The 144,179-nt window shown below is 42.8% G+C and overlaps 2 protein-coding genes across 16 annotated transcripts in view; one reads left to right on the top strand and one right to left on the bottom strand.

Annotated features, from left to right (window-relative positions):
* Positions 1-913: 913 nt before the first annotated feature.
* On the bottom strand, positions 914-87,148 carry PRP4K (pre-mRNA processing factor kinase PRP4K). Of its 13 annotated transcripts, none has more exons than XR_012847683.1 (19): positions 87,047-87,148; positions 70,176-70,250; positions 52,883-54,049; positions 52,071-52,244; positions 37,626-37,784; positions 37,098-37,179; positions 31,836-32,037; positions 31,179-31,252; positions 30,855-30,945; positions 30,196-30,343; positions 29,781-29,918; positions 29,521-29,674; positions 23,229-23,343; positions 20,254-20,405; positions 14,214-14,300; positions 13,340-13,606; positions 12,229-13,010; positions 11,130-11,712; positions 914-1,016 (listed from the first exon to the last, which is right to left on the bottom strand). XR_012847683.1 is itself a non-coding variant. In XM_075826677.1 (16 exons), exons 1-16 carry the CDS (start codon positions 87,079-87,081, stop codon positions 13,403-13,405), a joined length of 3,057 nt encoding a protein of 1,018 aa, XP_075682792.1. In that variant the 5' UTR covers positions 87,082-87,148; the 3' UTR covers positions 12,020-13,402. The 13 variants fall into 13 exon arrangements, 1 of the variants encoding a protein (XP_075682792.1); XR_012847690.1 differs by having other exon boundaries at positions 11,052-11,172; positions 11,654-11,712; positions 12,879-13,606; XR_012847688.1 differs by having other exon boundaries at positions 11,130-11,708; positions 12,229-12,269; positions 12,879-13,606.
* Positions 87,149-106,820: 19,672 nt separating this feature from the next.
* The window catches only part of LOC142652787 (uncharacterized), a 54,398-nt gene continuing 17,039 nt past the window's right edge, over positions 106,821-144,179 (top strand). For 2 of the 3 annotated variants that reach the window (XR_012847927.1, XM_075828464.1), the window contains exons 1-4: positions 106,821-106,962; positions 120,354-121,490; positions 125,056-125,152; positions 137,826-138,077. Coding sequence is in view for 2 of the 3 variants with exons in the window: in XM_075828464.1 (XP_075684579.1) it covers positions 120,365-121,490; positions 125,056-125,152; positions 137,826-138,077 (1,475 nt within the window). In the remaining variant the exon portion in view is untranslated. The remainder of the gene's footprint in view (positions 106,963-120,353; positions 121,491-125,055; positions 125,153-137,825; positions 138,078-144,179) is intronic. The other variant, XM_075828465.1, reaches the window with a different exon arrangement.

Here is a 144,179-nt window from a genome sequence, read left to right on the forward strand (position 1 = left end):
TTTTTTTAAAATAAAAACGTTACTGTAATCTACATTGCAGCGCCTATCTGCTGCAATAGCAGATAGGGGTTGCAAAATCTGGTGACAGAGCCTCTTTAAGTGACACACCTCATACACAAAACACATTGGAAACATGATCTGAACATGCCACAAACCCTTCCGTTAAACTTGTAAGGCCATGTTCACATGGGATATGTTCTGTATAAAAAATACGAGGCTGACTTCAAGAGAAAACAGACTTTGAAATCAAGACTTTTTAGAACCGATTTTCAAAGAATTTATTTCTGCAAGCGTTTTGTTTTCCTTTTAAAAAAAATCACCAAAAATCGTAGTGTCATGGGAAAAATCAGCTTGTAAAACACTTTAAGTGACATGTACCTTTGTAACTAAGCACTTAATTAAGCAGTGCAAGAATACGCCTCGTATGAACTACACAGCATATTTCCCAATCAAGTGTATTGTGGAGCATAATACAAGCGTTTTATACTTCGCCTAAACATGTGTGAACATGGCCTAATGACTACCATGTCACAGCGCTAACCTCCAGAGAGCCGAATCCTGCTGCGACAAAGCACCTTCACATACTTCATAACTTAGATGTGATCGATAACAGGTGGATCCAGCATGTCTGAGACGCAGGACCCACTGTCACCGAAGCCATCAGTCCCACTAACCTTACGGATTCAGATTTCAGCGCAGGATATAGCTTCTATGTATCCAGGATACATAGAAGCTGTATCTGAAAAAAGTAAGAATAATTCTTAATGAAAAAAATATACAGAGTTGCATAAAACACTGTTTTAGTGAAAAAAACAAACATGTCTTCATTAGTTTATATAGCATTTAATTTCACAAATATGGCCCATCAAGAAGACCAGTGATTCCGTAAATTTAAAAATCACAGGAAACTTCATAAAGAAAATGTTTTATTCATGTGTAGTTCTTATGTTATAACAGGAAACTTCTTATGTTTGATCAGGATCCCAGAAATCACTCTTTGCAATCCACAACTTACCCTACAAAAGAGAAAAATAAAGTCACTTCAGACATATAAAATACTTAGATCCACCACCATCTTTATTGTAGGCGACCCTAGCACTGAACACCATCCCTTAAGCTCTAAACAGGGAAGGTGTCAAGAAACTCATGTACGAAACTGCATATCCCACTTGTTCATTGGCCAAGAGATTAACACCTTAAAGAGGCTCTGTCACCACATTATAAGTGCCCTATCTCCTACATAATGTGATCGGCGCTGTAATGTAGGTAAAAGTGATTTTTATTTAAAAAAAAGATAATTTTTGAGCAAGTTATAAACAATTTTAGATTTATGCTAATTCGTTTCTTAATAGACAACTGGTTGTGTTTTTACTTTTTACCAAGTGGGCGTTGTACAGAGGAGTGTATGACGCTGACCAATCAGTGACCAGTGTCATACACTTCTCACTGTTCCAGGCCATTGTTACAGTGTGATTGTGCAGTGAATGAAGCTGGGCTGGACCAGTGAGAAGTGTATGATGCTGATTGGTCACCGATTGGTCAGCGTCATACACTCCTCTGTACAACGCCCACTTGGTAAAAAGTAAAAACACAACCAGTTGTCTATTAAGAAACTAATTAGCATAAATCTAAAATAGTGCATAACTTGGTCAAAAATTATTGTTTTTCAAAATAAAAACCAGTTATCTACATTACAACGCAATCAGATTATGTAGGAGAGAGGGCACTTATAATCTGGTGACTCTGGAGCCTCTTTAAGCACATGGTTTGTCAGTCAAGTGAGCCCTATTCAGCCAATGAGTGCTTTACATACGGGGAGGGGGGTGACTCAGGGGTGTTATGTAGTATCTAAAAGCTCTTCTCCCAGGAAAATAACAGAAATGGACAGGTGAACTCCAACCAGTATGATCCATGATTGATGATAGGACAACCCCCTCGGTGAAGACTTGACAGTCCACATAGATGGTAAAATACTGTCAGATTCGACAACAAATTTTTAATTTCTATGGAAAATGGTAGAAATACAAAAAAGCAGCACCAAAAAACACCAGGTGCTCATTTCCTCACGCTTTCCAAAACATACCTGGTGCTTAAAGCAAACCTGTCAGCTATGATGTTGTAACAGACATGGTGATTTCGGTGCTCTCACTTGTGTGATCGTTATGTAATTTTGAAGAACTTCACAGTTCAAGTGTTGCAGCGCTGTCATTGCACTGTGCAGATAGAGTCTGGAATATTCAAAATCTGCCGCTTCCCCTGCCCAGCAGCTGTTGAATGACCGCTTTTTCACCATGCACATCAATAGGGAGAAAGCAGTCAATCATCGTTAGCTGGGTGGAGGGAATCGGCAGCTCATGACTTCACCAGACTACTTCCCACTGCAACGTTTAAACTGTATGTTCTCTAAAATAACATGACATTTCCACAAAGACAGACAACTAAAAGCATTGCGCCTGTCACTACTTAATACTGTTCTCATATTTAGGTTTTCAATATCTCTGCTTGAAGTCATTCAAAAGGAACCTTCATGGTCTACTTCTGGTCATGTGGTGGACACATTTTTCATTATACAATCACATGCCCAAGACAGATTTTTATCCCCTGGAAGTAAACAATGAAGGTTTCTTTTGAATGACACAGCAAAATTAGATTATGACCCTCACTAAGACCAGAACCATTTAGTAAATACATTCCATCACCACAAATACCCAATAAAAACATATTAAAGGGGTTTTCCGGTTAAAAATTAGTTCCCGTTATTTCAGAATATCAGTGGTACACACAATATTTTATCCGGCGGACAACCATATTATCAATGAACTCCTTTTCTTCTTTCCGAGTCAATTGAAATGGGCGGGTCGCCTCAGAGGCCGGAAGTCACCGACGCTTGTGCTGTTTATATCTTCACTGCACAGCGCATGCGCCGGAGACCGTAAGAAGGAGGACTCGCAAGGAGATTGTAAATTTGGGTCACAACGCTGCTATGACGCGCCAACCACTGGGGCGTGTTTAGCACAGTGATGTTAAGGACAGGTAGTCGTTACCACTGACTAACAATGCAGTGGTCATGTGACTGGCGAAACCTGCAGAACGGCTCATCTGACCACTGGAGCATATGTAAGTACCGCAGACATTGAAATAACAGAAACAAGTTCTTAACTGGAAAACCACTAATACATTTACTCAATATTAATAATATTTCAAGGAATCAAATGCAATAACAGAAGTGAATAAGAGCAAAATGTTTAAATCACAAATCAACTGATCATTTAGCTGAATAACTTAAAGTGACACTGTCACCAACTCCTAGCTCAATCTCCCTTGCGAAATTTGCAATGGCGGAAGATACAGCATCCGCTAAGTCTGTCCGGTTGTCTAAGGGTTTGTTCAGGTTTTTGGCGCCGTTTTTGACGCGGAAACCGCACCAAAAACACCTTATTTATTTCAATGAGAGGAGGAGGCGGTTTTTTCCTGCAAAAAACCTCAGTTTGAACAGGGCCTTACAGAAGTGGCTTCAGGTGGCACACAGCTGCCTCAGCAACTGGACCTCTCTGCATCTTGCGGTGTCTCCCACGAATATAGACTTTTTTTCCACAAGCTTATCAGAACTGAAGATATTGTAGATAAGAAAACACAACTAATTTTTTTCATTGAGTCATTGCCATCTCTGAAAGGTCTGCTGGCTTCTAAACAGTGAAAAAACAAAGCCCCCCTTATTGTTATATGTACAATGCGCTTGTCACTATTAGGGCTCATTCCTCAAGAGCGTATTCGAGATCAGTACCAATTCAGTGAAGAACGCGGTGCTTTTGCTACTCTATGGAGATATGCACACTGCTATTAGTCTGCATAAAATAAAATGTAGCATGATCAGATGCCAAATATCAGACTGCATTCTCCCCTTAAAGAGGCTCTGTCACCAGATTTTGCAACCACTATCTCGTATTGCAGCAGATCGGTGCTGCAATGTAGATAAGAGTAACGTTTTTTTTTTAAACGAGCATTTTTGGCCAAGTTATGACCATTTTTATATTTATGTAAATGAGGCTTTCTAAAGTCCAACTGGGCGTGTATTGTGTTCGTTACATCTGGGCGTTTTTACTTCTTTAACTAGCTGGGCGTTGTGTATAGAAGTATCATCCACTTCTCTTCACAACGCCCAGCTTCTGGCAGTGCACAGACACAGCGTGTTCTCGAGAGATCACGCTGTGACGTCACTCACTTCCTGCCCCAGGTTCTGCATCGTGTCGGACGAGCGAGGACACATCGGCACCAGAGGCTACAGTTGATTCTGCAGCAGCATCAGCAGGTAAGTAGCTACATCGACTTACCTGCAAACGCTGATGCTACTGCAGAATCAAATGTAGCCTCTGGTGCCGATGTGTCCTTGCTCGTCCGACACGATGCAGGACCTGGGGCAGGAAGTGAGTGACGTCACAGCGTGATCTCTTGAGAACACGCTGTGTCTGCACTGCCAGAAGCTGGGCGTTCTGAAGAGAAGTGGATGATACTTCTATACACAACGCCCAGCTAGTTAAAGAAGTAAAAACGCCCAGATGTAACGAACACAATACACGCCCAGTTGGACTTTAGAAAGCCTCATTTACATAAATATAAAAATGGTCATAACTTGGCCAAAAATGCTCGTTTAAAAAAAAAAACAAAAAAAAACGTTACTCTTATCTCCATTGCAGCGCCGATCTGCTGCAATAGGAGAAAGGGGTTGCAAAATCTGGTGACAGAGCCTCTTTAAAGCAATGTTCTCTGCTGTACAACATCCTGTAAACACTACGCTTCCATCAGTGCAAGAAGTGGCGCTGAACTCTAATATCGATTACCGCTGATTTTTGTAGTGACATAAGAAGTTTATTACTTTTTACATATTTCTGGACCACAAACCACCTTGAGTCGTTGGTGGTGTTTAAATTAGAAAGATGTCCAGGAGCTTTATTGGGGAGAACCATAAATAGGTTGTATAAATGGAGCTCAGTGGCCTGCAGAATTGTGAATGTAGCTCATAGATATAAGCTGGAAAAAAAACAATGTTAATCATTGTTTGATGTACATAGGTGCTTGAAAGTTTATGAACCCTTCAGAACTTTCTATATTTCTGCATTAATTTGACCTAAAACGACATCAGATATTCAGACAGCAAAATCAAACAAAGGAGTCAAAAATAGTAGACTTGGTCATTTATTTATTGAGGAAAACGATCCAATATCCCATATCTGTGAGTGGCAAAAGTATGTGAACCTTTAGGATTACCAGATAGTTTGAAGGTGAAATTAGAGTCCGGTGCTTTCCATCAATGGGATGACAATTAGGTGTGAGTGGGCGACATGCTCTATATAAAGATCAGGGATCTATCAAAGTCTTCCCAACATGTTTGTGGATGTGTATCATGGCGGGAACAAAGGAGATTTCTGAGGACCTCAGGAGAAGAGTTGTTGATGCTCATCAGGCTGGAAAAGAGTAACTAAACCACCTCTAAAGAGTTTTGACTTCACCAATCCGCAGTCAGACAGATTGAGTACAAACGGAGGAAATTCAAGACCATTATTACCCACCTCAGCAGTGGCCGTCCAACTAAGATCACGCCAAGAGCAGGGCGTATAATAGTCCGCGTGGTCACAAAGGAACCCAAGGTGACCTCCAAGCAACTAAAGACATTTCTCACATTAGCGAATGTCAACGTTCATGAGTCCACCATCAGGATAACACTGAACAACAATAGTGTGCATGGCAGGATTGCAAAGGGGGGGGGGTCACACCATATACTGAAAGCAAAGGTTCACTTACCTTTGCAACTCACAGATATGTGATATTAGATCATGTTCCTCAATAAATAAATCTAATATGTTTGACTCATTTGTTTGATTTGGTTCTATTTATCTACTTTTGGGACGGGTGTGAAAATGTGATGTAGTTTTAGGTCAAATTAATGCAGAAACATTAAAAAGTCTAAAGTGTTTACAATCTTTCAAGCACCATGTAAATCTATGGTATACTGTAAAATGTGTTATAGCTCAATACTATAGTGTTGTGTTGTCTTAATCTTTGTCTAAGGAATTTACTGCGCTGGGAATGGTCAGTTTCAAAAGTGTAGAATACGTTTCATTTTCATCTCATCTTCATCTGAGACAAACTCTTTAGAATGTCATGATCTTAAAAGGGAGTCTGTCACCAGAACGTCCATATTAAACTAGTAACAGGGTATTGTAGAGGAGACTAACCTCTTTCTAGAGTGTAGTTTCAATTTCTGCTTGCTGCCTCCTTTGTAGAGAAATTCGTTTTATTAGGTTTATACTAATGAGCATTTAGGTGCAATGAGGGCGTCCCTGTTGCACCTAAATGCTGTAACGTGTCTCCCCAGTTAACCCTCCCTTGTTACATTGATTGATAGGGGCCAGGCAGCGTAATAGGCACGTTCATGCCTGGCCCCGTACCTGCTCTTTACTCAACGTATGCGCAGTACAATGTTTCGGCTCTTCATTCTAAATCGACACTACTGTGCATGCGCTGAGTAAAGAGCAGGGAAGGGCCCGCGTTACAGATAGTACGGGGCCAGGCATGAATGCGCCTATTACGCTGCCTGGCCCCTGTCAACCAATGTAACAAGGGAGGTTGAAGTGGGGAGCGACGTAAGAGCATTTAGGTGCAACACTGACGTCCTCGTTGCACCTAAATTCTCATTAGAATAAATCTAATAAAACAAATTTCTCTACAAAAAAGGCAGTAAACACAAATTGAAACTACACTCTAGAAACAGGTTAGTCTCCTCTACATAATATGGACATTCTGACAAGTGTCGGATTTCAACATGCCCCCATCCTTTGGTACCGAGCAAGTAGGTGCTGCCAGAGTGGTCTGGCAAAGGCTTACTGCCCCCCACTAAAAAAAAAAAAAAAAATGTTTATGGTCAACTATTCAGCCGGTGACTATCTTGTGTATGGTCACTTTTAAAGCGAACCTTTCACATCTGCAAACTGTGATTTGTAACAGAACTGACAAAAAAGTAATACATCTAAATATAAAAGTTTAACAGCTTACAACTTACTCAAAAGTAGAACAAAGCCCCCTACCCAGAGGGATGCTAATGAGTTCTAGTACTGTTAGGGGCATTTCTAAAATTACAGGTAAAACGTGAAACTTTTTCATGGTAATCCTCTCTGCGGTATTTTAACACAGTAGACAGACGTCAGATTAGTGAATGGGACTTCATTAATGTAATTGTGAATTAGAATTCATGACTACTTCAGTGCTGTGGTGGTTTTAAATGATTACTTCAGTGCGGATGTTTTTTTCGGTGTCTTCAAGGAGAACAAAAACGCAAGACGCATGTGAGCACAGGGCATGTGCAAAACAGAAAAACAAAACATGAACTAAAAAAAAAGTTAAATAAACTGCATCAGGATGCATGACTTCTAGCTATTTAAAGCTGTTCGGTCACTTCTTTATGCTGCGCTATCTGAGCAGCATGAATAAACGTACTCATTAGAAAGGGGAACGACGACAAGATTTCTTCAGCACATCCATAAAAATATATAAAGCTTTACTCGTGCATCAGGTTAAAATCCAGGGAGAGCACAGATTAGGCGTACTTGTACGAATAAAGCTTTATATATTTGTATGGATGTGCTGAAGAAATCTGGTCTTCGTTCCCCTTTCTATGGAATTCTCTTGCCAGCCTGCAAGTCGTTGCACTCCAGTGAGGAACTACAGATACTAGAGAAACGTACCTAGTGAGAACACTGTGGCTTATTGCTGCTTTTCCTTTTTTTCATACTTACTCATTAGCTACATTTCTGGCCGCATGCCGCAAGTATAAAATCTAAACAGTCAAATGACTAAACAAGTGATAGCACACAAACAAACAGGGCAGCATAAGGAAGTGACAGACCCGCTTTACATAAAGGCTAAAACTATTTTTTATAAATATATATTAAGTGAAAGGTTCTCTTTAAATTATTTTGCCAGCTATTAATTGAATGGCTGCATCTTCGCTTAACTTTCTGCAATGAGTTTCTTGAAGTTCATCAAAAAGGGCCTTACACATAAATCACTAATTATATTTAGTAAAGCAGAGACATCTCAATGTGTTTCGATAGACCCTTGCCTTTTCATTTAATGACAGCTGAATTATGAAGAAGACTGCAGCTTCAAGCACAAGGCAGCGAAGGGCACAAAGCCTGTACGGTGGCACAAAGTCTTTATGGCTCCATAATAAGGAGTTGTAGGTACGCCACGTGATATATTACTTGATATTATTTGCATCTAGGGGAGAAGACCTCTGTGACATGACATTCAATGGAGCAAGCCAAATATGAATTCGGAGGCATAAAGGGTTACATTATGGCTCCTATACATTATATATTACGGCTCAGTAAAACTAATACGGCGTGAGCATGAGCCCTTACACTAGAAAAGATGAGTAAGATCAGTTAAAGGATTAGAAGCAGGAGAGTGAACTATTAGGCTATGTTCACACGGAGTATTTTGGGGGAGGAATATCTGCCTCAAAGCTCCAAACGGAATTTTGAGGCAGATATTCCTCCCCCAAAATACTCCGTGTGAATAGCAATGATCGCGCCGTTTTTCGCCCACGGCCATTGAGCGCCGCGGGCAGAAAACACGCTTTCTCCTGCCTCCCATTGAAGTCAATAGGAGGTCGGAGGCGGAAGCGCCCGAAGATAGGGCATGTCGCTTCTTTTTCCCGCGAGGCAGTTTTACTGCTCGCGGGAAAAAGACGCCGACGCCTCCCATTGAAATCAATGGGAGGCGTTCTCGGGCCGTTTCTGCCGAGTTTTGCGACGCGGTTTCCGCGTCAAAAAACTCGGCAAAAGACCCCGTGTGAACATAGCCTTAGAATAGCTATTGGTAAGCGATGTACACAGGATTTAGAAAATTATCTGACTAGTCAAACAACATGTAAATTTGGTGCATCACTTGTCACGTTGTGTTCAGCAAACATTTTCTTCCTCAATTGATCCTGATTCACTAACTCCACTTGTATTGAGGTTTTATATTATACATTAGGTAAGATTTATCAAAACTAGTAAGAGAGGTGGAGGACTTGCCCATAACTACCAAGTTGAGGCCTTTAGTTTCCTAAGGAACTCTGACAAAATCTGACCTGTTTTTGCTTATTTCTAAGCATGAAGAATTACTCTTTGTATTCAGAATGCAAATATTTCACAGAATATATCGAGCTTGGTCTTAAACGCTATGTAAACGCAATGTAAATTTCTTCATGAAAGGATGTATTTTGGGAAATTAAACATTTCTAATATATTTAAGAGCTGCAGCTTCTATGTAGTCACTATACATAGAAGCTGAATATTGTCGCTGTCAGCAGAATTAGTGAGTGTGCTGGACTGACAGCTCAGCTGAAAGAGGCTCCTGTGTCTCTGACAGCTTATCTAACCCAAATACTGAACAAATCTATGGGCCCTTTTGCTGGGGCAAATTATCATGCAAACGAGCGTTCACTAAATGCTAGTTCCTGATCATTGCCCTGTGTAAGCGCCACATTCCGTCCGTAAAACTGCACCACAACGTGGTGCGGTTTTTCAGGCGGAATTTCCGATGCGGAAAGCAGCGCTGAAAAAAAACAAAAGAAAAAAATAAATAAATAATTTATCCTTACACCCACCCCTCCCTCTCTTCTGTGCCTCCTAAGATGACGTTCCAGGCCATATGACCGCTGCAGCCTGTGATTGGCTGCAATGCTCACATGGGATGAAATATCATCCAAGGAGGCGAGACTGCAGGAAGTTCTTGGTAAGCATGAGATTTATTTTTTTTCTGAGATGCGATTTTTACAGGGGAATCACTGCGATTTCACCACAAAAGTTGCAACACTTGGTTTTCTGTTGCGGGATTTTGCACCCCTATTGAATTCAATGGGGAAAACCCACAACAGAAAACGCAGCACAAAATGGACATGCTGCGGATTTAAATTCCAAACCGCAGGTCAATTTATTATTGTTTACACTGCAGTTTTTTCCCACGTCGTGGGCATGAGATTTTCTAAATCTCATCTACTCTGCTGCTACTGTAAATGCTGCGGCATTTCCTAACGAGCATACGCTACGTGGAAACCCAGCCTTAGGCCCCATGCACACTACCGTAAAAAAAACTCCGTAATTGTGGACCGCAATACGGTCTGCAATTACGTACCTGCCCGATTCTATTGGCCGCGGACACCTATCCGTAGCGCTACGGAAAAGTGTCCGTGCTGTAGAACCCTGCCGATAATGAAAGGTGTCCGTGGGCAACAGAAATGAATGGGTCCTTATTTACTGATGAAAAATACGGCCGTGTGCATGAAGCCTCAGGTCGGGTTTCCACGTGTCGGATATAATAACGCAGTATGTACAACCTGGAACCCGCCATTCATGCCGTCCGAAAAATCGCACCACATTGTGGTGTGGTTTTTCGAACTGAATATCCACTGCGGAAGAAAGCCGTTAATACATACCCCCCCCCTCCCTCCTCCAACATCCTCCAGGGAGCCCGGAACCGACGTCAAAGACCAGGTGACGCTGCAGTGGTCACATGGGATGAAAAGTCATCCCAGGAGGCCGTACCGCAAGAAGATGGGGTTGTTCTGGGTAAGTGATTTTTTTTTTACGCAGTTGAGATTTTTGTGGTGTAAACGCTGCGATTTTGCCGCAAGAGTCTTAACACTTGGCTTTCTGTTGCGGGTTTTGCATCCCCATTGAATTCATGTGGAAAACCCACAACAGAAAAACGCAGCATAAATTGACGGGCTGCGGATTTAAATTCCGCACCGCAGGTCAATTAACGTTTACGCTGCATTTTGTTTCCGCAGCGTGGGCATGAGATTTTCTTAAGCTCATCCACTTTGCTGCTACTGTAAATGCTGCAGAAAATGTGGCATTAGGGTTAGAAAAGCTGTCAAGAGGCACACAGGAGCGGCTATCAGCTGAGCCGTCCGTTCAGGACACCGACTGATTCAGCTGAAGCTGCAAGGCTCAAACAAAGCTAAATTTTTTATAAAAATAGATTTCATTTCCCAAAATACATACCTTAAATAATTTTTCTTTTACATCAAACGTATACATAAGCTTTTAAGCTACTTAAGCACTCTGTCAGAAAACAGAAACCTTGATTTGGGTCTTCTCGTCATCTTCTTCTGTCCAACTCCATCTAAAACAAAAGAAACAGGTCAACCAGCAACTTTATCCTTTCAAAAGATTGGCAAAAAATGCAGATCTGCATTTTGTTTTTCTTCTAGTGTACTAAATGTACATCTGTTGTGTGCTCCTCCTCATTCTTGAAACCATAACTTTTACATTTCTGCAAGTTGCAGCTACACATGAAACCTGATTAAAAACATGCTTTCCCCATTCATGTCATGTACCAGGCAAAGCCCATCACGCTAGATTTTTTTATACCTCATCATTGAAAGCAATCCCTGCAAAGGGGGACATAATATTTCTGTTATAGTTCACCATGCTGTCGCTAAGTGATGGAAGGGATCAAACCCAAAATGCTAGCACTTGCTAGAGCTTATTCAGAGATTTCGGTTTAAGATTGTGTCACTATGAATAAAAACCATTTGCTTTGTACTTTTTTTTTTTTTTTTTTTTTTGCTCAATGCTTATCTACACATGCTGTCAAGAATGACCTTGTGAGGAAGATGAAGATGGTGTCTCAGCAAACCAGCCGTTGGGAGGCCTTGTCTTGCTTTCCATTTTCCATTCAGCACCATCAAGAGGAAAAGTGAGAAAACAGCACAAACATTAGTTAATATCAAAACCATTAAAAAAAATAAACACACTACACTGATCAGGCGTATGGGCATTATAAATTTATTTGGTATTGTAAAAGTCAAAAGCCATGGGAATCTACTCATTGTTGGCCTCTTTTTCCAAATACATCAAACATGACAATAAACCACAGTCTACTGCTGAAATAAATGGATCAAATATTAGTGGTACTACCCAATTTATCAGATCTGATCCAAAATAAATGCTTTAGAAATGGCCACAGATAACCTTGTTCACAAAAGACTTTATTATCTAATGATGCATACTGAAAACATACAGATATCCGCATGGGTCACCGAACATGCAGTAGAACATCTGTCACTTGACAATAAGTGAGTCTCAACGGTTTATTCAAAAGGAACATCTTGTCGACATTTTTTTTTAACAAATAGCTTCATTTACAAGAGAAATAAAAAGGTAAAGAAGCAATTACCGCTTATAAAAAGCAGCTGCTCAAGAGCGGAGAGTTTATTCCTGTATTGAAAGACAACATGATCATGAACAATGAAACCAATAAAAACATTTTGATCAGAACCTACTAACAGCATAATAGGGAGCCCTCGTTGACGCAGCCTTCTTCATAAAGGGGATGCCCCTTTTGTGCTGTTAAGAGGTACACACAAGTACATTGTAATAGACAGCTTTTTTTTTTGCGTTTTAAAAAGGCTTCTATCTGTTTCAACATGGAAAATGCAGAATTGTGCCTAAAATGTATATGTAATGATGTCGATGTCGTAGAATTTTGTTATAGGTTGCTAACGTAAGCTAGTGTACTTAAAAAAAGGGGGAAGGGCACACATACAAAGCAAAAAAACAATTAAGAGACAGTACACTGAAGGCACCCCCTTCCATCAAGTGCACGCACTCCGCTATAATCAGATGGAGAGAAAAATTTGGATTTGAACTACCACAAATATCGTCCAACTTAAAACATTACAGAGGAACAAACAGTAGGTCACTTGTGAAACATGCAAGAGTAGAACGCTGCCACACTTCGCTACCAAATTTGCATTTGTCAGATGACTATATATATATATTTAAACAACATCTTAAAATACCAGTGATGTTGATGGTTTAGCTTACCTTCAGTGTACTGTAAGTTGTACACAACCTGCTTTAAAGGAGACCATCCCTGCAGGCAGGCTCAAGAAGGAATAGGCCTCCCTTCCGAACTGACTAGACCAAGGGCATGCTGCTGAGGCCTGCGCACGCAACCTAGGAAAACGTGAATATAAACAGCATTTATGCTGGTCATGTTTTCTCTCAAAACAAAATAAAGAAAAAATAAAAAAAAAAATGAGCCGTGACTGCTAAAAATAAAACATTACATCCAAACATTAAATTGCAAGCTGGATTTCCCAAGCATAATTTTCATAGCAAACTGTATTAGCACTGAGTATACAGTTCTGCTCATTTACAAGCACGTCTAATGTGACAGTTCACTGAAAAGAAAAAACTAATAAAGTAAAATAAACCCTTGGTTTCAATTCAAACAATACAAGCTTCCTTAACTTTGCAAGGGAAATATTTATATGTTTATATACATTAACAAGCTGCTGTGGAAGGTCTTCAGTCCCGGTGTGAACTATTCAAACCATTTCCCATATTTAGATCTTTTCTTGAATGAAAGGATGCTGAAGTGCCTGGTTGATGCTGATTCGTTTCGCCGGATCCAGCATTAGTATCTGATCCAACAAGTCTTTTAGCTGGTGTACTTTTTTACGCTGGTCTTCTGGCAGCCTCTGGCATCCAATTAAATCAGCCAACAGGTCCTTTGTTGGGTTAATAGTGCTCATGACAGTAACTTTCTCCTGCGAGACACAAATTAAGAGAATTACTTCATCCGATAAACCAAATCGATTAACTAGAAGTTTCTATAAACTGTAGCATTGGAAAATTAATCCCTTTACTGCCATTTTACGACTCCTGTCTAACTAAGGTGTCATGGATGTGGGAACCTTGTCCCTGTTGCCAATACACTCAGAAACACTTGAGACGGAGATAAATACAAAAGTTCTATTTTGGTGAAAAAACTTCTCGTAATAAGCAGTTACTTTGTGTGAACTATGACATTGCAAATAAGTCAAAAAAATGTCATATTTTAGTGTTGAGGATTTAAGGCCTCATTCACACCTGCGTTGGAAGATCAGTTAGGGGCCTCAGTCGCAGATGCGGCAGAGATTACCCAAGACAATAGTGCAGCATGGTCTCCGGTAAAATCAGGACACCCCGACGGAACCCATTAAAGTCAATGGGTTCCCGGCAGCGATGTCAATTGTGCAACGGAACCGTTGCTTCAGTTATTACTTTGTTCTGCTCCTCTGATGGAATACAACAAAACATACCAACGCAGGTGTGAACATAGCCTTACAAAGGGATAACCAAGAGCAGAGTAAGATTCACAGAAAAATAACCTACCCTTTCTGTAACTTTGTCAACTTCAATGTACATGAAGTTCAAATTTGCATCAAAGTGTTGGTCCTTAAAAACGCCTTTCCGAATCATCTAGGAAGAGAACACAAACAAAATGCCACCATGAGAAAAGTGAATCGATAAAACAAGATAAACTGTTATAGTGACAGTGGATGTCATCGCTTTGTCTGATTTATACCAACAGTCTGCCAACTACAGGCTGCCAACTACAGGCTTAAAGAGACTGTCACCACATTATAAGGGCCCTATCTCCTACATAAGGGGATGGGCGCTGTAATGTAGGTGACAGTAATGCTTTTTATTTTAAAAAAACGATCTATTTTCACAACGTTAGGAGCGATTTTGGTTTATGCTCATGAGCTTTCTTAATGCCCAAGTGGGCGTACTTTTACTTTCGACCAAGTGGGCGTTGTACAGAGGAGTGCATGACGCTGACCAATCGGCATCATGCACTCCTCTCCATTCATTTACACTGCACTAGCGATATAGATATATCACTATTTGCAGCCTCATACACAAGCCCTAACATTACTAGTGTCCTGATAATGAATACACATGACCATCCAGCCTGGACGTCATGTGTACTCAGAATCCTGACACTTCTGACTCTTTTCTGTGAGATTTCGGCAAGTGAAACCAAATCTCGTTTAGCTCCGTAATCTCGCGAGATTTGGTTTCACTTGCCGGAATCTCACAAAGAAAGAGTCAGAAGTGTCAGGATTCTGAGTACACATGACGTCCAGGCTGGATGGTCATGTGTATTCATTATCAGGACACTAGTAATGTTAGGGCTTGTGTATGAGGCTGCAAATAGTGATATATCTATATCGCTAGTGTAGTGTAAATGAATGGAGAGGAGTGCATGATGCCGATTTGTCAGCGTCATGCACTCCTCTGTACAACGCCCACTTGGTCGAAAGTAAAAGCACGCCCACTTGGGCATTAAGAAAGCTCATTAGCATAAACCAAAAACGCTCCTAACGTTGTGAAAAAAGATCGTTTTTTTAAATAAAAAGCATTACTGTCACCTACATTACAGCGCCGATCTCCTTATGTAGGAGACAGGGCACTTATAATGTGGTGACAGAGTCTCTTTAATATTTATAAACCACAGATCCTCTGGAACTGACAAGTCAACACAAATGTATTTTAAAAGTCGCTCTTGTAGGCAATGGCAAAATTTTCGGTTAACCCTTTCCCATCGCTAATCTGGCGTTTTACGTCGGGAAAAGTTATTTAAAAATGGCGCCCTCTCAGAAGCTAAGTAGGCACCATAGCCGCCGGGTTTCTTATGTTACACAGCGCCAATGCTTGCCATCAGAGGCATGTAACCCCTCAGATGTGACCACAGGCATCTGGGGGTTATTTTACTTTCCCTTTGGGGCCGGTCACAGGCTCCCGCGTGGCGAGATCGCGGGAGCCGGTGTATTTATATAGCAGCCGGGAGCCTTCTAAACGCTCCCAGCCCTGCTATAGGAAGATTACGGTGCCTGTGGCAGGTCTCAATAGAAGTGCATGGATTTTGCAAAGGACTGTGATATTGCAGTCTATGGCATAAGAGATCTAATGATCGCAGGTTCAAGCCCTCTAGATCGCAGTTTTTTGGCCACTTCAACCCCCCACAAAAGTTCTTATAAAAAGTGATCGAAATGCTAGACATGCCCCAAATTGGTATAAATAAAACCTACATCTTTCCCCCGTACAAAATACACCTTACACAGAACTATAAAAAAAATAAAAAAATAAAAAAGTTATGGGGATTACAATATGGCGATGCAAAAATATTTTTTTACAAACTTCTACTTTTTCTTAATTAGTCTGGTCCTGAAAGGTTTCATCTAAAAGAATTGCTATTTAACCAAATGATGCACCATGACACTGTACGAGAAGTATGAAGCAGGCTCACTGGCTGAGCCCGCTCCATATGCTGCAGGCGTCCGCTCTGTATTACAGCTGAGACATCGCACTAAGGCCTCATTCAGACGAACGAAACTCGGACGTGAAAAATGTCAGTTTTTCACGTTAGAGGTGCCCCCGTGCGGGTCCTGTTTTCACGGAAACCCCATAGACTTGAGTCTATGGAGGGATCCGTGAAAACAGAACAAAATAGGACATGTTCTATTTTTCAACGGACCCTTCACACGGTCCGTTGAAACAACGGCCATGTAGACGGCCCCATTGAAATACGTGCGTCAGTGTGATAGCCGTTGTTTTAACGGCCGTCACACGGACATATTCTACGTTCGTCTGAATCAGGCCCAACGGCCAGGATGAGAGATAACCGATACTGGCAGTTTAACCACTTCAATCCCTAAGCGGTTAGAAATAGAAGGGCGGCCCGCTCAGACAGGCCATCGACTCCCACGCGACATAATCGCGGGTTGCCGATAATTGTCATGGCACTCTGGAGGTCTGCAATCTTTCTACTCCTTTGGCTCAACAAGAGCCAATAAAAATCACAATATACTGCAACACATTAGTATTGCAGTGTATTGTAAAAAGTGATCAAGAAGTCATACCTAACAAAAAATGCACCAATAAAATAAAAAATAAAAAAAACTACAAAAAATAAGCCCTCACACGGCTCCATCGACTGAAAAATAAAGTTACGGTTCAGAATATAGTGGCACAAAACAAATAATTATTTTTTTTAACAAATAGATTTTTCTTTGTAAAAGTTGTAAAAAGAAAAAAAGAAAAATTTGTTATTGACCGTAATCTTACTGGCCTATTTTAGACCTTAATGAACAAGCCATTTTTTACGTTTTTCCATCGTCTCATTCAAAGAGCTATACACTTTTTATTTTTGCGTCGACATAGCTGTATAAGGTCTTGTTTTTTGCGGGACAAGTTGTAATTTTTAATAGCACAATTTTGGGGTACATAGAATTTATTGATTAACTTTTATTAACTTTTTTTTGGGGGGGGGGAATAGAAAAAAAACCAGCAATTTCGCCACTCTTTTTTGCGTCCTAAATCTACGCCGTTTACCGTGTGGTATAAATAACAAAATAACTTTATTCAGCGAGTTGTTGCAATTGCAACGATACCAAATTTGTATAGTTTTTGTAGGTTTTACTACTTTTACACAGTAAAAACGCTTTTTTTCAAAATTATTTGTTTTTGTGTCTCCATATTTGAAGAGCCGTAACGTTTTTATTTTTTCGCCGATGCAATTGTAGGAGGGCTTTTTTTTTTTTTGTGGGACGACTTGTAGTTTTTATCGGTACCATTTTGGAGTAGATGCGACTTTTTGATCACTTATCACATTTCTTTTAAGGCTGGAATCAAAGAAAACAGCAATTTTTGCATGTTTTTTTATTTTATTTTTTACGGCGTTCACCGTGCGGGTTTAATGATGTAATAACTTTATAGTCGGAGTCGTTACGGACGCGGCGATACCAAATGTGTGTAACTTTTTTACTTTATTTTGTTTGTTAATAATAAAGCAGTTTGTAAGGGGGAAAAGTTGGGTTTTTCATTTATTTATTTTTTTCACTTTTTATTAAACTTTTCTTGAACTTTTTTACTAGTCCCACTAGGGGACTTCACTATGCGATTATACGATCGCATTTATAATACACTGCAATACTTCTGTATTGCAGTGTATTATGCCTGTCAGTGTTAAACGGACAGGCATCTGCTAGGCCATGCTTCCAGCATGATCTAGCAGGCATTCATTACAGGCAGACCTGGGGGCCTTTATTAGGCCCCCGGCTGCCATCGGAGACACTGACACTCGGCGATCTTATCGCCGGGTGTCGGTGGGATGAGAGGGAGCTCCCTCCCTCTCTCCAAAACCACTCAGATGTGGTGCACGCTATTCAGCACCGCATCTGAAGGGTTAAACGGGTTAGATCTATACTAATATCGATCTCACCCGGTCGAGCAGGGACGCCCCCAGCTCTCAGCTACCTCTGGCAGCTGAGAGCAGGGAGATTTGACAGCTCCCTGCTCCGTTTACTTATTCCGATGCAGCGACGTAAAAAGTCTATGGCATCGGAATAAGGCCCGTTAGTGACCGACGTAAAAACACTATGGGCCAGTCACTAACAGGTTAAAGGACTTCTGACATGTCATAGTGACATGTCAGAAGTTTTGATGGGTGGGGTCCGAGCACTGAGACCTCCACCAATCGCTAAAACTAAGCGGCAGAAGCACTCATGGTGAGCCGCTTAGGTTTCTGTTCCACTTTTTCTGGGAAGCCGATGTAGCGGTGTACGGGCGCATAGACTTTCTATTGAGCCTGTACACCGCTACATCGATTTCCGGAAAGAGCTGAACAGAAATGAAGCGGCTCAGCACTCAAACGAGCACTTCTGTCGCTTTAAGAGATTGGTGGGAGTCTCAGTGCTCGGACCCCCACCAATAAAAACTTCTGACATGTCACTGACATATCAGAAGTTTGTTGAACGTTTAGTTACCCTTTAAAGCTCGAGACACAGAAAATAAGTATTCACACGCCTCCATTGACTGAAAAAAAAAAAAGTTATGGCTCTTGGAAGGTGGGGAGGGATAAAGAAATTAAAAATGGTCTGGTGCTTAAGGGGTTAAATAATTTATTTTAAATAACACAGAAACATGATATTCAGTGACCAAACATGGCAGACACAGTTTGAGCATGACCCTAAAACAACTGTTATCTGACTGCTAGTGATCTGATGCGATATTGAAAATAGATTCACGTGAGAGATATCATTATTTAGCCGTTCTAAAAGGACTGTAGAAGTGGACGGCAGCATAGAACACAGATACACATGCTTGACTATATTCACCAAGTATTACTACATCTTTGTTGAGATATCTGAAGAAGTGCCTGACATGCCCTGAAATAGTATGAGAATCAAAATTGACACAACCACAACCTGAAAATCACAGAGTATTTATGTATGGAAATTAAATGCACTTCGATTGATTCCAAGAACAGAAAACTGGACGCGGCGATACCAAATATGCGTAACTTTTTAAATTTATTTTGGTTTTTTAATAGTAAAAGGAGTTTGTAAGGTGAAAAGGTGGGTTTTTCATTTTTTTTTTAATTAACTTTATTAAACTTTTTTTTTACTTTTTTACTAGTCCCACTAGGGGACTATAATATGCGATTCTGCGATCACCATTATAATACACTGCAATACTTCTGTATTGCAGTGTATTACTGCCTGTCCGTTTAAAACGGGCAGGCATCTGCTGGATCATGCCAGAGGCATGATCTAGCAGGCATTCATGACAGGCAGACCTGGGGGCCTTTATTAGGCCCCCGGCTGCCATAGAAGACACAGACACTCGGCGATCTTATCGCCGGGTGTCGGTGGGAGAGAGAGGGAGCTCCGTCCCTCTCTAAAAAACCACTCAGATGCGGTGCTCGCTATTGCGCACCTCATCTGAGGGGTTAAACATGTGAGATCGATACTTATATCGATCTCACCCGGCAGAGCAGGGACGCTCCCAGCCCTCAGCTGCCACTAGCAGCTGAGAGCAGGGAGATTTGACGCTCCCTGCTCTGTTTACTCATCCTGATGCAGTGCCGTAAAAAGGCATATGCATCAGAATAAAGCCCGTTAGTGGCTGCCGTTAAAAGGCGTATTGGCGGTCACTAACGGGTTAAGTAGTGCTTGTACCAACAGTCAGTGTGTACACATATGAAGGGTAGCGTTGTGGTCAGGTTCCACTCAATTTTAATATGTTCCATAGAATATATGGTGAGATTCATTAGGTTTCCCAACTAGGCCATCTTGTACATGCCCTAATTATGCTTTCATGGCATCTTATAGAGATTTGGTTTCCATAAACTTGTAGGTCACACAGAAAAGTCATGAGTATGATGGGCCTCTTATTAAAATTGTCAGAATAGAAAAAATGGTCTTCTTAGCCATATAAACCAATCACCGTGCAAGTTTAATTTTTCAAGAGCTTACATTGGTGGCAATGGCAACGGTTTTTTTTTGTTTTGTTTTTTGAAATACTGCTTTATCATTGTTATTTCGGCTGTACAGACACACACCGTTGCATAGAACAGTTATATTACCTTGTTTGGCATTTTTCCTTTGAGATCCATAGCCAATTTTAGCATGTGGTTATTGGTTTTTCCAGGGAATAAGATTTTTCCAGTATAGAGTTCATACAATGTGCAACCAACAGACCACATATCTATTCCATAATCATACATTTTCCCAATAACTGTAGAGAAATCAAAATGTTATTAGGAAAAACATTGTAAACGAAAAATTGAAAATGAGAAAATGGTGATGGAAAATATTAAAATGACTAGTTCTGTAAACAGTTTAACACTAAGGGGATGTCCACACAGAGTTTTTTGGAGGGGATTTTGTCCGCCTCTGACCTCCCATTGAATCAATGGGGGGGGCGAAAAATCCTACGGCGCTCGTTTGAGCGTTTTTCTTTGCTATTTTTTGCCAGCGGCCCTTATAATAGCATCAATGGCAGCGGGCTAAAAATGTGGGGAAAGCGCAGGCGGTTCTAAATCTGCCTCAAAATTCCTGAAAGAAATCTGAGGCAGATTTTTTTCTGCCTGCAAAAAATACTGTGTGAACAGGGCCTAACAAGGTCAGGAATCCACAAATATCAATTTGCTACTAAAAAACAAATACATAAAAGTTTAAATATATTGATAGAACACTTTATTTTATACCATTTTTGCATACATACGACTTTTTGATCACTTTTTATTTCATTTAGGATGTAAAGTGACAATTCGGTTTTTTGTTTTTTTTATGGCGTTCACAGTGCAGGATAAATAATGATTTATTGTAATAGTTTGGACATTTACAGACACTGCGATACCAATTATGTTAATTTTGTTTTTACTTTACTGTAGGGCAAAAAATTTAAAACTTTTTTTGTAACTTTTAAAATATTTTTAGGTACATGATTAAAAACGTATAGAACTATTTTTTTTTAAGTCCCCCTAGGTGACCAGGTCTCTGGCACAATACACTGCAATACCTATGTAATCAAGTGTATTGTGCTATTTACCGAGCAAGACCTGGAAGCCTTCATTATTCCCCTAGGCTGCTGTGGCAACCATAAGCCCCTTGCAATCACGCCATGGCAGGGGGCACGATGAGGTAGCGGAGAGGCAGCCCCTCATTCTAACAGCTTAGAAGACATGGTCGCTACTGACCGTTGCATCTAAGTGGTTTAACTACTGGTATCCGGGTTATCTCCGGCCCATACTCCCCCTTCCCGGTTAGGACGTACAACTATCAAATTTCGGTAAGAGTTTAAAAGGAGAAAAAATTAGGTTTCCCATGCTTTAAAGGCATGGTGTCGCCCCAAAAACATGTTTTTTTTTTAAAATTTAAACATTTAGTGTGTGGGTGATTAAACATTGTTCAAATTTTTTTTATTTTTTTCGCGAGTCAGGAAATATTATAAATTTTTTCAAATTTTTCAAAATTTATAATACTACCCATTTTTGGTCACTAGATGGAGCTGTTTGGAGCTAGTTCCCAAAATTGCAGCATTGCAACATTGGGTTAAAAGCTATCGCTCTAGTGAGCGCTCAGCATCCCCCCCTCCTTTATCCTGGCTAGTGCCGGGATAAACGAGGGGTTTGAAAGGTTTAACCTGCTACACTGTGTGTCGCCATTTTTTGAGGTAACTCACAGTGTAGTAGGTTTGCATGCAGTAGTAAACACACACAAACACTAACATACATTGAAATCGCTTACCTGCTCCTGCCGCCGCGGCCCGTCCGCTCCCTTTGCTGCCGCTGTCCCATGTGCACTTGTCCGGAAGCCGCGACCGGAAGTAGTAATATCACTGTCCGGCCGCGACTTCCGGTCCACAGGAAAATGGCGCCGGACGGCGCCAATTTCGAATAGGACTGTGTGGGAGCGGCGCATGCGCAGTTCCCACACAGACGCCGTACACGGCAGTCAATGGGACGGGAGCCGTTCGCAGTCCCTATGGGACTGTGGCTGCCGTATTCCATGTCTGTGTGTGTCGTTAATCGACACACACAGAAATGGAACAAAAAATGGCAGCCCCCATAGGGAAGAAAAAGTGTGAAAAAAAGAAACAGTAAAACACAAACACACAAATGAAAATAAACGTTTATATTAAGGCACTAACATCTTTAACATATAAATAAAATATTTGTGATGACACTGTTCCTTTAAAGGCTGGATTCACAAATAGCCTAAAATTACATCATGGAACTGGCCTAAAAATCTGCAATAAAAAAAAACATGTGTTACATACATATTTGATCATTTTAGTGCGGATATAGCAGCAGATTCACTTTCAAAGGGTTATGTGGGGACCGAAATCTATTAGCAGTGTGCGCACTGAAGTGAGTACACTCGCTAACAAACAGTCCGGTCCCCCGTGGCGCCGATTATGAGATTTTAGTAGTTTCTTATAATGCTGGCAGGCGACCACCGGAAATCTAGTTGGTGTCTTTCTTAATGAGAACACGACTCTTCGTCATGCGACCGGCCCCGCTGTACTCTATGTAAACGCTGTAGCAGTAGTACAGCAGGGTCGGTCACATGACAAAGAACACTGTGCAACTAGACATCCGGTCCCCCACCAGCATTCTAAAAATCTATTGAAATCTCAATCAGCGCGACGGGAAACCGGAATGTATATCAGCGAGTGTTCTCACATACTGCAGGGAGTACACTACTAATACTTTTCGGTCCCCGCATAACCCCTTTAATGTAGCAATGAATGAAATCTGCAGAGAAAATCTGCTGCATTTCCGCAACAGATAGGGCATGCAGCGGATCTGAAAATCTGCAGCATGCCTAGAACCCGCTGTGGATTTTTTTATGCTGGGAGTGAATGAGGTATGTTAAAACCCCATTCACTTAAATTGTTCTGTACTTCGTTTCAGAATTTCAGTGCGTGGACATAGTCTTACAGGGCGGAAAAGCGTAGCCTACTATGCTATTATACGACAAAAAAAAGTAAAAAGAAAAGAGGAGAAAACTGTTTTGCAACAGTAAGTACGTAATTGTAAAAATGTTAACTTACCGATTTCAGGAGCTCGGTAAAATCTACTAACAAGATATGGTGTAATATCATTGTCTGCCACATGTGATGCAGACCCAAAGTCACAAAGCTTAAGAATGGTTTTAGACTCGTTCACCTACAGGAAGGAAAAACACCATTAATATTCTTCCACATTATTGCAATACTTCCATGACATTCTTGTTAAAGGGGTTTTCCGATCTTTACAAATTGTGTGCAGACGGTGTAACTGCAGTAAGATTAGTCACTTACTAATGTACTGCCTGTAGGTGAACTACCTCTTTAACCCCTTAAACACAAGGCCTGTTAGGGCCTTAATGACCAAACCTTTTTAGTTAAAGGGGTTATCCAACTTCTGACCTAGCCAACGGATAGGTCATCAGTATGTCATCGGTGCGGGTCCAACACCCGGACCCCGCACCGATTAGCCGCTCTGGTGGCCTGTGGGCACCGGATGGATGTTGTGGCACATAATGGTATGGACGGAGCCCGGAAGCAGTTGGCTCCGTACATAGAATAGCGGCCGTGCTGCAGAGCTGCAGGTCTGCGCCTATGCACTTGAATGGGAACAGAGCTGCAGTACTGCAGCACTGCCACTATTCCGTGGCCGGAGCCAACTGCTTCCCGGCTTGTACGTCCAGCGCACGGAGGCACCGGACCAGCTGAACAGTGCGGGGCCCGGGTGTCGGACCCCCGCAAATCATGTACTGATGACCTATCCGGTAAATAGGTCATCAGTTGTCAGAAGCTGGAAAACCCCTTTAATTCTTTCATCCTGACATTTCAAGAGCCATATTTTTCCTTCGATGTAGAAGTGTGACAGCTTGCTTTTGCGGGAAGAGTTGTATTTTTTAATAGCACCATTTTAGGGTACATATCATCTATTAAGCTTTTATTTATTTTTTTGGGGAGGGAAAGAACTCTGGATACAGGAAGTCGCAACGGAGGAAGATTGCGATCCGCACATCAAAAGAAAGTAGGTCTTCCGGTTATGATGTTAAATGTGGAGATCCACCACTGAAGCGATCGACAGACTGAGGGGAAGAAAGAACCATTGATCCAAGGAGTACAGGAAACCGTTGGACCAGAATAGGATTGCCCGCTGAAGTGGGGGCGCGTGTGGAACTGTGCAAAGGGGATGGTCTTGATCGGACCCACCGAGCTTCCAAGATCTCTCATGCAGAAGCAGAGTAAGGTCGGAGCCCGCTATCCGATACAAGCAAATCCTGTCCTGAAGAACAAACAGTTGTTCTGGAGAAAGGAACACTCTCGCAGACCGTGTCAAAAGCTACTCCAAGGAACACGATCTGCTGGGAAAGAAAAACAGACAATATTTGGAGCAGTTGAAAATCCAACCGAATCGGCACGAAGAGTCCACAGTGATCAAGAGCATAGTCACGTTGTCCTCCCTAGAGGGAGACTATCAAAAGGTCAACCAGGAACGGCGTAACCAACAGCCCCCTGGTCCGAAGGAGCGCCATCACGACCAGAAGGATCTTTGTGAAGACTCTCTGAGCTGTAGTCAGGCCGAAAGGAAGTGCCACATATTAGTAATGATGGGACAGAACTGCAAAGCGCAGGAAGCGCCAGTGAGTCTGGCAAATCGGTACGTGCAAATAAGCATCTTTGATCTCCACTGAGGAAAGACGCTCCCCCTCCTCCATGGAAACGACAGATCAAAGGAATTTTATGTGGAAATGGCAGACCCGGACATGAGCGTTGATACTTTAGGTCCAAGACGGGCCGAAGGGTCCTTTTTCGGTACAACAGAGGTTAGAGTAGGATGCCCAAAACATTTTGGACGGCGCACCTAAATGATGACCCCCTTGAATCAGCAGAGTCTTGATTGCGTGAAAAATGGAGGGGGACTGAGAAACAGCGCACTGAAGAACGCTCTGGAGGAAGATCGGAAACGGCGATTTTGTATCCAGAGGTTACCACTTCCGAAACCATGGCATCCAAAACGTGAGAGAGCCAGACGTCCTTGAAGTGCAGAATCCTACATCTTTAGGCAGAAGTGGATTTACAGGCTCCAGCCTTGGCGGACTGAGGTGAGGGTCGCCAGGAGGAGTGCGCCTTAAAGGAGGGTTTTTCCTTCTGGTCCTAATGAGACGATGGTCTGGAAGACCGTGTTGGTGCAACCACGAAATAATCGAAAATAAACACCTGCCTTCTCGATAGGGGTGGTCCGCTTGACCCTGTTCTGGGGGAGGTGGGTGCTCCTGCCACCAGTAGCCTCTGAGATGATTTGGTCCAATCTGGCCTTGGAGACAGAAGTGCAGAAGCAGTATCTGCAGGCCAAGCTTTTAGCCAGGTCGTCCGGCGGATAGAAATGGTAGAAGCCGAAGCCCAAACTACCAGTCGGGCAGTGTCAAGAGAAGCTTTGCATAGATAAATGGACGCATTCGAGAAAAGATGGGACAGATCCACCAATTCCTCCGAAGCAGTACCGTAGAGCAGGCCATGACGGAGTTAGTGCATCTATTCAGCGACAGCTTTGCTGAACCAAACGGAGGTAAAAGTACGGCTAAAAGCGTAGCCAGAGGTCACGAAGGCGGACTTGGCAAAGTATTCCACACGGCGATCCAGAGGTTAATGGAAGAAAGTGGAGTCCGCTATTGGCTAACGTTACTACTTTGAAACAGGAGGATCTACCACCGGAAACTTATTCCATTTAAAAAAGGCCCCTTACTGAAAAGGATGGATGACGTCCAGCAGGAGTGAAAAAAAACTTGAAAACCCTTGAAAACTATACCTTCAAGTTCAGAATGAGCTGGAAAAACCATCTGGGACCGTTGAGGTTGAAGGAAGGAAATAGATTCAGGGGAAGGAGGGCATGAAATCAGTGACCTGCAAGGTGTCACAGACAGTCTTAATAAGCACCTCGACAGAAGTGGGGAGGTAGGTAGACCCCTTTGTCTACCGAATCTGAGAGTTCCCTCTCCAACAAGACCGCCTGTAGTGGGAGAGGAGGCACCGAACCACACCTCCAGTGGAAGGGAGGGGGGGGGGGGGGAGAGAAAGAAGAGTCCGGCGAAAGATAAGTCAGTCGAGCGGCACCAATTTGAATCAGTGGATCATCTGTGTAAGGCAGGACTCCAACGTGGGATCTTTTTACACCACGTTTTTGACCACAACGAATCTGTTGCAAAATCTGTGGTTTTCACCTATTACAACGCAAGGAGAAGAACCTTACCCTGGGACGAATGCTGCTGAAATCACAGACAAGATACAACGCGCACGCTGCTATTCCCTTGAGTGGCCCTTCAGCAACGCCAAAAAAAGATTTGGAGTGCCAAAATGACTGCCGCAAATAGATGACAACGGCTCTCACACCAAGGCAAGGCAATCCCGATTCCCTCAGATGAGTTCGGGAGGGGCGGAAGCGAAAACGATAGGGAGAAAGGATGGGACCAGCTGGAAAACCACCTTATCCCTATGAATGACCAAAAAGGGTGAATTGCAGGACATGGCAGGCAGTTCCGAGACCAGTCTAATGAAAGTGATGGCCAGAAGCACACCAACCTTCCAGGAAAGGAACTGATTTTATACTTGCTACTGCAACAGTTCTTAATAAAAAAAAAAGAGTTTAAAAAAACAAAAAAAAACCTTCCAGGATAGTAGTCGAAGTGAAATGTCCCTCAAGAATTTGAAAGGAGCAGCTTGAAGAGCCCCACGAATATATTGAGATCCCAAGTCTCAGTAAGATGCCAGAATGGAGGGACCACATAAGCCATCCCTTACAGGATAATCTTCACTTGAGAGCTCACCAAAAAAAAAAACAAGTATGGATGGCGCAAAAACCTGATCCTAAGGGGAAAGACAAATCAAAGTCCCATATCAAGGCCTCACTTTAGGAAGGCTAAAATCCTAGGTGTGGAACGCACCATCAGATGGAAACTATGCTCTTTACACCAGAAGAATCCAACGCCAATCTGGTGCCATTAGGATTGCAGGAAAGCCTTCTCTTGAGCACTGTCGGCAAAAGTAGAAGGGGAGGAAATAAAATACAAGTGGGAGAATGGTATCATGGAGCGAGCAGGGCACTTAGGAGGACCGTGGCCCAGTTGTCCACTTCTGGTATCGGGACCGCTGACAGCACTTGTACATGGCCCTCTGGTTCAGATAGGCAACCAGCAGTGATACGCCCACAGATATTCCATGGGAAACCTCCGAACGTGAATGAAGCAGTTCAACATCTTCAGAATCCGGATTGGACTGACTGACCCGTCCTTTTTTTGTACTGTGAAGAGATGAGATGAACCTCTGAAAACATACTGCATAACGAACTGGGACGTTGACCTTCTATAGGAGCAATGAACGAACAGCCTGGGGAAAAACAGTTGTGTGATCTGGTGCACGAGTTGACAGAAAGAACCTTTTTGGGGAAAGGTCGAGAACTCTATCTTGTGACACTACCTCCCAAACCAAGGCATGGTTCACATGAGCGAGTCATGTATCAGGGCTCGGTGGGACAGCAAGTCCTCTTGTATGGTCTCTGAAGTAAATGATCTCTAGGAGGAAGAGTCAGGAAAGGACAAAAACATCTGAGAACGAAGGGTATCAAACACTTTTGCCGCCAGTAGCCTCAGAAAAAAATCTCACACAGACGTTTTCCAAAAAGTCTGTCACCAACAAAAAGTGCAATGAGGGCATTTTTGAAAGACAGGTCGGGCATTCAAAACTTTAGCCAAACAGGACGCCGAATGGCAATTAAATAAGCCGACCGAAGCAGGCTGATTGAAGGGAAGCCTTGAACAGGAACTTTGAAGCTTGAATAACCTAAGATGCGAGGTCAGCCATATGTTGCTGCGGCACACCCTCTAGATACCAGAGTGCAGCTGTTTACTCCAAACACAGCACGCCTTACTCAACCAGGTGGAATAAAAGGCTTGGCGCAGAGCAGTACCTGCAAGTGCGAACGTATACCTGGCCTGGGAGTCCAACTTCTTATCAAGAGGGTCACTAAATGATGCCACGTCTTACAGCAGAATGGTGGTGCTCTTAGACAGTCGTGAGATATGCGTATCTACAGAAGGCGAAACCGACCATTTAGAAACCAAGCCCTCCTGAAACGGACCCCTGTGCCGGCTGATGGAAATCTCCCGAGATAAAGCATGTCACAAGGGAGAGGGGAAAAAATAAAACAGACAGTATCAGAGGGTGTCCCTGGGGAAAATGTACCTCAAACAAATAAATGACCGCCTAGAAGCCTACCAGACCCCTGGTGCTATGACCCCTGGCAGGAAACTAGAAAGGCTGAAGATGACTCAAGAAAACAAGACAGCAAGAAGTAAAGCTCCTGTAGCAGAAGATGAGATCAGTGTTTGAATTGGCACCATCACCCAGAGTCCGATTGAGGGTTCCGCAGGAATCATGTGAAAGTAATGGGGCATGGCCTGCGCAGCGGAGATTGAGGCATTGCGTTGTTGCAAGCCAGGGATTGGAGTAATAGACCTCTAACAGGTCGAGCATAGAGGTTGCAGAATGGAGCTCATTTCTTCACCGTTGAGTAAGTGCTCCCCTAAGACCGCTAAAAACACCATTGTGCTATTAGAAAAAAAATTGATCCGAGAAGCAGTGAAGGTCTATAGGTGTAGTGTTATTCCTTATTGCCCCCCTTCCCTTCCACATGGGGACTATAGTATCCCAATTAAGATATATCCCCTTAGATAGGTAGGGTCCTCCGCGCATAGGAACGCCTCCTATAAGTACCAGGGGTAGGGAAATATCAGGGGGTGGGGGTTGCATGGGATTATGGTGATATTTTCATACTCAACCTTCTTAGTCTTTAGGTGTGTGCAGGGTCACCTCTTCAGTAACCTTGCACGTATAGTAGGGTTACTGGCACTCCGCCTGTGGAAGCAGAGAAATGAGGTTGGGTGACCGGTGGTGAGGGAATTTCCCGTGCAGAGAACTGCCTACTTTCCCGACACCCCAGAGGGTTGACTAGGCTGACAACCCACCTGCAGCTAAGGAGAATAGAGAAAAATTTAACTAAAGTTAAAAATAGCAGCAGACCTGAGTATCAGGTCATGTCTGCCTCCTACGGGCACTAGGCTAAAACCAATTTAGCCTAGTAATTTAGCCAGTGTGTGTGGGAAGTGTATGGCCTGCCTAAGCGGAGTCAAGAATTTTCCTACGTAGTATCAACCACCTAGTGACGAGGGCCTATACCAGTAGTGCGGTGTCCACCAATGATACAAACGAGAAAACCTGAATGTTTTAAGGGGTTTTTCACTTGGCAAGTACTTTGTATAACCCAAGTATTCACAATAAACCCTCACATGCTTACCAGTATGTTATCAGGTTTAATATCAGCATGAAGAATGTTGCACCTTTTCAGAAGTTTTAAAGCCAAAAAGAGCTGCTGACTGTAGGACCTGACGGCTTTGATATGCAAGCCTACATCTTTACCATATTTCTTCAAAACTTCTCTCAGGTTCATACTGAACAAAAAGGAAAAAAAAGAGCAATTACTTATAAAACATTCATATTAAACCGTAAAATTCATACAAAAGGCCAAATATATTATTTCTGAAAAGACGACGTTACCTTAATGGTTCAAACACTAGGCACAAGTGCTGTTTATGGTAAAAGTGACGGAACAAGCGCAAGCAATGAAATTTGTCATCTGGGTCAGCATCATTTAGCTTCTTCAGAAACTCCAATTCTTTTAAGCCAGTTTTTTGCCTAAAAATAGAACGTGTTTAACATCAAAAGAACAACATATCGGAATACACTGATATTTTTTACGGTGTATCAGATATACAAATGCTGTTCTAGAATCATGAAAACTCTCAGGTGAATAAAATGTGCAACATAAAATGTTCCGTAAAGATGAACTACTAAGCCTCTAAAAGAGCAGAAAAGTAAATAGACAATGCCGTTGTAAAGAAAGCCAGAAAGTACAAACACTGAGTTGGTGATTTTGCAAAAATGAAATGCATTGCGAGTTAAAAATACTTACATTAATTCATTGTTTCTAATGATTTTGACTGCAACTTCTTGATATGCTCTTGCCGTATCTCGCGCACGCACAACATTACTGAATACACCTTGGCCTGTATACCCATAGACATTATACCGTTTATCCAAAATTTCACCTATGTTAACACCTGAAATAGTTGAAAAGTAGAAAACTTCGATTCAAAGCGGGTATTAAAATACATGACAATGCAAAAAGTTGCTAAATATATGTATCATTGTACCCTGAGGATCTTACTACGTCAAATTCAATCTCTGAAATACTTTTAACAAAATTTTTTCTTTTTATCCAGAACTGTATATAATAAAGAGTACAAGCCAGAGTCCTGTTTTGCACTTTGTATGTAGTAGCCGTCCATCCACATACAATATAATAGTCTGGTTTATAAGGTTAAATGGATGGACCTTTTGGAGATTGTTGAACCTATTGAAAGCATATTTCCAGTAGAGGGTTTATATAAAGAAGCAAACAAAACATTATTTGTATGCCTGTTTACACTGAACTGTAGGTTGGGATAAAAATTGTTTTAAAAAACATACATCAATTTGACATTTCAAAGACCAATAATAGCAACAGTTGCTGGTTACTACACAAGATCCTAAATGTAAACGATCCTCTAAGCAAAAACTTGCTAAACGTACGGTAATAGCCTTCAGCATCTGTCCAGTTATCTCTCAAGTTGGGATTTTCCTTGAAGTCTTTTCCGATACCAGCAGCTCTAAAACGAGCACTCTGAAATACAACACAAACGGCAATTAAAAAAAAATAAAAATAATAATTTTAGGCCCTGATAGAAAATGGAGTAGGTTTTTAAATCTAAACAGAGCACCTAATAAGTAGGTTTATAAAAGCAGCGCAGAGGAGTAAAATTATGTGCTTGATATACAAACCAGCCTTAAGTCGACAAAACTAAAATCAAACATAAAAATAATATACATAAAAAAGGTAAACTATAAAACACTTACATCAAAATATGCTGCAAACATGTCATCCGATTCTGTAAACATGTCGGGAGCAGATATTTTTTTCTGTGCAGCACCTGTTAAACACAAAACAGGGGTTTTGATCAAACTAAAGGCTATGTGCACCTTTGAAAAAGTTTTTTATTTTATTTAATAAAAGTGCATCAGTGAGATTGGTGAAACTTTAGATACAGCTGCTTTGTATTCTATATGCAGAGCAGCTGTATTGTGCGCTGGAACCTGTGTCAGTGGCAGACTGGTTTAGTGACAACGGTTCCTGCGTATCTCGGACATGCAGGGTCGAGCAGTTATCTATCACATCTAAGTTCATAACTTCGATATGATCGATAACCAGTGGATCCTGTGTGTCTCCGCTTTCACTGAACCAGTCAGTGCCACTGACCTGACGGATACAGGTCTCAGTGCAAGATACAGCTGCTCTGCATACAGGATAGAAAGCCGCTGTATCTCAAAAAAGTTAAATAATTTTTAATAAAATGTAATTACAAAGTTGCACCAATCACACTGATACACATTTTTATTAAATAAATAAATAGATAAATGTTTTCAAACGATGTGCATAGCCTTTAAGTTAAAAGTTCCATGCATCAAGAACATTGTATTTGCATGCTTTCTATTCGTCAGTTGAGTTCTACGTACCATTATTCTGCTCAGTCATTAGGTTGTGTTTCGCTTTTATAGAAGCCTCAAAGTTATCCAAGTTCTCTCTTTCATATTCCTTCACATCTGCTGCAACCCGCTCCAGAATGTCATCTGGTGAAGGAGACCGACTTCGTGCACTACTCTGGGGACTGCTTGGCTCAGAGTTAACAGACATATTGCTATCGTCCCTTAGGTATTTCTAGAGTCACACAAAGAGAACACTAGCTATTAAAAAAAAAAGTCCGATCAAACCCAGGCATCAAATTAGATCTCTTCCTTCCCAAATCCGGTTATACTGAATATATATATATATATATATATATATATATATATATATATATATATATGTATATACACACATACACTTCCTCTATTGTTTATTCCATAAGTGAACTTCAATAAATTCAAGCTAGGGCCCTTTCATGCATTTTCCAACCTACTCATAAGTATACCAAACGTACCCATAGGCTCCCATTATACCAACGGAGGTCTAATTAGGGTACTTTTGGCCTCTATCCGGAAGTATACTTTTTTTTTTTTTTTTGCTTTATAAATTGCGAAGTCGATTATGCTATTCTACCCAGAGGCATTCCTAAAAAACGCATATACCACGCAGCATACGCTTGTTTCTTTTCTTAACATGGGAGCCTATGAGCTTGTATGGCATACGTTTAATGTTTACGCCATGAGCTTTTCAATAACTTTTCATGACTTATCCGTTAAACAAAGGCCATAATAGCATATTTAAAAGCTCATGATGTATAAGTTCAACGTATCCCATAATAGTATATGAGTGACACTGAAGGAAGCCGACAGCCTGTTTAACGTTTACGTCGGGAGCTTTTCCCGGCGTATATGTAAAAACGAAGACGATAAACACAGTGCGAAAGGGGTCTAAACTTACCCTTTATAGAAGAGAAAAATAAAAAAAATTCAGACAGACATTTGTAAGGTTTTAATGTATCCTCATCTCTCGGACTCCAGTGGATATAAAATTAAATACATGGGATCGAGTAGGTAGCTACTAACAACCATAGAAAATGGTCAAGGTGCGAAAATGGCCACAATCCCTACACGACTACTTACTCACGTATCAATATACACAACCAAAATGTACAAAAGCAGGAAACCGCCTTACCAATGTAAGAACCAAGTGCACACCTACTATCAGGGCGAAGGCGTCATGTGTCACCAAGTAAACCGCTGCACTGACTAAGCATGTAGACAACCTATATAAAGAAGTCAGCAATAGCACACACCTTATTTAGAGCAGTAGAAAAAACTTTATTAACATGATAATATAATAAACGGATAAAAAAAAAATATGAGTCATACGATGAGGAGAAATGGCGTCAGCCCGTGGAGGAAAACAGTAATATAAACAAGTGTATAAGAGGAAATATACAATGAAGTCATGTTTAAAGCATGGACATGAAGCTGGTGCGAAGACCATGCACTTAAAAAGTTAAATAAGGTGGCTTAAATGAAGGTACACACCCATGATAAGGTTTCTCCACAGGATGACGCCATGGTGCATGGTCTTCATGCTTTAAACATGTATACTGCTTCATCGTATATTTCCTCTCATACACTGGTCTATATTGCGGTTTTCCTCCACGGGCTGACACCATGTTTTATCCATAATGTTTTTTTCTGCTTCTAATTAAGTTGTGTGCTATTGATGACATCTTTATATAGTAGTCCACTTATCAATATAGCAAAGTGTTCTTTACAGGTTTAGATATTTATCTTTTGATTAAAAATATTGACAAGTTTAATTAATGAGGCAGGTGAATGAAGTTAAATTGATAGAAATATTATCCTGCCCTTCTGGGGTAAGGAAGAAAACGTGATTGTTTTGTGTACTCCCCGTAAAACCCTTTTCTTGTCCAGTTCATTGGGGGACACAGAACAAGGATATATGCTGTTGCCACTAGCAGGCTTGACACTAGGAAATAAAAAAAAAAAAAGTGGCCCACCTACAGGATATAACCTGCCCACAGACAAAGCTATTCAGTCTGTCCGCAAGCAGGAGGAGAAGTAGATACAAACCCATGAGGAGAAGTCCTCAAACCGAAAACCATGAACAAAAAACCTTGAAAAAAAACACTGTGTGTGGGAGCGGTGTCCCCCAATGAACTGGACGAGAAAAGTATTATACGGCGAGTGCTCAACAAAATCCTGTTTTCTCATTCGTTACATTGGGGGACATAGACCGTGGGATGTCAAAGCAATCGCCAGGGGCGGAAACAGGACACGGTCACCTATGCAGCTGATAGAACAAGACGAAAGAGTGCAAAAACGACCACTTGGCTGCCTTTCATATCTGAAGGGCAGAGGCCTGATGGCGCACAGCCCAGGAAGCTCCAACAGCTCTAGTAGAGTGGGCCGTGACCCGAAAAAAGGAGAGCCTAAGGGCTTATTCACACAAACGTGAATCTCGTCCGTGTGACGGCCGTTAAAATGGCCGTCTCACGGACCCATGTATTTCAATGGGGCCATTCACACGACCGTTGTTTCAACGGAGCGTGTGAACGGTCTGTTGAAATATAGGACATGTCCTATTTTACTGCGCGTCACGCATCACTCAATAGACTCTAGTCAATGGGGGATGCGTGATAACGAGTCACGCAGCGCACGGGTGCAACTTGGACGTGAAAAACTACAGTTTTTCACGTCCGAGATGCGCAACGCTCGTGTGAATACGGCCTTACCGTGAAACCGATAAGCCTCATGAACAGTCATTCGAATCCCGCAAGCGATGGACGCCTTAAAGGCTGAAAAACCCTTCCTGGGACCCTCTGGGAAGATGAACAAGGATTCCGACAGCTGGAAGGAAGCAGTGACAGAAAGGTAAGCCCACAAGACTAAGAAAATCCAGGTTGTGGAGGGAACGCTACCTCTGATGACTGGGAGATGGACAAATAAACAGCAAAACAATGTCCCCATTCATGTGAAGAGCCGAAACAACCTTAGGCAGAAAATAATTCTCTGTGCGGAGCACCAACTTGTCCTGAAGAAGAGTCAGAAATGGAGAACGCAAAGAGTGAGCCGCCAAATCAGAGACCCTTCAAATGGAGGTCATTGTGACCAGAAAGCTTTCCAGGACAGAAGACGAAGGGAGAGGTCTCACAAGGCTTCAAAGAGAGCCGACTGTAAGACCTCCAAAACCAAATAGAGATATGAGCCACCCATTGCAGAAAAGCCTTGATATGAGTCTTAGATGCTAACCGGCAACCTAAAAAGATTGAAAGTGGAGACACCTGCCGCTTTAGGGAGCAGCGTGCCAAACCTTGATTCAGGCCACCCTGCAGAGAAAAACAAAATCTGAATATAGAAAAAGGCAAGTCACACCAACAAAGGTAGGCCCACCAGATACGATGGTAAATGCGGGCTGAAAAAAAGGCTTCCTAGCTTTGAGCATGGTGAGAACAACACTCCTAGAGGAAGTAAACCCATGGACTGAGGCTAGGGTCCCTGTAGGGGGAGAAGAAAAAGGGCCTGTAATACCCGGTTTAAGGGTGTCTTATGTCCCTCCTGAGGCAAAGATACAGCAGCACTGGTCAGGAGGTCCTGGGTCCCCAGCAGCGTCCGTACAAATGCAGGAGAGACAGAGAGGACACATGGGCTCCTTTCCCAAAATGCCACGATTGACTGCTGACAGTCATGTGTAGGAGACTAAGCGGATTCTCCATGAAGGGATAGTGAAAAAAGTGCGCCAGAGCACCATTGGACGAGAGAAAGGCCCGCCCCTCTGCTTGTACAGTACAATGTAGTAAAAAAGGCAATACCGGCGCAAGGCTGGCAATTATGGCGTCGGCCATAGTGGAGAGAAAAATGGTGCCACCATCAGCAGGCCAGTTGAAAACGGCGCCCAGCAGCAATAAAGAGCTATAAAGCCCTAAAAACTGTAGCTACCGGCGGGCAGGTTGTAAACTGTATAAAAGCGGTGGCCCTTGGGAGAAGTGTTATCACTCACCATCCGGATGAGCGTTTTCCCTCGTTCATCTCCAAAATGAGTGATCAGCGTCAACGCCCCTAAGGGGACACCGGTAAGAGAAGTGCGAGAGGTGATCCTTAGGCTAGTGAGTGACAAGTCGCTGACGCTCTTGTACCTCTTGCGAAAACTGAATAGCTCAGTGTCCGTGGGCAGGGCATATCCTGCAGCATGGGGCACGCTTTCATTTCTTAGTGTCAAGCCTCCTAGTGGCAAAAGCATATACCCACAGTCTGTGTCCCCAATGTAACAAGAGAAACATCTTTTTAGACAGGCCTATCACATTCCTTAATCTGATGCCTTTCCTTTACCACCCCCTATCCATTATATTAGTCATCAGAACCGGACCCTTTTATTAAACAGTGTCTCTAACACTCCTTGCACCCTCAGGCACTTCATATCTGTGCATACACAGATAATGGATGGCGACTGGCTCATACAGGTGTGTGTACTTCCCTAGGTTTATAAAAGATGGCTGGACCATTAGATAAAACAAGCACTTTTTATATGTTGTGTCATCTTTTTCCTCAGATTGTAAGCTCTTGCGAGAAGGCCTCCCTCCCCTTGTTTGAATGGATTATTAGTTTTGTTACTATGTAATATCTGATTTTGTCTGTACATGCTTCCTCTGAATTGTAAAGTACTGCGGAATACGTTAGCGCTATATAAAGATTTACTTTGGACCATTCATTGCATTTTCGGTTTACTTTTAATTAAAGGGAACCTGTCACCAGCATTTCACCTATTAAACCAGCAATACCAGTTGGTAGTGGGTGAAAAATCATTTCTATATAACCTATAATTGTCTTCTTAGTCGGCTCTGTAGCTTTAATATTCAGTTTTTAGTGTTCCCGCTCCGTATGCAAATGAGCATAAAAGAGTCACATCTTCGTTTGAAAAGAGTCATATCTTTATTCCTCATGTCTTTCAGAGTTTACCCCGCCTCCTTACTTTTGATTGACAGCTCCATGCCTTCCCCCCCCCACACAAAGTCCAGCGCTTGTGCAATGATGTCCTCCTCTGGTGTGTGTGCAGTAAGGGACACCAAATTATTATGATAAAAGGCGCAAAATGTTTGCAGACCGTTATTTACAGTCGGAGAAGTTTAGGAGAGGGGATAACGGCAATGAACTTTTGATAGCAGCGGCCAGTGAGGGATACGTAAAGTTCAATAGGTGAAATGCTGGTGACAGGTTCCCTTTAAGTAAAGGAAGCTAAACATTGTGACAGAACTTGTCCATTGTATTTTCTATTATACTTACTTCTACAATAGCTAGTCTTTGCTGTCGCCTTTGCTCAATAAGAGCCTCTTCATCTTCTTCTTCAACATCAAAATCTTCAAGGCTACAAAGCAAGGTTCCAATTTTATTTCAGTTAAACTTAACACATTTGATTCGAGCTACTAATATACTCATTTTGGCAAGGATGACTAGCCGTGAGGTGAGAGGATTACTTTAAAGCAAATAACTGGCAAGTGTCATGTGTGTGTTAGGTGTCGTTTATGAAGTTGGCTAAATGGCAAATATCAGCTTGTAGTGGTTTTATTTTTTGTCTTTTTACTGCTGATTTTACTACAGTCCAAATTACTCTAAACGGATACACTGTAATATGTCCAGTACAGGGCATGAGGGGGACGGTGCATTACTTAGGGATTCTTCTTTTGGTCTTTACATCCCTAAAACACTGCCCCCTTAAGAATTGCACTGGGCATAACAGCGTTAATATTACTGGATTTGATTTAAGGATTATTGAAATCCTTTATTAAAAAGCTCACAAATAAACGGTCATACTTTTCATCTGAAGATTCCTGTTCCACCTTCATTCCTTCAGAGAGGCTTCCTTTAAATTTATCTTCTTTATCTCTACTCCTGCTTCTCCTTCGGCGACCTCGTCCTCCTCGAGAAAATGATCTCCTCCTAATACGTGATCTACTTCTTCTATTTCTCTCCCTGTTGAAAAGAAAAACAATGGGGGATATTTAAAGGATAACTAAACAATCCAAAAAACTTTATAGGCATGCCATAGTGACGTCAGAAGTTTAGATCGGTGGGAGTCTGGAGAACGGAGACCCCCGCCGATCGCTAAAACGAAGCAGCAGAAGCCCTGCGTGAGCACTGTGCTGCTTCATTTCTGACAGTCTTTTCTGGGACAGTTGATCAAGCGGTGTACGGACTCAACAGAAATTCTATGAGCCCGTACAACCCCTGCTCGGCTTTCCTTGGAAAGCCGTTCAGAAACGAAGCAGCACCAAAGTGCTTCTGCCTCATAATTTTACCGATTGGTAGGGGTCTCAGTGCTCAGACCGCCACCAATCAAAACTAAACTTCTGACTTGTTACGACAACAAATCAAAAAAAAAAGTTTCTTTTAAAGTTTAGTTACCCTTTCATTAATACATACATACACACACACACACACACACACACACACACACACACACACACTAATACACACACTAATACACACTAATACACACACTAATACACACACACACTTTTAGGTGGCGTTTTAGTTCTTAGTGCAGCTAGATGTCATTTTAAAGCAGGGGTGGCCATGTCAAGGGACATTTGGATATTGTTTTTTTTAATTAGTTTTATTTACCATGTTGCAAACAGAAGTAACAAGAATATACAAAAACATTAATTATACATTTGAGGAAGTAGCGCAAGGTATCTGCACTTACATCTACAAATGTAGTTATACTGTCAGCATTTCAATTGTAAATGTACAGAACCGATATTAAGGAAAGAAAAATAAGAAGGAGAATGGAAAAAAGAAGAGGAAAAGAAAGAAACAAAAAGATACAAACTGTTGTCAACAACATAATCAATTGCCACTCGGATCACATCAAGAAGCAGGAGTATAATAGGTAGATTATTATTTAACAAACCAAAAGGTCCATTGCACAAAGACAAATCACAATGTGTAGATTACGCATCATGGGAGTCAACAGTACCCGTAGAGCTCAGCCAGGGATCCCATATAGAAGTTTATAGCATTTATCTGGACAGGCGTTCATAAGAGAATAGTATTTACAAGAGACATTCACCCCACTATTGATGGTTGCCTATCCGCCATCCAATGCATTGCAATTGTTTTCCTGGCTAAAAATGAAGATTCTTGTAGGAATATGCGTGTGTAATTTGTCTAATGCTCATCGTCTAAAATGCCAAATACTGCTATTTTCGGTTCATTTGGTATAGGAAGGGATGTCATGGATGTCAGGACAGAGAAAACAGAAAGCAGAAATAGAAGGGCAATCCCATGCGGAGAGCCAGAAACCTGCCTTTAAACGATAACATCTGTGAGTAAGATAAGCCTGGTGCAAAACACATAACTGAATTAATCTATTAATAATCGAGGGAGATCCAGTCAAATGGGAACTTAGCAGAACAGACTCATCGTTAAGGGAAAGATGGGTGTATGGCCATTTGGATATTTATAACATCATTCGCGAGCCATACAAAATGATCAACTTAAAAATGAGCGTGCTATATCTGGTAAAACATTTAATTAACTCACCCCTAATGTGATGGCTGAAACTGCTTCTCTTTGGTGAGGTGTGTGATGTTCGCCGGTATTGATGATGTTGCGTTGGTCAGTCTGAAGTGCAGTCGACTCTTTGGTAAGTTTTGAAAAGAATTGCTCGCAGCAGTAAGTTGTTCCGACTCAGTTAACAGGTTCCCGACCGCTGGCTGTATATATATGGCCAGCGGTCAGGGTCCCTGAAGTCCGCCGTATAGACTAATTACGGCGGCACTTCAGAGACTGTGCACGCGCGATCGCGTGCACACAGCTCTGTGCTCTGGCTGTTGCTAACAGCCATGGGCACTGGGCAGAATGTCAGGGGTCAATCTTTTGGCCCCTGAACATGTGATCGCTGTGACAACCAATCACAGCGATCACATGCATTTCTGCATAGAAAACAGTGTGCACGCGATCGCGTGCACACAGCCCTGTGCCCACGCTGTTACCAACAGCTCTGGGGACTGGGCAGAGTATCAGGGACCAATCTGATGGTCCCTGAACATGTGGTCGCTGTGAAAACCTATCACAGCGACCACATTTGTTTTATTTTGACTTTTCTGGCAGTAAATCTCCTGCCTCTTTTTTTCTCCTCAAACATTGTTTCAGTTTGAGGAGAAGAAGAGACTCGGGAGAATTGCTGCCAGAAGAATACAGTGAAAAAAAATACAGTTACACTAAAACATTCTCTGTATAGATAGATTTCTATCTATCTATACAATCTATCTATCCATCTATCTTTTTTTTTCTATCTACCTTTCTTTCTTTTATTCTATTAGAATAGGCAGGTAGGGAGTATATAATTATATATATATCCACATATATATAATATATATAGCAATAGCGGTTTATTTTTTTGTTAGCGGTAGTGTAGATATATATAGCAGTTAGTTTGTGTTTTATTAAAAAAAAAATAAAAAAAACATTTTTTCCCTTAGTGTTAGTTACGTTATGGCGAGGAAGTTGTTTAGCGCCGAGGAGGCATACGCCATGCTGTGGTCTGAGTCGGAGACCGCATCAGAGATGGCGTCCGAGATGGAACCTGTTTTAGGTAGTGACGATGACAGCGTCACTTCAGGTTCATCTTCAGGGGACGTTGTCCCTGATGCAGTTGAAACTGCAGAACATGAAAGCGCAGGGCCAAGTAGCGCTGTAGCACGGGACAGCCTGGTCCCTCCAGTCCAGGCTCTTGTATGGGCACCTGCCCCATCTTTTGGGCCTAGAATCCACGGATTTACGGCCACTCCTGGCATAACCGTGGACAATACAAATTTTGTCCAAATGGATTACTTCCATTTATTTATAACGGACGACATCCTAAATCAGATTGTCCACGAAACAAATTTATATGCCACGCAATATATAAGGCAGAAACCTTCATCCACCCATGCCAGAGATTGGACGCCCACCAATTTGCAGGAATTAAAATAAAATTTGGGGCTCACCCTAAATATGGGTATTGTCAAAAAGCCCTCCATTAGGTCTTACTGGTCAACAAGACCCGCCCAAGCCACCCCAGTATATTCTGCAGTAATGCCCAGGTCTCGTTATGAGACAATAATGAGGTTCCTCCACTTCAACGACAACGCACAGGCCCCCCCAAGTACCGATGCAAACCGGGATCGGTTGTTCAAAATAAGACCGCTAATAAATTCCCTGAATAATTTATTTCTGCAACTCTACACCCCTGAGCAGAATGTAAGTGTGGACGAATCCCTCCTCAACTTTCATGGCAGACTTAGCTTTCGCCAATATCTACCTTCCAAAAGGGCAAGATATGGCGTTAAGCTCTACAAATTGTGTGAAAGCGGGTCAGGATATACCACCGCCTTCAGGATTTATGAAGGGCGGGACCGCACAATAAATGTTCCTGGATGCCCCCCTGATCTTTCCACCAGCAGTAAGATTGTGTGGGAGATAATGCAGCCTCTGCTTCACAAGGGGTACCACCTGTACTGTGATAATTTTTATTCCAGTGTGCCCCTGTTTAGGCATTTGCATGCTGCAAGGACTGGGGCATGTGGTACCATGCGCAAAAACAGAGTTGGTTTTCCACAGCAATTAGTGGGGAAGCGCATGGTAAAGGGGGACTCCTGTGCTTATGCATCTGAAGAATTGCTGGCGGTCAAGTTCAGGGATCGCAAAGACGTGTATGTGCTAAGCACGATTCATACCGCAGGAACAGTGGCAGTGAGGGAAAGAGGGGCAACATCGGACAAGCACAAACCAGTGAGCGTGTCCGAATATAACAAGTACATGGGGGGGGGGTGGATTTAAGCGACCAGGTTTTACAGCCCTATTTAGTAAAGCGAAAAACTAAAACTTGGTACAAAAAGGTGGCCATTTATTTGTTACAGGTGGCCATCCACAACTCATTTGTGCTCTACAAAAAAAAGGCAGAGACACATACCTGGATTTCCAGGAAAAAATTATTGAAGGCCTCATTTTTGATGTTCAGGACACCCGAGAATGCCCCCAGTCTGAGGATGTCACGCGACTGACTGAAAGACACTTCATCAGTCGGATTCCCCCAACACCAACCAGAAGCAACCCCCAGAAAAAGTGCCGCGTCTGCAGAAAAGACGGGCACCGCAAAGATTCCCGATATTTCTGTCCCTCATGTCCCTCACAACCAGGCCTGTGCATTGAGCCATGTTTTAGGAAAAACCACACTGTTCTGAATTATTAGATTTTAGTTAATTCGTTGAAAATATATTTGCCCTACATTACGTTTTTATTTTTCCCCTGATTTTACTCCAAGGGTGAGGGAGGGAATGGGTGGGGGGTGGATGTCATGTTTGCATGTTTTCTAAAGTTCATCTGCTGGAGAGTCCATTTGCATTAACCTGCAATTTCTTATTTTAGAAAACCCCAAAAAATAAATTCCCATTATACCCCTAGATGAATATTTTGGGATTTCTGCTTCAAGAGCAGATATTTTGGAAGTGTTATAGAAACTCTGTTGAGTTTTGTAAAACCAGCTTTGAAAAAAAGCGATATGTGAAATAATCTTCTTCTATCCTCCGCCCTCCTACATCTCTATGTGATAATAAGACACACATATTTGGTATCCCCATGCACAGGAGAAGTGGAAGAATGTGAAAGGAGATGAATTTTGGCCGTGGTCTATACTGTGTGTGAAAAAAGCTGGTATAAACTGACGCATTTGCTAAAAAAAAGCTAATTTTATTTTGTTCCATCTTATTCAAGAAACTTTCAGAAGAAAACTGGACTTGCTAAAAATATGATAAACCCCTTGAAGAAAACCTTGTGGGGTGTACTTGTGTGAAGTCATTTATGGGGTGATTCTAATGTTTCAGCAGCATTACGCCCCCCCAGAAAACAGTATGCTGCTATAAAATCAAATGCAGAATTCCTGGACCGAAAAGGCCAAAAAGCCTCCTTTTATGCCAAGCCCTGGCACATGCCCGCACAGTGAATAAGGCACACATATTTGGTATCCCCATGCACGGGAGAAGTGGAAGAATGTGAAAGGAGATTCATTTTGTCCGTGGTCCATACCGTGTGTGAAAAATGCTAGCATAAACTGACGCATTTGCTAAATTCTTGCATTTTTTTCCAATTTTGCCCACTTTAGAGAAAAAAATAAAAATGATATATACTGACAAATGCCACTAAAACAAAGCCCTATCTGTCCTTTAAAAAGAGTGTAAAATTCAAAGATGAACTTTATTCACCTGCAGAGTTATAGTCATCTAAAGAAGCGCATAGCAAAATTGTGAAATTTGCTCTGGTCATTTAGCTGTAAAACAGCCTAGTCCTTAACCGGTTAAAGGGGTTTTCCCATCAGAGACATTTATGACATATCCACAGGATATGTCAAATACCAGAGAGATGCGTGTCCCACCTCTTGGACCCGCACCTATCTCTAGAACGGGGCCCCCTAAACCCTGTTCTACCTGTGTGTTACGGCTGATTTTGAACCATGAAGAAGAAAACCGCGTAGCTCGCTGAGTTACGTAACTCCTATAGTAGTAAATGGCAGCTACGGAAGCAGCGTAGCATGTGAGCTACGCAGTTTTCTTATTGGTGGCCGGAAATCACACGCTTCAGCCACAACACAGAGGTAGAACGGGTCGTTTGTACGACGTAGTTGTATGAGACTGTTTTTTGCAGGACGAGTTGTACTTTACGTAGGTACCATTTTTTTGGTACAAATACATAATCGTTTAATATCTATAAATTTTTATTTTGGCGAAAATGCAGAAGAAAAAAAAAAGCAGTGCCGCAGCAGTTTTAATATTTTATTTTTTTTTACACCATACACCGATCATAAATAATGTTATACATTTGATGTACAGATTGTTCCGGTCGGGGCGATACCAAATACGTCTATATTATTTCATGTTTTGGGACTTATATTTTAAAAAGTTTATTTATTAGAAAAAAGTGTGTTTGTGTATTTTTTTTACTTTTTATTTATTTATCCATCATTATTTTTTTTTACATTCATTTAACTTTTTTTTTTAAATCCCATAAGGGTATTTATCAATTTGATTTTTATTTTGTAACTAATGTACTGGCATAGATCTATATGCCAGTACATTAGCCTGTTACGGATTGTAAACAGGCAGTTGTTAGGGCATACCTCAGTCAAATATGTTCAGACAGCCCTGGGGTCCTTCAATGGGTTGTGGGCTTTGATCGCGTCACAGTTATCTTCTGTGACGCGATCAAAGTGCAGTCCCCTCTCCTTGAACGCCACGATGAGCTTTCATCGCGGCATTCAAAGGGTTAACGACGGAGAGAAGATGTTTCTCTTCTCTCCGCTGTCAGAGCGGGGCCGTGGCTGGGTATTACAGCCGTTGCCCCGCTCAAGATCGCACGCACAAACGGCTGTCACACAGGACGAGAATGCTCGTCCTAATGAGCCAAGTACTCGCCGCTCTGGACGAGCATACTCGTCCTGTGTCGGCAACCAGTTAAAGCAGTTTAAATATGACAAAAAAAAAAATTGTGTGCGCGAAACAGGCCTTAGTGCAATTTGCACCGTTTATTAATCTATTCAAAAGATTACGGAAATGCCTTGAGGCAAAAAGAAGCCTTAGGGCCTGTTCACATCACCGTTCGCTTTCCGTTCCGGGGTTCCGTCGGAGGTTTCCGTCGGGTGAACCCTGCAACGGAAAGTGAAAGTGAAACCACAGCTTCCGTTTCAGTCACCATTTATAGCAACTCCGCTATTGATTCTGTCGGAAAACCGGAAACCTGCCGGAATGGTGACGAACGGAAACCATTAGCGATGTTTCCGCCATCATTGAGATCAATGGTGACTGAAACGGAAGCTGTGCTTTCACTTTCCGTTGCGGGGTTCACCCGACAGAAACCTCAGACGGAACCCCGGAACGGAAATGAACGGTGATGTGAACAGGACCTTATTTTCCTGCTGCCTAGACAAAATTATACTAAAAAATAACTTATATTGGATAAATCTAAACAACCAACCACACACACACTATTAAAAGTAGCCAACGCTAGCCATCAGTGTATAGTTTGTATGGCACATTGCTAAAATGAGCTGAATGAAAAACTAGTGTACGAGTGTTGCAGACAGGGGCTGCAGAACGCTGAGCTAACACCAACTAGCTGTTTTGAATTCTGTCAACCAGGCGTTGAGATTAAAAGAAAAGCAAAAGCCTCCCCGACTTGTTTCGCTACCAACGGAGCGTCTTCAGGGGATTTTGTGGGGCTAATGGTGGCGTGCTCCAAACAAACCCCTCCTTTATAACCTCCGAATGACATGTGGGAAGATATGAGCCCATAAAGGACCAACAAACAGGTAGATCCAGGGACAAACTCACAAAGAAAGAAACCGACGGGTCAACAAGCCTATCCCAGAGGCTCTGCGTCTAACCAATCAACAGGGAGAACCGTGCGCATGAGTACGAATAAAAGAAGAAGCGTCCAGCGTCTATGTTCCAAAAGACTAATAATGCGCATGTCAGGGTACTTAGAAATATTGAGAGTCTCTCTTGCGCGTGTCAATGGACTCAAACTAAAAAGTGCAAAGCAGAGTTGAATATAGGGATTGGTAATGCGCATGAACAGGTACCTAAAAATGATTCCACTGGGCAGAAGACTTTAAAAAAAATTATAAAAGGGATTACAATCAAGAAGGAGGTTAAAGGGGGAAGATAGAAAGAGGAAAAATACAAAAAAAAAGACGGTTAAAGCCTATGTTGGGCGTACAAAGGCCACAATCTTAGCGATATTCAGATAAATGAGATTTATATTTCAATATTATAGTTACTAGGTGATGGCCAGGAGGATAAACGTAAAAGAACTATAGAGGACCCAAGGAAATGCTGATAACCTGTGAAGGAGCTGATCCCAACACTATAATATAAGAGGTCAAATAAGGTAAGTATCTATTTAAAGAGGCCACAAAAGTGAAACCCTCATTAAGACTATTTGGGCTCAAACAACAACCTGTGGATCCAACGAGCTTCTTCCTGCAGTAGTTTTTTGTCCAAATTACCAGCTCTGGGGCCCAATTTTAGTTGGGTGATGCCCCAGAATTGAAGAGTTCTAATACTCCCATTAAGGATGCATCGAAACTTCGATACGGTTTGGATACCGTGCACCCTCAAACGGTTCGATACCGTTAATTCATGTATTTCAATACGAAGCTGTGCGGCCGCACAGTTTAGCATTGTAACACATGAATGTAGTTAGAGCGCGACTGCGGCTGTGTAATACAGTCATTGCCCCGCTCCTGAGTCCTGACAAGTGAGCACCCGGTCGGAATGCTGTGATGTCACCAGCGTTACATTAATGAGCGGCGGCACTGAAGACAGAACACGGCGGCCGCACTACAAGACACCCCCATGTTCTCTGTCTTCAGTGCCTGCGCCGCCGGCCACATTACCTCATGCTGACCGTGCACTTATTGTCAGGAGCGACGCAATGGCTGTATTACACAGCTGCAGTACCGCTGTAGCGGCTGCGATCAGAGTAATCTCTCATCACTGCCGCTATTCCCTTGAACGCTTAGATCAAAGCTGACCGCAGCATTCAAGGGGTAAATGAGATGGGGGGGGGATACCCTTTGGATCACGGCACAGGGAATCCCAGTGACTGATCGAGGACCATGCAATATATGAGCAGACAGCCCAGGGACCATTGAAGGACCCCAGGGCTGTCTTACCATATTTCCTGTTAGAGCATACGGAGGTATGTCCTAACCACTGCCTGTGTACTATCAGTAGACAGGCTAATGTACTAGCATATAGATATGCCAGTGCATTACATTTTAAAAGTAAAAAAAGTTAAAATAATAAAGTAGCGTTAAATAAAATACAAAACACACTTTATTTTTACAATAAACCTTAAAATAAGTCTCAATACATAAAATATACACATTCGGTATCGTCGCGACCGTAATAAATTAATGGCGTAATTTATGTTTACGCTGTTATAAAATAAAATCGTATTATTGTGGGGCACGAGGTACTATGAATTTTGAACCTCCATGTGCTTCACATTAATAGTAATTAACCCCATCATGAACCTCACATTAACCCAATGTTGTCCATTATGAGGAACATGATGGAGTTCATTACTATTAAGGTGAGGCACATGGAGGTTCAGACCTAATACCACGTGCCTCATCAGAAAATGGAAGAACTTTTTTTTATTATTGTTGGCAAAAGTATCGTTTTGGTATCGAGTGTCGCAATACTACACGAAGTATCGGTATCGGAGTTCAAATTCTGGTATCGTGACAACCCTAATTCCCATCATGTATGGATCTCATGTGTCTAGACAACGATGTATCTTCCTTATTATTGATGTACTAAAATGCTTAGAAATCCTTCTTCTCAATTGCTGTACAGTCTTGCTCACGTATAGTTTAGGGCACGGACACTTAGCAGCATAAATGACTCCACTGCTCTGACCATTTATAAATTTCTTTGATAAAGGATTTCCCATCCAGGGGATTACAAAAGGTCTCAGTGGTGGGCACAATGGTAAAGTACAGAAAGAGCATCTACCACATGGATGAGATCCATTCACAGGAGGGAGCCAAATGCTCAGCAGAATGGATGGTTTAGAATAATGGCTATGTACCAAAAATTCCCAAAAGCTTTTATCTCTTCGGTATGTGATACTAGGAGAGGTAGATAAAGCATCTCTTAAATCAGGATCCGCTTGATGGATAGGCCAATGTTTTTGTAGAATAACAGAAATGTGAGAGGAGCAAATATCAAAAATTCCTATGCATCTGATACAGGTGGAAGATTTGTTAGATTTCACACTTACACCATAAAGTAGCTCTCCTACTGTGAATGGATCTCATCCATGTGGTAGATGCTCTTTCTGTACTTTTATGCCCACCACTCCATTACCTTTTGTAATTCCCTGGATGGGAAATCTTGTGTTATCAAACAATTTATAAATTGTCAGAGCAGTGGAGTAATTTAGGCTGCCAAGTGCTCGTGTCCGAAACTATATGTGGGCAAGACTGTACAGCAATTGAGAAGAAGGATTTCTAAGCATTTTAGTACCATCAATAATAAAGATGATACATCGTTGTCTAGACACATGAGATCCATACATGATGGGAATATTAGAACTCTTCAATTTTGAGGCATCACCCAACTAAAATTGGGCTCCGGAGCTGGTAAATTGGACAAAAAACTTCTGCAGGAAGAAGCTCGTTGGATCTACAGGTGAAGTTATTTGAGCCCAGGGACGTCTCCAGTGTCATGTGAACCCTTGGGCGACACAAACTTAGTGGGCCCCTTTATGGGGGAACCCATGGTGGAAGTAGAGTGCCACACAGGCCCCCCCTCCCAGGTAGTGCCACACAGCCCCCCTTCCCAAGTAGTGTCACACAGCCCCCCCCACTCCCTAGTGCCCCCCTGGGATTCCACTTCTGGAGGAACCATGACAGCAGCGTAAGCACCCGGCGGCCGATTGGGCCTCCGAAGGGCAGTGGGCCCCGGCACTTGCACGGGTTTGCCGGGTGCTGACGCCGGCCCTATTTGAGCCCAAACGGTGTTACTGAAGGTTTCACTTTTGTGTCCTCTTTAAATAGATACTTGCCTTATCTTATCTTATCTTATAGTGTTGAGATCAGCTCTTTCTCAGCTTATCAACATTTCCTTGGCTCCTCTGTAGTTTCTTACATTTATCCTCCTGGCCATCACCTAGTAAATAGAATATTGAAATATATATCCCATTTAGCTGAATATCGCTAAGATTGTGGCCTCTGTGCGCCCAACTCAGGCTTTTTGTATTTTTCCCCTTTCTACCTTCCCCATTAACCTCTTTTTTGATTGTAATCCCTTTTGCAGCTTGGCTCTATACATCCTTGCTTAAAGTCTTCTGCCCAGTTGAATAATTTCTAAGTCCCTGTTCATGCGCATTACCAATCCCTATAGGCAACTCTGCTTTGCACTTTTTAGTCTCAGTCCATTCACATGCACAAGAGAGACTCTCAATATTTCTAAGTACCATGACATGCGCATTATTAGTCTTTTGGAACGCTTCTTCTCGTATTCGTATGCATGCTCACGGTTCTCCCTGTTGATTGGCTAGACGCAGAGCCCATGGGATTGGCTTGTTGACCTCTCAGTCTCTTTCTTTATGGGTTTGTCCCTGGATCTACCTGTTCATTGGTCCTTTATGGGCTCACGCCCTCCAACATGTCATTCGGAGGTTATAAAGGAGGGTTATTGTTTGGAGTACGCCGCCATTAGCCCCACAAAAACCCCTGGTAGCGAAACATGTCGGGGGGCTTTTGCTTTTCTTTTAATCTCAACGCCTGGCTGACAGATAGAATTCAATACAGCTAGTTGGTGTTAGCTCAGCGTTCTGCAGCCCCTGTCTGCAACACTCGTACACCAGTTTTTTTTATTCAGCTCATTTTGGCAATGTACCATACAAACTATACACGGTCAGCTAGCGTTGGCTACTTTTAATAGTGTGTGGCTATTGTTTGTTTAGATTTATCCAATAAAAGTTATATTGTAGTATCATTTTGTCTAGGCAGCTGGAAAATAGGGCTTTTTACCTCAAGGCATAGCAAATAAAGAAGATTGATCCGGAGTGTATATATAAAAAATAACTTACACTTAATTTCTTTAAAACATAAGCATTTTTGCGACATGTGCGCATAAATTCAATTCATTCGTCACAGTTGTATGCAATTTTTCATGTGTTTTTTCAATATGCATACACAACAATGTTAAAGACAGCAAAATAGTCCACCTTTTAAGGTTTCCTAATCCATATGGTTTCAATAATTTGTTATTTTCAGAGGTTCTCTCATAAGCACTTAGATGCTCTGTTTGTCATATAAGATATACAGGAGACATAAGATTTTTCCGGGCAGTTGCCCTCCTACCCCTTTATTTTTGGGATGATGGTGTTCCTTTCAGGAGTTGTCTGTAAAATCCTGGATTTAGTTGGACCTCTGAAGTAGGGTAATTTTGCTCCCAATTTCTCTCACAACGCGTTTCCTCTGACCCATTGATTCCTCAGGGGAGATAGGTCATGAATGCTGCTTCGTCCTATTCTTTGGGAAGCTGCATGAAAATTAGATGTAGCTGTCTTGTTTAGAAAGTAGTTTGCTGTCAGCAAAGCATGGTTGCAGTGGCAAGAGAATGGCCTCTCGGTTTGGAGGCAGAGTATCGGCGTCTGGTCCTGACGTCAGCTGTCTCTACACTGAGGGATTCCCTGTCTCTTTTTATAATCCATTTCCCTCCCACCCATACACACCTCCAAGGTGTGACACACCTCCCCAGTGACGTGTTTAGAAGAGGTGAGGGGGGGGGGGTGTGTACTGAAGGGGGCGGGGACCCGCAGCGCCGCCAAGGGAAGATTTCCCTGTGTCTGAGGTGACACAAGCGCGCCGCAGGCCTCCGCCCTATGTCCCCAGATCGTGCTCCCTAGACATCTCCTATCGGAGGAGATGTACAGTAAACGTCTGCATGCAGCGATGAATATCATCGCTGCCTGCAGACGCGTAGTAGGGGAATGGAGATAACTCCGCCCCCCGGGGCGACGTCGCGGCCAGGGATAGGTCGCGACGTAGCCCTGGGAACCGATCAGCTGTGCAGCGCCAGGCGTCTAAAATAGACGCCACTGGTCTGCACAGGGACCGGTAAATGCAGGCAGAGAAACTCTGCCTGCATGGGGGATGTTCGCTCTAAGGGCAAAGAGGGGTGTATGGTAGGTGGGGACCTAATGATAGAACCTCTGAGTGCGGGGATTTGTGTATTAAGACAGATCCAAGGCATATGGCTTCCGTCTATCCCTAAGCACTACAGACCATTCTAAGGTGTTATGGAAAAGAGATGTTTTATGTACAAGGGAAAACAATAATCATAACTCAATGGTTTATTAAATAGAGGATATAAATTGGCTAAGTTTTTGGTTTAAAACTATTCATTTCTATAGTACATTGTTTAAACACTAGAGCAAGCAATGGTTAAAGAACTGCAGAATATTCGCACCATTAATATTGTTATTTTCTTGTATAAATATGTATACTATTGTACCCTTGAAGTTATATATGTTATTACTTCAGATAGAGGGGTCGTTTATAAGTTCTGGTCAGCGATAAAAAAAGTGAACAAATGTGAAGGTGCAAGTTGTTTGCACCACCAATTTTATTCAAATATTTTCTAAGTATTTAGTGTTTTATTTGTACTTTTTATTTTTTATTTTTTTATTGGAATGGAGGAGTCAAACATTATCCTATTTAGACGGAAAGGATGAATAGCTGGAACATATATATATAAGAATGGACTCAGATGAAGCATCCGAAATCCAACTGTTCATTGAGTCCATTTGGTACAGTTGATCTCATTTTAAAAATCCACTTGGACTCTCTCTGCAATAAGATTCTATCTAGATCTCCCCCTCTCACCGCGGGTTGTAGACACTCAAGTATCGTAAATCGTAGACATTCTGGATCCCCTTTATGTTTTAGATGAACATGCCGGGAGACCGGTTTATCTCTGTCATGCAGGATGTCCCCTACATGTTCGAGTACTCTCTTTCTGAGCTCCCTTATTGTTTTTCCAATGTAATCTAAGGGACATGGACAGGTAATTTTATAAAAGGTGGACTATTTTGCTGTCTTTAACATTGCTGTGTATGCATATTGAAAAAACACATGAAAAATTGCATACAACTGTGACGAATGAATTGAATTTATGCGCACATGTCGCAAAAATGCTTATGTTGTAAAGAAATTAAGTAAAAGTTATTTTTTATATATACACTCCGGATCAATCTTCTTTATTTGTTATAATTTACGGAGAATGCTTGCTAAACCAATATTGTCAAGGTGGTAGACGATATACAATACCACGAATATATATTACTCAAGGCATAGCAGTAATCTTTTGAATAGCTCTTATGCCCGCCGGCTGTTGGGGTATTCGGTTTTCTTCTGTTGATTAATCTAGCTCTAGTGGGAGTCAATGGAAGATGCATACAGTAGCATGTCTGGAACAAACATTTCGCCAAAAGTTTCAAACGGTTATGCCAAATGCAACACCTAGTCTTAGTCATTTCCTGCCCTCCACCTCCAGACAGTATTTAAGTGCAGGGTTGTACCCACGACAAATATTCGGCAAAATAACTGCACATTTTTATTTATGTTAATAAATATCTTCATACATGCTATCTTATTTCAACATCCGTATGTATCTGAAAATAACCTTGAAGCTCACATACCTTCTGTGAAGAGAATGGCTTCTTCTCCTAGGTGATCTACTACGTCTAAGGGGTGAACGTGACCACCTTCGTCCAGGAGACCTGCTTGAACGTCTTCTAGAAGGGGACCATCGAGAAGGACTAGCTTCTTTTGCTCTTTCATGTCTTGTAAGACCTTCTTCTCGGACTCTTGCTCTAAACAATTGCAGTGGTTTATTATAATCATTAAAAAACTACAATTTGCATGTGGCATTTAGTATATTATATACACATCGGAAGATTTGGTAATTTTGCTCAGTTGTGATGGCCATTTTTGCAAAAGTGAAACCAGGAAGTGCAGCCATATTGGTGGTCACTTGAATTAGCTTGTGAGCAACTGATGGTATGTCAATAATGACAAAATTGTAATTGATCTTTAGTTTGCACTTTTGTGTTAGATACTCAAAGTGTGGCACTTCATTTTGTCACTTCTGGGGGGGGGGGGGATAAATTGCCTTCTCAAAAAAAAACAAAACACCACAAACAATTGATTAAATGAATGACTCAAGATCCTGCCAATAATCTAATGTGTATGGGAGCTTCCTGACTGCCGTGTAATAGGATTTAGGGGAGAAATAAAAATCTGGCATGCAGTATTTGAATATGCCCAATCCTCTGCTCTTTTGTCTCCGTCCAATGCACGCTCACCCGTCTCAAAGTCAGCTTTACTAAAATATGTCCCTGTTAAAGATTTTAATTTAAGCTATCTTTAATACATAGGGACTCTACAATTTGTTTTTTACATCATGCATCAAGATCCCATACTGTAGAAAACAGGCTGTTGGTTTGATTACCTTGGAGAAGATAGTCGCCTCCTCTCTGGTTCACGTCGTTTTCTTTCTATAGATTTACTTTTTGCTCTTCTAGTTGGGGACTGGGTTCGAGGAGGGGATTGTTTAGTCTTTTTATCATGAGCAAACGGAGATCTGCTATGCTGCGATATCCTATCGCGCTGTTTAGGAGTAAGACTTCTTGCTTTTGGGCTGCGTGCTGGTCGACGGCCTGGTGAGCGGTTTTCTTTTCCTGAAGAAGCGTCTTTTGAAGGAGACTTAACAGGTTTTTTCTCTCGCTCTGTATCAGATCTCCTTGGTTTACGCTCCTTTGATCTTGATCTCCTTTCCTTTGATTTGCTTCTCCTGGGTACAGGGGACTTAGACTTCTTACTACGATCTCTAGTCCTGCTCTCACTAGCTATAGGAGATTTCTTCTGGTCTCTTGACCTTACTCTGTCATCTGAGGGAGATGTAGATTTCCTATTTTTTTCTGGAGATTGTCTGCGCAAGGGTGGAGACTTCTTCGCTTGATCTAGGGATCGGTTTCTTTTAGACGGACTCTTTGATTTCCTTCTTTCCTTAGACTTACTTCTAGGTACTTTTTCTTTAGGAGTTTCAGCGTTGACTTTAATTTTTTTCTTTTCTGACTTGTGTTTACTCTTCTCTTTGGACTTACTCCTACTCCTTCTCTTGGAAACCGCTTTTGAATCAAGCCCCAGCTTTCCCTTCATATTTGCCTTTATTAACATTCTTTTCCCATTTCGTATCTTGTCATTGATCTCTCCCTCCTCTTCAGAACCAGAGTTGTAACCTTGCAATATTAAACCCATGCCGGAGTGCACTTTACCTTCCATTAATTCATTGTCAAGCTCTGCTTTAATCATAGCTCTTTGCTTTTCTAAATCTTCTAATAAAGCAAAGTCATCCAGTTTTGCTCGCTTTGATGGTGAATTATCATCTTTGTCATGATCTCCCATCACTTTCCGCTTGTGCTTCTTATGCTTGCGTTTATGTTTGTGTTTTTTGTCCTTGTCTTCCTCAGGAGAATGCTTGTGTTTTTTGTGCTTGCTTCGATGCTTGTGTTTCTTTTTCTTATGTTTACTGTGCTTGATCTGAGGCTGATCTTCCTCAGAGACCTCGCCATTTTCACCAATGCCACTTTTGTCAGATGCGTCAGCATCATCCATGCTGCAAACAAAACAAAATAATCAAAACCATGTTCCACAACTGTAAATAAGGGAAGGTCTGGTAGAGCGGATTTCTGTTTAACTTTGAGAATTTTAAAAGGGGCTTACTGGTTTAATGTAAAGAAAGCTTAAAACAGGTATTTCCATCTTAAGAATTTTTGTCAATCATAAAATAAACACACCTTAAAGAGGCTCTGTCACCAGATTATAAGTGTCCTATCTCCTACATAATCTTATTGGCGCTGTAATGTAGATAACAGCAGTGGTTTTTATTTTGAAAAACGATCATTTTTGAGCAAGTTATGAGCTAGTTTAGATTTATGCTAATGAGTTTCTCAATGGACAACTGGGCGTGTTTTTACTTTTTACCAACTGGGTGTTGTACAGAGGAGTGTATGAGGTTGACCAATCAGTGACTAATCAGTGTCCTACACTTCTCATTGTTCCAGCCCAGCATGATCCACAGCACAGTGTGATTGTGCAGTGAAAGAAGTAAACACGCCCAGTTGCTAAAAACACAATACACGCCCAGTTGGAAATAAGAGAAAACACTCCCAGTTGTCCATTAGAAAGGCTCATTTGCATAAATATAAAATAGCTCATAACTTAGCCAAAAATTATAGTTTAAAAAAAAAAAAGTTACTGTCATCTACGTTGCAGCGCCGATTACATGCAATAGGAAATAGGGATTTGATAATCTGGTGACAGAGCCTCTTTAAGCGACGGTCTAAGAGGTGGGACCTGCACCTACTGGGAGAACGAAGCTCCAGTGACCCTCCCCGGTCGCTCATTTCCAGCAAGCATGCATAACCGCCCCATTGGAAAAGTCAACTGACATGCTGCCCCACTTCCGATTGATCCAGCCTCGGTTCCGGTCCCTTATTTTCCGCTATTCTAGACCGCTGCAGTCTCAGACTATGAAGAGCTTCTGCATAGGTCTAAGACACGTTTCCCCTCCACTGCCCTCTGATGGAGAAGCGCTGATGACGTCAGCCTGCATCAACGCTGTGTCCAGCAGTGCCGACGTCATCAGTGCTTGTCCATCAGAGGAGCTAGGGCAGCTCAGGCTTCAAAAGTCGTCTAAGACTGCGGCGTCCGTCTTGGAGAGCGGAGAACAGGGAACCAGAGCACATGAACCAAGGCCGGATTCAGAAGCTAAATTGACTATACATTTCTAATTTATAGTCACATTTTTTTATTAGACTGGAGGGTCGCTTTAAGGGTCTAACACCGATTTCTGGAATCAAAGTTATACTTAAAGAGGCTCTGTCACCAGATTTTGCAACCCCTATCTGCTATTGCAGCAGATAGGCGCTGCAATGTAGATTACAGTAACGTTTTTATTTTTAAAAAACGAGCATTTTTGGCCAAGATATGACCATTTTTGTATTTATGCAAATGAGGCTTGCAAAAGTACAACTGGGCGTGTTGAAAAGTAAAAGTACAACTGGGCGTGTATTATGTGCGTACATCGGGGCGTTTTTACTTCTTTTACTAGCTGGGCGTTCTGATGAGAAGTATCATCCACTTCTCTTCAGAACGCCCAGCTTCTGGCAGTGCAGACACAGCCGTGTTCTCGAGCGATCACGCTGTGACGTCACTCACAGGTCCTGCATCGTGTCAGACGAGCGAGGACACATCGGCACCAGAGGCTACAGATGATTCTGCAGCAGCATCGGCGTTTGCAGGTAAGTAGCTACATCGACTTACCTGCAAACGCTGATGCTGCTGCAGAATCAACTGAAGCCTCTGGTGCCGATGTGTCCTCGCTCGTCTGACACGATGCAGGACCTGTGAGTGACGTCACAGCGTGATCGCTCGAGAACACGGCTGTGTCTGCACTGCCAGAAGCTGGGCGTTCTGAAGAGAAGTGGATGATACTTCTCGTCAGAACGCCCAGCTAGTTAAAGTAGTAAAAACGCCCCGATGTACGCACATAATACACGCCCAGTTGTACTTTTACTTTTCAACACGCCCAGTTGTACTTTTGCAAGCCTCATTTGCATAAATACAAAAATGGTCATAACTTGGCCAAAAATGCTCGTTTTTTTAAAAATAAAAACGTTACTGTAATCTACATTGCAGCGCCTATCTGCTGCAATAGCAGATAGGGGCTGCAAAATCTGGTGACAGAGCCTCTTTAAGGAGGACCTATCATATCCTCTAAAATCTCATGAAGTAATGAATAGTAAATCAAAATATAAACATTTTATGATGCAGATCCTTTACTGGATTTCCCCTTAAGACTAAACGTACACTTTGCGTATTTTGCTAAACACACAGCAAAACCGCAGATAACCGCAGGAAATTCGCAGCAAAAAAAAAACCCACCTGAAGGTGCGTTTTTTTTTTTAACGCGGTTTTTATGTTTTGCTGTGTAAGTCGTGGCGTTTTCATGCTGTGGGTTTTGATGCATATATCTGTAGGAATACAGGGATAGAATTTGCAAGCGGGATAAATTGACCCGTCGCGGTTTTAAAAACACGCACCGCGGGTCAATTTACGTCCCAAAAAATACAGCAGCCTGGACATGAGATTACCTGGAATCTCATTGTCTATGCTAGTACTTCCTTACGCTGCGGTTTTGCCGCACCAAATGCGCGCTGCAAAACCGCACATAATACGCATTGTGTGCGTTTACCTTATTTTTTCAAGCCAAAACCAAACCAGGAACTGAACCTAAAACAGAAAAAATATCAAAAGGAAGGCCGTATAATAGGTGTGCTCTGCTGGATACAATTCTGGTTCGGGCTTAAAAAAATACATGCAAAATCTGCAGCAAAACTGCAATGTGTAAAGTGGATTCTCTCATAAAAATGAATAAAAATCTGAATCATGATAACCGTCATAAAAAAATCTCTAACCCTTAAGTCTTGTTCACACAGTTTTTTTACATATCTTTTTTTCCACGGAAACCAAGACAAAAAACGTCAGAGATTGCCTCCCATTGTTTTCAATGTTAGATGGAGGCATTTTCTTACCGCCAGCAGAAAAATGCTTGTGGGAAAAAGCGTCATGACCTATTGAGGCGTTTTCCGCCTCACATACCTCATTGAAATCAATGGGAGACGGAAAAAAAAACGACACGAAGTGCCGAAAAACCGCATCACAAAACGCCTGTGGTGCAAAACCACTTAAAAAAAAACGGAGCAAAAAAACTCTGTGTGAACATAGCCTTAAAGGGAAGGTGTCATCGGAAAGTGACTGTTTGTTTAAGTCAAGCTTTTATGTTAAACATATTTAAGAATTTTTGGTATGTTTTTTTCCCCCTATGTCATTAGTTACAGTATATTAAAAAAAAAAAAAATCCTAAAATCTTGCAGTTTTCACTCTGACCACTGAGCCTCACAATAGACAGACATTTCCTGTTCTGTAGAGATCACGTCTCCACAGTCATCTCATTATCATCCCAGGCAGGAGTACAATGACAAATAAGGCTAAAACTACCGTGTTTCCCCGATAGTAAGACACCCCCGATTGTAAGACGTATCGGGGGTTTCAGGGGGGTCGGCTAATATAAGCCGTACCCCGAAAGTAAGACATATGTCTTACTTTCGGGGAAACACGGGGGTATTGCCGCCTCCTGCCCACTTCCGCGCCGCCCCCTCTCCATATGTCACCGCGCCGTCCCCTGCACTTGCTCCTGCTGCAACTGCCGGAATCGAAGCGCGCGCCGATTCCGGCAGTTTAACCCATTAAATACCGCTGTCAATAGTGACAGCGGCATTTAATGTGTTTGACAGAGGGGGGAGCTCCCTCTGTCACCCGATCGGCGCCCCCGCAAACAAATCGCGGGTCGCCGTCGGGTTTCCATGACAGCCGGGGGTCTAACAAAGACCCCCAGGTCTGCCTTCAGCATCTGCCTGTTAGGCGATGCCGGAGGCATGACCTAATAGGTTGCCTGTCAGTTTTACACTGACAGGCAATAATGCTTCGGTATACTAAGTATACCAAAGCATTATATATGCGATCGGCACATCGCATAGTGAAGTCCCCTGGTGGGACTAAAAAAAAAAAATGTAAAACAGTTAAATAAAGTTTGTGAAAAAAAAAAAAAAAAAAATTCGACAATTTTTTTACAATATAAGACATACCCCGAAAGTAAGACATAGTCGGGCTTTTGGGGATAAAAAGAAAGTAAGACACTGTCTTACTTTCGGGGAAACACGGTAGACCTAGACTTTTTTTGTAGGGAGTGATTTAATCACCGAACATAGAAATGCAACGAGTGCCTTGAAGATGTCTTTAACCCCTTAAGGACGCAGCCTAGTTTGGGCCTTAAGGCTCAGAGCCCATTTTTCAAATCTGACATATTTCACTTTATGTGGTAATAACGTCGGAATGCTTAAACCTATCCAAGCGATTCTGAGATTGTTTTCTCGTGACACTTTGGGCTTCATGTTCGTGGTAAAATTTGGTCGATATATTCAGTCTTTATTTGTGAAAAATTGCAAAATTTAGAGAAAATTTACAAAAAATAGCATTTTTTAGAATTTAAATGCATCTGCTTGAAAAACAGACGGTTATACCACCCAAAATAGTTACTAGTTCACATTTCCCATATGTCTACTTTAGATTGGCATCGTTTTTTGAACATTATTTTATTTTTCTTGGACGTTACAAGGTTTAGAACATAAACAGCAATTTCTCATATTCTTAAGAAAATTTCAAAAGCCTTTTTTTGAAGGTGCCAGTTCAGTTCTGAAGTGGATTTGAGGGGCCTATGTATTAGAAACCCCCATAAAACACCCCATTTTAAAAACTAGACCCCTCAAAGTATTCAAAACAGCATATAGAAAGTTTTTTTAACCCTTCAGGCATTTCACAGGAATTAAAGCAAAGTGGAAATGAAATTTGCAAATTTCATTTTTTCTGCTGAATTTCAATTTTATTCAATTTTTTTTTAGTAACAGAGAAGGTTTTACCAGAGAAACACTACTAAATATGTATTGTCCAGATTCTGCAGTTTTTAGAAATGTCCCACATGTGGCCCTACTGCGCTCGTGGACTAAAACACAAGCCCTAGAAGCAAAGAAGCACCTAGTGCATTTTGAGGCCTCTTTTTTATTAGAATATATTTTAGGCAGCATGCCAGGTTTGAAGAGGCGTTGAGGTATCAAAACAATGGAAACCCACCAGAAGTGACCCCATTTTGGAAATTACACCCCTCAAGGAATTCATTTATGGTTTTTGTTATCATTTTGACCGCACAGGTTTTTCACAGCACCTATTTGAATTGGGCTGTGAAATGAAAAAAATTATATTTTTTCCAATAAGATGTCATTTTTGATCAAAATTTCTTATTTTCACAGGGAACAACATACCCCATTTTGTTGCCCAATTTGTCCTTAGTGCGGCAATACCCCATTTGTGGTGATAAACTGCCGTTTGGGCCCATGGGAGGGCTCAGACGGAAAGGAGCGCTATGTGTTTGTTGGAGTCCAGATTTTGCTGGATTGGTTTTCGGGTGCCATGTTGCATTTGCAGAGCCCCAGAGGTATCAAAGCAATGGAAACCCACCAGAAGTGACCCCATTTTGGAAACTACACCCCTCAAGGAATTCATTTATGGTTTTTGTTATCATTTTGACCGCACAGTTTTTTCACAGCACCTATTTGAATTGGGCTGTGAAATGAAAAAAATGATATTTTTTCCAATAAGATGTCATTTTTGATCAAAATTTCTTATTTTCACAAGGAACAACATACCCCATTTTGTTGCCCAATTTGTCCTTAGTGCGGCAATACCCCATTTGTGGTGATAAACTGCCGTTTGGGCCCATGGGAGGGCTCAGAAGGAAAGGACCACCATTTGGCCTACTGGAGCTTTTCTGGTGCTAAGTCATGTGTGCAGAAGCCCCTGAGGTACCAGTACAGTTGAAACCCCCGAGAAGTGACCCCATTTTAAAAACTACACCCCTTAAGACATTCATCTAGAGGTGTAGTGAGCATTTTGACCCCACAGGTACTTTGTAAAAGATAATGCGCAGCAGATGGTGCAGTGTGAGATTTGCAATTTTATATATGTATATGCCATTTCAGTGTCCAATATAGTGTGCCCAGCATGCGCCACCGGAGATATACACCCCTTAAATTGTAATGTGGGTTCTCCTGGGTACGACAATACCCTACATGTGGCTGTTATCAGCTGCCTGGGCATACGGCAGGGCTCAGAAGGGAAAGATGAGGGGGGTAAGCTGTGCGGAGTGCATCAGGGTAAATTAAAAATCAAGGGATGTATGATACATTTTAAAACAATCTTTTATACAGAGCCCTGGTTTTTCGGGACACGTGTCACATTGGTATATTGTGTTCTTCCTTATCCCCCTCTTATAGCAGACTCTGCACCTCTTTTGACTCTTTCCCTTTCCACCGGTTTGGGGACCTTCTCCTGGAAAGTGTTGCCCTGGTACGATGCGTGTGGCCTCGCTTCCAGAAGTACTGGGTGCCCCCCCTTCCTGGTCCCTAAAGATTAGATCTTGAAATTCCAGGAAAGTTCCCCTCTGGCCTGCACATCGACGTAGCACATACGCATTGTACAAAGCCATCTGTATGATGTGCCCGGCCAGCTTCTTATACCACACCGCATGGCGCTGTAGGGCTTCAGGACTTGATTTGACAAGTCCATCCCTCCCATGTACCTATTGTAGTCCAGGATGCAGTCTGGTTTGGGGGTGGCCTTTCCTTCATATATCCTAAACCTGTAGGTATACCCTGATGCACTCTCGCACAGCTTATACATCTTCACGCCATACCTTGCCCTCTTACCTGGCAGGTACTGGCGGAATTGAACCCTCCCTTTAAAATGTACCAGGGACTCATCAATAGAAAAACACTTCTCGGGGGTGTATGCTTGGGAAAACCGGGCACTGGAACGGTCTAATAGGGGTCTCCGTTTATACAAACGGTCAAAACTGGGGTCATCTCGGAGTGGGCACGGCTCATTATCAGTATAATGTAAGAAGCGAAGTATTGCCTCATTTATTTATTTTTTTAGGTTCCAGTTCATTTCTGAAGTTGCTTTGAGGGGCCCATATATTAGAAACCCCTATCAAACACCCCATTTTAGAAACTAGACCCCTCAAAGTATTCACAACAGCATTTAGAAAGTTTATGAACCCTTTAGGTGTTTCACAGAAATTTAGAGCAAAGTAGAGGTGAAATTTACTCTTTTTATACCATTTTTTTTATAACACAAAAGCTTTTACCAGAGAAACGCAACTCAATACTTATTGCCCAGATTCTGCAGTTTAGAGAAATATCCCACATGTGGCCCTAGTGCGGTAATGGACTGAAGCGCCGGCCTCCGAAGCAAAGGAGCACCTAGCGGATTTTGAGCCCTCTTTTTTATTAGGCACCATGTCCGGTTTGAAGAGGTCTTGTGGTGCCAAAACATTGGAAACCCCCCAAAAGTGACCCCAATTTGGAAACTAGACCCCTTGAGGAATCCATTGTAGTTTTCTTGGGGTGCATGCGGCTTTTTGATCAGTTTTTATTCTATTTTTAGGTGGCGTGGTGACTAATAAACAGCAATTCTACTATTGTTTTTGTATACTTTTTTTTTTACAGCGTTCACCGTGCGCTATAAATGACATATTCACTTTATTCTGCGGGGCGATACGATCACGGCGATACCAGATGTTTATAGTTTTTTTTTATGTCTTATGGCGTTTGCACAATAAAATACGTTTTGTAAACAATCATTCACTTTTTGTGTTACCTTATTCTAAGAGCCAGAACGTTTTTATTTTTCAATCAATAAAGGCGTGCGAGGACTTATTTTTTGCGTAACGAACTGTATTTTCCATCAGTACCATTTTTAGGTACATGCGACTTTTTGATCTCTTTTTATTCCATTTTTTGGGAGGTGAAGTGACCAAACAATTGTGATTGTGGTACGGTTTATTAATATTTTTTTTTACGGCGTTCACCGTGCGGGATAAATAACAAAATAATTTTGTAGCTCAGGCCGTTACGGACGCGGCGATACCAATTATGTATAGTTTATTTGTTTGTTTATATATTTTTATTAATAATAAATGACTGATAAGGGAAAAAGTGGGACTTTTACTTTTATTACTTTTAAAACTTTTATTTTCTTATTTTTACACATCTTTTTTTAACTTTTTTTTTACTTTATTACTTTGTCCCACTAGGGGATATGAGGGCAGGAGGCCCTGATCGCTATTCTAATACACTGCACTACATGCGTAGTGCAGTGTATTAGAACTGTCAGCTACTCACTGACAGCAAGCATAGTGGGTCCTGACGTTGTCAGGACCCACTAGGCTTCCGTCTATGGCATAGCCGGACGCCATTGTTTGGTGTCCGGTTGCCATAGTCACCATCGCCGGCCGCTATCGCGTAGCAGGCCGGCGATGGCAGCTTAACCCCTAAAAAGCCGCGATCTCTATAGAACGCGGCTTTTAAGGGGTTAATCAGCGGGGACACAGCGATCGGTCCCCGCTGTAGGAGCTGTGACAGCTGCTGAACAAGACAGCAGTGTCACAGCTCCTGTATGTGTCGGGAGGACGGCCGAAACGGCCGTTACTCCCGTGACGTACTATTACGTCATGGAGCGCGAACGATACAGCTGCCATGACGTAATAGTACGTCAAGGAGCGGGAAGGGGTTAAAATCACTACTGACAAACGTATAGCTCTAAAATCACAGCATGTAGTGATTTAAAAAAATAAAATGTAAAAAAAAATAAAAAATGGTTTTCTTAAAAACATTAAAAAAAAAAAAATTGATAGCAAATCACTTGATTGGAGCGATTTTGAAGATATTAGACACAATTTACCATCCTGATGAAAGCCGAAGGGAGACGCTTTTGGCTTTCGTCTATATAAACTCGATTATGCATGTCGGGAACGATCAATAAAATAGGGCAGAAACGTGATCAGAAGGGGGAATTCGCGGTTCGTGCTGCGGACCTCTGCTAATTTACTAACAGGATGTTGTCATTGCTATGACACAGATCGGCTCTCTTCACACGTGTGGGATTTGACAGATTTCTGCGCAGATACCGCACCAAAATCCACATTAAAGGGGCTCTGTCACCACATTATAAGTGCCCTATCTCCTACATAATGTGATAGGCACTGCAATGTAGGTAACAGCAGTGTTTTTATTTAGAAAAACATTCAATTTTCACCAAGTTAGGACTTATTTTTAGCTTTATGCTAATGACTTTCTTAACCCCTTCAGGACTGAGCCTGTTTTGGCCTTCAGGACAAAGCCGATTTTTCAAATCTGACGTGTCCCTTTATGTGGTAATAACTCCGGAATGCTTTTACCTATCCAAGTGATTCTGAGATTGTTTTCTCGTGACATATTGTACTTTATGTTAGGGAAAACATTTGGTCGATAAATTCAATATTTATTTGTAAAAAACACCAAGATTTAGAGAAAATTAGCAAAAATTTGCATTTTTCTAAATTTAAATGTATTTGCTTGTAAGACAGATAGTAATACCACACAAAATACTTACTAGTTTATATTTCCCATATGTCTACTTCATGTTTGCATCGTTTTTTGATTATATTATTTCTCTTAACGTTACAAGGCTTAGAACTTTAGCAGCAATTTCTCATATTTTCAAGAAAATTTCAAAAGCCTATTTTTTCAGGGACCAGTTCAGTTCTGAAGTGGCTTTGAGGGCCTTATATATTAGAAAGTCCCCATAAATCACTCCATTTTGAAAACTGCACCCCTCAAAGTATTCAAAACAGCATTCAGACAGTGTTTTAACCCTTTAGGCTTTTCACAGGAATTAAAGCAAAAGTATAGGTGAAATTTACAAATTTCATTTATTTTTTTCGAAAATTCATTTGGAATAAATTTTTTCTGTACCACAGAAGGTTTTACCCAAGAAATGCAACTCAATATTTATTGCCCAGATTCTGCAGTTTTTAGAAATATCCCACATGTGGTTCTAGTGCGGTAATGGACTGAAATACCGGCCTCAGAAGCAAAGGAGCACCTAGAGGATTTTGGGGCCTCCTTTTTCTAGAATATATTTTAGGCACCATGTCAGGTTTGAATAGGTCTTGTGGTGCCAAAACAGTGGAAATCCCCCAAAAGTGACCCCATTTTGGAAACTATACCCCTCAAGGAATTTATCTATGGGTATAGTCGGCCTTCCTCCCGACACATACAGGAGCTGTGACAGCTGCTGTCTCGTACAGCAGCTGCCGCAGCTCCTACAGCGGGGACCGATCGCTGTGTCCCCGCTGATTAACCCCTTAAAAGCCACGTTCAATAGACATCGCGTCTTTTTAGGGGTTAAGCTACAATCGCCGGCCTGCTACACGATAGCGGCAGGCTATTGTAACTATGGCAACCGGACACCTACCAATGGCGTCCGGCTATGCCATCGACGGAAGCCTAGTGGGTCCTGACAAAGTCAGGACCCACTATGCTTGCTGTCAGTGAGTAGCTGACAGCTGTAATACACTGCACTATGCATGTAGTGCAGTGTATTAGAATAGCGAACAGGGCCTCCTGCCCTCAAGTCCCCTAGAGGGACAAAGTAATAAGGTTAAAAAAAAGTGTAAAAATAAGAAAATAAAAGTTTTAAGAGTAATAAAAGTAAAAATCCCCCTTTTTCCCTTATGAGTCCTTTATTATTAATAAAAATAGAACAAACTATACATAATTGGTATCGCCGCGTCCGTAACAGCCTGAACTACAAAATTATTTTGTTATTTATCCCGCGCGGTGAACGCCGTAAAAGAAAATAATAAACCGTACCACAATCACAATTGTTTGGTCACTTCACCTCCCAAAAAATGGAATAAAAAGAGATCAAAAAGTCGCATGTACCGAAAAATGGTACTGATCGAAACTACAGTTCGTTACGCAAAAAATAAGTCCTGGCTCTTAGAATAAGGTAACACAAAAAGTGAATGATTTTTTACAAAACGTATTTTATAGTGCAAACGAAATAAGACATAAAAAAAACTATAAACATCTGGTATCGCCGTAATCGTATCGCCCCAAAGAATAAAGTGAATATGTCATTTATAGCGCACGGTGAACGCTGTGAAAAAAAATAGAATAAAAAAACAATAGTAGAATTGCTGTTTTTTAGTCACCGCGCCACTTAAAAATAGCATAAAAACTGATCAAAAAGCTGCATGCACCCCAAGAAAACTACAATGGATTCCTCAAGGGGTCTAGTTTCCAAATTGGGGTCACTTTTGGGGGGTTTCCACTGTTTTGGCACCACAAGACCTCTTCAAACCGGACATGGTGCCTAATAAAAAAAAAAGGCCTAAATATCCACTAGGTCCTCCTTTGCTTCGGAGGCCGGTGCTTCAGTCCATTACCGCCCGAGGGCCACATGTGGGATATTTCTCAAAACTGCAGAATCTGGGCAATACGTATTAAGTTGCGTTTCTCTGGTAAAATCTTGTGTTATAGAAAAAAAAATGGTATAAAAAGGATTTTCTGACAAAAATAAATATGTAAATTTCACCTCTACTTTGCTCTAAATTCCTGTGAAACACCTAAAGGGTTCATAAACTTTCTAAATGCTGTTGTGAATACTTTGAGGGGTCTAGTTTCTAAAATGGGGTATTTGATAGGGGTTTCTAATATATGGGCCCCTCAAAGCAACTTCAGAACTGAACTGGAACCTAAAAAAATAAATAAATGAGGCAATGCTTCGCTTCTTACATTATACTGATAATGAGCCGTGCCCACCCCGAGATGACCCCAGTTTTGACCGTTTGTATAAACGGAGACCCCTATTAGACCGTTTCAGTGGCCGGTTTTCCCAAGCATACACCCCCGAGAATTGTATTTCTATTGATGACTCCTTGGTACATTTTAAAGGGAGGCTTCAATTCCGCCAGTACCTGCCGGGTAAGAAGGCAAGGTATGGTGTGAAGATGTATAAGCTGTGCGAGAGTGCATCAGGGTATACATACAAATTTAGGATATATGAAGGGAAGGATAGCAGTATTCAGCCTCCAGAATGCCCCCCCCTTACTGGGAGTTAATGCAAAAATGGTGTGGGATTTGGTGCACCCACTGCTGGACCAGGGTTAAACCTCTACCTGGATCATTTTTATACCAGCGTCCCGCTCTTCAACTGCCTCGCTTCCATAAGTCCTGAAGCATGCCGCACTGCTAAAAGAAAATCGGAGAGGCCTCCCTAAGACTCTGCTTGGGCAAACACTCAGAAGGGGTGAGACCAGGGCACAATCTAGCAGCAACATATTGTGTGTCAAGTACAAGACAAGAGATACCACACCAGTACCCATGTACCTGTACGAGGTACCAGTACAGACACCCCCAAACCAGACTGCATCCTGGACTACAATAGGTACATGGGAGGGGTGGACTTGTCAGATCAAGTCCTGAAGCCCTACAGCGCCATGCGGTGTGGTATAAGAAGCTGGCCGTGCACATCATACAGATGGCATTGTACAATGTGTACGTGCTACGTCGATGTGTAGGCCAGACGGGAACTTTCCTGGTATTTCAAGACGTGATTATCAAGAAACTAATTTTTAGGGACCAAGAAGCACCCAGTAGTTCTGGAAGCGAGGCCACACGCATCGTACCAGGGCAACACTTTCCAGGAGAAGTTCCCCAAACTGGCAAGAAAGGAAAAAGTCAAAAGAGGTGCAAAGTCTGCTATAAGAGGGGGATAAGGGAGGACAATATATCAATGTGACACGTGTCCCGAAAAACTAAGGCTCCGTATGAAAGAGTGCTTCAAAATGTATCATAAATCACTTGATTTTTAATCTACCCCAGTTTTACTTACCCTGATGCACTCCGCACAGCTTATCCCCCCTCATCTTTCCCTTCTGAGCCCTGCTGTGTGCCCAGGCAGCTGATAATAGCCACATTGAGGGTATTGCCATACCCGTGAGAAACCATATTACAGTTTATGGGGTGTATGTCTCCGGTCAAAATGCTCACTACACCTCTAGATGAATGCTTTAAGGGTGTAGTTTTTAAAACGGGGTCACTTCTTGGGGGTTTCAACTGTACTGGTACCTCAGGGGCTTCTGCATACATGACTTAGCACCAGAAAATCCCCAGTAGGCCAAATGGTGGTCCTTTCCTTCTGAGCCCTCCCATGGGCCCAAACGGCAGTTTATCACCACAAATGGGGTATTGCGGCACTCAGAACAAATTGGGAAACAGAATGGGGTATTTTATTTCTTGTGAAAATAAGACATTTACAGCCAAAACTACATATTATTGGAAAAAAATTAATTTTCTTTGAATTCCCAAATAAGTTATGTGAAAAAACTATGGGGTCAAAATGGTCACAACACCAATAAATGAATTCCTTGAGGGGTGTAGTTTCCAAAATGAGGTAACTTCTGGTGGGTTTCCATTGCTTTGATACCACTGGGGCTCTGCAAATGCGACATGGCACCCGAAAATCAAACCAGCAAAATCTGCACTCCAAAGAACACACAGCACTCCTTCCCTTCTGAGGCCTCCCATGGGCTCAAACGGCAGTTTATCGCCACAAATAGGGTATTGCTGCACTCAGGACAAATTGGGCAACAAAATGGGGTATTTTGTTCCATGTGAAAATAAGAAATTTTTATCAAAAGTGACATCTTATTGGGAAAAAAATGACATTTTTTTAATTTCACAGCCCACTTCAAATAGATGCTGTGTAAAAACTGTGGGATCAAAATGGTAACAACCATAAATTAATTCCTTGAGGGGTGTAGTTTCTGAAATGGGGTCACTATTGGGGGATTCCTACTGTTTTGGCACCTCAACACCTCTTCAAACCTGGCATGCTGCCTAAAATATATTCTAATAAAAAAGAGGCCTCAAAATGCACTAGGGGCTTCTTTGCTTCTAGGGCTTGTGTTTTAGTCCACGAGCGCAGTAGGGCCACATGTGGGACATTTCTAAAAACTGCAGAATCTGGACAATACATATTTAGTAGTGTTTCTCTGGTAAAACCTTCTCTGTTACAGAAAAAATGTAATACAATTGAAATTCAGCAAGAAAAATTTAATTTGCAAATTTCACCTCTACTTTGCTTTAATTTCTGTGAAATGCCTGAAGGGTTAAATAAACTTTGTAAATTCTGTTTTGAATACTTTGAGGGGTCTAGTTTTCAAAATGGGGTGTTTTATGGGAGTTTCTAATACATAGGCCCCTCAAAGCCACTTCGGAACTGAACAGGTACCTTAAAAAAAAGGCTTTTGAAATTTTCTTAAAAATATGACAAATTTCTGTTGTAACGTCCACGAACAATAAAAGAATGTTCAAAAAACGATGCCAATCTAAAGTAGACATATGGGAAATGTGAACTAGTATCTATTTTGGGTGGTATAACCGTCTGTTTTACAAGCAGATGCATTTATATTCTGAAAAATTCTATTTTTTCTCGAAATTTTTCACCAATAAACACTAAATATATCGTCCAAATTTTACCACTAACATAAAGCCCAATGTGTCACGAGAAAACAAATCTCAGAATCGCTTGGATAGGTTTAAGCATTCCGACGTTATTACCACATAAAGTGAAATATGTCAGATTTGAAAAATGGGCTCTGAGCCTTAAAGAGGCTCTGTCACCAGATTCTGAAACCCCTATCTCCTATTGCATGTGATTGGCGCTGCAATGTAGAGAACAGTAACGTTTTTGTTTTTTTTAAAAACTTTCATTTTTGGCCAAGTTATGAGCTATTTTATATATATATATATATATATATATATATATATATATATATATATATGCAAATTAGGTTTGAAATGCACAACTGGGCGTTTTTTTTTCGTTATGTCCAACTGGGCGTGTATTGTTTTTAACTGGGCGTGTTTACGTGTATGACGCTGACCAATCAGCATCATACACTCATCTCCATTGATTTACACAGAAGCGATGTGCAGCCGCATAAACAGAGATTAACGTTACTGCAGTGTCCTGATAATGAATACACATGATCATCCAGCCTGGACGTCATGTGTATTCAGAATCCTGACACTTCTGAATCTTTTCTTTGAGATTTCTAGCACGGGAAACGAAATCTCGCGAGATTTCGGAGATAAACGAGATTTCGTTTCCCTTGCTGCAAATCTCACAGAAAAGATTCAGAAGTGTCCTGATAATGAATACACATGACGTCCAGGCTGGATGGTCATGTGTATTCATTATCAGGACACTTGATTAACGTTAATCAAGCAGAATCGCTGTGTATGTGGCTGCAGATCATGTTCTAGTAAGTACGCGATGCTGCTGTGTAAATGAATGGAGAGGAGTGCATGACTGGTCAGCGTTATACACTCCTCTGTACAACGCCCACTTGGATGAAAGAAAAAACGCGCCCAGTTGGGCATTAAGAAACTCATTAGCATAAACCAAAATCGCTAATAAAGTGGTAAAAATAGATCGTTTTTTTAAATAAAAAGCACTGCTGTCACCTACATTACAGCGCCCATCTCCTTATGTAGGAGATAGGGCACTTATAATGTGGTGACAGAGCCTCTTTAAGTCACTTTCTTAATGAGGTCTTAAATACTTTGAGGGGTGTCGTTTTTAAAATGGGGTGATTTATGGGGGCTTTCTAATATAAGGCCCTCAAAGACACTTCAGAACTGAACTGGTCCCTGGAAAATGGCCTTTTGAAATTTTCTTGAAGATGTGAGAAATTGCTGCTAAAGTTCTAAGCCTTGCAACGTCCTCGAAAAATAAAAGAATATTCAAAAAAGTATGCAAACAAAGTAGACATATGGGATATATGAAATGGTAACTATTTTGGGTGGTATTACTGTTGGTCTTACAAGCAGAAACATTTAAACTTAAACTCTAAATTTTTATGTTTTTCACACAAATATTGAATTTATCGACCACATTTTTTTACTAACATAAAGTACAATATGTCACGAAAAAATTTCAGAATCACCTGAATAGGTAAAAGCATTCCAAAGTTATTACCACATAAAGGGACGTCAGATTTGAAAAATTAGTTTCTCCAAGGGGTTAAAAAAAACAACATCAAACAGAGAAGACAGTGAGAACAATGTAAAATCTGCCCCTTGCAGACAGGTTGAGGAGTTGTCGCTGTAGGTTTGAAATACTTTTTTCACTTCTGGTCCTCAATTACCTATTATATACCTGGACAGTATTACCTGAATGCCAGGGGTAACATGATGTGTGGGTGATGGATCACATGACTGCCGCCCTCTTTAGTCCATTCAATTAACCTGTGGATGCATTTCTATGGATTAATCTTTGGGCTATAGCACTTTTTTTTAGGTTATAGGTTATTGTAACAGAAAATAGGGAAAAAAATCCATATTTTACTACTTTTACAAAGAAAAAATTTCTTAAAAAATAAAAAAAAGTTCTGTTTCACCACATTTTGAGAGGCGTAACTCATATTTTTGATCGATTGAGCCGGTGTGAGGGTTTATTTTTTGCGGAACGAGCTGTCATTTTTATTGGAACAATTTTTTGGTACATATTTTGAGATCACTTTATTTAATTTTTTTAGCGCTAAGGTGACCAAAAAAAACACGATACTGGTGTTTTAACTTTTACTAATCCGTTCACCGTGCGAGTTAAATAATGGTATATTCTAATAGTTCAGACTTTTACAGATGCAGAGATACCAATTTTTTTTTACCTTGTGCTTTGGGGAAAAAAAATGTTTTAACTTAATGTTTTTTTATTTCTTTTACACCTCTGAAAATGTATCTAAGTTTTTTTTTGTTTTTTTTTTTACACATTTTATTAGTTCCCCTAGGGTAGTTGAACCAGTGATCATTAGATGCTAAAAAGTGCGTCTTATAGTCCGAAAAATACCGTATTTTAGAAATCTGTATGATTTTCTATTCTATAAATAAAACAAACAAAGTAGACAACCACTTTAACTTGTATTGCACAAGAAATTGCAGTGCAGAACCCACAAAGCTGCTACGTGTGGACCCGGCCTATTACTTTCCAAGCTGAGATCAGGGCTGCAGTAAATCAAGTCTCATCCTACTCTTCTCCACACATTTGTCAATAGGCTCAAAGGGACTTTGAGAAAGACCCGAAAGGACAGTATTTAGATCCCAAGTTTGTACTATAGACCACCGAGTGGGATTCAGCGGTGATGAGGCTCGTATAAACCTCTTTACCCAGAGATGTTCAGCTAGCCGAACATCGAAAAATGCACTCAATGCCGCGATTTGTACCTTCAGAGTACTGGGTCTAAGTTGTTTGTCTATACCTGCCTGTAGGAAATCTAGAATGACTGATATGTTAGGATCTGTCAGAGGATCTTGTTCTGAACCTACAAACTTAGTAAAGGTGTTCCAAACCCTCAAGTAATCTTTAGATGTCACTTTCTTCTTACTGGCTAAGGCCTCATGCACACGACCGTATTTTTTCCCACCCGTAAATACTGGCGTAAATACGGGTCCGGTGTCACACGTATTCCACCCATTTTGCACCAGTATTTACGAACCCGTGCCCGTAAACATGGGTCCGGTGTCACACGTATTCCACCCGTATTTACGAGCACGTTTTTGGCGGCAAAATAGCACTGCACTAATCGGCAGCCCCTTCTCTCTATCAGTGCAGGATAGAGAGAAGGGACAGCCTTTTCTGTAATAAAAGTTAAAGAAATTCATACTTACCCGGCCGTTGTCTTGGTGACGCGTCCCTCTCTTCACATCCAGCCCGACATCCCTGGATGACGCGGCAGTCCATGTGACTGCTGCAGCCTGTGATTGACCTGTGATTGGCTGCAGCGGTCACATGGCCTGAAACGTCATCCAGGACGTCGGGCCGGATGTCGAGAGGGACGCGTCACCAAGGCAACGGGCGGGAGACCGGACTGGAGGAAGCAGGAAGTTGTCGGTAAGTATGAACGTCTTTTATTTTTATTTTTTACAGGTTTATACTGATCGGTAGTCACTGTCCAGGGTGCTGAAAGAGTTACTGCCGATCAGTTAACTCTTTCAGCTCCCTGGACAGTGACTATTTACAGACGTCGCTTAGCAACGCTGCCGTAATGACGGGTGCACACATGTAGCCACCCGTCATTACGAGAGCTCCATAGACTTCTATGGACTGTCCGTGCCGTTATTACGGCCTGAAATAGGACATGTTCTATCTTTTTCAAAGGCACGGGCACCTTCCTGTGAGAAAACGGGAAGGCACCTGTCGCCAATAGAAGTCTATGAGCCCGTTATTATTGTGTCTACTACCTTGTTTGTCCAAAAGACTTTTTCTAGATAGAATTAACCTCTCAAATTCCATGTAGTCAATTGAAGTTTGTTGAGATGCGAATGGAAAAGGAGACCCTGTTGGGAAGGACCCAAGCAGGAGCTACTGACAGGGACACGAGCACAGTGAACCAGGCTCTCCTGGGCCACCTCAGACCCATCAGAATCACTGCCGGCCTGTCTTCCCTGATTTTCTTTAATACCCTGGGAATAAGACAAAGGGTGGGAAGGCAAATTCCAATTCCATACCCCAGGACGGACTCAAAGCATCCACAGCTAGAGGATGATCTAAAGGGTTCAGAGAGGGTAAATTTTCCTACTTGCTTGTTGGCAAAGAGACCTATCAGAGGAAGACTCCATCTGGAAACAATCTGCAGAAAAATACTACTGATCAAGCACCAGTCAGCTTGCCTGATTCCGCCCCTGCTGAGAAGTCTACAACATAATTGTCCTTTCCCCTGAGATGAACTGCAGATAAGCTGTTGAGGTGGAGTTCTGCCCAGAGGAAAAATGACTGCATTAGTGCTTGGAGGTGAGGAGCTCTTGTACCTTCCCTGCTGATTTATGTAAGCCACTGATGTTGTGTTTTGTGAATACATTCTGACATTTTTCCCTGTAATAGGGGACTTGCAGCTAGGAGACCCTTCTTTAAGGGCATCAGTTACTTGATGTTTGGGAAGGATATGGTCAAAAGATCCCATTTTCCTTGCCAGAGATCCTTCCCCAACCCCATGGATTTGCATCTATGGTGAGGCTGACCAGGTTGTGAACTGATCAGATTAGAGATTCTCTATCATTGTCCACCACAGTAGAGTCTCACTTCTGAAGAAAGATGAATTTTGGTGTCCAAAGGGAGGGTGAACCATCCCAAAGGCCAAAAATCTCTGGAGTGGTGCTGAGCCTACCTTATTGCAGGGATAGTGGAGGTCATAAGGCCTAGAATGCACATTGCTTCCCAGAGGGAGCACTGGTGGAAAAGAAAGAGCCATTAACCTGTTCTTTAGGGACTAGACGTTCTGAGAGGAGAGAAAGCACTTCTGACAAGTGGAGTTTAGCTGAATTCCCCCCAAAAAAATCTTTATTTTGAAGAGGGCTAGAGCGGATTTTTCCCGGTTTATATTCCACCCCAGGTCCCAGAGGGTAGAGCATAGGAGTCGACAGTGGTTGGTCAAAGATTGGTGATAGGTGATAGGCCGAAATAAGTAGAAAGTCTAGTTAGGGTACTAGAAGTAACCCCTGAATTCTGACGAAGGCTGCTTTTTCTGAAATTACCTTTGTGAAAAATCTCTGTGCCTGAGAAACCCCAAAAGGGAAGAGCCTTGTACTGGGAATGGAGAATGCTTCCGTTCAGCGAGACAGACAGCCTTAAAAACCTCTGGGAGAATGAATGTATCGGCATATGGTAATACGTATCCTCTAGTGGGGAAACAGACTGATAGTTGAGGCAATACTTTCCATTCTGAATTTCTTGTATGTTAAAATCTTGTTTAGGGACTGGAGGTTAATAAGGGTAGGTTCACACTGCATTTTTTGGTGCTGTTTTTGACACTGAAACCGTGCCAAACAGCCCAAAACGCCTGCCATTGATTTCAATGCGAAAAACACGCATCATGCTTTTTCTTCAGGCGTTTCTGTCTCTGACCTCCCATTGACATCAATGGGAGGCAGAGAAAGCCGTTTTCGCTGCATTTTTTTTACCCATGGCGCTCAATGGCCGTGGCTGAAAAACTTAGCAGAAAACGTGGCAAATAGTGCAGGCAGGTCAAAATCTGCCTCAATTTCGGAAGGAATTTTGAGGCAGATTCTTCTATCTGCAAAAACTATGTGAAGTAGGCCTTAACCTGAGCTCGCCATTGAGTTTCTTTACTAGAAAGGGTGGGGGGAGTAAATACTCCTAATGTATGCTGGGGAACCAGGACTAGCACCCCCTTCTGATTCAAGGACTGGACTTCCCCCCCTAAGTAAGGCCTGTCTCCTGAAACTGTCCCTAAGATTATTTTGTTGGGATAAAGGACCTGATGGCTGAGGGACAGGGAGCCCCTTCTCTCTATTTGATGCCTTAACTACGATATCGTCCGAAAAGGAGCCAAATAACAGATCTGCCTCACAATGAATCCGACATAGCTTATTTTTAGATCCCTGTTCTTCCTTCTTCCATGTTTTAACCCACAGAGTCCTGCGGGCAGAGTTACACATAGCACAGCCATAGCTAAAAAATTACCTGCATCAGTCGATGCATCTGCTAAAAAGTCTGCATCCTTTGCAAAGGATGGGAGAGGCAAGAATTTGTTCTCTTGGAATCTTATCCTTTACGTGTGCCTCCAATTGGCCCAACCAGAACTTCATAGACCTAGCCACAGAAGTAGCAGCAATGCTAGGTCTAAGGCTACCTGCCTCAGATTCCCAGGACCTCATAAGGTATGCATCTGCCTTTCTATCCAGGGAATCCTCTGAACTCCCCAAATCTTCAAAGGGCAGGGCCCCTTTTCTCGACACTTTAGATACTGGGGCGTTTACACTAGGGGCCTTATCCCAAACAGCCGAGTCCTTTTCACCAAAGAGAGATTTCCTTTTTATGAAGGAATGAAGAACTTTTTGTCGGGATTCTCCCATTCTCTGTCAATGAGGGCTTTCATATTCAGATGTACCGGAAATACCCCTTTCCGGTACTAGCCTGAGAACACTTGCTCTTGAAAGCTTCCAATGAGGAAGCCACTTCATCATCCTTCACAATTAACTGGTTCCCGACCGCTGGCTGTGTTTTTACGGCCAGCGGTCAGGGTCCTTAAAACCTGAGCCATAGACTTTTTACGGATCGGGTTTTAACTTGCTGCCCGCGCGATCGGGCAGCTGAATGTCGGGTCTCCGGCTGTCAGTGACTGCCGGGGACCCTGAGGAGAGGATAGAAGCAGCTTTAGCTGCTTGTCTTCTCTGATCACTTGTACACAGCACTCAATGAACGCTGTGTATAGGAATAGAGGCAGCAGCAGCGGCGCTGTCTCTATTCCTCCCGGTGATCATGTGACTGGTCACATGATCGCCGGGTGCCGTTAGTGGCAGACTGTTGCTGGGTCTTACTAGACCCAGCACAGCCCTATTAGTGACAATCGTCACTATGAGAGGGCTGATTTCCCCTGTAACTGGGGCTGCTGTGCAGCTCCAGTTACAGTGGAAAAACGTGGTGTAAAAGAAAGAAAAAATATATATAAAGTTCCCCAAAGGTCTTTTTTTACCTTTGGGGGACAGACCATAGTAATAAAAAAAATAGTAAAGTAAAGTGCAAAAAAAAAATAAATAATACACATAAAATACCCACACCCAAAAAAAGTGTGTCGTCCCCCCCCCCCACCAATCATTGTTGTAACACTAGCGCTGACCCAATTACCCTAATATAGACATGTAATATATTAAAATTTACGGTAGACAATGACGATCACAAATAAAAAGTCTATTTTAGGGTAAAACTATGTTATTACCAAAAAAAATAGCTGAAACATAAAAAAGCTTATTTTTTTACTATTATTTTCAAACTTTATGAATAAAAATTCTAAAATAGCAAAAAAGGTGTGTATAAAAACGATAAAAAAGAAACCTGCATTGTCTACGGAAAAAACATTGCGAAAATCACGTTGTTAGCCCAACAAATAAAAAAGTTATAGCCATTTAACTAACACGTGCTAAAAAGGGCTAAACGGTGTCTGGTCCTAAAGGCTCAAAATAGCCCGGTCCTGAACTGGTTAAACATATCCAGGCAGACCTGACAAAGGGGTTTAGCGTAAGAGGATGATAAAGTCATTTTACAGATTCAACAAGTCCGGCCTTTACTACAACTGGAGCTTGACTTCTTAACCACTTTAGTAGTCTAAAAAAAAACAAAAAACTGTAAGATACTGGAAAATGCCTCTTACCAAATGTTCCCACAGGACAAAAATGGACATCACCTGTATCGGACATGGTGATTCACCACTGTGATGTCTCTAGTTTTACAACTCTCAGTAATTACAGGCTGAAAACCTAGATCTGCAGTAGCTGGCTGCCTCCCTGCTGCCTTTTTATATAGCGCCCAGCAGTGCTGCAATTCCTCCCACCTGTTAGCGGCACGTCAGATGCCGCCACTGTCCATTCCACACTGAGAATCCTACTTGCCCGCAGCGTGTTCATCACTCGCCCTTCCCCAAGAAAGGAAGAGTCGCCGGACAAGCATGCTGCCCGACATATCTTCAATGGGAGCAGAAGCTCCCTAGGACAACCTCTCCGCAGGACAGAAAACCTAAAACGGAGGTGTGGAGGTGGTGTGAACCTTTTTATCTCCTCAGGTTTCCTGTCCTGGGATGGGCGGTCTCCTCGCATGGATGCTGTCATGGGCAACGATAAAATAAGTATATTGGCCACACGTATGCCAAAAGGATACTCTATACACCGAATGTGCTGTAAACGCATAAGCATCCTTGTAAAAATGGTCTCCAGTTTTATATAATGCAATTTCCAGGGCATTGCTTTAGGCCTCATGCACACGACCGTAAAAACACCCGTTATTGCGGGTCGTTATTACGACCCGCAATAACGGGCTCATAGGCTTCTGTTAGCCACGGGTACCTTCCCGTTTGCTCACGGGAAGGTACCCGTGCCGTTAAAAAAGATAGAACATGCCCTATTTCATGCCGTAATAACGGCACGGGCATCCCATAGAAGTCTATGGGGCTCCCGTAATCATGGGTGGCTCCGTGTGTTCACCCGTGATTACGGGAGCGTTGCGAGGTGAGGCGAGGTCAGGGGACTACCCGGTCTGCAGGCCACAGCCCAGTGGCGTAACTACCGCCGGGACTACAATGAAAACTATGGCAGAGCGGGGAGGTATCTCCCCGCTCTGCCATAAACAAAAGACATGTATCCCCTATCCTGTAAAAAATAAAAATAAAAGACGTTCATACTTACCGACAACTTCCTGCTTCTCCAGTCCGGTCTCCCGCCCGTTGCCTTGGTGACGCGTCCCTCTCGACATCCGGGCCGACGTCCTGGATGACGTTTCAGGCCATGTGACCGCTGCAGCCAATCACAGGTCAATCACAGGCTGCAGCGGTCACATGGACTGCCGCGTCATCCAGGGATGTCGGGCTGGATGTGAAGAGAGGGACGCGTCACCAAGACAACGGCCGGGTAAGTATGAATTTCTTTAACTTTTATTACAGAAAAGGCTGTCCCTTCTCTCTATCCTGCACTGATAGAGAGAAGGGGCTGCCGATTAGTGCAGTGCTATTTTGCTGCCAAAAACGTGCTCGTAAATACGGGTGGAATACGTGTGACACCGGACCCATATTTACGAGCACGGGTTCGTAAATACTGGTGCAAAACGGGTGGAATACGTGTGACACCGGACCCGTATTTACGCCAGTATTTACGGGTGTGAAAAAATACGGTCGTGTGCATGAGGCCTTACTCACCACATCCATGGAATACTTACACAGATCTCTATGGGCAGTTTCAGAAGGCTGTAATACGATAACATTTTCTGCAATGCCAGGACCTCCTGTGGTTCTATTGATCCTGGACTTAATTGGTGATCTAAGGCCCCCTTTACATCATGTTTATTCACTACATTTAGTGTGTACATCGGAAAAGCTCCCGACATACACGCTAAACAGGTCCGTAGGGCTCCATTACCCCGACAGAGGCCAAAAGAGTGACCGCGATATCTAAGCTGTTAGAAATAGAGAGGTGGCCCCCTTCAACAGCCCATCACCCCCCCCCTCCCCCACGCAATGTTTAACTGGTTCCCGACCGCTGGCTGTATTTTTACGGCCAGGGTCCTTCAAACCCGCGCCATAGACTTTTTACGGCGCTGGTTTTAACTTTCTGCCCGAGCGATCGGGCAGCTGAATGTCGGGTCTCCGGCTGTCATCCTGAGGAGAGGATAGAAGCAGCTTTAGCTGCTTGTCTTCTCTGATCACTTGTACACAGCACTCAATGAACGCTGTGTATAGGAATAGAGGCAGCAGCGGCGCCGCTGTCTCTTTTGGTCTCGGTGTTCATGTGACTGGTCACATGATCGCCGGGTGCCGTTAGTGGCAGGCTGCTGCTGGGTCGGTCTTACTAGACCCAGCACAGCCCTATTTGTGACAATCGTCACTATGAGAGGGCTGATTTCCCCTGTAACTGAGGCTGCTGTGCAACTCCAGTTACAGTGGAAAAGATGGTGTAAAAGAAAGAAAAAAAATATATAAAGCTTTTATATAAGGTCTTTTTTGACCTTTGGGGGACAGACCATAGTATTAAAAAAATAATAAAGTAAAGTGCAAAAAAAATAAATTTTAGAATACACATAAAATACCCACCACAAAAAAACGTCTCCCCCGCCAATTATTGTTGTAACGCTAGCGCTGACCCAATTACCCTAATATAGACATGTAATATATTAAAATTTACGGTAGACAATGACGATCACAAATAAAAGGTCTATTTTAGGGTAAAACTATGTTATTACCAAAAAAAAAATTATTTTTTTACGATTATCTTCAAACTTTAAGAACAAAAATTCTAAAACAGCAAAAAGGATGTGTATAAAAACGATAAAAGAAGAAACCTGCATTATCTATGGAAAAAAACATCGCAAAAATCACGTAGTTAACCCTACAAATAAAAAAAGTTATAGCCATTTAACGAACACGTGCTAAAAAGGGCTAAACGGTGTCTGGTCCTGAAGGCTCAAAATAGCCCGGTCCTGAACTGGTAAAATATATTCAGGGTTTTTAACGTATTATTGCGACTTAGGCTGTGTTCACACAGAGTTTTTTGCAGGAGCAAAATTCCTCCTGCAAAAACTGCTCCAGACGGTTTTTGCACAGTGGTTTGACAAAAACTCGTCAAAACACTCGTCAAGGCGTTTTTTTCCTCTTTCTGACGGATTGAAATGGGGTTTTGGAGGCGGAAACTGCCTCAAGAAGGGTCATGACGCTTCTTTTTACCGCGACGCGTTTTTTTTTTACTCGCGGTAAAAAAAACTCGTCCAACTCCCATTGAAATCAATGGGAGGCATTTTCGGGCGGTTTTTGAGGAGTTTTACGGCGCGGTTTCCGCATCAAAAAACTCGGCAAAAAAACTCTGTGTGAACAGGGCCTTAGAAGACAAAGTTCCTCGGTATGAGGCGATTTGGTCACAACTGCAGGACTACTCCTATGTGAGCCGCCTCCAGTGACAGGTTCTAGGTTCTGAGATTTTCTGGTATTTCTTTCCCTTTCTTGCCTAACCACCCATGACCAATTCTTCAAGTGTGACTTTTTAAGATGCTTATGTTGTTTCCTTATTTTCCCTCCCTTCTCCTCCTTTATTGTAATTCGTTTTTTCCTCCTCCTCTCACCCTGAATTTGATATGCTGAGGCACTGCATTGCTCTACATGACTGTATGCCTTTGTTGTTTGTAGTTTCCTTTTTTCTGTACATCCCGCACTTTTCCTCCATTGAGGAGCTTATGGAAAATGAATACAATTTTGCTTAAAAAAGTAAACTTAATTTATATCTCTGCGTCCTTACCCCCTTCCAGACTTTCTCCGTATAAATACGACAAAGGTGGGGGGGGGCATATGGCAGGCTCACAAGCTGAGCCGCTCTATAGATTGAGTGTGTCAGCTGCATGAAAGAGCAGACACTTCAGTACAACAAGATGGATTCCGCACGTTTAACCCCTTAGACCGTTATGGCATCTATGCAATAAGAATGAGGGGGCAGCCCCCTCTAACATCCCATTACTCCTCCTCAATGTGATTGCAGGGTGCCGATGGTCGTCATGGCAGCGTGGGTGCCTAATGAAGGCCCCAGGCCTGCCATCTTTGTTTTTTCCGATTAAGGGGTAACTAAACGTTCAACAAACTTCTGACATGTCAGAAGTTTTGATCGGTGGAGATCTGAGCACTGAGACCCCCACCAATCGCTAAGACAAAGCGGCAGGAGCACTCGGGTCAATATAAAGTCTATTAGCCCGTACACCACTACGTCGGCTTTCCGAGAAAAGCTGTACAGAAACTAAGCAACACAGTGCTCACACGAGCGCTTCTGCGGCTTCATTCTAGCGATCGGTGGGGGTCTCAGTGCTCGGAAACCCACACCGATCAAAACTTCTGACATGTCACTATGGCATGTCAGAAGTTTGTTGAACGTTTACTTACCCTTTAAAGAGGCTCTGTCACCAGATTTTGCAACCCCTATCTGCTATTGCAGCAGATAGGCGCTGCAATGTAGATTACAGTAACGTTTTTATTTTAAAAAAACGAGCATTTTTGGCCAAGTTATGACCATTTTTGTATTTATGCAAATGAGGCTTGCAAAAGTCCAAGTGGGTGTGTTTAAAAGTAAAAGTCCAAGTGGGCGTGTATTATGTGCGTACATCGGGGCGTTTTTAATACTTTTACTAGCTGGGCGTTCTGATGAGAAGTATCATCCACTTCTCTTCAGAACGCCCAGCTTCTGGCAGTGCAGACACAGCGTGTTCTCGAGATCACGCTGTGACGTCACTCACAGGTCCTGCATCATGTCAGACGAGCGAGGACACATCGGCACCAGAGGCTTCAGTTGATTCTGCAGCAGCATCGGCGTTTGCAGGTAAGTCGATGTAGCTACTTACCTGCAAACGCCGATGCTGCTGCAGAATCAACTGAAGCCTCTGGTGCCGATGTGTCCTCGCTCGTCTGACACGATGCAGGACCTGTGAGTGACGTCACAGCGTGATCTGGCAGAAGCTGGGCGTTCTGAAGAGAAGTGGATGATACTTCTCGTCAGAGCGCCCAGCTAGTAAAAGTATTAAAAACGCCAAGATGTACGCACATAATACACGCCCAGTTGGACTTTTACTTTTAAACACACCCACTTGGACTTTTGCAAGCCTCATTTGCATAACTACAAAAATGGTCATAACTTGGCCAAAAATGCTCGTTTTTTAAAAATAAAAACGTTACTGTAATCTACATTGCAGCGCCGATCTGCTGCAATAGCAGATAGGGGTTGCAAAATCTGGTGACAGAGCCTATTTAAGCTTTGCCGGAGGCAGGGCTTATATGAGCCAGTAGAAATCATAGTCTACTGTATATTGTGCAAATGATGCAACAGCACTGGTTCTAGTCCCCTAGGGAGAGTAATTAAAAAAAAAAACCGATTTAACTGTATTTGACTATAATCTATATAAAACCTAAAACTATAAAAAAAAATAACTTTTTTCTATTATCCCACAAAAGCAATACGCAAAAAAATAACAATTGTTAATGCCGTGTTCATTAAAGTCCAAACTACTACAATGTAACATTTAACCCACAATGCCGTAAAAAAATAAAACCGCCAAAATCGCTCTTTTTTTGGTCACCAGCTCCCACAAAAATGGAATAAAAAGTGATCAAAACGTGTCACGTACTCAAAAACAGTACTAATAGAAACTACAGCTCGCCTCGCAAAAATAAGCCCTCAACTGAAAAATAAAAAAAGTTACGGCTCTCAGAATACAGCGACACAAAACAAAATTGTAAACAATTATTTTTTTCTTGTAAAACTAGAAAAAAAACAAACAAAAAAAACACTATAGAAATTTAGTATTGCCGCAATCGTCTTGACCCGCAAAATAAAGTCAACATGTAATTTTTACCGTTCTGGTCATCTGAGCGGTACTGGTAACAAGGCCATGTTCACACGTGGTTAACACTGATTCAGCATGAGTTACGCTTGTTAAAAGCCTCCCATTGCTTTCAATGGGAAATCACCCTGATCGGCTATTCTCAGAAATCCGAGTGTGCGGTATACAGGCTCAATAGAAAGTCTATGAATCTGTGCAATGCTCACTTGAGAAAAGCCGATCAGAAAAAAGTGGATCAGGCCTCATCTGAATGCTTCTGTCGCTTCGTTTTAGCGATTTGACAGGGTCTCAGTGCTTGGACCCCCACCGATCAAAGCTTCTGACGTGTCACTATGACACGTCAAAAGGTTTATGAAAAAGTAAGTTTAAAAAAACAAATAGTATTCAAAAGTGTATATTGCCTTTAACCGCTTAAAGTCTAAGCCATTGATCGTTGTTTACTCCCCGCCTTCCAAAAGTCGTAACTTTTTTATTTTTCCGTCAATGAAGTGGCGTGAGGGCTTAATTTTTTGCGGAAGGAGTTTTACGAACAAAAAAATCTTTGTGGAGTGGAAATGCAAAAAAAAAAAACTGATTCCTTCAATGTTTTTTGGGTTTTGTGTTTCAAACTTTCTCGGTGCCGCAAAAAACAACAGCTTAACTTTATTCTGCTGGTCTATACGTTTACGGCGATACCAAATTAATATTGTTTTTTTTTATGTATTACTACTTTTACAAAGAAAATCTATTTGTTAAAAAAAAACTTTTTTTCTTTTGTCAGTGAGCGGCGTGAGGCTTATCTTTTGCGGGACGAGCTGTAGTTTTCATTAGCACCATTTTTTGGTACATACGACTTTTTTTTTTTTATCAGTGACCAAAAACCAGCGATCCTGAGGTTTCAATTTTCTACGTCGTTCACTGTGCGGGTTATACTTTGGACTTTGACTGTTAGGCTATGTTCACACGGGGTATTTTGCCGAGATTTTTGACGCGGAAACCGCGTCGCAAAACTCGGCAGAAACGGCCCGAGAACGCCTCCCATTGATTTCAATGGGAGGCGTCGGCGTCTTTTTCCCGCGAGCAGTAAAACTGCCTCGCGGGAAAAAGAAGCGACATGCCCTATCTTCGGGCGCTTCCGCCTCTGACCTCCCATTGACTTCAATGGGAGGCAGGAGAAAGCGTATATCTCGCTGTTTTATGCCCGTGGCGCTCAATGGCCGCGGGCGAAAAACGGCGCGATAATTGCCGCGAAAATCGGCGTGCAGGGGATATCTGCCTCAAAGTTCCAAACGGGATTTTGAGGCAGATATTCCTCCCCCAAAATACTCCGTGTGAACATAGCCTTACAGACACAACTATACCAGTTTTGTTTATTTATTTACATTACTTTAGAGGGGGTTTATTTAAACTTTTAATGTTTTTTTTTTTATTTTATTTTATGTACACTACTAAAAAGACTATTTTTTGCATTTTTTTTTTATAAGCCCCCCTAGGGGATCTGAACCAGCGATCAATCAAATCTCTGGTTCAATACAAATGTATTGCAGTATATTGCCATTTTTACAGGCTCCTATTAAGCCCTGTCAGAGGTGGCGCTTAACAGGAGCAGAAAGAAAGCAGACCTGGGGGCGTTCATTAGGCCCCCAGGCCGCCTAAACAACCATCGGCACCCCACGATCGCATCGTGTGGGAGCGACGGGCTGTTGCAAGGGGCTGTCCCCTCCCTCTAACGGCTTAGATGCTGTGGTTGCTATTGACTGCGGCATCTAAGTAGTTAGATGTGATCGATAACAGGTGGATTTTGCACGTTGGAGACACGCAGTACCTGCTGTCACCGAAGCCATCAGTCCCGCTGAACTGACAGATTCCAGTTCAGCGCAAGATGCAGCTTCTATGTATCCAGGATACATAGAAACTGTTTTTTAAAAAGTAAAAAAATCTTTTTTAATAAAAAAAAAAAAAATAATTAAAAAGTTGCATTAAACACCGTGATTGTTTTATTAAAAAAATAAAAAGTAAGAAGTAGGTGTTCAAAAGTTTACATAGCCTTTAAAATATTTTTTTTATATATATATATATATATATATATATATATATATATACACACACACACTTTTTTTCTTTTTTAATAAGATTGGTGAAACATTTTGTTATGAGCTTATATGTAATCGGTAAGGCCCCATTCACATCGCGTTTGTGCTATCCGCCAAGCGCATACGTTTTTAAACACTAAAAAAAAGTATTAAAACGCATAGCTCGGCGTATACATAGACTATAATGGATCAAACGTAGACCAAAATAGCATCCGTTTGGTCTATTGTTTGTCATGGTTTACGTTGGGATACGGTTTTTTGAAAGTACTGAAAAATGTAGTCTGCTACACTATTCTGTACGTCAAAAAAAAAGGTATACGCGACGTAACTTTAGCATTGGTCTCAATGGACGACGCATGCAAACGTAATGCTATATGTCTGTATCCGTTTACATACAGTAAATCTATCAGGTTTTTTTTTTGGTTTTGTTTTTTTTCTACCAGTGTTCACTTTAAAAAAAATAAGTATACTATTTTTTTAGGTAAAAAAAAAAAACAACAGACAGAAACATATACCGACATGTACACGCTATAAAAAACACAGACGTAAACAGAAAATGGTACACGTTTGTATTTGTTTTTAATGGTCCACGTTTTTAATAAAAACCATATACGCTCGGCACATAGCACAAACGCCATGTGAATGGAGCCTATGATTTCAGTTTGCGTCAGCCAGGGTCCCGTTCCGATGGAAAACTCAGACGGAACAGGACACTGGCGCAGACGTGAACGAAGCCTAACAGACTAGACGGATGCTATTGTGGTCTACGTTTGACCCATTATAGTCTATGTATACACCAAGCTATAAGTTTCAATACTTTTTTAGTCTTTAAAACCGTATATGCTCGGGGGACATCACTAACGCGATGTGAATGGGGCCTTACAGCCTGATCCTGCGTGTCAGAGACACGCGGGACCCACTGACACTCAACCTGTCAGTGCCGCGGACATAAAGCAGCTGAATCTAAAGAAAAGTTAAAATTATTTGTAATAAAAAACATTTAGAAAGTTGCACAATTTTATTTAAAAAAAAAATAAAATATTTCAATCACCAGACTTAGGCCTCATGCACACGACCGTAAAAACTCCCGTTATTACGGGTCGTAATTACGACCCGTAATAACGGGCTCATAGACTTCTATTGGCGACGGGTGCCTTCCCGTTTTCTCACGGGAAGGTGCCCGTGCCGTTGAAAAAGATAGAACATGTCCTATTTCAGGCCGTAATAACGGCACGGACAGTCCATAGAAGTCTATGGAGCTCTCGTAATGACGGGTGGCTACATGTGTGCACCCGTCATTACGGCAGCGTTGCTAAGCGACGTCAGTAAATAGTCACTGTCCAGGGAGCTGAAAGAGTTAACTGATCAGCAGTAACTCTTTCAGCACCCTGGACAGTGACTACCGATCAGTATAAACCTGTAAAAAATAAAAATAAAAGACGTTCATACTTACCGACAACTTCCTGCTTCCTCCAGTCCGGTCTCCCGCCCGTTGCCTTGGCGACGCGTCCCTCTCGACATCCGGCCCGACGTCCTGGATGACGTTTCAGGCCATGTGACCGCTGCAGCCAATCACAGGTCAATCACAGGCTGCAGCGGTCACATGGACTGCCGCGTCATCCAGGGATGTCGGGCTGGATGTGAAGAGAGGGACGCGTCACCAAGACAACGGCCGGGTAAGTATGAATTTCTTTAACTTTAATTACAGAAAGGGCTGTCCCTTCTCTCTATCCTGCACTGATAGAGAGAAGGGGCTGCCGATTAGTGCAGTTTTATTTTGCCGCCAAAAACGTGCCCGTAAATACGGGTGGAATACGGGTGACACCGGACCCATATTTACGGGCACGGGTTCGTAAATACTGGTGCAAAATGGGTGGAATACGTGTGACACCGGACCCGTATTTACGCCAGTATTTACGGGTGGGAAAAAATACGGTCGTGTGCATGAGGCCTTAAGCGAAGTTACGTTGGCAGAAAATTCGCCAAATATATTAAGAAGTGCACACCACTTAATATATTTGATGCATCTTTAGCTGTCCGTGGCATAACGAGTTTATTGTTAGTCTGTCATTCCGGCGGAGGCCTCGCCCCAGCTCACTTTTGCAAAGTGATGGGAAAAGTAAATAGTCAGAAATTACATCACAACTATCGTGCGCACCAAAGTTTGTGACTTTTTTAGGCTTCGTTCACATCTGCACCAGGGTCCTGTTCCGTAGTCGACTACGCTATTGATTCAGTCAAAACCCTTGCACAACTGGGACAAACGGAAACCATTAGAACCGGATTTGTCACCATTGAAATCAATGGTGACGGGAACCATGTGTCAGTCAGGGCTCCATTCCGACGGAAAGGGGGGGGGTGTGTGTGTGTTTTCATTTTTAGGGTAAATCATTTGTTGCAATGAGGAATCTATGCGTCACATGATCTTTGAATCACGTAATTAACAACGTAAGAAAAACACTACAAAAAAAAACACAGGTAGTAAAGCAGAAAGTGTGTGTGAAGGAATAGTAACATTATAGGGGTTCCCCACAGCCAGTAATTGGCGACAGGGGGAACCCTAATATTTACCATGACATAATTCTGCCAATAGTGAAGTTACACAGCTCCCTCCATGTACAGAAACTTTTCAAATAAATTTTAAGGGATATGGAAAATATTCGATTGAGTGCAACCAACAGTTACCACTAACCAGTATTATAGTGTATCAAGACATTTCCTCATGTTTTACAGACTACCATAGCACAACATCATGAATAAGATAACAATGCGGTGACAGATGTGTGTGCTGAGGTAACGTGGGGAAGAAGTACATGCGGCAGCACATAAACAGCCGCCACTTTGTGCCCCCTCCCCCCACCAATGGGCACACCCTTTACCAGTTATCGTTGCGGGCTAGCGGTGACTACCGTGTTCTCGCTATGAGTTCTGAGGTAACCTAGGTCGGCCATTGTATATACACCATGCATGTCTCTTCTCACTAGCCCTACGGCCACTACACAACACAGCTCCATAACGCCAGATAATCAAGTAAGACAGGCTAAGCACCCCGCCCGCTCACTAAGGCCCCCACAGCCTAGGCTTATTCCCGCGCACTTTCTTACTCTGGATCGCGCAGCTCCGACTCCACAGCCGCCATTTTCCTCTCAGAGCTCACAGATTCGGAGGAGACGAGGTTACGGGAGCGGAAGGGGGAATGAATCGTCACCTCCGCAGCTACCGAGATCACTTCCGGTAGTGGCTGGCAATGGTTGGCAACGTTGTGCAAGATACAGACTATGCTTTGGAAGACCAGTGAAATATGCTGTACTGTTGAATGGATATATAATTGTATTGCACGGACTGGAATTTATACTCAATGACCCCTTGATACTTACTAAAATACGGGATGAGAAGAAGTAGTTTATAGCAGTTTATGGCACCATTCTGGGGTACATATAATATGTTGATAAACTTTTATTTAAAAAAAAAAACAAAACATTTTGGTCGAATGGCAAAAAGCAGCAAAACCACCATAATTTTATGTGGTTTTGTTTTAATTTTTTTTTTCTATGCACTGAACAATATAAATAATATATAGAATTTTTTATAATATAATTTTTTTATTATTATTGATTTAAATATCAAAATATTCTATACTACATAATGAAAAAAACAAAGAAAATGTTCCGAGTTAACGAATAAATAATATTTCAATGTTATTCTACAGGTCGCGATGATAGTGGCAATCCAATTTTTTTTTCCGCTGCATCCATTACGGACGTAATTGGAGCTGTTTTTCCATGGAGTCAATGGAAAACGCCTCCAATTACGTCTCAAGAAGTGACAGGCACTTCTTTGACGCGGGCGTCTTTTTTACGTAAAAAAATTACCGTCAGCACAGAACATCGTAAGACCCATTCAAATGAATGGGCAGATGTTTGCCGACGCTTTGGAGCCGTATTTTCGGACGTAAATCGAGGCTAAAACGCCCGAATTACGTCCGTAAATAGGGTGTGTGAACCCAGCCTAAGGAGATGGTGTAAAGCTATGTTCACACAGGGCAGATGCGCCGCATAAAAAAACACAGCACTGAAATTCCAGCCGAAAAACCGCACCAAAGTGTGGTGCCGTTTTTCAGCAGGAATATCTTATGCGGAAAACTGCATATAACAAAAAACAGTTTAATACTTAGGTAGCCATGGCGACGCGTCCCTCTGCCATCCTGCAGGCCAGCCTCCTGGGATGAGGTTTCATCTCATGTGACCGCTGCAGCCTACGATTGGCTGCAGCGGGCATACGGGATTAAACGTCATCCCAGGAGGCCAGCCTGGACAAAGAAGCACAGAATTCTGGGTAAGTATAAGACTTATTTATTTTCAGTTGCGATTTTTGCGACAGAATCGCAGCTTTTCCGCAGCAAAAATCGCAAGATCGGCGATTCAATGGGGAAAACCTGCAATAAAAAAGCAGCGATTACGCAAATACAATTGGCATGCTGCGGATTAAAAAAAACGCACCGCAGATCAATTTCTGAGCGATTTTTTTTCGCTCATCAGTTACGCAGCGTGTGGATGAGATTTGTTTCATTTTCATCCACGCTGTTGCTACTGCATAATGCTCTCAAAATAAGTTGCGGAAAATCCATAGTATATACGGTGAGTGTGAACTCGGCCTAAGGCCTGATTTACACGAGCGTGTGCGTTTTGCGCACGCAAAAAATGCTGCGTTTTGCGTGCGCAAAAGGCACTTAACAGCTACGTGTGTCATCAGTGTATGATGCGCGGCTGTGTGATTTTCGCGCAGCCGCCATCATTATGACACTCCGTTTGGATGTTTGTAAACAGAAAAGCACGTGGTGCTTTTCTGTTTACATTCAGAGAATGACAGCTGTTGCGCGAATCACGCAGTTCGCACAGAAGTGCTTCCGTGCGGCATGCGTGCTTTTCACGCACCCATTGACTTCAATGGGTGCGTGATGCGCGAAAAACGGCGAAATATAGAACATCTCGTGAGTTTTACGCAGCGGACACACGCTGCGCAAAACTCACGGACTGTCTGCACTGCCCCATAGACTAATATAGGTGCGTACGACACGCGTGAAAAACACGTGCGTCGCACGCACGTATATTACGCTCGTGTAAATGATGCCTAAGGCTGAATGCACATGTTGCGTAATTTGATGCACAAAATCCGCATCAAAACCTCAGGTATACGCACGTAATTCCGCAGCTAAAACCTAATGGTGCGGTTTTTAAATTTTTATACGAAAATAGGTGCATTTTTATGCTGCGTATTTTGGTGCGTTTTTCTTTCAAGCTAGACAGATACAATTTGCAAGCGGAAACGCAAGATAAATTGACATGCTGTAGATTTTACAATACCGACTACAGGTTAATTTGCATGCAGAAAAAAATCGACACCGTGTAGATGAGATTTCTTGAAATCTAATTTACTTTGCTGGTAAAAAAAAAAATGTTGGTACTGTATTATGCTGAGGATTTGCCGCATGCAAATCCGCACGTAGTACGCATCGTGTGCATTCAGCCTAAGGCTGAGTTTACACGGGGCGGATGCGCTGCGAAACACAGCGCACCCGCACTCTGCACCACAGGGAATTCCAGGCGCAAAAGTGCGCCAAACGGGTGCAGTTTTCCGCCTGCAACGTTTGCTGTGAAAAACTGCAGCACTTAGCCGGCAAGCTAGCAGACCGGCATCCTGAGATGACTTCTCATCCCAGGAGACCGCTGCAGCTTGTGATTGGTTGCAGCAGCGGTCACATGGGATGACTCGTCATCCCAGGAGGATGAAACACAGACTCCTAGGAAATTTTAATTATTATTTTTTTCCGAGTTCCGTTTTTTGCGGCGGGATCGCTGCAAACCTACTGCAAAAAACGGAACAACTGCTTTTTGATGCGGGATTTACATCCCCATTGAATTCAATGGGGAAATCCTGCAACATATAAGCAGCGTTTATGTAAAGAAAATTGACATGCAGGTCAATTTTTGAGCGTTTCTTCCGCTCAGTATTTACGCAGTATTTACGCAGTGTGCGGATGAGATTTGTTTTATCTCATCCACTTTGCTGCTACTGTATTTGCTGCGGATTTTCCGCAATAAATTCTGTTGCGGAAAATCCACAATATTTACACAATGAGTGAACTAGCCCTAAGTCTCCCAAGATCATGCTGCTGGAGCCGCTTTACACACATATTTTCAGATTCCACTGGACTTTTGCCATATATCCACGTTTCAGGCATCCTATTGGTCCACAGTGTCCTCAATGCCCGCCCCCTTTATTTCCGCCTCAATACCATCCCCATTTACTTCTTGTTTAGCCTCAATTCCTGCGCGCCACGGCAAACGGAAAGTGCCCACCCCAATAGTATATACACGTATGATGGGGTAATATACAGGGCTGCTGGGGGATTAAATACACAGATGATGGGGGTTATATACTGGGATGATGGGGGTCCCTGTATATAACGCGCATCATCTCTGTATAGGACTCCCATTATCCCTGTATATAACCCTCATCACTCCTGTATATACAAGCCAGCCATCATCCCTGTATATAAACCCCCCTAAACCCTGTATATAACCCCCATCAACCCTGTATATAATCGCCATCACCCCTGTATATTACCCCATCAGTCCTGTATATAACCGCCATCATCCCTGTATATTACCTCATCAGTCTTGTATATAACCCTCATAATTACTATTGGGGTGGGCACTGTCCATTTACTGTGGCACAAGGGCATTGAGGCTAAACAAGAGGTAAATGGGGCGTGTATTAAGGCATTAAATAAAGAGTAAATGGGGCAGGCATTGTGGACCATTAGGATGCTTGAAACGCGGGTATACGGCAGAAGTCCAGCGGAATCGGAAAATATGAGCTTGACACTAACCATGCTGATTGGACAATGACAGAGCAGCTCAGGTTCACGCCCCTTTGACACTGGACAATGGAGAGAGCCCAGTTGCAATGTAATTATACATTTGCATATCAGGCGCAGAGAGTAGCTTCCGTAATTGTGGGGAAACAAAATGATCTACAATCAAAGGACAAGAAGCAGCAACGGTTCGGTGACAGTTTTACTTTTTTGGTGACATAATAGGTCCTCTTTGCCTATTTTGGCCTTCAGGACACAGCATTTTGTTTTTTCTTTTTTTCATTGTTGCATTCCAGGAGCCATAACTTTTTTCTGTTGACATAGCCGCAAGACAGCAATTCTGCCATTGTGTTTTGGGTTTTGTTTTTATGGCGTTTACCATGCAGTATAAATGACATGTTAACTTTGGTCTGCGGGGAAGTACGATTACCGCAATACCAAATTTATACAGTTTTTTTATGTTTTACTACTTTTGCACAATAAAAATCTTTTTTTCTTTTTGTGTCACCATTACTTTTTTATTTTTCCATCGATGGAGCATGATATTTTCTAATTCAGGTCGTTATGGACGCAAGCCATACTAATTGTGTGTACTTTTTTGTTTCCTTATATTTTTGAAATAACAAAGCATTTTTTATTGGGGAAGTGGTTTCTTTTTTTCTCTCTATTTTCTCTCCACTAATTTTTTTTTACATTTTTCCTTTTTTTTTTTTGGTCCCACTAAGGCTTCGTTCACATAATGCGTCGGGACTCCGTTCATGGGTTCTGTCGGAGCTTTCCGTCAGTGGAACCCATGAATGGAATCCAAACTGAAACAAACGTAAACCATGGGTTTCCGCTTCAATCACCATTGATTTCAATGGTGACAGATCCGGTGCAAATGTTTGTCCCGTTGTTTGTTCCGTTTGTCCCGTTGTGTAAGGATATGTTCACACACACTAATTACGGACGTAATTCGGGCGTTTTTGCCCCGAATTACGTCCGAAAAATGCGGCTTGAAGGCGTTGACAAACATCTGCCCATTGAAAGCAATGAGCTGACGTTTGTCTGTTCACACGAGGCGTATATTTACGCGCCGCTGTCAAATGACGGCGCGTAAATAGACGCCGCGTCAAAGAAGTGACCTGTCACTTCTTGGGGCGTAATTGGAGCCGTTATTCATTGACTCCAATGAAAAGCAGCGCCAATTACGTCCGTAATGGACGCGGCGTTCAAGCGCCTGCACATGCCGTTACGGCTGAAATGACGGGGATGTTTTCTCCTGAAAACATCCCCGTAATTTCAGCCGTTACGGACGCTGTCGTGTGAACATACCCTAAGTGTTCTGTCTTTTGACAGAATGAATAGCACAGTCAACTATGGTATTGATTCCGTCAAAACGACGGAATCCTTGCACAACGGTGACAAATGGAAACCATTTGCACCGGTTCCGTCACCATTGAAATCAATGGTGATTCAAACAAAAACCTATGGTTTCCGTATGTTCACACGAGGTCATTACATCCGTAATTGACGGACGTATTTCGGCCGCAAGTCCCGGACCGAATGCAGTGCAGAGAGCGGGGCTCCTAGCATCATACTTATGTACGATGCTAGGAGTCCCTGCCTCGCTGCCGGACAACTGTCCCGTACTGTAATCATGTTTTCAGTATGGGACAGTTGTCCGGCAGCGAGGCAGGGACTCCTAGCATCGTACATAACTATGATGCTAGGAGCCCGGCTCCCTGCACTGCGTTCGGTCCGGGACTTGCGGCCGAAATACGTCCGTCAATTACGGACGTAATGACCTTGTGTGAACATACCCTTATAGTTCTGTATTGCAGTGTGATATGCCTGTCTGCATAACGCTGACAGGCATCATATTAGGCCCTGCCTCTGTGCTGTGAAAAAGGACACCAGTCAGAACAAATCAAGGAAAAACTGTTGCCGTTTCTTAAAGAGGCTCTGTCACCAGATTCTCAAACCCCTATCTCCTATTGTATGTGATCGGCGCTGCAATGTAGATAACAGTAATGTTTTCGTTTTTTTTAAAACGTTCATTTTTGGCCAAGTTATGAGCAATTTTATATATATGCAAATGAGCTTTGAAATGGACAACTGGGCGTGTTTTTTTTCGTATGTCCAACTGGGCGTGTATTGTGTTTTTAACTTGTTTTACTAACTGGGCGTTGTGAATAGAAGTGTATGATGCTGACGAATCAGTGACCAATCAGCATCATGCACTCCTCTCCATTCATTTACACAGCACATAGTGTTCTTACTAGAACGATGTGCAGCCACATACACAAGTGTCCTGATAATGAATACACATGACCTCCAGCCTGGACGTCATGTGTATTCAGAATTCTGACACTTCTGAATCTTTTCTGTGAGATTTCCAGCAAGGGAAACGAAATCTCGTTTACCTCGTAATCTCGCAAGATTACGCGCGGTTTGCTGGAATCTCACAGAAAAGATTCAGAAGTGTCAGGATTCTGAATACACATGACGTTCAGGCTGGAGGTCATGTGTATTCATTATCAGGACACTTGTGTATGTGGCTGCACATCAGTCTAGTAAGAACGTGATGCTGCTGTGTAAATGAATGGAGAGGAGTGCATGATGCTGATTGGTCACTGATTCGTCAGCATCATACACTTCTATTCACAACCGCCAAGTTAGTAAAACAAGTAAACACGCCCAGTTAAAAACACAATACACGCCCAGTTGGACATACGAAAAAAAACACACCCAGTTGTCCATTTAAAAGCTCATTTGAATATATATAAAATAGCTCATAACTTGGCCAAAAATGAACGTTTTAAAAAAAACCAAAACATTACTGTTATCTACATTGCAGCGCCGATCACATGCAATAGGAGATAGGGATTTGAGAATCTGGTGACAGAGCCTCTTTAAGGCTAGTTCTACAACAAAGGTCGCTTGGCCAAAGATTGCGGTGTGCCCCTGCATATATCGCACGTAATAAAAGTGTTTATGGCTGCATTGCGACCCGCAGGTTGCCGCGACCGGACAGACGCAAAAAATCAAAACCTGTTGGATTTCTTGCGACTGTCGGGTTGCGGGCGCAGCAACCTAAGGGGTGGCAATGCAGGCAGATTGACTTTAATTACGTGAGATGCACGAAGGGATTCACAGCGATTTTTGGCTACGTGACCTTTGTTACGGTCAAAGCCGTGCAGCTCTAGCCTGAGGCCAGATTCAGACGAACGTGTGCGTTTTGCGCGCGCAAAATACGCTGCGTTTTGCGCGCGAAAAAGGCACGTGACAGCTCCGTGTGCCCTGTTCATATGGATGCGCAGCTGCGGGCTTTTCGCGCAGCCGCCATTAATATGACACTCCGTTTGGATGTTTGTAAACAGAAAAGCACGTGGGGCATGCGTGATTTTCATGCACCCATTGACTTCAATGGGTGCGTGATGCGCGAAAAAACGCAGAAATATAGCACATGTCGCGAGTTTTACGTAGCGGACTCACGCTGCGCAAAACTCACGGACAGTCTGCACTGCCCCATAGACTTGCATAGGTTCGTGCGACACGCGTGAAAACCATGCGGGCTGCACGGACGCAAATCACGTTCGTGTGAATCCCCCCTAAAAGTTAGAACCACAGCAGGGGTAAAAAGAGCGGCACTACCACATGAACATTTCTTAAACATTTATCTGTCAAGGACGTTCACTATATGGACAAAAGTATTGGGAAACCTATACATTACACCTAAAGGAGGTTTTATGACATCCATAGGATATTAAGACTGATTAAATGCATCACTAAGCCCACTTGTGACGTCATGGATAACCTTTGACCTCCCCTTTTTTTGGGTGTTGTTTTTCTGTTTGTTCTTGTCGTCCCTCACTATTTAAAGTGCCTCCTCACAATGTATTTTACTTGGCCTGATGAAGACGCTAGTCCAGCGTCGAAACGCGTAGCCTATTTAATGGCCTATTTATTATTTTTAAACCCAATAAATCCCATTTATCACCTCTCTGTCTGGACTTGAATTTGATGTTAGCAGCGCTGTACTTTGGTCCACAATTTTTCTCCTTACATGTCTACTTGGATTCTGGAGCAGCTGCAAACTTCATCCAGCAGGACTAAGTAGACCGTCTCCACTTGGCTACTGTTCCCCTGGAAAAAACCTCTAGCGGTCGCTTCTGTTGATAGACAACCTTTACCGGATCCTATCTTAGCTATCAAGAAACCATTGAGACTTCAGACAAGAGTCCTGCATTCAGAACTAATTACTTTCTATGTTCTATCCAAAGTGTTACGTCCATGGCCGGGGATCGCCGTTCTAACTCACCCCCTGACGATCCCGGCCATGGACACCTCTCTGCTCGGCGTCCTCCTCCCTCTGCCAGGCGCCGGCACTGTCTTCCGGGTCCTCGCGCCGTTCCCCGCAGGGCGCGCGCGCCCGCGCGTGCTCGGCCTTAAAGGGCCAGTACGCGTCCAGCTGCCAGTAATCAGTTATTAGCCCAAATGGCTGCTGGACTATAAAAATGAGCTCTGCCCACTGGTTCCTTGCCTGAGCATTGTTGTATACCCTAGTCTGTCTTGCTAAAGGTCTCCCAGTGTTTTCCAGTTCCCAGTGTTGCCCGTTCCTGCTGCCTGTACCCTGTATCCCGTACTATCGTTACCTGCTGTGAAAGCCAAGTCGTGTCTTCCGCCGCATCCGCGGCGTCACCTGCTGTGAAAGCCAAGTCGTGTCTTCCGCCACATCCGCGGCGTCACCTGCTGTGAAAGCCAAGTCGTGCCTTCCCGCTGCATCCGCGGCGTCACCTGCTGTGAAAGCCAAGTCGTGCCTTCCCGCTGAATCCGCGGCGTCACCTGCTGTGAAAGCCAAGTCGTGATCCTGCCACTATCTACTATTGCGTCAGGTACCCGTTTTGAACTATAGACATTGTTTTGTACCTAGTTGGCCAGCTGCTACCCCGCTACGCGGTACGGCCCAGTGGGTCCACACCCCGCGCCGTGACAGTACGCTCAGGCAATGGACCCCGCTGGCCAAGTCAAGAGTCTGTCATCCTCCCAAGCCATGCAGGCAGACCTGCAGGATCTGCAAGCGCGACAGGATCAACTCATTGTGGCAGTAGACTCCATGGCGCAGCATCTTGGTGCACTAGTTTCTTCCGTCATCGCTCCTAGTGAAACTCCTCCGATCAACCCTCCAGCTACACCTCCTGGCAGCTCCAGTTCGGACTCTCGGTTCAAGCTGCCATTGCCTCCACGGTTTCATGGAGATGCAAGTTCATGCAGGGGGTTCCTGAACCAATGCCAAATCCATTTCACTCTGCACGCCCAAGCATTTCCTTCGGACGGAGCCAGGATCGCCTTTATTGTATCCCTACTCGCCAGCAAGGCTCTGGCGTGGGCGAACCCAATCTGGGAACGACAGGGACCCGTGACCAGAGACTTCCTGGGGTTTGTGCGGTTGTTCCGTTCCGTATTTGAGGACCCTGGACGAGCCTCATCGGCTGCTACTGCTATTTTTAACTTGCGTCAGGAGGACGTCTCCGTGGGCGAATACACCATCCAGTTCCGGACTCTGGCAGGAGAATTGTCTTGGAATAATGAGGTCTTGGTAGCATCCTTCTGGCATGGCCTATCGCCTCAGATCAAAGACGAACTGGCTGCTCGAGATCTCCCAGCTGCGCTGGATGATCTGATTCAGCTGGCTAGCCGCGTGGACATAAGGCTCAGAGAGAGATCCCAAGAGATTCTTCAGGAGAGACGGCTTCCTAGACTGGCGCTCAACTTCCAGCAACCCCTCTTGTCCTGTTCTTCTGCTGCGTCCGAGGTCCCGATGCAGGTGGATCGGCTTAAACTCTCTGATCAGGAGAGACAGCGCAGGCGCACCTCTGGACTCTGTCTGTATTGCGGCCTCGCTGGCCATGTCGTGCGTCTGTGTCCCCAGAGGCCTAAGAAACCCCAATGTCTGGGATTGGTTGGAGAGACAACCCTGGGCGCTACTGCACTTGATAGAGAATTCTCGTCCAAGCTGTTCATTCCTGTAACCATTGTCGCTGGCAGGAGACCTCATCCAGTCTCTGCCTACCTGGACTCTGGCTCCGCAGCCAATTTCATCTGTCAAGACCTTGTGGATCTCCTTCAGTTGCCCACTGTTTTGCTGGAGAGACCATTGATCGTTGCCTCGGTAGACGGACTGCCTTTGCCTGACCCAGTATTGTCTGTGACCAAGCCGTTGAGACTCCAGGTGGGAGCTCTTCATTCCGAGCTGATCTCTCTGTATGTCCTGTCCAAGGCCGTCAACCCCGTGCTGCTGGGCTTGCCTTGGCTCCGTCTTCACGCCCCAGTCCTGAATTGGAACTCTGGAGAGGTTCTTCAGTGGGGTCCCAAGTGTCTAGACCGCTGTCTGGGTCATGTCCTTCCATCCCAGCCTTCTTCGCCTCAGTCATTGTCTGGGCTACCTCCTTGTTACTCTCAGTTCGCTGATGTCTTCGACAAAAAGGAGGCAGAGATATTGCCACCACATCGAGAATACGACTGTCCTATCGACTTGATTCCTGACTCTTCTCCTCCTCGCGGTAGACTATACCCTCTTTCCTTGCCAGAGACCCAGTCTATGTCGGCCTACATTAAAGAGAATCTAGAGAGGGGCTTCATACGAAAGTCTTCATCCCCGGCCGGAGCCGGGTTTTTCTTTGTCAAAAAGAAGGATGGATCCCTTCGCCCTGTATTGACTACCGGGGTCTCAATCAGATCACGGTGAAGAACAGGTACCCCTTGCCGTTGATTTCTGAGCTCTTTGATCGTATACGGGGGGCGAAATTTTTTTCCAAGCTTGACCTGCGGGGGGCCTACAATCTAATCCGGATCCGTCAGGGAGACGAGTGGAAGACTGCCTTTAACACACGTGATGGACACTACGAATATTTGGTCATGCCCTTCGGCCTGTGTAAAAATCCTGCAGTATTTCAAGAATTTGTGAATTACATATTTCGTGACCTCCTCTATGTCTGTGTTGTGGTGTACCTCGATGATATCTTGATTTTTTCCCCAGATCTTGTGACTCATCAGGGCCATGTCCGCCAGGTGTTGCTTAGATTAAGAGAGAATCATCTCTACGCCAAGTTGGAGAAGTGTGTGTTCCAAGAAAAGTCTCTTCCTTTCCTGGGCTACATTATCTCTGATCAGGGTCTCAAGATGGATCCTGAGAAGGTCAAGGCTGTCCTGGAGTGGCCACGTCCCCAAGGCTTAAGGGCCATACAACGCTTCCTGGGATTCGCCAACTTCTACAGACTATTCGTCCCCAACTTCTCTTCTCTGACAGCTCCCATCTCTACCCTTACTAAAAAGGGTATGAATGCCAAAGTATGGACTCCAGAGGCGGAGATCGCATTTGAAACCTTAAAGAAAGCCTTCACGTCTGCCTCCATTCTGCACCATCCTGATGTGTCTCTGCAGTTTTCGTTAGAGGTGGACGCCTCCTCTATTGGTGCCGGGGCTCTATTGTACCAGAGGGGTTCGAAAGGCAAGACGGTGGTATGTGGTTACTACTCCAAGCTGTTTTCTTCTGCAGAGCGCAACTACTCGATTGGGGACCGGGAGTTACTGGCCATCAAGATGGCTCTGCAGGAATGGAGACACCTACTGGAAGGCGCAGCTCATCCTATCCTGGTCTTCACGTACCACAAGAACTTGACCTATCTACAGACGGCTCAACGACTGAATCCTCGTCAAGCCAGATGGTCATTGTTTTTTGCACGGTTCCAGTTCGAACTCCACTACCGACCTGCCGACAAGAATGTGAGGGCCGATGCCTTGTCTAGTTCTTTTGAAACAGAGGACACTGTGGAGCCCCCACAGAATATTATCGATCCCTCCTGCATCTACCCTGTCAACCCTCTGCAGGTTAGAGGCATTCCCCCAGGAAAAACTTTCGTACGGCTGGCAGACAGAGGAAGAATCCTTCGCTGGGGTCACTGTTCCAAGCTGGCAGGACATGCGGGTGCCCGTAAGACCCGAGACCTGATTGCCCGTCAGTTCTGGTGGCCCATGCTGCCCAAAGATGTCATAGACTTTGTCTCCTCCTGTACGGTGTGTGCAGCCAACAAGGGTTCCCACTCCAGACCAGCCGGTCTGCTCCAACCACTGCCGGTGCCTGAGGCCCCCTGGCGGCATATTGCTATGGATTTTGTTACGGATCTGCCTCCCTCTGCAGGATGCAGTGTGATCTGGGTGGTGGTGGATCGTTTTTCAAATATGGCTCATTTTGTTCCCCTGACTGGCCTGCCTTCTGCCGCTCGACTGGCTGACCTCTTCATGCAACACATCTTCCGTCTGCATGGATTACCTCTGCATATTGTCTCGGATCGAGGGGTCCAGTTCACCTCTAAGTTCTGGAGAGCACTCTGTGGCCTACTCGGGGTAAAGTTGGACTTCTCCTCAGCTTGTCACCCTCAGTCCAATGGGCAAGTTGAGAGGATTAATCAAATTATGGAGAACTACCTACGGCACTTTGTTTCCGTGGGCGGAGTTCTCTTATAATAACCATACCAGTGAGTCCACCACTTCCAGTCCGTTCTTTATAGTCTATGGCCAACATCCTCGAATACCCCTGCCCGGCTCTACTATGTCTCAGGTGCCTGCAGCCGATTCTACCTTCAGGAACTTTCTGCAAATATGGCAGCAGACACGGTCTTCTATTCTGCTGGCGGTGGACCGCATGAAGAGAAAGGCAGACACTAGAAGACGAGAACCTCCCCAGTTTCTTCCAGGTACAAAGGTCTGGCTGTCTTCCAGGAATATCCGGCTGAGGGTGCCATCTTGCAAGTTTGCCCACAGGTTCCTTGGACCCTTCGAGATTCTGCTGCAGATCAATCCTGTGTCGTACAAGCTTCGACTGCCTCCTACCTTCAAGATCCCTAATTCCTTCCACGTCTCCTTGCTAAAACCCGTGGTTCTAAACCGCTACTCCAGGACTCCTAGTTCCGCAGTGGCTCCTGGCAGTTCATCCGTAACTTTTGAAGTGAGGGAGATCCTGGCCACCAAGAAAGTAGGAGGCAGGACATTTTACTTGGTGGATTGGAGGGGATTTGGTCCAGAGGAGAGGTCTTGGGAGCCAGAGGAGAATATCGATGCCCCGGTCCTCGTGAAGAAATTTCTTTCCCGCTCTGGTCCCAAGAGGAGGGGGCGTAAGAGGGGGGATACTGTTACGTCCATGGCCGGGGATCGCCGTTCTAACTCACCCCCTGACGATCCCGGCCATGGACACCTCTCTGCTCGGCGTCCTCCTCCCTCTGGCAGGCGCCGGCACTGTCTTCCGGGTCCTCGCGCCGTTCCCCGCAGGGCGCGCGTGCACGGCCTTAAAGGGCCAGTACGCGTCCAGCTGGCAGTAATCAGTTATTAGCCCAAATGGCTGCTGGACTATAAAAATGAGCTCTGCCCACTGGTTCCTTGCCTGAGCGTTGTTGTATACCCTAGTCTGTCTTGCTAAAGGTCTCCCAGTGTTTTCCAGTTCTCAGTGTTGCCCGTTCCTGCTGCCTGTACCCTGTATCCCGTACTATCGTTACCTGCTGTGAAAGCCAAGTCGTGTCTTCCGCCGCATCCGCCGCATCTCCTGCTGTGAAAGCCAAGTCGTGTCTTCCGCCGCATCCGCGGCGTCACCTGCTGTGAAAGCCAAGTCGTGCCTTCCCGCTGCATCCGCGGCGTCACCTTCTGTGAAAGCCAAGTCGTGCCTTCCCGCTGAATCCACGGCGTCACCTGCTGTGAAAGCCAAGTCGTGATCCTGCCACTGTCTACTATTGCGTCAGGTACCCGTTTTGAACTTTAGACATTGTTTTGTACCTAGTTGGCCAGCTGCTACCCCGCTACGCGGTATGGCCCAGTGGGTCCACAACCCGCGCCGTGACACAAAGCAATAAACCACCTCCTGCTGGGATTGTCATTGCTTCGCCAGCACGCTCTAGTTCTTGATTGGAATTCCAGAGTCCCCGATGTCTTCACCGCTGTCTGCCTCAGGTTCGTCCTGTTCTTTCTCCACTACCTCTGTCTCTCACTGGACTACCTCCACAACACGCTAATTACGTGTGTGTATGTCTTTAGCAAGAAGGAGGCAGAGGTCCTTCCTCCTCATCGTCCCTACGATTGTACTATTGAGCTGTTTCCTGAAGCTTTACCTCCTCATGGACGGGTTATCCTCTCTGCTTGCCTGAAACCCAGGCCATGTCTGAGTATGTCAAGGAGAACCTGGAGAGGGGGTCCATCAGAAAATCTTCACTAGCCGGTGCAGGATTCTTCTTTGTGAAGAAAAAGGATGGATCACTCCGACCGTGCATTGATTACCGTGGGTTAAACGTAATCACGCGGGGCCTATAACTTGATCCGTATTCGCAATGGTGATGGATGGGAAACCGCATTCTACACCGGCAACGGTCACTACGAGTATCTCGTAATGCCCTTTGGACTGTGTAATGCTCCAGCGGTGTTTTAGGAGTTTGTAACGACATCTTCCATGATCTTCTGTATGTCTGTGTGGTGGTTTATCTGGATGCCATCTTATTTTTTCTCACCTGATTTGACGATGCATCGGAAGCATATTTGCCAAGCCCTGTAGCGGTTAAGGGGTTAACAGCTTATACGCCAAACTTGAGAAGTGCGTATTTGAAAAAAACGCTTGCCCTTCTTGGGTTATAATATATCTGATCATGGCCTACAAATGGATCCAGAGAAAGTGAAGTCCGTCTGGGAGTGGCCATGTCCTCAAGGTCTGCGAGCCATACAAAGATTTTTAGGATTCGCAAATTTTTATCGACAGTTCATCCCAAATTTCTCGTCACTAACTGCTCCTATCTCAGCTCTTACCAAGAAGGGAGTTAACTCTAAGGACTGGATCGCTGAGGCAGAGTCAGCATTCTCCAACCTTAAGACCGCCTTCACCTCGGCTTCCGTGCTTCATCATCCTGATGTGACAAAACAGTTTTCATTGGAGGTTGACACCTCTTCCATTGCTGCTGGAGCACTCCTGTTTCAAAAGAATTGCAAGGGTAAGGCAGCATTATGTGGATTTTTCTCCAAACTCTTCTCTCCTGCAGAATGCCACTATTCTATTGGGGATCGAGAATTATTCGCTGTCAAATTGGCCTTAGAAGAGTGGAGACATCTGCTGGACGGGGCTGCTCATCCCATCATCATCTTCACAGATCTCAAAAATCGTACTTATCTACAGTTTGCACAACTACTGAACCATCATCAAGCCAGATGGTCATTGTTCTTCGCCGCTTTTCATTTCCTGCTTAACTTCCGCCCTGCGAATAAAAACATTAAGGCCAATGCTCTGTCCCGGTTGCTTGATACTAACGACTCTGAAGAGAGTCCTCAACATGTTATTGACCCGTCTAGGATTATTGCTGTTAATCCCCTGCAAATCAAGGATATTTCTCCTGGAAAGATTTTTGTCCGTCTTGCTGACAGAAGAAGAATTCTCTGATAGGGATATAATTCCGAACTGGCTGGTCACCCAGGTGTTTGTAAAACTCGGGACTTTATTGCTCATCACTACTGGTGGCCCACGCTACTGAAAGATGTTCTGGACTATGTGTCTTCCTGTACGAACTGTGTCCAAAACAAGGCTACTCATTCTAAACCTGCTGGCCTGCGCCAACCTCTACCAGTTCCTGCTGCTGCCTGGCAACACATCGCCATGGATTTTATTACTGAACTCCCTTCTTCTTCTGGATGTACACTACCGTTCAAAAGTTTAGGGTCACTTAGAAATTTCCTTATTTTTGCAAGAAAAGCACAGTTTTTTTCAATGAATATAACATTCAATTCATCAGAAATACACTCTATACATTGTTAATGTGCTAAATGACTATTCTAGCTGCAAACGTCTGTTTTTTAATGCAATATCTACATAAGTGTATAGAGGCCCATTTCCAGCAACCATCACTCCAGTGTTCTAATGGTACATTGTGTCTTCTAACTGTGTTAGAAGGCTAATGGATGATTAGAAAACACTTGAAAACCCTTGTGCAATTATGTTAGCACCGCTGTAAACAGTTTTGCTGTTTAGAGGAGCTATAAAACTGACCTTCCTTTGAGCTAGTTGAGAATGTGGAGCATTACATTTGTGGGTTCAATTAAACTCTCAAAATGGCTGGAAAAAGAGAGCTTTCATGTGAAACTCGACAGTCTATTCTTGTTCTTAGAAATGAAGGCTATTCCATGCGAGAAATTGCCAAGAAACTGAAGGTTTCCTACAACGGTGTGTACTACTCCCTTCAGAGGACAGCACATACAGGCTCTAACCAGAGTAGAAAGAGAAGTGGGAGGTCCCGCTGCACAACTGAGCAACAAGACAAGTACATTAGAGTCTCTAGTTTGAGAAATAGACGCCTCACAGGTCCTCAACTGGCAGCTTCCTTAAATAGTACCCGCAAAACGCCAGTGTCAACAGTGAAGAGGCGACTCCGGGATGCTGGCCTTCAGGGCAGAGTGGCAAAGAAAAAGCCATATCTGAGACTGTCTAATAAAAGGAAAAGATTAATATGGGCAAAAGCACACAGACATTGGACAGAGGAAGATTGGAAAAAAGTGTTATGGACAGACAAATCGAAGTTTGAGGTGTTTGGATCACACAGAAGAACATTTGTGAGACGCAAAACAACTGAAAAGATGCTGGAAGAGTGCCTGACGCCATCTGTCAAGCATGGTGGAGGTAATGTGATGGTCTGGGGTTGCTTTGGTGCTGGTAAAGTGGGAGATTTGTACAAGGTAAAAGGGATTTTGAATAAGGAAGGCTATCACTCCATTTTGCAACGCCATGCCATACACTGTGGACAGCGCTTGATTGGAGCCAATTTCATACTACAACAGGACAATGACCCAAAGCACACCTCCAAATTATGCAAGAACTATTTAGGGAAGAAGCAGTCAGCTGGTACTCTATCTGTAATGGAGTGGCCAGCGCAGTCACCAGATCTCAACCCCATAGAGCTGTTGTGGGAGCAGCTTGACCGTATGGTACACAAGAAGTGCCCATCTAGCCAATCCAACTTGTGGGAGGGCCTTCTGGAAGCATGGGGTGAAATTTCTCCCGATTACCTCAGCAAAATAACAGCTAGAATGCCAAAGGTCTGCAATGCTGTAATTGCTGCAAATGGAGCATTCTTTGACGAAAGCAAAGTTTGAAGGAGAAAATTATTATTTCAAATAAAAATCATTATTTCTAACCTTGTCAATGTCGTGACTATATTTTCTAGTCACTTTGCAACTCATTTGATAAATATAAGCGTGAGTTTTCATGGAAAACACAAAATTGTCTGGGTGACCCCAAACTTTTGAACGGTAGTGTAATACACTCTGGGTCGTGGTGGACCGCTTGTCCAAGATGGCACATTTCGTTCCTTTAACCGGCCTTCCCTCTGCTCCTCGTCTGGCAAGTTTGTTTATTCAGCACATCTTTCATTTGCACGGCTTCCCCCTCCATAGTGTGTCAGATCGGGGTGTTCAATTCACATCTACGTTCTGGAGAGCCTTATTTAGACTTTTAGAAGTGAGATTGGACTTTTCTTCCGCTTATTACCCGCAGTCTAATGCCCACGTTTAAAGGATCAACCGGGATTGAGAATTATCTTCATCATTTAGTTTCAGACAATTGGGTACAGCTTCTGACATGGCCGAATTCTCCTACAACAATCATACTAGTAAATCTACTGTTTCTTCTCCGTTCTTCATTGTGTATAGTCTACATCCACGTTTTCCTCTTCCTATGACAGCTATGTCTCAAGTGCCTGTGGCCAATTCTACCTTCTGAGGTTTCCTTCACATCTGGCATCAAACTAAATCTGCAATCCTTCAGGCAGTTGATCGCATGAAGAGATATGCGGATAGAAAAATAAAAATTCCACCTCAGTTTTCTCCTGGAGTCAAGGTCTGGGTGTCATCCTAAAATTCTTCTCACGATCTGGACCTAAGATGAGGGGGCGTAAGAAGCGGGTATTGTTATGGCCGCGGACTATCTGCATTATTTAACCGCCAATGGCTGTGTGCCGGCAACTCCCTCCTCTGAGACGCCGACACACAAGACTCTACTTGGCGGCGGCTGCTGTTGCTTTGCATAGAGTGCGCACACGCTCGCTCCCAGCATTAACGGCCTACTGTCTGCCACAATGAGTGTTTGCCAAGTCATCTACCCAGGTGCTCTTGTCCTAGATACTGTTATTGACTATTGTTGGGCCAGCTGCTACTCCCGCTCCCGGCCTTAACAGGCCAGCGCGATCACCTAGAAAATCCCCCCCCTCCTATCCCAGCATACCAGGAACTAGGGTTGTCATGATACCAGAATTTGGACTTCGATACTGATACTTTGTGTAGTATCGTGATTTTCGATACCAAAACAATACTTTGCCAACAATAATTTAAAAAAATAAGTTCTTCCATTTTCTAAAGTGAGGCACATGGTGTGATGAATTTTGAATGTGCCTCACATTAATAGTAATTAAACCCATCATGTTTCTCAGTCATAATGAACAACATTGGGTTAATGTGTGAGGTACATGATGGGGTTAATTACTATTAATGTGAGGCACATGGAGGTTAAATTCATCACACCTCGTGCCTTACATTAATAAGTGAAAGAAGTTTTTATTTTATTTTTTTATAGCGTACACATCATAAATGACGCCAAAAAATTATTGTGCAGGTTATTACGGCCGCGCCAATACCAAATATGTGTATATTTTATGTATTGAGACTTATTTAATTTTTAGTGTAAAAAATGTGTATGTGTATTTTTTTATTTAACATTACTTTATGTTTTTACTTTTTTATTTTTAAACTTTAATGTACTGGCATATATCTATATTACAGTACATTAGCCTGTGTACTGATTGTACACAGGCAGTTGTTAGGGCATACCTAAGTATGCCCTAACAACAGGAAATATGGTAAGACAGCCCTAGGGTCCTTCAATGGACCCTGGGCTGTCTGCCCATATATGGTATGTCCCTCGATCGCGTCACAGGGATTCCCTGTGATGCAATCCAAGGGGCATCCCCCTTCTCATGTTCTCCTTGAATGCTGCGGTTAGATTTAATCGCAGCATTCAGGAAAATAGCGGCGGAAATCAGAGGTTTCTCTAATCTCCATCATTACAGCGGGGCTGCGGCTGTGGAATACTGCCATTGCCTCGCTCCTGACAATAAGTGTAGTGCGCCCGCCATGTTCTGTCTTCAGTGCGGCCGCACAGCTTAGTATTGAAATACATGAAATAACGGTATCGAACCGTTTGAGGGTGCATGGCATCGAAACAGTATCAGAGTTTCAATGCATCGTGCATCCCTACCAGAAACTATAAAAAGGACTCTGCCCTATTCCTCCTTGCCTGAGCGCTGTTGTGTCTGTCCCTAGGGGGACTAACAAAATGTGTAAAAAACAAGTTTAATAAAGTTCTTAGTAGTGAAATAAAAATATTACAATTTTAAAAATCCTTTTAAAAAAAGTTAAACGCCAAACTCGCAGTTTCTGGGTCAACTTTGCCTTAAAAAAAATGTTATAAAAAGTGACCAAAAAAATTGTATGTACCAAAAAATGGTACCAATAAAAACAACAGCTCATCCCGCAAAAAATAAGCCCTCACATCACTCAATCGTCCAAAAAAAACGTTATATGCTCTTGGAAGGCGTGGAGTTAAAAATGAAAAAGCAAGCAGAAATGGCTCAGTCCTGAAAGGGTTACAAAAGCTCCTTGTCGTGTTTAGTGTGATGGTCCCAAGGCGACATGCAACTTTTTTTTCCCCATAAAGAAACGCGTTTCACCGTGATTCGCGGGCAAACTCCTGTCACCGGGTAGCCCTATGTTTTACACTGGAATGGTCAAGTTTAAAACAAGTGGTTTGAGCAGGAGAAACGTCATATTATCTGTGAAAAGCATTCACATAAAGGTGCATGGACCATAATAAAAGACGTTTGCTGTTGTCAATAAAGTTTCTTGAAAAAAAAAAAAAGTGTGCGAGTTGTACAGGCTGCCTACTGACGGGAAGCTCTCCGCTGAGAGCAACAGGCAGCTGCCAGTGAGGAGGGGAGCAGCAGTGCCGGAAGCGACAAGTGCCCAGACAGTGGATGCCCGCACAGTGAGCGCTGCCAGCGGTGAGAACAACGTGTACCCAGACTACACAGCCAGGTCGTGTATGGAGGTTCTGCGAGTTATTCTGTCTCCGCACTGTACTTGGTCTGCTTTGCTGTGGTTTGTCATACATGTTGATAAGTGCTATGAAAGTTCCGTTTGTGCACGTAGTCTTGTTGCGTTTTGACAGCTGTGGAAAATGAAAAACATGTCAAAATAATGGTTTCCCAAAGAAGCGAGAATATTTTCTAAAAAAAAGTCTGGTTGGTAGTTGTGCTGCTCCTGTGTATACAGAGGGGCATTTCTTTCAGTAAACGGACGCAAAAATACGGACAGTTTTGCGTTCTACTGAATAGTGGTGCAGCATTATCGGTTTTTGATCAAGACCGATCCTATTCATTTCTACAGGACGCTCACTGATCATTTTGCTTTTTTTTTTATTTTTTTTAAGGGATCTATCATGATCTGCTATATTTTTTTATCATTAAAAGCATTTTACCAGCCACAAACACTTTTAAATAAAGTAAACACGGGTTAAAATAAAAAATGTACTTGCCTTTGAAATTTCCTGCCACTTCCGTGAGGTCAGTTTCCTTATCTCCTGATGGTTTTTCTTTACGTCACTGTATTGATGATTGGTTGCCTCGACACATGACCATGGCAGCCAATCACTGAGATTTACCTCTGTGGTTAGTCATTGGCTACCGCAGTTACAAGTTGGGGACCAGGGAACGGACTTCATTGGATCAGCAGGTGATTTGAAAGGCGAGTACCAATTGGTTATTTTAAAACATTTGCTTTATTAAAAAAAATAATAATTATCGGGCAAAAACACTTCTAAGTAGGTGACCAATTGAAAATCTAATGCAGACTAATGCCAGTTTCTCATCAGTTTTGTCAATCCGTGTATGTTGCACAGGGCTGTGGAGTCGGTAAGCCAAACTTCAGATTCTGACTCCAGCTCTATTTTTCCTCTGTACAGCTCCAACTCCGACTCCTTCGTAAATGGCTCATGTATAATAAGCCTGTTTATAAATGTATGTGTGGTTGGTAGTGCTAAAAAGAACAGTGTTTATGTATATATATATATATATATATATATATACATACACTACCGTTCAAAAGTTTGGGGTCACCCAGTCAATTTTGTGTTTTCCATGAAAACTCACACTTATATTTATCAAATGAGTTGCAGAATGACTAGAAAATATAGTCAAGACATAGACAAGGTTAGAAATAATGATTTTTATTTGAAATAATAATTTTCTCCTTCAAACTTTGCTTTCGTCAAAGAATGCTCCATTTGCAGCAATTACATCATTGCAGACCTTTGGCATTCTAGCTGTTAATTTGCTGAGGTAATCGGGAGAAATTTCACCCCATGCTTCCAGAAGGCCCTCCCACAAGTTGGATTGGCTTGATAGGCACTTCTTGCGTACCATACGGTCAAGCTGCTCCCACAACAGCTCTATGGGGTTGAGATCTGGTGACTCCGCTGGCCAATCCATTACAGATAGAATACCAGCTGCCTGCTTCTTCCCTAAATAATTCTTGCATAATTTGGAGGTGTGCTTTGGGTCATTGTCCTGTTGTAGGATGAAATTGGCTCCAATCAAGCGCTGTCCACAGGGCATGGCATGGCGTTGCAAAATGGAGTGATAGCCTTCCTTACTCAAAATCCCTTTTACCTTGTACAAATCTCCCACTTTACCAGCACCAAAGCAACCCCAGACCATCACATTACCTCCACCATGCTTGACAGATGGCGTCAGGCACTCTTCCAGCATCTTTTCAGTTGTTCTGCGTCTCACAAATGTTCTTCTGTGTGATCCAAACACCTCAAACTTCGATTCGTCTGTCCATAACACTTTTTTCCAATCTTCCTCTGTCCAATGTCTGTGTGCTTTTGCCAATATTAATCTTTTCCTTTTATTAGCCAGTCTCAGATATGGCTTTTTCTTTGCCACTCTGCCCTGAAGGCCAGCATCCCGGAGTCGCCTCTTCACTGTTGACACTGGCGTTTTGCGGGTACTATTTAATGAAGCTGCCAGTTGAGGACATGTGAGGCGTCTATTTCTCAAACTAGAGACTCTAATGTACTTGTATTGTTGCTCAGTTGTGCAGCGGGGCCTCCCACTCCTTTCTACTCTGGTTAGAGCCTGTTTGTGCTGTCCTCTGAAGGGAGTAGTACACACCGTTGTAGGAAATCTTCAGTTTCTTGGCAATTTCTCGCATGGAATAGCCTTCATTTCTAAGAACAAGAATAGACTGTCGAGTTTCACATGAAAGCTCTCTTTTTCTAGCCATTTTGAGAGTTTAATTGAACCCACAAATGTAATGCTCCAGATTCTAAACTAGCTCAAAGGAAGGTCAGTTTTATAGCTCCTCTAAACAGCAAAACTGTTTACAGCGGTGCTAACATAATTGCACAAGGGTTTTCAAGTGTTTTCTAATCATCCATTAGCCTTCTAACACAGTTAGCAAACACAATGTACCATTAGAACACTGGAGTGATGGTTGCTGGAAATGGTCCTCTATGCACCTATGTAGATATTGCATTAAACACCAGACGTTTGCAGCTAGAATAGTCATTTAGCACATTAATAATGTATAGAGTGTATTTCTGATTAATTTAATGTTATCTTCATTGAAAAAAACTGTGCTTTACTTGCAAAAATAAGGAAATTTCTAAGTGACCCTAAACTTTTGAACGGTAGTGTATATATTTATGTGTCCTGGAAATCAGGTGCAGGTCTAAATAGGAACAAAAATAATTGCAAAAGTAAACCTGCTATAATGGGGATATCCGGCAAGTGAATTGCTGGAGCCAATCAGAGGGCTCAGTGGCCATATGTTGTATTTCTGGCATTATGCCAGAAATACTATTAGTCACTAGTGAGCCCCGCTGAGCCCTCTGATTGCTTGCAGCGGTTACATGCATGTAAACAACCACCGGGAGTGTCGTCTGAGCCTCACGCAGTATCGCCAGGGGCAAGGATATGCGTATTGCCTTTTTTGTTTATGTATTTTATTTCCAACTCCTAATAGAAAAAATTAGCATATCCCGGATAACCCCTTTAAGTACTTACCTTAATACTGTCTTTCTGTTAAGCTCTAGGACTAAGTGCACACAGGGTGGATACACTGCGTAAAAGTACAGAGCGTATCCATCTTGGAAGCCGCAGGGAATGCACCGGAAAAAATGCACCAAAGTTCGGTGCAGTCTTTCGAGCGGGATCACCATTGCGGAAATGTTGCTAGAAAAGTTCAAACTTACCCCGTTCTACATAGTCATAGCGACGTTATCCTCTGCTCTGTGTACAGTCTGGCCTATTGGGATGATGCTGCAGTCCATGTGACCACTGCAGCCTATAATTGGCTGTAGCAGTCACATGGGATGACGTCATTCCAAGCGGCCGGGCTGCACTCAGAACAGAGGATTGCGTCGCTATGACAACAGCCGGGGGTGAGTATGAAGCTTTTAATCATTTTTAAACAGAAAAGAGTTTTGTTTTTTTATGATTTGCGATTTCTGCAGCGGAATCTCCGCTTTTTTGCCGCAAATATCGCAACATTTTTTTTCCCCGTGTTTTATCTTCCATTGAATTCCAGGTGGAAAACCTTCAACAGCAGAGCAGCGATTCCGCAGCATAAATTGACATGCTGCGGATTATAAAAACGCCAGGTCAATTTATGAACGGTTGCTCTGCGGTTTCTTTTCTACAGTGTGCGTATGAAATTTGTTCAAATCTCATCTGCTCTGCTGCTACTGTAATACGATGCTGATTTTCTGCAACGAAATCCATTTCAACCATGGGACAAACAGTTCACCTGCAACGGACACGCGGCGTAGTGGTGCCACATCAGCTGAGAGAATTAGCTGGGCGCCAAAGGGCAAGGTGGGGGGATATAGGAGCAGGGAGGAGGGTTGCAGAGCTGGAGACTGTGATAAGTACAGGAGACTACAGCATCCTATACTTAAATCCCTCAGGGCAGCCCGTCACTGGGAACACAGACAATATTAACCCTCAGCGCTCCAGTCTGTTAAGGAGGGTGTGTTGCCCACTGATGAAACTTTAGCATTGAGCCCACCAAAGTGTTTAAACGGCCCTGCACCCAGTATTGAACTTCCTGCTTCGGTCTTCACTATTGAGCATGTGAGGCACAGATTAGGACATTAAAACGAATGGCCTTGGAGCAGCAGCTGAATGCACACGTTGACTATTACGTGCGGTTTTGCTGCGCATATTTTCTACACATAACTTAACCTGCGGTGCGTACTTAAAAATCTGCAGCATGTCAATTTATCTTGCGTTTCCGCTTGCGAATTGTAAAAGAAACGCACCAAAACCTGCAGCATGAAAATGCACCGATTTACAGATTAAAATGTAAAAATCGCATTGAAAACCGCATTTCCTGCCATTTTGATGCATATTTTCTGCAGCAAAATACGCAAGGTGTGCATGTAGCTTTAGGGTCAGTTCACAAGTTGCGTAAATACTACGGATTTTCCACAACTAAATCTGCAGCTAATACAGTAGCAGCAAAGTGGATGAGCTATAACAAATCTCATACGCTGCGTAAATACTGAGCGGGAAAAACGCTCAGAAATTTACCTGCGGTGCAGAGTTTTATTCAGCAGCATGTCAATTGTATTTGCGTAAACGCTACTTATTTGTTGTGGGTTTTCCCCATTGAATTCAACAGGGAGGTAAGACCCGCAACAAATAGCAGTTGTTGCGCTTTTTTGCATCGGCTTCACAGTGATTCTGCCGCAAAAAACTCAACTCCGAAAAAAAATTAATTTTATACTTACCCAGAAGACTGTGTTTCTTTGTCCAGGCCGGCCTCCCGGGATGAAGTTTCATCCCATGTGACTGCTGCAGCCAATCACAGGCTGTAGGGTCGGTCACATTCAATGAAACGTCATCTAAAGGGGCTGGCCTGGATGACGTCAGAGAGCTGGCCTCCTGGGATGACACTTCTTCCCATGTGACAGCCGCTGCAGCCAATCACGGGCTGCAGTGGTCTCCTGGGATGAAATGTCATCCCAGTTTGTCGGCCTGGTAACCGTCATCCCAGCAGGCCGCCTTAGTGCCGCAGCTTTCCACAGCGGACATTCCGGGCGATAAACTGCATCACAGTTTGGTGCGGTTTTTCGCCAAGAATTCCCTGCGTTGCACAGGGAGAGTACGCTGCGTGTTTTTACACAGTGCATCCACCCCATGTGAACACAGCATTAGGCCTCATGCACACGACCGTAAAAACTCCCGTTATTACGGGTCGTAATTACGACCCGTAATAACGGGCTCATAGACTTCTATTGGCCACGGGTACCTTCCCGTTTTCTTACGGGAAGGTGCCCGTGCCGTTGAAAAAGATAGAACATGTCCTATTTCAGGCCGTAATAACGGCACGGACAGCCCATAGAAGTCTATGGAGCTCCCGTAATGACGGGTGGCTACATGTGTGCACCCGTCATTATGGGAGCGTTGCAAGGCGACGTCCGTAAATAGTAACTGTCCAGGGTGCTGAAAGAGTTAACTCTTTCAGCACCCTGGACAGTGAATTCCGATCAGAATATACATCAACCTGTAAAAAATAAAAGACGTTCATACTTATCGAGAACTTCCTGCTTCCTCCAGTCCGGTCTCCCGGCCGTTGCCTTGGTGACGCGTCCCTCTCGACATCCGGCCCGACATCCCTGGATGACGTTTCAGCCCATGTGACCGCTGCAGCCAATCTCAGGCCAATCACAGGCTGCAGCGGTCACATGGACTGCCGCGTCATCCAGGGATGTCGGGCTGGATGTGAAGAGAGGGACGCGTCACCAAGACAACGGCCGGTAAGTATGAATTTCTTTAACTTTTATTCCAGAAAGGGCTGTCCCTTCTCTCTATCCTGCACTGATAGAGAGAAGGGCTGCCGATTAGTGCAATGCTATTTTGCAGCCAAAAACGTGCCCGTAAATACGGGTGGAATACGGGTGACACGGGACCCATATTTACGGGCACGGGTCCGTAAATACTGGTGCAAAACGGGTCGAATACGTGCGACACCGGACCCGTATTTACGCCAGTATTTACGGGTGGGAAAAAATACGGTCGTGTGCATGAGGCCTAAGGCCTCATGCACACGACCGTGCTCGTAATTACAAGCACGGCCGGCCACGGGCAGCTGGCCGCTTTTGCGAGCCGTGCTCCCATTATAAAGTATAGCAGCACGGCCCGTAAAATAAAAAAAATAGAACATGTTCTATTTTTTTAACGGCACGGGCACCTTCCCGTGAGAAAACAGGAAGGTACCCCTGGCTAACAGAAGTCTATGGGCCCGTTATTGCGGGTCGTAATTACACTTCTAAGGGATTTTTCCAGTACATCCCTCATGACAGCACTACAGGAGGTTGCCCTCTTGACCTCTGTAGGGACAGGAAGACAGAGAGGTTAAAAGGCCCCTCCCACCACCCACTTGCCAGTGTTCTTCCTGTCCCCACAAGGGTCAGGAGCAGAGAGCGTCGCTCCTGTATTAGTGCAGGAAAAAACTCGGGCAGGGGGCAAGATCGGGGGGTCCGTGCACTCCCCCTTCTCTTCCCCCTAAAGCCCAGGCTAACACCCCTCATACGACGGGTCCCTTAGCTCCCTCCCTAAGACACCTACCGGAGGAATCCTAGGCAGGGTTCTGGTAGTGTGTGGGGGCTGGGGTTTCCCAAGCAGGCTTCGGCCGGACCGCGGACCAGGCGGGGACCGGCAGCTCCATAGGCATGGACGCACCGGCAGGGATCCTCGCTGCACCGCATAGCAAGCCTTAGCGCCGGCTATGGCGGCTGCACTCCAGGTACACGCTGGACGAATAGCCGACCGGATATGACGTCGGGCTACTTCCGGTCCGCGGCCATCTTGGAAGGCGGGAAATTCAAAACGCCCGCATTTAAAGGGACACGCACAGGTATGTAGTTAGAGCTGATAACTCTAACTTGGATTTATTTTTTGTGGTTTGCATATTGCATTGCCTGTTACCTGTCGCGATATGGAACTTCCTCGTCCTGATGGAACTCCAGATATGTTCCAGGGTCACGTGAGTCTCACCCTTGGGGAAGGGTATGACCCCTTATGTATGTACACCATACTTTACCTACCTTCTGTTTTCTCTAGGAAAAAGATTTCTCTCAGAGACAAACTGATAAAAAGAAGGTTAAAAAATGTGCGACTTGTGCAAAAAAATTGCCAGAGTCCCATAAAAAACAATTGTGTCAGGATTGTATTGCCAAAATACTAAAGGAGGAACAACCAACGTTCATGTCCGAACTTAGGACTATGATTCGTGAGGAAGTGGGTCAGTCAGTAGCCTCCCTCGCCCCTCCGCAAGAAACTCCCTCACACTCCCGGGCAAAAAGACCACGGATTGAAGTGGATCAAAAATATTGGCCTCCTTCTCAGGGGTCGGACTCTGAACAGGAGTGCTATTACCTATCGGAAGATGAGTTAGAAGAAAGAGACGAACTCTTACCTTCAACTTCTTCCACTCAAGAGAAAAAATTTTTCTTCTCTTCCGAGATGTCTGATACCCTAATTCAAGCAATACGGGAAACTATGGATATTCCCGAAGTGGACCAACCACATACCATCCAGGATGAGATGTTTGGAGGTCTAACGGGAAAGAAAACAAGGGTTTTTCCGGTAAACGAAAATCTTAAAAGAATGGTGACAACTGAATGGGAAGATTCAGAAAAAAGGCTCTTCATTTCAAGAGATTTTAAGAACAGACTTCTCTTTGATCCAGAGGACACTAAGCCTTGGGATGAAATCCCAAAAGTAGATGTCCCAGTCGCCAGGGTTGCTAAAAAAACCGCAATCCCCTTTGAAGATTCCTCTCAGTTGAGGGACGCCATGGACCGAAAGGCAGACGGACTACTAAAAAGAGCGTGGGAATCTTCCTCTGCCTTGATCTCAACTAATATCGCGGCCACATCCGTAGCAAGAGCAATGTTCATATGGCTAAACCAGCTAGAGACCCATCTGATGATGAAGACATCACGACAAGAGCTACTAGAATCTCTACCGTTACTAAAAATGGCAACCGGATTCTTGGTAGACGCTTCAGCAGAATCTATTAGATTTGCTGCCAGGAATGGGGCTCTCTCAAATGCTGCTAGAAGAGCATTATGGCTCAAAATGTGGTCAGGAGATACTAAGTCCAAAAACAAGTTGTGTTCTATCCCATTTACAGGGTCTCTGATGTTCGGTCCTCTCCTTGATAACATACTGGAGAGTGCAACAGATAGAAAAAAGGGGTTTCCTGAAGAGAAACCAAAAAAACCCCCTCAATTTGGAAGATTTCGCCAACAGAGGGATCCTACTTCACAGAACTACAGCGGGAAAGGGAAGTCAGGTCGCTGGAGTTACCCCAAAGGGAAAAGGGGTCGAGGATATCTCCTTAACCCAAATAATTCATTCCAGCCCTCAAAGCAATGACGCCAAGAGTGTGGGGGGAAGACTCCTACAATTTTATCCCGAATGGTCGAGAATAACCCAGAACCCCTGGGTTCTAAAGATAATAGAAGAAGGATACAAAATAGAATTTTCCTCCATTCCTCCAGAGAAATTCCTAATAACCCAGTACCAAGCAAAAGATCTTCATCAGGTACTTATCCAGGACGTCCAGAAATTACTCAGATTGAGAGCCATTTCCCCAGTTCCCCACAACGAGATATGCAAGGGCCACTATTCGAAAATCTTCTTGGTCAAAAAACCAGATGGTTCCTACAGGACAATAATCAACCTGAAGTTCCTAAACAAATGGGTGAATTATCGGAAATTCAAGATGGAGTCTATCAGATCGACTATTCCTCTAATAAGGGAAGAGGCATCAATGTGTACGATCGATTTAAAGGATGCGTATTATCACGTTCCTATCCACCCCGCGTACCAGAGATTCCTCAGATTCGCAATTCAGGACGGTCCTTCCATTCTCCACTTCCAGTTTGTCTGCCTCCCCTTCGGCCTTTCCTCCGCCCCCAGAATTTTTACAAAAATTATGGCAGAGATCATGGCATTCATAAGAAGTCAAGGTATAGTAATTATCCCATATCTAGACGACTTCTTGTTGACAGCAGATACTCCTGCTATCTTAGTCAGTCATCGGTCACAGGTTCTTTCCCTCCTACAAGAATTGGGATGGATAATCAACTTTCAGAAGTCGAGTCTTCCTCCCCAGAAACAGAAGGTCTTCTTAGGAGTACTGCTAGACTCCTCCCTTCAGCATTCCTTCCTCCCAAGAGAGAAACAAATAGTCCTACTGGCAGAAGTAAGAAAATTTTGGGGGAAAGACGCCTGTTCCATAAGGGAATGTATGCGGATGTTGGGAATGATGACATCTTGCATCCAATCTATTCCATGGAGCCAATTTCACTCCAGACCCTTACAGAATCTGATCTTGTCCCGGTGGGATCGAAAACAAAACTCCCTGAATTTAAAAATGCAAATTTCCGAGACTGTGAAATCATCTCTCCTGTGGTGGCTCTGCACAAACAACATAGACAAGGGAGTCCCCTGGAGAACTTCTCCTTATGTAGTGATTACCACAGATGCCAGCAAACACGGCTGGGGGTCAGTAATCCAAGACCAACACTTTCAGGGCACATGGACTGGTCAAATGAAGATGATGTCTTCAAACTTCAAAGAACTAAGAGCTGTATGGGAGACACTTATAAGAGCTTCACCCACCATAAAAGGGAAGCATATAAGAATTTTATCGGACAACACGACAGCAGTGTCCTTTCTTCGCCATCAAGGGGGAACAAGACACACTCTTCTTCAGGGCCTCTCTGCACAAATTTTCAGTTGGGCAGAAGAAAACGTCCTATCAGTCACGGCAGTCCACCTAAAAGGCTCAGAGAACCTATCAGCAGATTTCCTGAGTCGGGAAAAAGTAGACCCAGGAGAATGGTCCCTAAACAAGGAAGTCTTTCGTTGCCTAACCCGAAATTGGGGTTATCCACAAATAGACCTGTTTGCCACGAGGAAAAACACTCAAGTAGAGACATTCTTCTCCCTAAATCTCAGAGACAACCCATTGGGAGTAGATGCATTGTCCCAACACTGGGACATGGATCTGGCCTATGCCTTTCCTCCGTTTCCTCTAATACCAATGGTATTAAGAAAAATCCAGGAAGATTTGACAAAGCTCATCATTATTCTTCCCTATTGGCCGAAAAGAAGTTGGTTTCCAATCGTACAATACCTAGCGTTGGAAGATCCTATCATGCTCCCAGTCAAGGAGAATCTTCTCTCCCAGGGTCCCTTATTCTTCCAGGGAATAGAGACTCTGAAATTGTCAGCCTGGATCCTGAAAGGCAGATCTTGAGGAACCACGGTCTGTCAGACGAGGTAATTTCAACTATCTTATCAAGTCATAAAGAAGTTACCTCAAAAATCTATCAAAAGATTTGGAAGAAATTCTGTTCCTGGCATGGAATCCCAGGACCAGATCCCTTTTCTCCCAACATTGCAAAAATCCTAGATTTTTTACAATCGGGATTCAAAAAAGGACTTAGCCCTAGTACCTTAAAGGTACAGATTTCAGCCTTAGGTAATTTTTTTAACACTCCTCTGGCTGAACATCGGTGGATCAGAAGATTCTGCCAAGCGGTCTCTAAACTGAAACCTTCCCTAAAGAAATCAGTTCCTACCTGGGATTTGAATGTGGTGCTAACGACTCTTTGTGAGCCCCCCTTTGAGCCGCTCGACAAAATTAGTATGCATTTTTTAACTCTAAAAGCTGCATTCTTAGTCGCTATTACTTCAGCAAGAAGGATTGGAGAAATCCAATCTCTATCAATCATAGAACCGTACCTAAAAGTACAAGAGGATAAGATCATCCTAAAGCTGGATCCCTCATTTATTCCAAAGGTATCTACCGCTTTCCATAGAGAACAAGAAATAATTCTACCTTCCTTTTATCCAGATCCAAAAGACCAACAAGAAGAAAAATTCCATTGCCTGGATGTCAGGCGAACAATTCTTCAGTATCTGGATAGAACCTCCTCCTGGAGACGAGATAAAAATCTATTTGTCCTATTCGGGGGAAAGAATAGAGGAAAGAAAGCCTCAAAAGGCTCTCTAGCGAGATGGGTAAAAACCACCATACAAGAAGCCTACAAGTCCCAAGGACTATGTGCCCCACAAGGCATCAGAGCCCATTCAACAAGGGCAGTCTCGGCATCCTGGGCAGAAAGAAGAGAAGCCTCTATTGACCAAATCTGCAAAGCTGCCACTTGGTCAAGCCATCATACGTTTTACAAACATTATAGACTCGATGTTCTGTCCGATACGGATTTAAGTTTTGGACGGAAAGTCCTCCAATCCATAGTCCCGCCCTGAGCATTATAATCTGGTATTGCTCCTGTAGTGCTGTCATGAGGGATGTACTGGAAAATAGCAATTAGACCTACCGGTAATTGTATTTCCAGGAATCCATCATGACAGCACCATTATATTCCCTCCCTTATTGAATTCTGATTTGTGCATTTAACATGTCAGTTATTATCCCTAGAAATAAAATAGGGTTGCATCCATCCTGGTGTAGTAATTGAAAAACACTGGCAAGTGGGTGGTGGGAGGGGCCTTTTAACCTCTCTGTCTTCCTGTCCCTACAGAGGTCAAGAGGGCAACCTCCTGTAGTGCTGTCATGATGGATTCCTGGAAATACAATTACCGGTAGGTCTAATTGCTATTTTTTTTTTTTTTTTTTTTTTTTTACAAATAGGGGCCTTATAAATATATGTTATATTAATCTATGATTAACATTTCAAAACTTTCCTAAATTCCTATAAAAGTAAATATGCAGCAAGCAATGTATTTATTAAATTAATGCAATATTAATAATGTATAATATTTCATATATTTATTTTGAAGCCAGGGTTGCAGTCGTTACATTTCTTCCTAATCCACCTAAAACTGACCTTGACTCTGACTCCACAGCCCTGTATTACAAATCTGAATCTAGCCTTAGGCTCGGTTCACACATTGGCATCATGGATTCTGTTGTTAAAGGATCCTTGACGGATCCATTTTGTAAAAAAAATCCTATTACTTAAACTGGGTAGGTCGGGTTTCAGTTGTTATTTTATCAGTGTCTGTAAAAAAAACAAACAAAAAAAACTGCATTTTTACTGGGATTATATTTTTATTTATACATCTGTTAATTTAGTAATGTCCTAAAACCTATTAAGTTTCTCAAAACTGGGGTCTAAGCTCCGTTTCCATCTTGCAGAGTACCAATTGCCCATTCTCCCAGCCACATAAAGTGTTAAATCTCTATGCTATAGTCTCCCAATTGTTTGCAGAAGGAGATGAATATGGAAAAGGCCTCCCTAGCAGCAGCAACTAAGCTTTTAACTCTTTATAAGGCTGCGGAAACAGTGCCCTGGAGCTCTCACCTCTGAAAAAATATTCTCTGAAAATCTTAAAGGGAATTTTTTTTTTTTTTGTTAAACTGTTAGTACATAAATAATTACACATTGTTCTAATTTTTTTTAATTTTTTCACAAATCAGGAAATATTACAAATTAGATTCTAATTTATAACATTTCCATGTGCTGGTCACTAGAGGGAGCAATTCCCAAAATTGCAGCATTGGCATGTGGTAAAGCAACCTCATTGCTTTATGCTGCAAATTTGGAGAATACACACTCACTCTAGTGTGCTCAAAGAATCCCCCCTCCTTTATCCTGGCTAGTGCCAGGAGAAAGGAGGGGGTTAAATGTTCAAACCTCCTACACTGTGTGCCGCCATTTTTTAAGTGAATGCACAGTGTAGGCGGATTAGATACAGTATACACGAACATACACTAACATAATTACCTGCTCCTGCCGCTGCCTCCGCTCCGTCCGCTCCCTCCGCTCGTAGTCCTTGCTTCTCAACATATGGACAGAAGCCGCAACCGGAAGTCGTCATCTGTCCGGCCGCGGGTTCCGGTCCACATGAAAATGGCGCCGGATGTCGCTCGGCCGAAGACCTTCCTTTTGGACTGTGTGGGAGTGGCGCATGCGCCGTTCCCACACAGACGGTGTACGCTGTAGTGAATGGAACGGCTCCCGTTCGCATTCACTATGGGGATGTATGTGCCGTATTCCATCTCTGTATGTGTCGTTAATCGACACATACAGAGATGAAAACAAAATTGCAGCCCCCATAGAGAAGTAAAAGTTAGAAAAAATAAAAAAGTACAACACAAACACAAATAAATAAAATTTATTTTAATAACATACTAAATGCAAAAACATATTCCATTTTATTTTTTTCGTGACACCTTCCCTTTAAAATAAGGCTTGTAGTACATAACTAGGATAACCGATATAGCTGGAGGTAAATATACAATCACAGAAAAAAAAAAAGCGTGTAAAAAAACTACCACTCCATTTGTAACTATTTTTTTTTTCAACTTTTTAGGCGTACTTAAAATGAATGAACTGAAATACAAGTTTGAGCGTGTAACACCAACAACATTACATATCAATGCAGAGATTGCCACATCAAGCTTTTATGCATCTACCGCAGAAGACTTAGATGCCAGCATAGCTAGCCTGGTTGAAGTATTTTTGCTAGAGGTTTATAGATGCAAACTGTGCCAGTTTACAAGCAGCTTGAAAAATAAAGTCTGCCTTCACGTGTCCGATGTGCATCAGCTCGATCAAACATCTCTGATTCCAGAAAGCACCGGACCTGACGAAAGTGATTCCTATGGCATCGGAGGGGAAATTACTCAGGAAAACAAAGAGAATGAGGAAAACATAGAAAAAATTCCCTTTTTATACAGAATGTTAAACACTATGAGCCCAGCGTCATGTGATATGAGTCTTGGGGACCAAAGCGGAAATACAAATATGGTTGGTGCCAGTGAAGTGAATTCGTTATTTGACGGAGAACCATCAGAGTTCCCCTTAGATGAGTCTATGCCAAGTGACTCTATTCCACCTTCAAGCTCTGCTAATTCTCCCAAAAGTAAAGATGAAGATGACGCTCAATGTGAGCACCTTTTGTCTCTGGGTCTGTACCGCATTTCCAACCTGAGACATCTTTCTTTATCAACCGAAGCAAAAGTTCCTAAAAGTAACTTGGTAAGGGAATCGGCAAGAACAAGAAGCAGAAGTACAAAGCTTACAAATCTGCCCTCCTTGTCGGTTAACCAGATCAAAAACAACGCCGATAAGAAACAAAGTTATACGTGTGCTACTTGTCAACTTGAATTTGAAACAAAGGACGACTACAAAGTACACGTGCAGTGCCACAAACATGGTGGTGGTTTCACCTGCTTGTATTGTGGCGGTTTCATGCGTGAATGGGACCCAATGGAAAAACACATAAAAAGCCATCGTCTGGTAAGAAAGAGCTACCAATGTCAGGTATGTGAGAAACGGTTCATGACCCAGAGTGCATGGAAAACCCACATGAGAGTCCATGATCAGAAGAGTGACGTGTTCTTGTGCACAAAATGCCCTTTATCATTTGAAAGTGAAAGTGTTAGGAACCTGCATGTGACCTGTCATAACGAAGATGTCTTCAAGTGTTGTCAATGTGGACTTGTGGGTATGTGCTTCATATTTTTTTTCTAAGGCAGCTTATGTTAGTCGTTTTTAATTATTAACTGGAGTTGACCTACATTTTTGCATCCAGCCATGCTAGGTTTCCTGCTAAGCCCCTCAACAAAATGGTAAAAAATGGCTATACTTACCCTATATTGTCTTTCTTTTCCTCCTGGGACTGGTAGTCATTAATATGCATTATCCAGCACTTCTGCGGACCGGTAATACAGATCTGGAATTGTGACTTGGAGAGAGAAAAGAAACACACGCACACATTATGGAATCCGAAAGACTCCCTAATAAGTAAAAAAAGGAAAACTCTTATTATACTGGTGGTTTTTCATTCTCCGACATCGAAGCAGGATAAAGACAAAGCTTAAAGGGAATGTGTCGCTAGAATTTTTATTTTCAGTTAAACAATTATTATTTAAGTGATTACACATGGTCTTAATTTTTTCACAAGTCAGTAAATATTATAAATTAGATTCTAATTGACAACATTTCCATGTGCTGGGCACTAGAGGGAGCAGTTCCCAAAATTGCAGCATGGTCAATGTGGTAAAGCAACCTCATTGATTTATGCTGCAAATTTGGGGTGGACACACTCTCTCTAGTGTCCTCACACAATCCCCCCTCCCTTATTCTGGCTAGTGCCAGGAGAAGGGAGGGTTTGAATCTTCAAACCTCCTACACTGTGCCGCCATTTTGTGAGCGACTGCACAGTGTTAGATACAGGGCTCAGCAGACAGTATCACACGAACATAATACACACATCACATACACGAACATAAATTACCTGCAGCCGCCGCCTCCACTCCTATTCCTTGCGCCTGAACATATGGCCGGAAGCCGCGGCCGGAAGTCGTCATCTTACTGTCCGGCAGCGGCATCCGGTCCACATGAAAATGGCGCCGGATTTCGATCTGCAAACGAGCTTCGTTTTGGTCTGTGTGGGAGCGGCGCATGCGCCGTTCCCACACAGACAGCGTACGCTTCTGAGAATGGAACGGCTTCCGTTCGCATTCTCTATGGGGATGTATCTGCCGTATTCCATCTCTGTATGTGTCGTTAATCGACACATACGGAGATGGAAAAAAAATGGCAGCCCCCATAGTGAAGTAAAAGTAAGAACACAGTAAAAAGTAGAACATGAGAACACAAATAAATAAAATTTATGTTAATATATTAAAAGCAATATGATAAAAGAGGGAAAGTGTCATGAATTTTTTTTTTTTAAGTCGCTCTGATCTAAATCTCTGTCCATGGGCTGGAAAAGCCCTTTTTTGTTTTTTGATATATTCCACCACATAGATTGGGTTTTAGTTGATGCTTCCATTCCAATGGCACAAACCGTGTGAACACTAATAAAATATTGATTCCTATAAGTAGATAAATCTTTAGTAAAAAGCTACAAGAAATTAAACAGAACATTTTGTAAAGCTAATGGGGTTGGCCTTAAAATGATAGTAGATTGCAGTTTAATGTGCCATTGTCCCTTGTGTCAGTATGAAAACTTTTAGAAGGATTTACAAAAAGCTGGCCCTTTGATATTGCTTTTCGTACAAAGGCGTAACTTTAAGCTCCTGGACGCCATTGCAAGATCTATAACAGGGCCCCCACCCTACCATATATTATTTATAATACTGGTGTCTTACGTGGCTGAGGGGCTTTTCAGCCCCCTCAGGCTCCTGTGCCCAGGTGTGTCTGCTGCCTCGGCACCCCCTATAGCTATTCCCTGTTTTCGTGTGTATATAAAGGGACCACCTACTGTGAACACAATGCTGCATGAGCAGAAAAAGCTAATGTGTGTGGAGGGCTTATTAACAGGGACCTGCTCGAGAAGATGTTAAAAAGCAGATTCTCCTTTAACCCTTTGGCGCATCATCACGTAATGCACATCATGGAAAGGCAACCATTTGCACATTCCTCCATGTATGTATGTGATTCTGGTCGTGCGGGCTACGGCTAGGATTAGAGAAACCGCTGTGATGGCTAGAATTTGAGAAACCGCAAATCCCGGCCGTTTAACCGCTTAAATGCCGAGGTCAATGGCGACCGCGGCATTTAAGTGGTTTGACAGAGGGAGGGTGGTCCCTCTGTCGCCAACTGCTGACGGGTTGCCACGGCAGCCGAGGGCCTGACAAAGGCCTAATAGTAAACTGACATGCAATCTAAGTATACCAAAGCATTCGATCTGTGATCAGAAGATAGCATTCTAAAATCCTCTAGTGGGACACAAAAAATAAATGAAAACTTATTTATTAAAAAATAACAGTAAAAATTAAAATAAAACCTTTTATTTACTACAAGTGTAAAAAAAAACAACACATATTTGGTATCACTGATCATAACGACCCCAACAAGAAAGTTAATACATTAATTAAACCGCCGGGTAAACGCCGTGCACAAAAATGGCGAAAATCCTTTTTTTTTCATTGCCACCCCCAAAAAATGTAAATAAAGTCTAAGACATGAAAAACCTCCACATATGTGGTATTGCCGTAGTTGTCGACATAAAAATAAAGTTATGACTCTTGGAAGGCGGGCGGAAAAAAACGAAAAAGAATGCTTGGTCGTGAAGTCCAAAATAGGCCTGGTAATAAAAGGGTTAAAAACAGAAATGATGATATTTAATGACTTTGATTTTCGGTAAAATCCCCTTTGTCTTCCCATATCTTGGAAGATAATACCCGTGCAGGACATACTTATTGCCGTTTCCAACTACTTCAAGTTTCAGACCACAGAGAAAGTGCCTGGGAGAGTGAGCTGGGAACACCGCTAACTTCAAAAATGAAAGGGCCGCTGTTCTACTCGGAGATTTTCACTGCTTGAAATCTCAATACATTGCTGATAAAAGAGCACTATTATTTCAATGGTGCTTTACCGCAAGGGTTTAGTCAGATAAGGCGCTCAGGCACTCTACAGATTATTTTATTAATTACATCTATATGTCTAACGATACATTTGTGATGAATTCAATTCGAAAGATACCTTGTCTATGTTGTGTTTGAGGCTGTGCACAGTCTTGTGCATTTTTTATGCAATTTTTAGAAAATTGTGACCCACACGTGATAAAACCAATACATGTGGACCCTTATTGCTTCCTATGTATGCTTGCATCCTGTTATTTGTCTATCATTGCCTTTTAAATTTAGACTTATAGTATTCATTGTAAAATAAATGAGGAAGTGTAATAGTCATTTTGGGGAGTTACTGACCATTTCCGGCACCCGAATTTGATGTACTTTGTCTGGGAAAGAAATATCAAACACGATGCACATGACTTCTTTATCACTGTCCTTTCTGGTTGGCCAAGACAATAACAAGGAATGTGTCCTGAGTTGTCACCATGAGACGGCGTTACTGTCACTGCTTTAGGATCGGCAGGCGCGTTTCTTTATCAGTGACCGGCAACACAAACCGCAGAGGCTAAAAACATCCCTTTCCCAATGTCTGAGACTGACCTCCAAATTCTATACGCGGTTACTTTTCAACTTGTTCACTGTTACATTCTAATTTATATTATTAGTTTAATAATTATTTGTTATGTCATTTCTATTCATATGCAGAACAAGAATGGAACAAGCTATATGAGCATTTGTGCAGCCATGACTGCAGTCTGAAGCCCTTCATATGTAGCTCATGCTGCAAAAGATTTTTCAAAAAGTAAGTCATTTATATATGTGTCTGCTAAATGATCAGATGTTTTGCTTTAGGATATGTTCATATGTGCTGGTAGTGATGTGGCAGAAAACTGCACCGCTAGGACAATCGGACATGTGGGTTTTATCACGTTTATTCTGCAGTCACGATTGCAGCCTCTTAAAGAAACCGTTCCAAAAATTTTTATTCTAGAAGAGCTGCGGTTTTTCCCACTAAAGTGAATGGATGAAAACCATGGCAAATGACAGCAGGTAGGATATGATGTCTTTAAAAGGACCCATCTGCTCTACTGACATGTCTGTTTTAGTAAAGACTGGGATTCTCCATAAAATAACAAAGTTTGACCAATTTTTCTTAGAATTCCGCATTGTGAAAATGTATGAATAAATTGAAAAATGGGTGTTACCGTTCCCCCCCCCCCCCCGTCTAATCGATGCTGATCGTGTCAGCCACCCTAATGACAAGATAAATGTTAACGCCCAGTAGTCCATTTATTCATACATAACCAGGAGGAATAACAGAGGAATTACATAAAGAGTTGTAAGGATATGATTTTGTGGATAATTTAAGTATTTATTAAAACAGACATGTCAGAAGAGCTCATAGGTCCTTTCTAAATTTTTATCAGATTGTAATCAACCCGTTTGCCCCACTTATGCATGTTACATGATTTAGCAACATCCCAACTAATGACCTATCCACCGGATAGGTCATCAGTATGTCATCGGTGAGGGTCCAGACCCCGCACCGATAAGCCGCTCCCGTGGCCTGCGGGTATCGGATGTTGTGGCACATAATGCTATGTATAGAGCCCGGAAGCAGTTGGCTCCGTACATAGCATAGCGGCCATGCTGCAGGTCTGCTCCTATTCACTTGAATAGGAGCAGTACTGCAGCTCGGCCGCTATTCCGTGACTGGAGCGAACTGCTTCCAGCATGTACGTCTGGTGCACGGAGGCACCGAACCATCTGATCTGTGCAGGGCCCGGGTGCCGGACCCCCAGATCATGTACTGATGACCTATCCAGTGGATAGGTCATCAGTTGTCAGAAGCTGGAAAACCCCTGTTTGGGGGGGGGGGAAAATTTACTGTGTAATTTATGTCGTTTAATTTTGCAACGTGACTATAGAAAAAAATGATTTTCGGCATTTGTTTGTTTTTTTTGTTTGCTTTTTATACCACTCATGTTTTATGCTAAATAGCCTGCTAAATTTAATTAGTTAGGTTATTATGGTCGTGTAGAGATCTTATATGTGTAGGTTTTTTGTTTATATAATGTATTGGTGATAAAATATATTTTAGACTAAGAAAAATGTAAGTTATTTTAGTGGCCATTTCTTTATAGTTTTTTGTAAATTTTTTTTTTTTTAATCCGATGAAGGCATAACTGTTTAATAACTTTATTTCATACTTGTAATGTATTAGCATACTCCTATATGCTAATACTTTATACCGTGTCACTATGACACCCACTACTGTTAGGGCAACACATGGTGTGCCCTAACAGCAGGCTTATTTTTTCATTAGTCTTACTAGGGGACTTGAACTAGCAATCGTTGGATATCTTGCACAATATACTGAAATAATAATGTAATCCAGTGTATCCTATTAATGCTTGCCTCTGGCTGGACTTAATCGGAGCACAAATCTGGCAGACCTGGGGGCTTCATTAGAACCCCAGGCTTTCATGACAACCATCAGCACCCTGTGATCGCGTCGCAGGGGGGAGATGAGCCGTCAGTCAGAGGGGGCCTCTTTCAACACCTCCAATTCTGTGGTCGCTATTGACCGTGGCATCTAAGCGGTTAAACCGCTGGGATCATGGTAATTTGCGATGCCAGCAGTATAGCAGGGTGTCAGCTGTAATATACAGCTGTTACATGCAGCGTGCTCGGCCCGTGAGCCCGCTCCATACAACCCCAGTCCCCCTATGATGTACATACCAGGTGGGTGGACGTAAAGGGGTTAATTACAGGCCGATGTATTTTTGGCATCCTAAAACATAATATACATCTAAGGCTGGGTTCACACGACCTATTTTCAGACGTAATGGAGGCGTTTTACGCTTCGAATTACGTCTGAAAAAACGGCTCCAATACGTCGGCAAGCATCTGCCCATTACTTTCAATGGGCTTTACGATGTACTGTGCCGACGACCTGTCATTTTACGCGTCGCTGTCAAAAGACAGCGCATAAAATTACAGCCTCGTCAAAAGAAGTGCAGGACACTTCTTGGGACGTAATTGGAGCCCTTTTTCATTGACTCCCATGAAGAACAGCTCCAAATTACGTCCATAAAAGACGCCCCGCAAAACGCGAGTACGAGCAACTACGTCTGAAATTCAGGAGCTGTTTTCTCCTGAAAACCGCTCCGTAATTTCAGACGTAATTGCAGTTATTGTGTGCACATACCCTAAGGCTTCGCCCACATCTATGTTCTGTGTTTTCGTTGTTCTTCTTAGTCATAGGAACAGAACAACGAAAATACCGGAAGTACCGAATCCGTTGCATGATGGACGCCATATTGACTTCAATAGGTTACGTGAAGTTTCCCTTCAAGTGAAAGGAAGAAAGCGGTAATTCTGTAAACAGCTTTGGAGTTCTTTCTATGAGAAGAAGCTAAATGCAATCTATGATCTAGCTGAGCACTTCATGAGCGCTGTGCCTGATTATTAACTCTTTAGTGACCAGCCTATTTTTATTTTTTGCAGTTTTTTTGATCATCGCATTTCTAAAGCCATAACATTTTTATTGTTCCATAGACATGGCTGTGTGGGGGCTTGTTTTTTTGCAGAACAAGTTGTATTTTTCAATGGCTCCATTTTGGGGTACATATAATTTATCGATTTAACTTTTATTAACACTCAAAAACAGAAATCTCGCCATTCTTTTTTGCATCTTTGTGCTGTTTACCGTTTGGTATAAATGACATAATGGGTTAAATAACGTAATAGTTTTATAGTTCGGGTCATTATTAATGCCGCAATACCAATTATGCGTAGATTTTGTTTGTTTTTCTTCTACAGAATAAAGCGTTTTGTAACTATTTAAATGACATTTGACTCTTCTTTTTTTTTTTTTTTTTTTGTTAGTCCTACTATGGGGCATTACTATGTGATCATTTGATCAATTTTGTAGTACTTGTAGTGTATTATGCCTGTCAGTGTAAACCTGACATGCATCTATTAGACCATGCCGCTGGCAGTACCTAATAGGCAGACTCAGAGGCCTTAGTTAGGCGTTCAGCTGCCTTGAAACCATCGGCACCCAGTGATCGCGCTATTGGGGTGCCACTGTGGTGACCGAGTGCCTCCTCCCTTCTGAAACTACTTAAAATGTCGCAGTTACTATTACCCACGGCATTTAAGGGGTTAATCTGGCGGGATTGGTGTTAACTCTGATCTCGCCCACAGGACAGCCCAACACCTGCTCTAGCCACCAAGTGGTGTGCGTTCTGGATTTATGACTACACTGTGAAAAATTGGCATTGTGGCATAAGTACCCTTAATGACTGCTGTGAAAAGGTGTGTGGACGGTCATTGAGGGGTTAAGGAAACGTTCAGGGGGTCTGGTGCTACCAGGCACTCTAGTCTACAGACTATAGAACACAGGGACTTTTTAGCAAGATTTTTTTTTAAAATAATGACCTACCGTATTTTTTGGACTGTAAGTCGCACTGACTTTGTCAAAAAAAATACGGTATGGCATTATTTTATCAGCCTTTTCATCTTGATTTAATAATTCCCCATCCATATTATATCTACCTTACAGTTACCCACAGTATGATGTCACAGTTCAGAGATCTTTGTGATGTATTTCCTTTCCTAATTGCTTTATTAACTCCCTAAAGGACCGGTCTAATAAGCTGTTTGCAGGACAAATTGTATTTTTTTTAAAGGTACCATTCTAGGGTTAATATAATTTATTGTTTAGCTTTTTTTTTTCAGTGGCGCAATGCAAAAAAACCAGCAATTCTGCCATTGTTTTTTGCGTTTCGTTTTTTGCTCTAAACTGTGCGTTAAAAATAACAAGTTAACTCCTATTGTATGGCTCAGTATGAATGTGGCGATACCAAATTTGCATAGTTTAAATATGTTTTATAGACCAAAAATTTTGTGTCGCCTCTTTCCAAGACTTCTAACATGTTTTTTTATTTTTTCGTCAATCAAGCTATATGAAAGCTTGTTTTTTGTAGTTTTTATTTGTAGCATTTTAGGGTACATATTAATTTCTGACTCGTTTTTATAACAATTTTTTTTTTGTTAGAGAAGGGAACAAAAACAAAAAATCCGCCATAGTTATTTTCGTATAAAAGTAGAATTCAAAAGTTTTTGTTTTTTGATGAAGACTATTTTTCTTATTTAACTGAATTCAATTTTAGTTTTTTTCGCTATGGAATGCTGCATCTTAAGGGGTTAATCAACTTCAATCAGTTGTGACAGCTGGAGCTTGGCTTTCAATCACCGCCAGCTTCTCTGCCCGTGCAGTGCCATGACGTATATGTATGCCATGGTTTACCAAGGGGTCAAGGTACGTTTTTAAAACACACTTTGTTTCCCATTTTTAATGTAATCTATTTTTTTTTATATTTTCTAAACTGGGATATAATCTATTGAAGTTACAGTCCTTTTGCTACACTAATGAGCAATGCAGATCACCATGGGCAAATGCAGGGTTTTTAAAGAAGGGGTTTCCAAATGCATAATTTTTAAACGCAATTATTTTCACTGCGCTCCCACAATCCTCTGGTTTTTACGCTACTAGTATTGGTCTTCATGTATCCACCAGCCTAGCCCTTTATATTACAAGCTCAAATATAGAGGGCTAGGCTAGTGGATATATGTTGACTACTACTCGTAGCGTAAAACCCTTAGTGCCATGGTGCCCCTGTAGATAATGCCACAGATGTAGATAGTGGCACACTCACATGTTGCTGTTCCTACGTCGTCCTCCAGCGATGCAGGCCTGGACTTTTCTGAGCCGTGCGCCACAGATAACATTTCCTGTCTCCTTTTTGTCAGGCGCAGTGTTGCTATTGACTATATGAGGATTCAAGTCACCATCTACTATTCATATACAGTGCCCACCAAAAGTTCCAGAACACCCTCATAACTTTTGAACGGCTCGAGGTAGAGGTTTGAAATTTGGTGGGATTTAATGGGGTCATAAAATCTACCAGTTAACGCCAAAAAATAACACCCCACCCCTTTGAGGGCAGTGGGGTAGGCAGGGGCAGCAAAATCTTAAAAGGCACAGGGGGTCGAGTGGAGGCTCATTTGAAAGCTCTTTTCAATACAAAAACGATGCTGCAAACTATTTTAACCCCTTAATGACGAGCCTATTTTAGACCTTAATGACCAAGCCATTTTTTACGTTTTTCCATCGTCGCATTCCAAGAGCTATAACTTTTTTATTTTTGCGTAGACATAGCTGTATAAGGTCTTGTTTTCTGCGGGACAAGTTGTACTTTTTAATAGCACCATTTTGGGGGACATATTATTTTTTGATTAACTTTTATTAACTTTTTTTTGGGGGGGAATAGAAAAAAACCTGAAATTTCGCCACTCTTTTTCGCGTCTTAAATCAACGGCGTTTACCGTGTGATATAAATAACACAATAACTTTATTCAGCGGGTTGTTACGATTGCAACGATACCAAATTTGTATAGTTTTTGTATGTTTTACTACTTTTACACAGTAAAAACGCTTTTTTTTCAAAATTATTTGTTTTTGTGTCTCCATATTTGAAGAGCCGTAACGGTTTTATTTTTTCGCCGATGCGGTTGTATGAGGGCTTTTTTTTTGCGGGAAGACTTGTAGTTTTTATTGGTACCATTTTTGAGTAGATGCGACTTTTTGATCACTTTTTATCACATTTTTTTAAAGTCAGGATTCACAGAAAATAGCAATTTTTCCATAGTTTTTGATTACATTTTTTACGGCGTTCACCGTGCGGGTTAAATAATGTAATAGATTTATAGTCGGGGTCGTTACTGACGCGGCGATACCAAATATGCGTAACTTTTTTACTTTATTTAGTTTTTTTAATAGTAAAGCATTGTGTAAGGGGAAAAGCTGGGTTTTTTAATTAACTTTATGAAACTTTTTTTTTACTTTTTTACTAGTGCCATTAGGGGACTTTAATATGCGATTCTCCGATCGCTATTGTAATACACTGCAATACTTTTGTATTGCAGTGTATTACTGCCTGTCCGTTTTAAACGGACAGGCATCTGCTAGGTCATGCCTCCGGCATGATCTAGCAGGCATTCGCTCCAGGCAGACCTAGGGGCCTTTATTAGGCCCCCGGCTGCCATTGGAGACATAGACACTCGGCGATCGTATCGCTGGGTGTCGGTGGGAGAGAGAGGGAGCTCCCGCCCTCTCTCCAAAACCACTCAGATGCGGTGCACGCTATTGCGCATCGCATCTGAAGGATTAAACGGGTGAGATCGATACTAATATCGATCTCACCCGGCAGAGCAGGGACGCCCCCAGCACTCAGCTGCCTCTAGCATCTGAGAGCAGGGAGATTTGACGCTCCCTGCTCTGTTTACTTTATCCTGATGCAGTGCCGTAAAAAGGCATATGCATCAGAATAAAGCCCGTTAGCGGCCGCCGTTAAAAGGCGTATTGGCGGTCACTAACGGGTTAAGATAGGATCTTTCACTGAGATATATAACGTTAAAGTTATCATCTTCATTATTGGCTACCGCCGGTGTTAGCATTACCCAAAATGTACCACGCGGAGGTTGCACGGTCGGATTTACACCTCATCGGGGTGTTCGATTAATGTGAGTCCTTTTGCCTCTCACTTTTGTGTGTGTTCGTGCGTGCGTGCATACACAGCGGTATTTAACGACTCCAAACTGTGTGTGTGTGTGTGTGTGTGTGTGTTGGTTGTCCGGCCAACCAAAGCAACACCGAGGACATTTATTATGTGTATTAGTACAAACATAACAATTACTGTATTATGTCCTTCAACAACTTGACAGTGTCCTAAGCGAACGTAAAACGTGTCGATAACGTTATTTATAACATCTGGTGTGATTGCATTTGAAATGTTCACTATTCTTTCCCGCAGCTCGTCTAAGTTTGCGATCCTAGTCTCATAGACTTTTTTTACTTTTTAAATTCCCCCACTAAAAAAAAAAATCTAATGGCCTCTTCTACCAATCCTTTGATCAGGAAAATTATCGTTCAAAAGATTTCGAGCTCGCAGAGAAAAATGAGCCGGAGCTCCATCCTGCTGATACCAAACATTGCGGAAAGCTTCTCCAGCAATATTTTGAATAGCCGGTATCACTTGGTTTCTTAGCAAATTGCAGTCATTTTCTGCATTTATGTTTCCTTCAATGAAAAACGGTCCTACAGTATGATTAAGCAATATACCGGCCCAAACATTAACCTTCTGAGGATACTGGGTATGACTGTCTCTCATCCAATGTGGATTTTCGTCTGCCCAATACCTCATGTTCTGTCGATGTACAGAACCGTTTAGTTCAAACGTAGCTTCATCCGAAAAACAGGTCCAGTTGAAAATCTGATAATTATCATCAAATCGTGTCATCATTGTATCGCAAAATTCCGCTCTTCTGTCATAATCATCTTCGGATAGCTCCTGAACTAGACGTATTTTATAAGGATGATAATGATGCCTCTTCAAACTTCAACGGACTGATGTGGCGCTGATATCATTTTGTTGTGCTCCACTCGAGACAGATTTATGAGGATTATCATGTACAGTGAGCAGAACATCTAAAGCTTTTTCATCATTACTAGCATGTTTGAGTCTTCCGGATCTTGGTGCTTCTTTAATTGAATCGGGTATTTCGAAATGATGAACAGTTCTTTTAACAGTTGACAATGAAATTGGATAACGGGAAGGATAAGTGGCGTATAATAAAGCTGCTACTTCTCGACAGGATCTTCTTTTTTCTTCGCCGTACCCTCTCATCATCAATAAAGTGATCTTTTCCGTTTCGGTCAAATGCATTTTGTGATATGACAATAGAAATGTACAAAAAGAAAAATTATTCTCCGAATTAGCGCTCTCTGAAATTCACAAGAGACTACCGAAATGTGTACACATGAAATCATGTCGCAGTCGTAGACAAGGTCCATTTTGTAATAATACGTAATTTAAAGTCACCTTGATGTGACACTCCCAAGCTCACGCCGATAATGAAGATGACAAATTTAAAGTTAAATATCTCAGCGAAAAATCAATTGTGGCATTGTTTTGGTACTAGCTTTCAAATGAGCCCCTGTTCAACTACTCCCCCCCCCCCCGTGCCATTTAAGATTTTGCTAAGCCCGCCCGCTCCACCGATGCCAATGGGGTGGGGGTGTTTTTTTTTTGTGTTAACTGGTAGATTTTATGACCCCATTAAATCCCACCAAATTTCAACCCTCTACCTCGAGCCGTTCAAAAGTTATGAGGGTGTTCTGGAAATTTTGGTGGCCACTGTATATGCCACTATTCTAGTCAGATAGGATGTAGAATATGGGGTTGATGGATCCACACAAGGTCTCCTTTAAAATAATCTTTCACCTCCCCATACATGTGCAGCATGTAATGGGGAGGGCAGCATAAACCCTGAGGCACTTTACATTTTTTTTTTCTACCTCCCTCCGTTATTTAGATATCGGTGCCGTTCTATTTAGCGCCCGATATTTAAATAACCCCCTGAACAGTCAATGGGGCGTGTACTGTCAAGGGGGCGTGTTACGATTGCTGTGACACTGTCCAATCAGATATGGACAGTGTTACACAGCAAAAGCAAGGAGAGAGCGCGTGTACATGCTCTCTCACTCATCAGCATTGAAGATCAGTCTTCTGCCGAACTTAACATGTCTTAATGGAGAAAAGCTATGAAAGCAGCCTTCGAGATTTAGGGGTCACTGTCCAAAATTAATTACATGTATTTTAGACAAAACTACATACCCACTTGTCTACCTTCATTTACTTGGGGTTCTTTTAAATTTACATATGTAGAGATATCAATGGCCATTTCTCCTTTTAATAAGTGCCTCCCTTGGACACCGGATTTTATTCACCAGTTGACATTTTGTTCCTCTGTTTTTTTTGTCCTCTGACTCCAAGTGTAGTTCATCTTTGTTTTTGACAAGGCACCAAAACCATATATTCTTCCTATTCCTCCTTGCCACTAGTCGCATACTTAGTAAGGTTGAAAAAAGACCTATGCTCTTCAGGCTAAACCAAGGGATGGGAGAAGATGTGGATAAGGGGAAGGTATATGAGCAAACTTTAGAACTTTGTTATACCTTTATTGATCAAGAGGAAGGTATGAGCCAATCTGCCCTAAAAAGGAAAAATTTCCCTCCTGATCCCAAGTGGCGATTTTTCTGGATCAACATTTAACTCGACTACGCTATTGCCTCGGACAAAATGATGGGTCCGGTGCACAACAGAGAAAAACGGAAACCATGGGCACCGGATCCGTCACCATTGAAATCAATGGTGATAGAAATGGAAACCTACGGTTTCCATCTGTGTCAGTTTGTGTCTGTTCAGGGTCCTGTTCTGACGGAAAGCTCAGACGGAACGTCAGAACGGAACCCCAACGCAGATGTGAACGAGGCCGAAGTATACACATCTGCTCGTGTTACAATATAAATACAATCAAACACTAAAAAATGTCTGAAATGTGGCAAAGAAAACAATTCAGATAATTGTTATTACAAACTCAAGAAAATAAAAACATCCCCCGGGATTAGGCATTTAAGGGGTTGTCTCACTACAGATATTTATGGCATGTCCACAGGATATTCCATAAATGTCTGATAGATGCGGGTCCCACACCTTTTCAAGAATGGGGGGTCCACCCAACCCTATTCCTAGCTGGTGAGGCGATTGCTGCATCCAGGTGTTGAAGGTGGTTGGGTTTCCGTGAACAGCCGAGCTCGCTGAGCTATACGGCTTCCGTAACACCCATAAAATGAATGGGAGTTACGGAAACTGCGAATCACAGTGAGATGCGGGACCCTCATCTATCAGGCATTCATGGCTTATCCTGTGGATATGCCGTAAAGGTCTGGCGTGAGACAACCCTTTTAAGACACATGAAAAGGAAAAAGACCAAACAGACAAGGGGGAGAAATGGCGAGGAAATATATTCAAAACTATACTATTCAAACGGGCAACTTATTAATTATAAGATGAACCTTCCAGAACCGACACCCATCGTTTCTAAAGTGCATCAAATTTTTTGGGGAGTCAGTCAAAATACTAGTTAAAGTGTGTTTCGCCATTATCCGTCCTAATTTATTCTTAACTAAGTCTAAGGGCACTGAAGAGGTTTTCCAGCTCCTGATTATGGCCAATTTATGCATTCAGAAAAATAAAGTAACGCACTTTCTTAGTATATCCGGAATAGGTGCATTTAAAGAGCACCTTTCACCTGCCCATACATGTGCAGCATGTAATAGGCAGAGCTTTACAAACCCTGTCTCGCTTTAAATTTTTTCCTTTTTTCTTCTGTTATTTGCATATCGGTGCTGTTATATTTGGCGCTCGATAGGTAAATAAACGCCTGAACTGTCAATGGGGTGTTTCTAGCTAACTAAATGGCAAGGAGGCGTGATGTCTTCTTTCTGATACTGTCCAATCCGCTACGGACAGTGTCAGGGCGGCATGCACTGTGTTCCCTCCCGCGAGAACACACACAGACTGGTGGTTCTGCAGAGAGCGCTCTCTCTCTGGGTGTGTTCTCGTGGGAGGGAACACAGTGCATGCCGCACTGACGCTGTCCGTATCTGATTGAACAGTGTCAGAGCGAAGAGATCACGCCCCCTTGCCATTTAGTTAGATAGAAACGCCCCATTGACAGTTCAGGGGCTTATTTACATATTGGGCGCCAAATATAATGGCACCGATATGTAAATAACGGAGAAAGTTAGAAAAATTATTTCAAGTAAGACCGTGTTTGTGAAGCCCTGCCCATTATATGCTGCATTCAGCTGCACATCTATGGGCATGTCAAAGGTTCTCTTTAATAAAGCTTGTTCAGGATTTTTAGTAAAATTTACCCCAGTGGCTGAACGTACAAGGTGGTATATGCAGATCCAAAATCTAAGAATATTTGGACATTCCCCCCATATGTGATACATTGTCCCTCCTATTACTGAAAGCACTTTTTATAAAAGCTTCCGGGACCATAGGTGATAATCTAGTGGGAACCAGATGCCACCTGAATAGGACCTTCCAGACAGCCTTGACCAGTAACGTATTAATGCATATTTTTTGCTGTAGTTTAGGCCATTTATGCCTTGTCCAAAACATTTAGAGTTCTACCTGTGTCTGCCTCCCGTTTGCACATATAAGGTAACTTGCCTGGGAATGGAGAGAGAACGGTATATCAGGAAGATACTATTCCTCTGCCACTAACAGATCCAAAGCATATGGATTCGAGTGAAGTTTCACTGTAGTGTGGACATTATCATGTTTGAGACTCTTAATAATGTGTGAAATTTGTTGGTAATGAAAGTGTCTTCCGAGTCCAGTAATTTATGGATAGTGCAAAAAAATCCTAGAGTTTTAACTCTCAACCTATCACTCTATTGATCAATTATCAGGAACCCCTCATTGATCTACCAGGCAAATTGTGAGCGAAACGGGCCTGGACTGAAGTTCGGGTTCTGGAAATCCAGTGCCACGGGCTTATGGGTAGACTCTGTGTACCTATAGCGCCACCTATCTCATAAGGATAGAGAATGGGAGAGGGCAAGACATAAGATGGTTTGCCTTTTTTTAGGAGCTGGCCAAGGAAGAATGTCTAGCGGGAAATTAGGGCATGCAGTGGCTTCCATGTTAACCCGCTATCTAAGCCTTTTTTGAAGCCATCTACTGTAAACTGCTATTACCTTGCTCGCCTCAGTGGATTGAACCTTTTTTTTTTCTTTGAGATGGAGGGAGTGCCCCCTTTTCTTTTAAGGGGATTTTACATAGAACAACTTTTCACCATATTTTTTACGGGCCATTTTTATACTTGTGGAAGTTAATTCCGTCCCCTCTTAGATATCTCTTTTCAAGACTAAATAAATGTACATTTTTATTCTTACCTCAGCCCTCCATGCTGTTTTTAGCGTAGTGTCTCTTTATATTTTTTCCACCTCCAGGGCATCCTTTTTATGAACTAGAGCCTAGAACTGAACTGCATATTCTAGATGAGGCCTCACTAATGCTTTGTAAAGTGGCAATATTACATCCCTGTCCTGCGAGTCCATGCCTCTTTTAATACACGACAGTATCCTGCAGGCCTTAGATGCAGCTGATTGACATGCTATAGACACAGATCCTTCTCAACATGTGACTCTCCCACTTTAACTCCCCCCTACGCCATATGGTGGATGCAGATTATTAGTACCCAGATGCATAACTTTACATTCATCCACATTGAACCTCATTTGCCAAGTGGATGTCCAAACACTCCGTGTGTATAAGTCGACTTGTAATTTATGAACATCTTCCATAGATAGTTGCAAGAGCAAGCTGGAGGTAAAAAATATCATTTTAATGACACTTCAGTAAAAACATCTAATTGTTGAATCTGTGAAAGCCCAGTTATTTGAGGGAAAGTATACGCACCAACTGCTAATTCATTAAATGCAAAAATGTATTTGAAATGCTTTATATATTTTTTTCCCCCTATAGATCACAGCTGAAAGCCCACTCCTCTAAGCACAAAAAGCACAGTCTCCTTACCTGTTCATCATGCAACCTAAAATTCAAAAACATTCAGCAAATGAATAGACACCAAAAGCGCGTTCATCCCAGACTCCGTAAAAGATATAGTGGGAAGGGAAAGGAGAAAGTAGTGAACAAAAACCGAGTCCTTATCCCTGAAGATTCTGTCAATCCGCAAAGAATTCCAAAGAGAGCGTTCAGTTGTGACATTTGCAGCAGGTAAGCGTTACTTCTTTATCCCTTATCTTTCTTTATGATCTGGAATAAGATTGTTTTATGCCATGATTGGGTTTGTGTAAAGAAAGCCCTTTGCACAACTGATCAGAGCCATCTCCCTGATCAGTTAACTGTTACTCCTGGGCATGATCATGAATCATAAAATGGTTAATACTAGCACTAGAAGTAATGTTGTTAAAATTACCATTGGCATTGGGGTGATCTCCAGGCGACAACACTACAGTGCTATCTGCTACAATATTACAGAATTTGTGGCCGCCGGAAATCATTATGTGGAAATGTGTTCCTACATGAAACAAAATCCATCTCCCCTCCTCTCTCACAGTGCCTTATATGTGCAGAATTGGCTGATATCAGACAGTAAACTGACACTAGGAAAAGTGCACAAGACATTAAAATCCCATTAACCTTGGATACTGTTTTCCAAAAATACTGATACTCCGTCATGCAACAAAAATAGTCCCATACCAGATTAAAAGAAAACGGTACTGCTTGTCCCCTGTGGTTTATCCTTGTCCTGTGAGTAACACCGCTTCAGACAGTCGTCCCCAGTGTTTTGATCTAGGTGTCAACCTCCGAATCAGAGATACAGAATATCCGTAGGTTCGGTGCCAGGACCCTTATGAATGTGATCTTCAGGACATAGGAGTCGGTGTGCCGTTGTACATGTGCTGGCACCATTGTGAGGCCCATAGTGGTATAGTAATGTAGTCCCATGAATGAAGCTTTCACAAATATTTTTGTGTCAGACTCTGAGGTTTACACCATTGCCGCTGAGCACCGCTGCTTGTCACTGTGCGCTGCAAAAGACTTAGTATCCGCTGCAAAGAACCCGTTGACCGCAGCCTGTGGGCAATTATTAGATTATATTTGATATCCGGGACAATGTTCTTTTAGCTCTAAAAGCTGTGGATTGCTATGATGCAATAGAAATAGGAGTTAATAAATAATATATTACAGTGTTATTGACCTCTATGCTATCTGCCCACAAAACAATTTTATGACGTCCAGATGTGACTGGCAAAGTATTGGCTGCTGTGAGCAATCTTTATTTTACTTAGATTTAATTAATAAAGTATGTTGGAAAGCTTGTACACAGTGTATACCAATTTTATGTTGTTGTTTTTTTTTATATTAGACTAATAATTCTCTACGGTGAAAACGCATATACATATTTTCCAATAGGTGTCAGTAAAGATAAATAAGTTTGTAGCTGCTGGCTTGCCATGTTTCATGCCCTAATGCATGCCATGCCCGATAGGTACAACACAATATCAACTTCCAAAGAGTAGGGATCAGTAAGCTATAATAATGACAATGGCTCCCAAATTTCATAGTATGCAATACTAGGGCTGAGCTGATGCACAGGTAACAATGTAACCCCTAAAACGAGAAACTCCAATGTCTGTTTTTGTCATTTTCTTTTAATATAGCATATGTATTCTCCACCTCCTGAATTACATGAGGTTCATAGAGTCACTTGGTATTTCAATATGTTCACACAATGTTCATGTTCTGCATTATAAACGGAAATGTAAAGCAGGACGGATAAGTCTCAGAAGTGAGGGGACACATGAGTAGCTGAATGAGTGGTATTTTCTACATCTATATTTTACTATCTCTTTATCTAGGACCAGATATTGTATTTTTATTTGTTTGGTTCCAGTTACCTGTGTATCAAATATTCTCCCATTTCCGTTTAATCATCACATACTTACAAGACTTCTTAAAGTAAACCAGGTTACAGATACATTGTGAATGTAACGCTGAATTTCTTCTGCTCGTTTGAAGGACTTGTCTCTCTGAATGTCAATGATGTGTTAGTAAATTAGGCTAAGTTCACACTAGGCACTAGGCTAAGTTTTTGCTGCACATCTGACGTGCATGTTTTGACATGAAAAAAAGTGTCAAAACGTGGACCCTAATGCTGTAGTTTGTGCATACGTCTTGCGTGCTTACGTTCTATCCATTTTTTTTTTTCCATGTCCTGAAAAGCGTAGTCTACTATATGGGAAATATTGACTTTACAAAGTTTAATTTAGCTCAAGAACAAAAAAAAAAAAGTAGAAGTTTTTAGAAGTCACAAAGGACACAAACGTATAAAAACATACACGACGTATACTGCAAAAAAACGTAAGCGTATGTTACAAATGTATTGGTTTTTGTAACTTTAAAAAATGACACGTCGTCGTATACCGCAAACGTGTGCAGAAAACGGGATGTGGACTTAGGATGCAGCTTTAATTCATGTCTGAGACAGCAGTCGCTGTGCGCTGAGTCAGATTACACGGTTAGCCACCCTGAATGAGATCATATTTGGCTCCTTCTTCCCCCATCTCTCTTGTGTAGCCACGAGTACAGCTTTCATGGGATAGAGAGACATGCCAGCGGAGGGGGGAGGGGGAGTACTGGGAATGTTATCTGAACCGCAGTGCACAGGATTCCATCTAATCACTACTTGATGAAAAACATTATCAGTGATACATACTTGGGTTTTACAAGCTTGATACATTCTTATTGCTATGTGTTTTGTTTGTTTTTGTGCAGTGAATGTGGTTATAATTATATTCCAGAGACTGAATTGCCTTTAGGAAATATTGTAAATGGAATTTTCTTTAATGTAATCATTTAGAAGACCAACAAACATCTGGTACAACATTTTATAACATCCTTCTGTAGTAATAAAAAGGATTTTATTTTTTTTAAGTTTTTATTTTATTAAACTTCTGCCAATTTTTCACAATAATACCCTTGAGTGAGATGAAAAGGGTAGTGCTTTCGAGAAGAGGAGGAAACAAGATGCTCAGGCAGCAGCTGTGGCTCAAATGATACACTCTTTGTACAGGAACATCTGACTCCTTTTAATGCTATTACTGCCAATTAATGGAAAAGTAAGAAGTGAAGATATAAACCGCAATTCCACCTAGCTGCCACAAGGGGGAGTTAACAGCAATAATACATCTATATGCCAGTGGTTCCCAACCAGGGTGCTGCAATTCTCCTCTGAGCCACTGCCACACTTTCCTCCTCCTCACAGCGGGAAGTGCATGTGAGGAGATTTTTTTGCAACCCCCTTGTTGTAGCTGGCACTCCTCCCCCCCCCTTCCTGTAGATAGCGTCACTGTAGCTCCCTGAAGGAGCGGAATCCCCTATTCCCCTCTGGCCGGGGATTCCGCTCCTGGACGGAGCTCTTGATGTCTCTGTGACCGTCCATATATGTAACATCAGGGGCAACTCCTGTAGCAGAATCTCCGTCCACAGCGTTGCCGACGCTGTGACCGGGGATTCCACACCAGGAGAAGCCCCTGACGTCTCTGTCTATAGGAGGGGTGCAAATTACGGAGGTGGGGGGGGGGGGGTGCTACCTACACGGGGGCTGTGTGGCACCACCTACAATAGGACCTTACAAAAAACACTGTGTGCACATACCCTTAGAGTGTAGTGCTTTTTTTTTTTAGCCGTTTTCTGTCTTTCTCTAAACCATTTTTGGGGTGCCCTGATGAAATATTTTTTTTTGTCCAGGGGTGCTTAGAGTCTGAAAAGTTTGGGAAACACTGCTATATGCAGTAATAATAATAATAATCTTTATATAGCGCCAACATATTACGCAGCACTTTACAATTTAGAGGGAACATGAAACAGACAATATCAGACGTTACATAGTGACCAAGTTAATTTACAATTCAAACAAGAGGAGTGAGGACCCTGCTCGCAAGAGCTTACAATCTATGAGGAAATAACGTCGCACACAAAACTCGCAAAAAAACTCGCAGAAAATGCATCAGAATCCCTGTATTAAGATTTTCTTCACAAGAAACACTAGTGTATTCGACCCGTTCACACGTTATTTTTTCTTAGCACCGTGTGAACATGCCCTAAGGGAATTATTTTTCATTGGCCCTTACTTTACAGTGCGGCACAGGGAGAAGGCAGAAGTCTGCTGTAGGTTATTATAAAGTATTTTTATTTTTCATATTACTAAGGCCTCGTGCACACATCCGTTGCTTGTCATACGGCTGCAAATCATGGATCTGTGAAACAAAGACCGCACGGATATGGCTTCCGTGTGTGGTCCGTTTCAACGGACCAAATGAATGGAATGGTCGAGACTGTTCCGCAAAAAACGGGCAGGAATAGGACCTGTTCTATTTTCGTCAGAACGGCGACACGGTTCCGTGAAAAAAAACACCAAAGTGTGCATGGCCCCATATAAATGAAATGGGTCTGTGTGCTGTCCGTTAAAAAAACGGATAGCACACTGAAGCATTTCTCTGAAGTGTGCTTGAAGCCTAACTTTTTTTTTATTTATTTTTGTTTTGCAGGACCTATTGGACTACGTCGTAGATTTGGTGGACTACTGCGATGACCTAAGTTTTTTTTGTGTTTTTTTTTTAAATAAATAAAATGGTTAGCGAGGATTGTGTGGGGGAGTTCTTATTTCAATGAAAATATTTTCTTATGTCTCTTTTTTTTTTTTTTTATATTTTATTAGTGCCTGGATAATGGCAGTTGTCTGTTTGACGACGTCCATTACTAAGGCGGGGCTTAGTATTAGCCAGTAGAAAGGCTCGCACTAACCCCCATTATTACCCCGGTACCCACCACCACCAGGGGTGCTGGGAAGAGCCGGGTACAATTCAGTACCGGACAATCTGTAGTGATGGTCGGGTACTGGGACGGCCGCAGGCTGGTATTATGAGGCTGGTAAGAGCCAAAAACCATGGCCCTTCCCACCCTGGTAATGCTAGGCTGCTGCTGCTATGTTGTATCTGGCTGGTTATGAAAAATGGGGGGGCACGTCATTTGTAGTTTTTAAAAAAAAAAAGATGTGGGGTACCACCCGATTTTTATAATCAGCCGGATACAATAAAGCAGCCACAGCCTAGCATCACCAGGCTGGGAGTGGGCCATGGTTTTTGGCCCTTCCCAGCCTAATAATACGAGCCTGCGGCCGCCCCAGTCTCCAACCATCGCAAAAAATGTTCAAGTACTGGATCGTACCCGGCTCTTCGCGGTACTCCTGGTGGCGGTGGGTACAGGGGTAATAATGGGGGTTTGTGCTAGCCTTTTTACTGGCTAACCCTAAGCCCCGCCTTAGTAATGGACGTCGTCAAACAGAAAACTTCCATGACTAAGGCGCTAATAAAGTATTAAAGAAAACAGGCATAAGAAAATATTTTTATTGAAATAAAAACTCCCCTCAAAACACTTGTTAACCATTTTATTTAAAAAAATAAAAAAACGTAGATCATCGCAGTAGTCCAACGAATCTCTAACGTAGTCTAATAGGTCCAGCGGAACCTGCAAAACAAATAATGTAAAGTTAGCGATACGAAAAATAATACTTTAGGCCCTGTTCACACTGCGTGTTTTGCAGGCAGAAAAATCTGCCTCAAAATTCTTTCAGGAATTTTGACCAGCCTGCCCTCTCTTTGCTGCGTTTTTTGCTGCGTTTTCACAGGCAAAACACACCCCGAAAACCGCTTTCTCTGCCTCCCAAAGGCCCAAAGAAAGGACATGTCGCAACCTTTTCCCGCAAGTGGTTTCCATGTCAAAAACAGCGCCAAAATACTCTGTGTGAACTACCCTAATACCCACAGCAGACTTATGTCTTCTCTCCTGCGCCACAATAAATACAAGAGGTCAATGAACTGTAGTTTCTATCGTGGTACACGGGATGGAGCTCTTCCCCCACACATGCAAACCCCTCCCCGCACAACCTGCCCCTACACACACCCCAAACCCACAAGCACCCTGCACGCACCTCCCAAACCTCCCCACACACAGACACAACACCCCTCCATACACACCCCGCAAACCACCACACAACCCCCCCACAGGCACACCCACACACACACACACACACACGCGCAAACCACCACACAACCCTCCCCCACAAGCACCCTGAACGCACAACCCACCCACACGAACTCGCCCCTCGGACACACACACACACACACACACACCCCTGCACGCACGCACACAATACTTGCTATGCTGCTGGGCTTAAACAAGATGGTGCCGGCTTTCCCGTGACAAACCGGCTTCTACGCTGGTCACTGTGAACTGCGCATGTCACAGAGC

Source organism: Rhinoderma darwinii, chromosome 5, assembly GCF_050947455.1.
Source record: "Rhinoderma darwinii isolate aRhiDar2 chromosome 5, aRhiDar2.hap1, whole genome shotgun sequence".
NCBI lineage: Eukaryota > Metazoa > Chordata > Amphibia > Anura > Rhinodermatidae > Rhinoderma > Rhinoderma darwinii.

Coding starts and splice junctions, on each gene's coding strand:
- PRP4K (XM_075826677.1), bottom strand. CDS start 87,081: ATGGCGGCTGTGGAGTCGGAGCTGCGCGATCCAGA. Junction 37,180..37,625: donor CAGGAATCTTCAGATGAAAA/GTATGACCGTTT, acceptor CTTGCTTTGTAG/CCTTGAAGATTTTGATGTTG. Junction 32,038..37,097: donor AAAGACTAGCTATTGTAGAA/GTAAGTATAATA, acceptor GTGTGACTCTAG/AAATACCTAAGGGACGATAG.